The sequence below is a fragment of the Ochotona princeps genome, chromosome 25 (genome assembly GCF_030435755.1).
Source record: "Ochotona princeps isolate mOchPri1 chromosome 25, mOchPri1.hap1, whole genome shotgun sequence".
NCBI lineage: Eukaryota > Metazoa > Chordata > Mammalia > Lagomorpha > Ochotonidae > Ochotona > Ochotona princeps.
The window spans coordinates 3,939,914-4,079,051 of record NC_080856.1 but is presented as its reverse complement, the minus strand read 5'-3'; the positions used below and the strand labels follow the sequence as shown (position 1 = coordinate 4,079,051).

General features: G+C 49.4%; 6 protein-coding genes and 1 non-coding gene across 14 annotated transcripts in view; 5 read left to right on the top strand and 2 right to left on the bottom strand.

Annotated features, from left to right (window-relative positions):
* Nucleotides 1-1,512, bottom strand: part of IMPDH1 (inosine monophosphate dehydrogenase 1) — a 14,393-nt gene extending 12,881 nt beyond the window's left edge. For all 3 annotated transcript variants that reach the window (XM_004592511.2, XM_004592507.3, XM_004592508.4), the window contains exon 1: nucleotides 1,241-1,512. In XM_004592511.2, the coding sequence (XP_004592568.2) occupies nucleotides 1,241-1,407 (167 nt within the window). In that variant the 5' untranslated portion in view covers nucleotides 1,408-1,512. The remainder of the gene's footprint in view (nucleotides 1-1,240) is intronic.
* Nucleotides 1,513-36,759: 35,247 nt separating this feature from the next.
* Nucleotides 36,760-38,336, top strand: HILPDA (hypoxia inducible lipid droplet associated). The gene is made up of 2 exons (XM_058655046.1): nucleotides 36,760-36,890; nucleotides 37,701-38,336. Exon 2 carries the CDS (start codon nucleotides 37,746-37,748, stop codon nucleotides 37,938-37,940), a length of 195 nt encoding a protein of 64 aa, XP_058511029.1. The 5' UTR covers nucleotides 36,760-36,890; nucleotides 37,701-37,745; the 3' UTR covers nucleotides 37,941-38,336.
* Nucleotides 38,337-43,703: 5,367 nt separating this feature from the next.
* On the top strand, nucleotides 43,704-53,380 carry GARIN1A (golgi associated RAB2 interactor 1A). Of its 2 annotated transcripts, none has more exons than XM_058655044.1 (5): nucleotides 43,704-43,728; nucleotides 47,452-47,636; nucleotides 48,655-48,904; nucleotides 50,515-50,633; nucleotides 53,111-53,380. In XM_058655044.1, the coding sequence occupies exons 1-5, from the start codon at nucleotides 43,708-43,710 to the stop codon at nucleotides 53,307-53,309; spliced, it is 774 nt and encodes a 257-aa protein (XP_058511027.1). In that variant the 5' UTR covers nucleotides 43,704-43,707; the 3' UTR covers nucleotides 53,310-53,380. The 2 variants fall into 2 exon arrangements, with proteins under 2 accessions (XP_058511027.1, XP_004592570.2); XM_004592513.3 differs by lacking the exon at nucleotides 43,704-43,728 and adding an exon at nucleotides 43,735-43,975.
* A 10,298-nt stretch (nucleotides 53,381-63,678) lies between these two features.
* On the top strand, nucleotides 63,679-84,094 carry GARIN1B (golgi associated RAB2 interactor 1B). 4 transcript variants are annotated; one of them, XM_058655040.1, is made up of 9 exons: nucleotides 63,679-63,740; nucleotides 68,931-69,042; nucleotides 69,941-70,336; nucleotides 71,404-71,588; nucleotides 73,586-73,838; nucleotides 74,586-74,695; nucleotides 79,189-79,226; nucleotides 82,379-82,546; nucleotides 83,891-84,094. In XM_058655040.1, exons 3-9 carry the CDS (start codon nucleotides 70,088-70,090, stop codon nucleotides 83,902-83,904), a joined length of 1,017 nt encoding a protein of 338 aa, XP_058511023.1. In that variant the 5' UTR covers nucleotides 63,679-63,740; nucleotides 68,931-69,042; nucleotides 69,941-70,087; the 3' UTR covers nucleotides 83,905-84,094. The 4 variants fall into 4 exon arrangements, with proteins under 4 accessions (XP_058511023.1, XP_058511022.1, XP_058511024.1 ...); XM_058655039.1 differs by having other exon boundaries at nucleotides 79,183-79,226; XM_058655041.1 differs by lacking the exons at nucleotides 63,679-63,740; nucleotides 68,931-69,042 and having other exon boundaries at nucleotides 70,204-70,336; nucleotides 71,379-71,588; nucleotides 79,183-79,226.
* Nucleotides 84,095-89,798: 5,704 nt separating this feature from the next.
* CALU (calumenin) lies at nucleotides 89,799-120,259 on the top strand. Of its 2 annotated transcripts, XM_058655038.1 has the most exons (8): nucleotides 89,799-89,929; nucleotides 100,978-101,210; nucleotides 105,668-105,861; nucleotides 109,637-109,803; nucleotides 110,597-110,657; nucleotides 116,720-116,919; nucleotides 118,284-118,421; nucleotides 119,588-120,259. In XM_058655038.1, exons 2-7 carry the CDS (start codon nucleotides 100,990-100,992, stop codon nucleotides 118,386-118,388), a joined length of 948 nt encoding a protein of 315 aa, XP_058511021.1. In that variant the 5' UTR covers nucleotides 89,799-89,929; nucleotides 100,978-100,989; the 3' UTR covers nucleotides 118,389-118,421; nucleotides 119,588-120,259. The 2 variants fall into 2 exon arrangements, with proteins under 2 accessions (XP_058511021.1, XP_004592572.1); XM_004592515.4 differs by lacking the exons at nucleotides 105,668-105,861; nucleotides 119,588-120,259 and adding an exon at nucleotides 105,935-106,128 and having other exon boundaries at nucleotides 118,284-118,786.
* A 1,621-nt stretch (nucleotides 120,260-121,880) lies between these two features.
* Nucleotides 121,881-124,852, bottom strand: OPN1SW (opsin 1, short wave sensitive). The gene is made up of 5 exons (XM_004592516.2): nucleotides 124,507-124,852; nucleotides 124,053-124,221; nucleotides 123,430-123,595; nucleotides 122,886-123,125; nucleotides 121,881-122,072 (listed from the first exon to the last, which is right to left on the bottom strand). The coding sequence occupies exons 1-5, from the start codon at nucleotides 124,850-124,852 to the stop codon at nucleotides 121,953-121,955; spliced, it is 1,041 nt and encodes a 346-aa protein (XP_004592573.1). The 3' UTR covers nucleotides 121,881-121,952.
* A 12,647-nt stretch (nucleotides 124,853-137,499) lies between these two features.
* On the top strand, nucleotides 137,500-137,571 carry TRNAP-AGG (transfer RNA proline (anticodon AGG)). Its single transcript has one exon. It is a non-coding gene; the product is annotated as a tRNA-Pro (tRNA).
* The last annotated feature ends 1,567 nt before the right edge of the window (nucleotides 137,572-139,138 follow it).

The following is a 139,138-nucleotide window of genomic DNA, read 5'->3' as shown; positions in this document are numbered from 1 at the left end:
GTCTCTACCTGGGGCAGGGTTGTTTGGAGACACAAGAGCTTAAACACACTTCTGAGGGGTGAGCAGGTAACCACAAGAGTAGTAGTATTGTGGAGCTGGGGAGGGGGCCAGGGGAGGCCGGAGAACAGTCACCCTGGACTCAAACCCAGGCCATCTCATGGAGCCCCGTCCTGTGCCCATGGGCCCAGGGTGGCAGAGGCTGGTGGAAGTATGGCCAACAGCGCTTGCATCTCCTTATAGCAAACCCAGCGTCATGAGGCTCCAGGGTTTACAGGCTCCTCTTTACAGGCTTCTAGAATGGGTCGTGGGGCGGGGGGCGTGAGCCCAGGACACAGAAGCACCTGGCTTTCTGCACCTGCTCTAACTGCCCCCATCAGCCACCCAGCACTCCAGCCTGCCCACTGTCCCCCACGAGCCCTGAGCACCAGGGGCTAGATTGTCCAAGCTAGGAGTGAGGGATTGCCCACACTGGAGTCCACTCTAGACAGACAGTTCGCGCAGTCCCTTAAGCCGGTAGAAGTTCTTACATAAGCGGCCAGCTCCCGGGCTAATTCCCCAGACCCTCCCTCACCCCCACACCACCCCCGCTGCCAGGTCACTTCCCCCAAACTGCAAGCACCGGCAGATGGGACATGGCGAGTCAAAATCCCCGGACCGGAAGGACAGTGGGATTGCATTTCAAGCCGCGATACAATCCGGAGATTAATGCCTTCTCCTTTTCAGCCAGTGCTCCTGGGGGCCCAGCTCTCTAGCCCCCACTCGGCCTCCAGTGACCCTCATTGCTTTCCGCACTCCAGCACACACGCAAGTCCTGAGTGCTTTTGGAGAGTCGCCGAGGTGGGCTGTGACGGGCAGTGCCCTCAGACCCCAGTGCATGGGAGGACAGAGTGCGGCCCTCTAGGCCCAGGGACACCTACACCTGCCAGAGTTCCACGAGGTGGACTGGGCTAAGGAAGAGGTAGCCAACGGGTACGGTGCTGACAAGCCTCTGGTGACTCCTAGGAGCTGGTGCTGCTCAGGAGGGATTGGTGAGGTGCCATCCAGGGCTAAGATTTCAGGTAGCGATTTACCACCTGCTCCCTCGCCCAGACCAGGTGCAGAATGACACCGACCCACCCGAAGCCAGCTGCACTGCGGCGCTCCAAGCTTTCGAGGGTGAGGCGGTCAGAGGGACGGCCGAGTGCCCCGCCCCTGCAGCCCTCCCCGGATGCGCCCCGCGCGCTCTGGCCCTGGGCGTCACCTCTCGGGCTCGTAGCCCGCTTGCAGCAGGCGGGCGCTGCACCGCTGCGCCGCCGTCTCGTGTCCCGGGTGTTGCCGGGCTCCGGGCTCCGGAACGGCAGCGGGTCCGTCTCCCTGCAGCGGTGCCGACAGCTGCCGGGACTCCGGCTGCAGGAGCGGCCCCTCCATGCGGAGGCCGCGGCTCCGGGGCCGGCGGGAGCCTCTCGGCCTGGAGGCTCCGGGGCCCCGGGCTGGGGCAGCGCAGCGCGGGCCAGACGGTCCCGGGGCGGACAGGGGCGGGGCCGAGGGGCGGGGCCGCGGGCAGGGGCGGGGCCCCGATGGCTTAGACGGGAGGGGGTAGGAGGGGCGGGGCCCTGCTTCCGGGGCGGGGCTAGCGGGCCAGAAGGGGTGTGTCGTCCCTGGGCAAGGCACTGCTGCTTTGGGCGTGGCCTTGCTCCCAGATGAGTCCCTGGGCGGGGAAAGGGCGTGACCGGCTGCATGCGGGGCGGGGAATCGGGCTTGGGCGGGGCTGCTGCCGGGGCGTGGCCTGCTGCCGGGGGTGGGCTCTGAGGTCTTGGGCGGGGCTGCTGCCGGGGGCGGGTTCTGAGGTCTTGGGCGGGGCTGCTGCCGGGGGCGGGCTCTGAGGTCTTGGGCGGCGCGGACGCCGGGGCGGGGCTGCTGCCGGGGCATCGCGGCCCATGGGTGCCCCGACGGTGTCCCGAGCTCCGCCCTGGGCCCCTCCGCGCGGCGCCCCAGGCTCGGCCGTTCTTATCCACGCACCGCGGGGCTGGCCGAGGGTGTGTCCGGGGAGTCTCGCTTCAGGGCGGAGGGGAAGGACCCCGCCCTGCCCTTGGCCGTCGGGACCTTCCTGGGCGGCGCGGACGCGGGTCGTGTGGGATCGGTGGCGCCCCCTCCCCGGCCGAACACCTGCGCTGGGGCGAGACGGGGGGGGGCGTCGTGAGTGGGGTGCCAGAGGACTAGAGGACGGGCAGAGCCCGGCCCTTCCTCGCTGTGGGAGCCCCCGGGACAAGGGAGTGGGCCCATTTTTCCTCCTCAGAAGTCCCCACCCTTAGCAGTTTATTCGAGGAGAGAGTAGATAGCTGATAAACAGCTAGCGATGCTTAGGCTGCGTGCTTTATAAATGCTGCTGACCTGGGCCGGCGTTGTGGACCAGCAGGCAAAGCTCCATGATAGAGCTCCACTTCGAATCCCAGCTGGTCCACTGTTCAAAAATATTTTATCTACTTTCATTGGAAAGCCGGATACACAGAGAGGAGGAGCGACAGAGAGGAAGATCTTCCGTCTGATGGTTCACTCCCCAAGTGGCCGCAACGGCTGGAGCTGAGCCAATATGAAGCCAGGAGCGTCTTCCCAGTCTCTCACGTGGGTGCAGTGTCCCAAGGCTTTGGGCTGTCCTTGACTGCTTTCCCAGGCCTTAAGCAGGGAACTGGATGGGAAACAGGGCTGCAGAAATTAGAACTGGCGCCCATATGGGATCCTGGTGCATTCGAGGTTAGGGCTTTAGCCACTAGGCTATCGCGCCAGGCCCCCAGCTGGTCCACTTTTAATCAGCTACCAGCTAACGCACCTGGGAAAGCATTGGAAATTGGCCCTAGTGCTTGGGCCCCTACACCCACAAGGGAGACCCAGAAGAAGTTCCTGTTTCCTGGCTTTGGATCATTGTGGTCATTTGGAGAGTGAACCAGCAGAGGGAAGATTCGCTATCTTCCCCCAGCTGTCTCTGTAATTCTAACTTTCAAATAAGTAAATAAATAAATCTTTGGCTGGCACGCTGGCTCAACACGCTAATCCTCTGCCTGCAGTGCCAGCGTCCCGTATGGGCGCCTGTTTGTGTCACAGCTGCTTCACTTTCTGCCAGCTTCCTTCTCATGGCCTGGGAAAGCAGTGGAGGACGGTCCAAAGCCTTGGGAGTACCTGCGTGGGAGACCCGGAAGAGCTCCTGGCCCCTGGCTTCAGACTGGCTCAGCTTAGGCTGCTGTGGCCACTTGAGGAAGTAAACCAGCAGATGGAAGATCTTTCTGTCTCTCCTTTCTAATAAAAATAAATGTATCTTAAATAAATACATCTTTTTTTAATACAATTCTGATAATCCAAGGAACAAATGGTAAACATTGCGTGATTGGAGGCAGACGAGTCTTCAGCCACTATCTCAGGAAGGAAACGGAGTGGGTGAGTCAGGGAGATCCAAGATGTTTGTCTTTGGGACTGCCTCCTCCTGTACCTCTGCTTACTTACTCCCCAGCGTTGGGGTGAACACAGCCCGTCCATCCGTCCCCCAGCGCCGGGGTGAACACAGCCCGTCCATCCGTCCCCCAGCGCCGGGGTGAACACAGCTCGTCCATCCGTCCTCCAGCGTCGGGGTGAACACAGCCCATCCATCTGACTCCCAGCCACTGGTGAACTCTTGCCACCACGAGGGCCACTGTAGACCAGGTTTTGTATAAGAGGACCTATGTCTCTCCACTGATCTGAATTACATACACTGATGAAGTTGTTTCTCTGGTTCCAGCCTGTGAATAACACACAGAAAAACCAGCACACCTGCTTAGGACGAAGCAGGAGAAGGCAAGCCTGGCCAGGACAGTCTTGCAGTTAGGAAGTTGTGGGTCCAAGTCAGGGCTTTTTTATGGGACAATCACTCAAGTCACCATCTCACTTTGAGCTTCTTTTTGCCATCTTTCAAGTGGGGTTCCTTGAGACCCATGCTGTGTCGTAGCAAGCTAGGCTACAGCTGTAGTGCTGGCATCCCTTAGGGGCACAGGTTTGAGTCTCAGGTGTTCCACTTCCCATCCAGCTCCTGGCTAGTGTACCTGGAAAAGCAACGAAGGACAGCCCAAGGCCTTGAACCCTCACCAGCTGTGAGAGCTAGAGGAGGCTCCTGCGTTCTGGCTTTAGCTCAGCTCAGCTCTGGCTGTTGCAGCCATTTGGGGAGTGAATTAGCAGATGGAAGACCTTTGTCTCTCCTTCTCTCTGTAAAATCTGCCTTTCCAATAAAAATAAATGAATCTTTTTTACAATGGCAAGGATTCCTGCAAGCTGAGTATGGTATTCCTGACTCACCGCTTTCATCACACGGCGATTCCTGTGACAGTCATTGCAGTCAGTGTTTACTGGTCACTCCCCATATGCCCACTAGATGCTGAGAGGACAATGGTGAACAAATGGCCATTGTCTCCGCTGTCCTGGGCACCACAGTGGGGCAGAGAGAGAGGAACAGGCAATCCAAAGACAATGTGCGCTAAGTTAGGATGGGATTCCTCCCCACACAGCTCAGACACAGCCCGAGGATCTGAGAACAGCATCCACGTCTGAGGCTCCCAGATGTAGGCAGCGTAAACAAGCGACCGACGCACATCCGTGGGAGGCTCCGGGCTCCCTGCGCAGTGGTTCTGCCTTATCTCCAGTGCTTGTTGGCTACAAATGTGATTTGCTAGCCAACTATTCATTAAAGCAATCACATTACGTGGGATGCCTGAGGGCCTAGGGTTGGCCACAAAGGGGTTTTTATTTTTAAAGATTTATTTATTTTTATTTGAAAAGCAGATTTTATAGTGAGAGAAGGGGAGATCCTCCATCCCCTGATTTACTCACCAAATGGTTGCAACGGCCAGAGCTGAGCTGATCCGAAGCCAGGCACTCCTCTGGGTCTCCCACGCGGGTGCAGGGTCCCAAGGCTTTGGGCCGTCCTCTGCAGCTTTCCCAGGCCACGAGCAGGGAGCTGGGTGGGAAGTGGGGCAGCCAGGCCTTTCCTCCCTTGGAAACCCCTCCTGTCGCTATGGCAGGAAACGTCTCTCTCACTTTTTAAAATGAATCTTGTACAAACTGACAAAGAAATAAGTGGAGTAGCCAGGACTCGAACCGGACTGGCACTTCCGGGTTGAGGATGAACCCGCTGTGGGCTGTGCCACTGCAAGAACAGGTTTTATCTGGGCCCGGCGGCGTGGCCTAGTGGCTAAAGTCCTCGCCTTGAAAGCCCCGGGATCCCATATGGGCGCCGGTTTTAATCCCGGCAGCTCCTCTTCCCATCCAGCTCCCTGCTTGTGGCCTGGGAAAGCAGTTGAGGACGGACCAAGGCTTTGGGACACTGCACCCGTGTGGGAGACCTGGAGGAGGTTCCTGGTTCCCGGCTTCGGATTGGCGCGCACCGGCCCGTTGCGGCTCACTTGGGGAGTGAAACATCGGATGGAAGATCTTCCTCTCTGTCTCTCCTCCTCTGTGTATATCTGGCTGTAATAAAAATGAATAAATCTTTAAAAAAAAAAAAAAGAACAGGTTTTATCTTCTGTGATGTCTGGAATGGTGGTCTTCCGGCATGTCTGATGGTTGCAGTCAAGGGCGCCTGGGGTATATCCCTGATATCTGGCAGGAAGAGGCTAGGGAAGTTGCTTATCAGTCAACGGATGCCGAGAACAGCCCTTCTCTACGTGGAGTTGTCAGTGATGGAGACTGTGGTCTGGAGGAAGCAGCGGGAGAAGCTTGCGCTGACACAACACCCCATGATCCCGTGGCAGCCGTAGGGACATCTCCAATAAAAGGAAAGGCATCAGTGTCTAAGGACTGGGAGAATGGGATTAGGTGGCAAGGAGTGCTCTCCAGCTGGAAACAGAGTAGCGTGCTGATTAACATAACCACTAGCTGGCTAACTAATAGCAGTGTAGGAGTCAAACACACATACACAGTTAGTATGCCATGAATACTGGACCGCAAGACTGGGGGAGAGGGGCTGTGGCCTGGCGCAGGTCTGCACTGCTTTGCTCAGACTTTCTGGAGTCCCTTGCTGAGTTGGCTCATCAAAAATGTAAGGAGCACCTGCCCCAGCAAGGCGCTGTGCAGGGAGTTGGGGGGCGTCGAGGAGAGGTAAACACAGCTCCAACTCTTGGGCCACCCGGGACTCAGGACTGCTGCTGTCCCAGCTGATTAGCAGGGAGGTGAATGGGAGGTAGAGCATGATGGCAGTGCTGCAAGTGGAGGATTGGCTTGCTGAGCCACCACGCCAGCCCCACCTAAGCCTTTCTTAACTCAGAGGCAGCACTGTGGCACAGTGGGGTAAGCCACTGACTGCTTAGGATGACCACATCTCATCCCCAGGTCGGAATACTGGTTCAAGCTTTAGTTAACTGCTTCCAACCCAGCTTCTTGCCAGTGTGCCTGGAAAGCAGCAGACAAACAAAGGCGTCTGTACTTGAATTCCCACCACCCACATGGGATCCTGTCTAGAGTCCTGGCTCCTTGCATCTGGTGTCCGCCTGGCCCCATCTCAGCTGTTCGGACCATTTGCGAGAGAACCAGTGGATGGAAGACCTCTCTCCCCCTTTCTGGGTCTCTGTGTCCCTCGTTGTGACCCCTTCAATACAGCGGTTAATTGAAAACAATACTGTTACACTGCCTGGGCATAGCCAGGGAAGGGCCCAAGCATAGAAGTCTGGATGCCAAAGGAGGGAGACCTGGAAGAAGCTCCTGGCTCCTGGCTCCTGGCCCTTGGCCCCTGGCTCCTGGCTCCTGGCTTTGGGACCCTGGCCCCTGGCTCCTGGCTCCTGGCCCCTGGCTCCTGGCTCCTGGCCCCTGGCCCCTGGCTCCTGGCTCCTGGCCCCTGGCTCCTGGCTCCTGGTTTTGGACCAGCTCAACTTCTGTGCATTGTAGCCATTGGGATAGTGAACTACTGGCTAGAAGACCTCTGTCTTTTCTCCATATCTGTCTCCTCTCTCTGTAACTATCACTTTCTAATAAAAATATAAATAAATGAAAGCAAGCAAGAAAGAAAAGAAGTGGCTCATCAGGACTGCGCTGAGTTAGGCCAAGGCCAACCATCATCTGCCTGGGGCCGACTCTGAAGAGATGTGAGGGTAGGTAAGAAAGAGTCGAAGACAGAGGTAAGAGCTCAAACAGGCCCCGCCCATCCCCGACAGCCCCCATGTCCCCATGGTAGGGGTGAAGGAGGGCAAGGCTGTGGGGTTCCAGCCCATGGCTCTCCGCCGCTCCTCGTAGGCTTTGGATGATCAGCGTTTTGACCTGCTTCCCCCAGCGGGGAGAGCATCAGCACCTTTCTTTGCGGAGGAAGTTGGGAGTCGCTGGTCCAAGGGGGGTTTAGACAGAAAACAGGGCAAGCTCTTCCACCCAGCATGCTCTGCGCTGGATCCGCCCCACTCCCCTGAGATTCCCTGCTCCAAAGCCCAGAGGCAAAAGGCACCAAGAGGCGGCCTCTTCCCCTCTCCCTGCGTTTATTTTCCACATTTCCCAGCTTGGCTGCAGAAGAAAAACGTTAGCAATGTGCAAGCTGCAGCCTTCTTTCGCCCTGAAGGAGTGGACGCTACCAGCCACAACAAACTCCAGCCTTCCCCAGAGCTCACTCCAAGCTGAGGGATGCTGGGTGCTGGTGTGGTAGTGGGCCTGGCATAGCTCGCCCGGGTGTTTGCTGTGTGGGTGTCCCTCCATCCCCAGGGTGTCGGGAGGATGGGAGATGGTGAGGGAAAAACGTTCCTGCAGCTCTAGGTCGGGGAGCAGAACTGGGTGCCAAGTTCAGGAAGAGCTCCTTCCTGCCTGCCTCCAGCCCTGCGGCTCAGCAGGTGCCAGGGCCAAGCTGGCCACTGCCATTTAGAACAGACAGCAGGGGACAGAGAGAGCTGGAGCTTTTTCTTGGTGTGAACACCTGGATGCTGGGAGAGAAGGGTGCGGGGTGTGACACCCAGATGCACCCCTGAAATGGCACCTCACCAGGGCCTATGGGCTCCACAGCTGCAGAAAGGGTGGCCTGTGAATTAGTTTTTTATGCTCGGTTTCCTGATCCATAAAATTAATATTTCTGGGGCCAATATTGTGGTGCAGTGAGCTAGGCCACAGCTTGTGACTCCAGCACCCCTATACAGAATGCCAGTTCAAGTCCTAGATACTTTGCTTCTAGTATCATCTTTCTGCTAAGGTGCCTGCTGAGGCAGCGGGAGATGGGGCCCAAGTCCCTGAGCCGTGGCTGCTGTGTGGGGCTCCTGGCCCCTGGTTGGATCACCAATCTGTCACCCTTTCCAGCTCAGTGGTTTCCATGGATTCCCACGGTGACACACCCATCACCATCAAGTCCAGAACTTTCCGGCTGCCCTGAAAGAAGCCCCGCAGCAGCCCCGCTCCTCTTTCCTCCCCATCCTCGCTAGGTACCAATCTCCTTTCTTTCCCTCTGAATTTGCCTAATTCTGGGATTTTCAGTTAAATGGAAGCTAACAGTGTGTGACCTTTTCTATCTGACCTTCAGCTTGCTTTCGATGTTTTATTTACGTGCACTGGAAATCATTATTTTTGATGTGCAGTGCATGGGGGAAGCAAGGGGAACACAGAAGACTTCCCACCCTCCCTCCTGCCCTCCCCCACTTCCTGTCCCCTCCCTCCTGCCCCCACTTCCTGTCCCCTCCCTCCTGCCCCCCCCCACTTCCTGTCCCCTCCCTCCTGCCCCCCTACTTCCTATCCGCTCTCTCCACCCCTCCAGATGGCCCCATGCGGCAGGCGGTGCGGGTGGTGCACTTAGCTTCAAGCTTCTGCAGTCCAGCCACATCACTTGCTTTGCGCTGAGTAGAGATGCGTTTTATGGACTCCTCCACAGATCAGTTTATCCATCCCTGGCTGAAAGGCATTTGGGAACAGCTATGAGTAAAACCACACTGCAAACATTTACAAACTGGCTTCTGAGACTAGCAAGTAACCTGCACTGATGGCTCAATTGGTTAATCCTCCCTCCTGCAAGAGCCAGCATCTCATATGGGTGCTGGTTCATGTCCCCGCTACTTCACTTACGGAAGTGGAGGAGCTCCCTGCTTGTGGCCTGGGAAAGCAGTCAAGGATGGCCCAAAGCCTTGGGACCCTGCACCCATGTGGGAGACCTGGAAGAAGTTCCTGGCTGCTGGCTTCAGATTGGCTCAACTCCGGTCATTGCAGCAGTTGGAGAGTGAACCAGTAGATGGAAGATCTTCCTCTCTGTCTCTCCGTCTCTCTATAAATCTGTCTTTCCAATAAAAACAAATAAATATTGAGAGAGGAGAGAAAAATGAACCTCTCCTTTCTCTTGAGTGGATCCAAATGGAACTGGCAGCGTGTGGGGGAACTTGTATGCGGAATTCTCACTGCTAGACTGTCCCACATGGCACTTGGACCACCTGTGCTATTCTGCAGCCCCACTGCCCCTGCTCTGCATCCAGAGCAGCAGGACAGAACTGGTGGCTACCTGTGTAATGGGGACCCCGGGCAAGGTGGCAGTAGCCCACAGGCTCGTGCCTTGCTGGGGTTTTCTACTTGCACAGCAAACTGCCAGAGAACATCTTGGCTGGGTGGGTGCACACGCCCCCAAGCTGTGCTTTCTTTTTGGATTCAGGAAATGTCCATGTTGGCTTCTAAGCATTATTCTCAGTAAGTCCAGACAGAGGCTGAAAGTTAAACCCTTCTGCCCTTCACTCTACCCTTGGACTGGGGTTTTATTCCAGCCAGGCCCAGTCCGGGAGTGGGTGGCAGCAGCCCCTGGGCCTCAGGGTCATGACGATATCAGGTAAGTCATGAGGAATGGAGTAAGGTGCTTCTGTGTGGACCTACCCCGCCACCTCCAGGAGGGATTCAGCTCAGTCAGCAGGACTGGAACAGCTGAGTAACACAGTGGCCGAAGTCCTCGCCTTGCACATGCCAGGATCCCATATGGGTGCTGGTTCTAATCCCGGCAGCTTCACTTCCCATCCAGCTTCCTGCTTGTGGCTTGGCAAAGCAGTCGAGGACGGCCCAAAACCTTGGGACCCTGCACCCGTGTGGGAGACCTGGAGGAGGATCCGGGTTCCTGGCTTTGGATCAGCACTGCTCCAGCCACTGCAGCCGCTTGGGGGAATGAATTATCAGATGGAAGATCTTCCTCTCTGTCTCTCCTCTTCTCTGTATATCTGACTTTGCATAAATAGAAATAAATCTTTTTTAAAAATGTATCTTTTAAAAAATTGGCTTGAGAGAGGGAGAGTAGAAAAGGGTTGGTTGAAGAATACCAAAATAGGAGGATTGACTTCCACTATCCTGTAGCACGGTAGGGTGATTACAGTTAAAGATAACTTGCTGTGTGTTTGAAGAGGGGACTGTGATTCCCAACAGCAAGAGCTGATGTATGGGAGGTGATGGGTATGCTAATGACCCTGGTGTGAGCATCACCCATTACACTCATGTGTACAAACATCACACTGCGCTCCATGTGCCAATCAAAACTAAGAGCTAAAAATTGACATCATTTAAAACCATCAATATTTTAACTGAAGAAAACAAAATTTCCCCCAGGGTGAGATAATGCTGCCCCCTTCTGACACCTTCCAGAACTGCAATACCTCTTCCGCCTCCCTGGGAAGGGACGTGGGCGAAGCTGCGTGGCTTTCCTTCTTTGTGGCCGAGGCTGAAGGGGTCCCTCCATGGTGCCCAGACCACACAGTGGGTTGCAGCAGTCCTCAACACCCCGGCTTTTGAAAGCCTTCTTGGTAACTGTGAAAAGGGACCCCCTCTGCCACTTTTCAACAATGCCTTATGTGAGTATATCAAAAAGTTCATGGAACATTCATTTTGTTGTGGAAAAAAATTCAAACCCATGCCCTCCCCACTTTTTAGAAAAGATTTATTTATTTCATGAATTTATTTTATTTTTGAGGATGTTGACATAGTTGAGAAAGATGTGTGCCTATGAGGACCACTCACTGGTTAAGGTGGGAAGGGTCAAGGCACGGGAGGAAATGAATGAGACAACTGTTTCCAATCCCCTTTTCCTTCTGTATCTGGGGGCAGGGCAGAGAGAAGGGGGAAGTCACACCCATCGTCCTAGCTGCATCAATACCCGGGGATGGGGGACGGCCACCCAGTGGCATCCCAGGGTCCCTGATGCGGAGCATGCTCCGAGGGTGCTGCTATAGTTCTGGGATGCTGTTGATTTCATTGGTCCAAAGTTGAGGAAATCTTTCCAAGGTCCATCGACTGACACAGTCCATCCTCAGTCTCCATCCACCCAGATACTTTCTGTTAGAGATTGGCTGGGAGAGCTGTCCAATTCGTTCTGCCGTCCATGGTACCGGACGTCCTCTTCAGGCCACAGTGAACTGGTTGACATGTCCCCCATGTGCATCTGGACGTGCTGTCCACTGTACAGGCCTCAGCAACTGAGGAGGCCCAGTTCTGACACATGGACTCCATGGTCAGACCACAGATCCTGTGACTTTCCTGTGGTTGGAGTTTTGAGCCCAGTGGTCAGTTGGGGGGTCCCCAAAGAAACCTCACCAGAGGCAACCCCAGATCTGGCTCCTGTGTGTGCCAGTCAGTACAAGGTCCAGCTCAGTCCATGACCTGTGTCAGCCTATATACACATGCTGGTGATTGTAGCTGCCTGCTTAGTTCTGTCCCCAGCCCCATCTCATATGTAAACCAGTGGATGTTGCGGCCCAGCCCAACCCAGCCCACCACACACTTGGCCCTCATACACACCAGTGGGAACTGCAGCCTGGTTAGAGTGACCCCTAGTAACCCCCACCAAGCCTGGGTCAGCCCTGGGTCCTGTGCATGCCAGTATGTGCAGCAGACCAGTCCAGCGCAGCCCACCCGCATCTCAGCTGGCTCTCATACACACAGATGAATGCTGTAACCTATTCCAGCCTGTCCACCCCCCAACCAGCCCGTACTAACGCTGGTGGGTGCTACCACCTGTCCAGCCAGGCCTGCTGCACTTGAAGCCCCAGACCTTGCACTTTGCAGGTGATACTGCCACCTAGCCTCACAGGATTTGCTGCAGTCCCAGCGCTTTTCAGCTGATGCTGTGGCAGAGCCCGACCAGCCTGCACTTACTCAGTGACCAGTGGATATGGTCGCTTAGCCCAGCCTGGCTCTACTTTTAAGCCAACTCACCTGTAGACCAACAGGTGCAGTCCTGCCCAGCCTGGTCTGCCCCAAGTCCCAGCTCTCACCACTGCTGGTGAGGCAGGAGCAGTGGCCCAGCAGGGGAGCCCTTGCAGCTCCCTTACCGGGCTCTGTCGCATGTTCTGGTGGATGTTGTGTCCCAATCTGGCACGGCCTGCCTCACCTTGGCATTCACCGGCAGATGCTGTAGCCTGGTTTGCTCCGGTCTGCCCCCGTTTCCAGCTCAGGCTGGCGGGTGCTGCAGCCAAGCCCAGCCCAGCCATAATGTGGACTGGCTGGTGTTGTGGCTCAAACGGGCCTGGTTCTCATGTCTGCCAGTGGGTGTTATGAATTGGTCCAGCCTGGCCTGCCCCTACACCTGACCCATACGCATGCTGGTAGGAGCTGTAACCTGGCCTGGTCTGGGCTGCACCTAGCCTTCATTCTTGCACTCACCTGAAGGGACTGCATCCTGACAGAGGAGTTCACCAAGCTTTCCTATCAGGCCACTTCTCCAATGCAGATCTCGGGCATACTGGTGGGTGCTTAGCTCAGCCTGACTTGGCCTACCTTCTGTTCCAGCATTCATCGGCAGGTATAGCATCCTTGCTCAACTGGTCTACACCTATTCTGGCTCTTCCACAGCCCAGCCCTGCCTGGCCCACCGCCAGACCTGGCTCTCACATGGTTCAGTGGGTGCTGAGACCTAGCCCAGGCTGCCCTACACCCACTCTGGCAAGCACCAGCGGGTGCTGGAGCCTAGCCCAGACTGGCCCACTCCAAACCCAGCCCACACTTATGCCTAAGGATGCTGTGGCATGTGTAGCCCAATTTGTGGCTCCCATTCTGGCTTTCTTGCTCACAAGTGGAAACCACAACCCAACTGGGGTGCCCCCTTAGCTCCCAAGTAGGTCTGTTCCCAGTCACAGATCCTGCGCATGCCAGTGGTTGGTCCCACCGAGCCCAGCATAGCCCATCCCCCATCCTGGCCTTTGCCATCAGATACTGCAGCCTGGCCTGACCTGGCCCACCCCCAGTGTAAGGAGTTATTCGAATATCCTACCCTGGACCCAGCGTCTTCCTCACAGCTCACGAAATTCGTGCCAGTCCAGCCATCCACCAATCAGATGTAACCCGGCATTTCACCTGAGAATCCCACCCCCATTATTCCAGTCCCGCCCCCAACTCTGCCTGCTTACCATCCTTAGGCAATCACCTGTGACAGTCTCAGGCACCAATCCCCTGGGGCCTGCCCTCAGTCCCTCCCAGTCCCGCCCCCGCATCTTGCGGGCTCACCTGACAGAAAGGCCCCCAGGTGCGGCTCTCTCTTCTCCTTCCGGCCTCCCTTCCCCCTTTCCTTTTTCCCCCTGCTCTCCCACCACCCCGTCCTGTCCCTGCCCCGCTGGAATAAACCTCCTAAGATACCTCGTTGCGTCTGGTGTTTTCTGCTCACGGTAAGGAACCAGGTTGCGGGAATTAGCTGCGTGTAGTAAGAACCAGAATTAACACCCAATTCTGTAAGACCCAGAGGCAGGGCCGCTGCGACATGAACCGGCTCCCATATGGGATCCTGGCACGTGCAAGGCGAGGGCTTCGGCCACTAGGCTACAGTGCAGGGCCTTTCATCTCCACGCTGACAATGTGCTGAGCTCCCCTCTTGTTCTACCGTGGGATGTGCTGGAAGGAGGAGCTCTGGTCCCCAGAATCCCTGGAGTGCCAGCCTTTCTCGCCACCGCCCTCCAGTGGTAGCAGCTGGTGATAACACCAGGACCCCAAGTGTGGGAAAGCCTGGGAGAACTGTTTCTCAGCTGAGTTTTTTGAACATCAAAATTCTGACTGGAATGTGCTATTTAAGCTGGCGCAGTCATTTGGATGCTTCTCTAAAAACCAAGGGGGTTAGAAAGTCGCTCTTTTTCTCACTCTCTCTTAAACTTTTATTTATTTGAAAGGCAGAGTTAAGAGTTCAGCTTCCAGATGCTAGCGGCAGGACTGGGCTGGGATGACGCCACGAGTCTCCCATGCGGGTGCAGGGTCCCAAGCACTTGGGCCATCCTCCACTGCCTTCCCAGGCGCATGAGCAGGGAGCCCGACCAGAAGTGGAGCACTCAGGACTTGAACCAGAGGCTTGTGGGATGTCAGTACTGCAGGTGGAGACTTAACTCGTTCTGCGCCACAACACAGTCTCAGAAAGCCAGTTATAATACATCAACTGTGTGTTGTCCACGTGGTGGCGTGGTGTCCTGGCCAGTTCTGAAGTCTACTCGCTTCTACACCCTGGAATCCTGAGTTGGCTGAAACAAAACACCAACTTTACACTTTCTAGAAGGTATTAGGAACCACATTAGCAGCATATACAAATGAGCTAAAGTGGTTCTTAACATTTTTAATTTATTTTTATTTGGAAAGGCAGATTTATAGAAAAAAAGGAGAGGCAAAGAGAAAGATCTGCTGTCCATTGGTCACTCCCCAAATGGCCTCAATGGACAGAGCTGAGCTAATCCAAAGCCAGGATCCATGAGTCTCCTCCAGGTCTCCCATGTGGGTGCAGGGTTCCAAGGCTTTGGGCTGTCCTTGACTGCTTTCCCAGGCCACAGGTAGGGAGCTGGATGGGAAGTGGACAGCTGGGATATGAACCAGAGCCCATAAGTTAGGCTAGCCATTGAAGCTGGAGGATTAGCCAGTGGAGCCATCACACAAATCCTGAGCTGAGGGCCTGGCGGCGTGGCCTAGCAGCTAAAGTCCTCGCCTTGAAAGCCCCGGGATCCCATATGGGCGCCAGTTCTAATCCCGGCAGCTCCACTTCCCATCCAGCTCCCTACCTGTGGCCTGGGAAAGCAGTTGAGGATGGCCCAATGCATTGGGACCCTGCACCCGTGTGGGAGACCCGGAAGAGGTTCCTGGTTCCTGGCATCGGATTGGCGCGCACCGGCCCGTTGCGGCTCACTTGGGGAGTGAATCATCGGATGGAAGATCTTCCTCTCTGTCTCTCCTCCTCTGTGTATATCTGGCTGTAATAAAATGAATAAATCTTTTTAAAAAAAAATCCTGGGCTTGGCAGCGTGGCCTAGTGGCTAAGGTCCTCGCCTTGATCCCATATGGCCGCTGGTTCTAATCCCGGCAGCTCCACTTCCTCTCTATCTCTCCTCCTCTCAGTATATCTGACTTTGTAATAAAAATAAAATAAATCTTTAAAAAAGAAAATCCTGAGCTGAAGTTTTTAAACAAGAATTGAAAGCCAAATAAGGGGTGTGGGGGGTGTAGAAATGCCCTCTTGGGGACACTGCTCCAGAGAGGCTTTGGAGCTGACCATTCAGTCCATTGCCTTGTGAGCCATGTCCCTCCTGGTCACTGGTGCCCTCCCTGTCCAGCTCTGGGTTTGCTGACCTCATGGATGTGGGCAGAGGCTGAGCTGGCCAGGGACCTTTCATCTCCTCTAGGCCCACTCACTGCCCTGTTGCAGCACACAGGTGATCACTACGCTGACTGCTCCCTGGCCTGTGGGAAGCAGGCCAGGCTCTGGTGGCCCAAGGCTTTAGGACCCTGGCCAGCACTGGGGCTTCCCCTGGGGAGCCCTGGACCCTGGTCGCAATCAGTGCCAGCAGAGGGTTGCGGCTGTGTTTCTTAGAAAGGTGGATTTCCCGAGGTCTGCCTGCTAGTCTTTTGGGATTGGCGCTTCCTGGACACCGTGGACAACTTAAACCAGGTCCCCACTAAGAGTTATTAAGAGGGTGGCTTTTCTTGGTGACTGGGAGACTGTCCCTGTGCATTGGACATGACAGCATGTTTAACGCTCCTATCCCCACCCCACATATCACCTGTTAACACACTCTTCCCACCCTGTCTTGCCCCAGGGACAGGATTTCTGGCCCATGCATCCAGACATCTGTCTGACCTCTCCCGGATTCAAAGTCAGTTGGAGGGTAATGGTGGTCAGAGACCCCCTTGGGCTATCTCCTGTGGGATCTGGTGCAGTGCAGCGTCTAAGGGAGACCCGTGGTGCGCCTGCGCCCTGTTGACCCAAGCAACCTCTCACCTGGGCCCTCAAGATACACCTTGACCCCAGCAGGTGAGAACACCTGCTGAGATCGCCAAGCTTCCTGTCATCCAGGTGTTTGTAGAGTGATGCTGTGCCCCGCCCTGGCCTGTCCCTGCCCTGAACCTTCCTGGTAAAACAGTTACCACCAAGAGGGAGGGACCCTTTCCCCTGAGGGCCTCTTTCCAAATTCAAGAAGCTGTGGAAAGGGTTTTACAGAGTCAGCTTAGCATCCCCGAAAGGGCTTGAATTTCGTCTTCCTCTGAGCTGCCACCCATGGTGAATTCTTCCCAGGAGCCATTTTCCTAGTGTAGCAATTACAACTGTATACTGCTTAGGATTACTGAGGATTAAAGGACACAAAGCATGGAGTGTTCTTTTTTTTTTTTTTTAACTTCCTTCATTTCTTTTTTTTTTATTATTATTTTATTACAAAGTCAGATATACAGAGAGGAGGAGAGACAGAGAGGAAGATCTTCCGTCCGATGATTCACTCCCCAAGTGAACCTCAAACGGCTGAAGCGCGCCAATCCGAAGCCGGGAACCAGGAACCTCCTCCAGGTCTCCCATGCGGGTGCAGTGTCCCAATGCATTGGGCCGTCCTCGACTGCTTTCCCAGGCCACAAGCAGGGAGCTGGATGGGAAGTGGAGCTGCCGGGATTAGAACTGGCGCCCATATGGGATCCCGGGGCTTTCAAGGCGAAGACTTTAGCTGCTAGGTCACGCCGCCGGGCCCAGCATGGAGTGTTCTTACATGGGACCTGGACACACAGTACGAGCTTGGGAGAGGTGGGGTTCACAGGAAAAGAGATGAAAAGAGAGGGAGGGAGATCTAGCACCTCGTTCACTCTTCAAGTAGGAGCAAGGACCAGGGCTGGGCCGAGCGGAAGCCAGGAGCTCCCGCGGATGGCAGAGGTTCAGGTGTTGTTCTAGCATCTGCTGCCTCTCCCCCAGGGCATCCGCAAGGAGCTGGTACAGATATGGAGAGGCTGGGCACTCAACCCAGCAGGCTGACACAGACTGAGTCTTCCAGACAGGGGTTAGCCCACTGCACCACAGGGCTGGAGAGCAACACAGCAGTCAGGCTCAGAGGCCCCACATGACAGTCTTCCGTCGAACAACAGGCAGCTCCGTGTAGGGGAACCCAGGGCCAGCTGAGCCGGGCAGCACCATAACTTTAGCATTCACGCTGGTGAGCTACGCTGCCTGGGCTGGGATTCTAGCTCTACCCTCTAAGGGAAAATCCCCTCTTGTTTTCCTTTTTCTTTTCTTTTAAAATTGACTTACCTTTCTTTGAAAGGTAGATTTTGCCAGAGAGAGAAGGAGACACAAAGAGAAAAGATCTTCCATCCACTGGTTCACTCCCCAAATGGCTTGCAACAGCCAGAGCTGGGCTGGTCTGAAACCAGGAGCCTTTTCCACATCACCCATGTGGGTGCAGGGTCCCAAGGCTTTGGGCCATCCCCAACTATTTTCTCAGGTCACAAGCAGGGAACTGGATGGGAAGTGGAGCCAGGACATGAACTGGTACCCACATGGGATGCTGGCAATGCTGGCACACTGGAAGGGGCACCATATGTGTTAGGGATCGCCTTTCCTGACTTGCTGTCTACTTTGAGCAATCCTACCCATTTCCTCCATGGTTCTATCCAAATTCATGTTGCTTGGGAAGCTTCCCTTGACTGGTCTGCTGTCTCCCCACCGCACAGCCTCCCCGCCCCCGCACCCCAGGGCACACACCCACTCTGGTTTTTCTCATGGATCCTTTAACCCACTTAACTCCAGCACTGTGCCAGGCATTGGTTTCATCAACACGGAAGGAAGTTGACTAAAGAAAATCAATGACCTGTCCTGTGACACGATGACTCAGTTAAGCATTCAACATCCAGTCATCAAATGTTGCCTGGCACATGTCCTGTGTGCCAGGCACTATGTTCACGGGGCTTCCCCCAGAGCCCCAGGCAGAAGCAAGAGGTGGAGGAGGATGGTGGAAGAGCCTCCAGGCTCTCTTCTTCCCTTCCCTTATGGGAGCCAGTTTAAATCTCAGCTGCTCCTCTTCCAATCCAGCTCCCTGCTGATGCACCTGGGAAAGCAGCAGAGGATGGCCCGAGTGCTTAGTTCCCAGCATCCTCATGAGAGACCAGAAATAAGCTTCTGGCTCCTGGGTTTGCACCAGCCCAGCTTGGCCATTGCAGCTATTTGGGGAGTGAACCAGCAGATGATAGATCTCGCTCTCTGTAACTCTACCTTTCAAATAAAATAAATAAATTATACTAGGCTAAATAATCCTAACATAGGTCTCCTAGGACATTGTTCATGTATATGAAAGGCCCAGAATACCCCGAAAAGGTGTGTATCTGTGTGTGTGTGTGCATGCGTTATCTTTTCCTCTGCACTACAACACTCCAAACACTATTGAAAGCAATTGCCTTTAAGGGTGCGAGTACTTGGCTAGAGCAGGTGATGGGGAAGACAGGTGGCTCCGGAGGGTCACAGACCACCGTTTGGTAGCTCCAGCCTACTGGAAATTTGATAGCTTCATTGCAGCTCAATACAGGATGGCTCCAGTGGCATTGTGACCTGCCAAGGGGCAGCTTCAGCTGGTGACGTAGCTGTGGTGTAAGGGCCAGGCCTGCCTGGCGTGTCAGCACCACTGCCCATCACCCAGCCTCCACCAGACTTTTTCCACGTGGTAAACACGGAATCAGCACTAGCTAAAAACACCCAATACAAGGCTTTGGATATTTTTATTATAATCTCATTATAATCACTCCCAAGCTTACCTTGAAGTGATTATGATGTCATGTAATAAAATCACTATGGCTGGTGCTCCCACTCACATCATGAACCTGTCACTGTGACAACCCTTTTTTTTTAGATTTACTTATTTATTTGAAAAGGAGAGAGAGGTTGATTTTCCATCTGCTTTAACAATTGGAGATGGGCCTGTCTGAAGCCATGAGCTTCTTCTAGGTCTCCCAAGTACTTAGGCTGCTGCTTTCTCAGGCCAGGACTCGAATCAGTATCCATGTGGAGTCCTGGTGCCACAGGCAGCAGCTTTACATAACATCTCTGATGCTTCAGAAAAGGGGCAGAGAAGAGGGCAGCACCCAAACTCAGCCCCAAACCATGTCCCCTCTTTGAATACTTGAGCAAACCATGCTTCACACAACACCCAGTGTTACACAGGCTGGTCCAGACCGGGGGTCTTTCTTGTGCTTCACTGCTCTGCGCATGCCCCCTTTCTCTGCCTTGAGCTTGTCTGCCCGCTTCCTTTGCTTCCTTGTAGGTCTTTACGCCTCCACCTCGAGAGACCAGAGCAAGCCGATCCAGGCCCAAAGCACAGAGAAATGCTGGCAGTCTTTGTTGCTGTTGAAATGAAATTTGTGCAGTAGGATTCACTCTCTTAAAGTGTACAACATTAAAAAAAATTCTTAGGGCTGTTTGTCACTATTTCAAAAAGCCTACTATCACCATATGCCTACTTTCAAACTGGGAGGGTAAACAATTTTATGTGGACTAGACTTATACAAATTATGTTTAAGTTGCTTAATAGTTAATAAGGCATTGCTTTAATTTTTTTTTTTTGTAAGGCAGATTTACAGAGAGAAGGTGAAACAGAGAGAAAATCTTTCACCAGTACCCAAATGGTTGCAATGGCCCCAGTTTGGCCAATCTGAAACCAGGGGCTTATTTTGGGTCTCCCCCGTGGATGAAGGGTCCCAAGGCTTTGGGCCGTCCTTGACTGCTTTCCCAGGCCACAAGCAGGGAGCTGGATGGGAAGTAGAGCTGCCGGGATTAGAACTGGCGCCCATATGGGATCCCGGGGCGTTCAAGGCGAGGACTTTAGCTGCTAGGCCATGCCGCCGGGCCCATCTTTTGAGATTTTAAAAAAATTATTATTAATTTGAAATTCAGAGTGCCAGGGAGAGACAGAGAGAGATCTTCCATCTGTTGGTTCCCTCCCCCAGTGGTCACGAAGGCTGAAGTTGGCCAGATTGAAGGCTAGGAGCCCGGAGCTGCATGCAGGTGTCACATGCAGGTGTCACATGGTGGCAGGGGCCATCTTCTGCTGCTTTCTGTGGCCCAGTAACACGGAGGTGCCTTTAACTTTCATCTCTGCTTAGTGACATTGGGCAAATGTTGATGTGAGGGAGGTGTCTGCATGTTCTCATGTGTTCATCTGAGTCTCTTTCTTTGAAGACAAAATAGGGCGAATACAGATTCATGGAGGGATTCGATATGAGAATTAGAGTGGCGATGGGTAACGTAGAGGTTCTCGTATTTGAGCGGGAAAGGACGCGGGCAAGGCACAAGGAGCAGTGGTAAGCAAGGCGGCGAGGTTCACAGGGCAGGGCACCCGTCAGAACGTGTCTGAGAAAGCTAGAGCGAACCCAGTCATGCAGACTGAGCAAAGCAAGGTTACACAGCGTAACACAAAGAATGCATGTGCCAGGTCAGGTGGCGTTTCCGTCACCAACGGAGAGTTGAGCTGAGAGAATTGCTGCTGCTAAGCCAGGCTGAAGAGCACCCAGTGCTCACTCCAGATTGACGGGGGATGATCCAGGAGAGGTCCAGTTCCTCCTGCCGTAGGTCCTGGCCTCTTAACTTAAAAAGCATTGTAAGTACAGACAAAACTTCAGCTCGGAGAGCGGTACAGTTTATTTTTTGCACACCTTTACTTTCTTTCTTCTTTTTTTTTTTTAATAATCTTACATAGTTGATTAGGGCACAAAGGGTCAAGGGCTACAGGAAAGTGCGTAAGACCATTGTTTCCACACTAATATATAGATATATATATACATACTTTTTTTTCCTGCATCTGTGGTCAGGGGAGAAACAAAGGGAGAAGCCCCACCCAGCCTCCCACCCATCCCAGGTTGCAACATGGGGCACCCTCCGAGGGTCCTGCTCAAGCAGTTTTGATAGTTCAACAGGTCTGAATTGCTGCCAATTTCGCCGCTCCAATCACGATGAAATCTCTTCAGAATCCACTGGCTCACATAGTCTCTTCATGGTTGGGGTTCTGAGATCAGCAGTTTAGTTGGAGGGATCTCCAAAGAAACTTCGTCTGAAGTGATCCCAGACCTGATTCTTGTGTGTGCATGCCTGTACAGGGTCTGGCACCATCCGTTGCCCCAATCAACTTATGCATATGCTGGTGGTTGCATTTGCTGGGTCATTTCTGTTTCCAGACCTATCTTCCACATGAACCGATGGGTGTTGCAGTCCAGCCCGATCCTGCCCACTTTATACTCGGCCCTCATGCAAACCAGTGGGAGCTGCAGCCTAGTTGAGGCGACTCCCCATAACCCCCACCAGGCCCGCCCCCTACCCTGGTTTCCATGCTTGCCAGTATGTATATACAGCAGACTTGTTCAGTCTGTTCCACGTCGCATTTAGCTCTCGTACATGTCAAAGGGCATTGAAGCCTAGTTCAACCCAACCAACCCTGCTATCCAGCCCACACACATACTGGCGGGTGCCTTTCTGTCTAGCCACCCCTCCTCCTGTCCTGGTTTTCCTGCTCTCCAGTGGGAGTGGTAACCCAACAGGGAGGTGCCCACTATTTCCCTACTAGGCCACTCCCACTCCCAGGTTATGCACTCTCCAAGTGGTTCTGGAGTTTAATTTGACAGAATTAGCCCCCAGTGCCAGCCTCTGCCAGCTGATGCTGCGGCAAAGGCCAACTAACCCTCACCCACTCTGATTTTTGTTTGCACCAGTCGTAACAGTCAGCCCAGCCTGGTTTTTCCCTAATCTAGCTCACATGAGGCCCACAGATGTTGTAGCCCTTCCTGGTCTGGTCTGCTCCCATCCCAACTCACTATCTCCAGTGGGAGTGGTTGTGCAGCAGGGGAGCCTACATTCCCCCTGCCAACTTTGCCCCCTTCCTCCCTGGTTCTGATGTGTGCTATTAGGGCACTGCGGCCATATCTGGTACAGCTTACCTCACCTTGGCATTCCGTAATGTGCACTGACTGGCTTGTGTCGTGACCATACCTGGCCCAACCCACACTCTATTCTGGTGTTCGGATTCGCCAGCGGGTGAGAACCCGGGTAGAGGCTAGGTCTCCGCCCCTACTGAGCCATGTGTGAACAGTGTCTGGGTATGGACAAGCCTTGGCTGGGCTGAAACATGCAACAGTAAGAACCAGAATGGACTGAAGGCCAGCAAGGAGGGCTGACCCATGGACCCACCAGTGTGCACAAGATCCGGCATAGGGAGAGGTTCTGATGGAGGAGCTTGGGAAACTCCTCTGTCAGGACACAATCCTTGCAGGTGAGCACAAGAACCATGACAAGGAGCAACCCAGACCAGGCCAAAGAAAGATACCCACCAGCATACATTTGGCATAGGTCGGGGCTGACCAGGCTGAACCAGTTCACATCACCCGCTGGCGAATCTGGACAATGTGCTTGGAAGTGAACCAGTGCTTGGAAGTACTCTGTGGCTCCTCCTCTCTGCATAACTTTGCCTTTCAAATAAATAAATACATTTATTAAGGTCCCAACAAAGTCACTTACGTTATCAAAGGTGACCTGAGTCTGGTGATGTTATCCGGGTGACCTGAATTTGGTGCTGGACAGCCCAGCCCCGCTTGGTCAGGTGTGAGCACGGGGAGTTGAATCAGGGGATTAGGTTCCATAGCGTGGGGTGGCGGAAGGAACCTGTCTGTCTGGTTTGTAACTGGGTCCTCACTGCCCAGTATGGACTCCAGCTTGTAATGTTAGGCAGGAGACAGACATAAGCCTGTGTGTGTGTGTGTGTGTGTGTGTGTGTGTGTGTGTGTTAGAGAGAGAGAGAGAAAGAGAAGAAAAAAATAAAAAGAAAGAAAAATGCCAAGGAAGATAATGAGGAAAGACAGATGTCTCAGAGGCAATCTAATATTTGCACATCAACAGTCCTGTCCTACATTAGTTTAGTGGTAACCTGCCTTCCCCTTCAAATCTTCCAGTTCAACAACACCGAAGGAAGGAGGTTCCACAGCCTGCAGCATCCCAAGGAGGCCTGGCACCTCACCATGCTTCAGTCCCTTACCACTGCCCAATAACATCTTCCAGGTCCAGGAAATTTGCATGGTAACTGAAGGGAGACAGAACAAGTTTGGGTCATATGCCCTCAGGGTGTAAGTAGAGACTCTCCTACTAGGGACTCTTGCTCTGCATTTTAAAAGATCAATCTAGGGGCTCGGCAGCGTGGCCTAGTGGCTAAGGTCCTCGCCTTGATCCCATATGGCCGCTGGTTCTAATCCCGGCAGCTCCACTTCCTCTCTGTCTCTCCTCCTCTCAGTATATCTGACTTTGTAATGAAAATAAAATAAATCTTTAAAAAAAAAAAAAAAAGATCAATCTAACCTGCCCTCACCCCAGTCTCTACATTTCCTTGCCCCCAGGAAACAAGACATACCAAGGTTGAAATGCCCCCTAAAAGCAGGCCCCAGCCCCTACCCACTCCTCCATTTTCTTGGAATTCCCTCACCCCTGTTGCATCGCTAAAACAGAATGTTACACTCACCAGTGGCAGTCACAACAAAGTTGGAGCCACCTGGGAGATAACCAGCCTTGATGCATGAGCATTGCGGTCCATTGATACTAAAGGTCACATAAGCCATTTGGCAAGCTTACACAGTTTCTTAGTAGCAGAGCCGTTTTTACTCCATTTTGTTTTCAATCCTACATCTTCCCCTTTCTCTAGTAACCAAATCCTTGATTCACCTTCATCACAGTCTCAAAGATGTGTAACCTGCTTTTAAGACCAGTACCTGTATTGTTCCTACCCTTTTGTAAAATACCTAGCAATTCAATTAATAAAGCATAGATCTATAAGCAATGCTGAAAATATTAACGTTCAAGGAACTGCTAGAGCTGAGCCCGGGGAAGTTTGTAAACCAGCTTTGGAACCACCGGCAGTTTGTCTTGCTTGCTCTGTGCATCAAATATCGTCTCTCACTAGAACTAAGGTGTCTCTAATAACCCCTGATTAATACATTGATTTTATTCTTTTGGTCTCCCTCGAGGGAGCAATGTGCTCCTCTAAGGGTAAGAAATGGGGAGAAGCACACTTTACATTTTGTAAGATAACTTTACCAGAAACCAGAAACCCTAACTGCCTATTATCCCATCTGACCCCTCACATTCCCAAATAGAGGAATGGACCCCAATTACTGTTAGGGATGGGGGGCAAAGACCACTCTACTGCTTCAAGCTGAAAATGTGTGTTGAAGAAAAACAGCAGTAGAGGGTCGATCTAGAAGTCCCTATAGAATGAAGAAGTCATCAGGTGTCTGAAGAACGGCCTGGCACTGAAAGGCTTCTCTTTATCGAAGTCTAGATAACAAAGCATAAGACAGTTATAATCTTTCCCAACCTAGCAGGTCATGAGTTCAATTAGAAACCTCAGTTTGAATACTTGAGCTTTAGAGCTTAGATGTAAGAAAATTGTCAGGTTTCACCTTTGTCAGAGTAAACATTACTTTAGTCTGAGACTCTGGATTTAAATCAGTTTAACTTCTTTAAGTCTCAAATTTTGAAACAAACTCAATGGATGCAATAGAGCACATGAAACTTCTATGAGCTGCATAAAATTGCTAATCTCAATTAGATCAATTAGAGGGCACTGTAACAATGAAAGCATTAGCATGTAGCATCGGGATATGAACCCATCTGCAGGACGGGTAAATGCAGGTTGACTTCTTGACTAACATTAATAATTCCTGCATTTGACTTTTGAAAATGCTACAATAGTTTTTCATCTAGGTAGGGAACAGGCAAGTGTTAGTGTTTTGTTTTGTAACAATTATACTTTACCAATCATTGCAAACCTGGAAAGTCTCAGGAAGACATCTAGCCTAGGACATAAAGCACAACACTAAAAATATTCCGTTACAAGACCTACCAGTCACACTGTAGAGGGCAAAAGGTTGAAACTAGTTGTGATTTACAGTAACGTGGTGGTTATAATTATAGTATTCTAACAAAATTTCGCAGAACTTCATACACTTCAAAGCAGAGGCAAGCAATTAAATAGTTTCATAGTTTTAACAAGCCATGTATTGGCAATTGGACAATGGAAGAAACTTAAGTAGATGAGCAGAGAAATCCCAAATAATTTGGCAAGTGAGGAAGGCAGGCGCTCTGCTTTACAGCACTCAGGGTGTCTCACCCCAGTGAAGTCTAGCAAACAGCCCTGGAGGGGCCAAGTCAGTGGTGCAGACTGAGCAGTTATAGGCCAGCCAACTTCTCCCCGGATGAGTTTCTGTCTCTGTCACCTGGGCTAATTTAGGGCTCCTGAGAAACCCTAATGGCCACTCTAAGAGAATGAAGGGGGTCAAAGCTAGAGCTAAAAACAGAGAAAACTGCTCTCCTGTGTCCGAAAGAAACTTAGAGGCTTTCCTTTTCCTATGAGAACCACCCGGTGTTCTGAGTGCTGCACGGGAGCCTGGAGGGTCCTGGGCTGCTTTAGATTCAATAGAAAATGGCTGATCCTGAAGTTCTTGGCCTTCAAAGAAAATCAATTCTCCATGAGCTCCTTGGCAGGAGGGACATAGTCCTGGGCATCCTTTCTGACAATCCTTAGCAAGTGTCCACTGCTTCTGCAGGGAAAGCACTTAGGATGCTTTCAGGGGTCTCACTGGGACCAGGAAGCCACATCTTCTTAAAAGAAAAAGATTTGTTTAATTTTTATTGGAAAGGCAGATATACAGAGAGGAAGAGAGAAAGAGAGGAAGATCTTCTGCCTGATGATTCACTCCCCAAGCAGTCACAACGGCTAGAGCTGAGTCAATCCAAGGCCAGGAGTATCTTCCAGGTCTCCCACACAGGTGCAGGGTCCCAAGGCTTTGGGCCGTCCTCTACTGCTTTCCCAGGCAAAAAGCAGGGAGCTGAATGAAAAGAGGGGCCGCTGGGATTAGAACTGGTGCCCATATGGGATCACAGTGCATGCAAGACGAGGACTTCAGCTGCTAGGTTACTGTACCACGCCCAAATTTTTTTTTAAAAATTGAGTCAAGGAATGTTTGGGTGGGGGCTCCTGGAGAGTTGCTTCTCCTAAAAGTGGACATGTTACTTTTTTCTTTCTTGGCATGTTACTTTTGCAAGGCAGCATTGGAAGCCATCCAAGGACAGCTGGGCTTGAGGTGAGTGAAGGGGACTTAGTGAGAATGTATAGAGCTTGGGTAAGGCCTCTGTCAGAGGAGCAGCAGGAAGAAGAGGAATGGTGTCTTGGTCGGCCAGGGCGATCCGGTGTCCCAGGCAGGAAAGAATAGATAAAATTGATCCAGCTCCCTCGTGCTCGCTTCAGCAGCACATATACTGAAATTGGAACGATCCAGCTCCCTGCTGTGGCCTGGGAAAGCAGCCAAGGACTGTCCAAGGCCTGAAGACCCCGTACCCATGTAGGAGACCTGGGCAAAGCTCCTGGTTTTGGATCAAGTCTGCTTTGGGCATTGCAGCCATTTGGAGAGCAAACTGGGAGATGGAAGCTCTTTCTTTCCTTCTCTTTGTAAATCTAACTTTCCAATACAAGTAAATAAATATTTTTAAATATATATATATATATATATATATATATATATATATATATATATATATGTATAGGGCCCAGCGGCGTGGCCTGGCCTAGCAGCTTAAGTCCTCGTCCTGAATGCACCAGGATCCCCTACGGGCACCGGTTTTAATCCTGGCAGCTCTGCTTCCCATCCAGCTCCCTGCTTGTGGACTGAGAAAGCAGTCGAGGACGGCCCAAAGCCTTGGGACCCTTCACTCACGTGGGAGACCTGGAAGAGGCTCCAGGCTCCTGGTTTCAGATGAAGCCAGATCAGGTAGTTTATATTGGTGAGCAACCTGCTCTGGAAGCAGGGGCTGACTTTCTGCACAGAGGGAAGGTGGAGGGTGCACCTACATTTGAGGAGGAAATCTTGGGGTGACAAGAGGGCTGGAGAGGCAGCTGGAGGAGGGGTGCATGCTGCCACAGACAAGGCCAGTTCCGCCTCCTGGCCCTGGTGACCCACTGTCACGGGAGTAGAGACCTGGGCTCTGAGGCCAGCAGCCACTTCTCTGTCCTCCCTGGCCTCAGAGCATGCTTTGCCGTGGTCACCCGGGTGATGTAACTGGGGTTTAGCCCCTACAGATTTGGTGATTTTGCTCAGTAGCTAACGTGCTACCAGAACGAACTTGACTTTATGGCTCTTGCATTTAGGAGCCTCACTCTCCTTCTTCAGCAGGCAAGGGTGACTTGATAGAAAAAACCTCCATAAAAAAATAAAAAACAAAAACAGAGAGAGGTTTTCCATCAAGTGTCTTATTCCCCCAGAGACGCACAACAGCTGGGGCTGAACCATACTGTAGCAATGAGACAGGAACTCCATCTGGGTCCCTCATGGGGGTGGCAGGGATCCCGGGACTTGGATCATCATCTACTGCCTTTCCAGGGTCACCAGCAGAGAGCTGGATAACAAGTTGGGGTCTCTGGGGAGGGAGATTAGCACTCCAATGTCAAATGAACAATAGCCCAACTCACTGTGTTACAACATGCATACCATAGAGAGGGAACTGCGTGGGGGAGCGGGCTTGCCAGCCTTCAGGAGTGTGGGGAGGTGGGACTTGAGTCTCTGCCCCTTGGGAAAAGCAGGGGCTCTCAGGAAGCTCATATCCACTGTTGCCTAAGTAATGTACTCATCCAACTGAGGAACTTGAACTACCTGCCATGATACTATACAGCATCTTAGCTATACAAAGCCAACAATCACATGGCCCTTGACTCAGAGACCTACACCACAAGCTTGTGAAAGCCACAAGCCCAGGCTGGGTCCTCTAGGACGTCCAGCATGAACACAGGCAGTGGCAACAGCAGTGGCTCAGAGTCATTGCCAGGTGCGAGGGTTGTTAGTGTACACACACCTGCCCTCCCATACACACAACACACCTGTCCTAACCGACAAGGTCCGCGTCCCCTGGGATGATGCAGCTGGTTACGTGCCACGCTCACGATTCTGGGCCGAGTCTGTCTTGTCTGCCTCGGGAATCTAATCAGGTAGAAGGCACAGTAGAACACAGGGAATCTAATCAGCTAGAAGGCACAGTAGAACCCTTGCTGAGTTCCACTTGTTGTTGCTATGAGAGGTAGGAGACTGGAAGGCAGAAGGGATCTGCCCAAGGCTCTTGGCTGGGCAGTGACCATGAGCCTGAATTTGGTGATGTGGGTGGGACGGACAGGGTCAGTGTGGCCAAAGAGTTAGCTTAGCTCAGTGAGCGTACTCTCCTAGCATGAGTGCTAGGAGACTGATTCACAAATAACCCTGAGCACCTGACTTGCTCAAGGCACAGAGTAAAAACATTTTATTCACATACACTCTCACACAGAGGCATATGCACATACACCTATATATATATAAACTTTTAAAACAATATAATATAAACTTTAAGTTTATATTAAAGATTTATCTATTTATTTAAAATGCAGAGTGACACAGAAAGAGAAATACAGAAGAGAGAGAGAGAGAGACCCTTCAACCACTGGTTTAACCCAAATGCCTGTCCAATGTCAGTGACAGGAAATGATATAATTGAGCCATCTTCCACCACCTCCAAGGCACATTAGCAGAAACTGGGTAAGATGTGTGCAGTATCCATCATGAAATAAATATACGTTTACTGCTTTTAAAACGTGAAGACTCAAATCAGGCACTCTGACATAGGATGGAATGTTCTTATTTATTACAAGATTTTTTTTTAATTGGAAAGGCAGATATACAGAAAGTAGGAGACACATTGAAAAAGATCCTCCACCCGCTGATTCACTCCCCAAGTGGCTGCAACAGCAAGAGCTAAGCTGATCTGGAACTAGGAGCCAGGAGCTTCTTCCAGGTCTCCCATACAGGTGCAGAGTCTCAAGGCTTTGGGCCGTCCTCAACTGCTTTCCCAGGTCACAAGCAGGGAGCTGGATGGGAAGCAGAGCAGCTGGGATTAGAACTGGTACCCATGTGGGATTCTGGCAAAGACAAGGTAAGGATTTAGCCACTAGGCTATTGTGCCAGACCCAAGATGGAATGTTCTAAGCAGTATCTTAACATAGGGTGTCACAATGTCTATACATATATGTGTATGTACATATTCATTTACTTACTTAAAAGAGCAATAGTGGTGTGTGTGCATGTGTGTATGTGTGTATGTGGGTGTGTGTGTGAGAGACAGAGAGAGGAAGGGAGAGAGAGAGAAATCTTTCATCCCTGGTTAACCCCCCAAATGCCTACAAAACCAGGGCTGGGCCAGGCTGAAGCCTGAAGCCCAGCATTCCGTCTGAGTCTCCCAAACGGATGTGGGGATCAAGACCTGAGTCACCACCTGCTGCCTCCCAGGGTGCACATTAGCAGAAAGGAAAGGCTGGAGGAGGAGATGGAGCTCGGACCAGGCACTCTGCTTGGCAGGATGCAGATGTCCCAGCGGCAGCCTAAGCTGATTGTACCATCTGCCTGCCCTGAGGATACGTTTTCAAATCTTAACGTAATCCTGCAGACGAGCAACCATGCATCAAAAACATTAGAAAAAAGGCATCCGTACTGGACACGAGCAGAGTCCCTCTCCTTGGTCATCATTCTCTAAAACAGTACAGTGGCAATATGGGATGCTGGTTCCACAAGGTGGAAGATCAGCCTTTTGACCCATGCTGCCAGCCCCAAGGGTTTGTCCTTTTTCTAGAATGAAGGGTGGAGCTTGGGACAGGGCCTGCCTGTAGGTGCAGCAGAAGCAGTGTTCGTGGTGCAGCCTGTGTGGTGGTGTCCGAGCAGGTGTTGTGGCATCTGGGACAGCGCAATGAGGGGTGGGTGGGTGCAGTCTTCAGCCTTGCTGGGTTGCCATGGAAGGTGATGGGATTTAAGTGGCGCACATGGCTTGGGTGTTGGTAGTCCTCAGCGTTTTGTCCCTCAAAAAACAAAAAGGCACAGTATGGGCCCGGCGTTAGCACTCATTGGCTACATCTTCACCTTGCATGTGTCATGATCCCATATGGACACTGGTTCTTGTCCTGGCTGCTCCATTTACCATCCAGCTTCCTGCCTGTGGCGTGGGAAAGCAGTCAAGGACGACCCAAAAATTTGGGACCCCTTACCCATGTGGGAGACTGGAAGAAGCTCTTGGCTCCTGGCTTCAGATCAGCTTAACTCTGGCTGTTGTGGCCACTTGGGGAGTGAACTAGCAGATGGAAAATCTTTATCTCTCCTTCTCTCTGTAAATTTGCCTTTCCAAGAAAAAGAAAAAAAAAATCTCTTTAAAAAAGATAAAAAGGCGGGCCCGGCGGCTAAAGTCCTCACCTTGAACGCCCCGGGATCCCATGTGGGCGCCGGTTCTAATCCCAGCAGCTCCACTTCCCATCCAGCTCCCTGCTTGTGGCCTGGGAAAGCAGTCGAGGATGGCCCAAAGCTTTGGGACCCTGCACCCGCGTGGGAGACCCGGAAGAGGTTCCTGGTTCCCGGCATCAGATCGGCGCGCACCGGCCCATTGCGGCTCACTTGGGGAGTGAATCATCAGATGGAAGATCTTCCTCTCTGTCTCTCCTCCTCTCTGTATATCTGACTTCCCAATTTAAAAAAAAAAAAAATCTTAAAGAAATGTTATTGTGCTGAGTGGAAATTGCCCAGTTAACATGCATCATATTTTGCAAACCTGAGTAGACAATGATCATCTTTTACGGCGCCTTTTTATCTTTTTTTTTTTTTTTAAGATTTTATTATTATTGGAAAGCTGGATATACAGAGAGGAGGAGAGACAGAGAGGAAGATCTTCCATCCACTGATTAACTCTGCACTCCCCAAATGGCCACATTGGCTGGACCATAGCAGCAAATGATACTTTAATAGGCAGAATATCAGGATGATGACCAGGAGCTTCCAGGGCTGAATGGAGCTGTCAGGCGAGGGGTAAGTGCGGGGGAGGGCTTGGGCCATTGTTGATGAGGGAGGGAGGGATTCTACGGAGGACCACTTTCTCCTTTGTCCTGGAGTGTGTGGGAGGAATCACTGGGAGAAGGGACGAGACTGGGGGGTCTCCTCAAAGGTCAACTGTCCTCTTTCCTTCTTTGTCTGTCTCCCTAGGTCCCTTCCACCCTTCCTGTTTGGCTAACAGCCAGCAGGATGCTCCCTGCCCTGCTCATGGAAGAGCCATGGAGCTTGTCAGCTGGTGGCAGCATTGTCTGAGGGAGAGGTGCCAGGCACTGGAATAAGGAACTGTGTGTGTATCTGAATGTGAGGGGAAAGCAGGTGTTGTCATTACAAAACGAAACAGCCCAGAACCCTAAGAGGACCCACTGCCTCCTGACCCTGGGCTCCCACGTCTACCTCCCTGCGTGCTCAGGAAGATGTGTGCTTCCGTCCATAGCTCCCACTGCCCCTATATTTGCTGAGTGGCAGACTGTGTCTCTGGGTACTTCCATCTGGTCCCTGCTCAAACGCCCTGTCTCGGGAGGCCTTCTTGATTATCCCATATCAAGCAATATCTGAGACCCTGTCCGTGTCCTCTCTAGACTGTGTTTTTCTCTTCATGGTTCTTATCACCACCAGCCTACCTTAGCCCCCATCCCGGAATGGAGCCCCAAAGAGGAAAAAGTTGGACTGTCCATTGCTGTGTCCCCAAATCCAGACAGTGCCTGGTACAAAGTAGTTGCTCAACACATATTTAATAAATGAATGGATCATTTTTATGTATTTAAGATATTTCTTAATTTTTTTTTTTAAAAGAGCCCAGCTGCTCTGTAATTCTATTTATGTATTCATTGTGCAACCATATGTTAACAGTGATCCTTTCTGGGTGAGAGGATGACTGAGTGTCTCCCCAATGCATCTGTTACTTTTGTAATTAAAGGACAGACTTTAAATTAACTCACATTTGGTAAATGTGTGATTTGAGCAATGTTGTGAAAACAGATACGAAATGAGCAGGTAGCAGGTGGGGGAAACTGAACATGTTAATTTGTTGATGGGAAAAAATAGGTCAAGAGTTTAGGGCAGTGCTGAGAGGCCAGGTGGGAGTAGGAGGGCCGTGGGCACGTGGAAAGCCAGGACATGTGCCCTGTAAGAGGTGGAGTGACCCTGAAGGGTGGGCAGAGGGCACCCACAGTGAACAGTGACTCTCCCCTCCCTCACCTGGGCCAGATGCCTCAATTTTTTTTTAATTCATGTATTTATTTGCAACTCAGAGTCACAGAGGGAAAAGAGGGAGAGAAAAAGAGAGAGAGAGAGAGATCTTTCACTTATTGGTCCACTCCCTAAATGGCCACAACTTCGAGGGCCGGACTGGGTTTTAAGCCAGGACCCTTGGCTGAATCTCCCACGTGGGCGACAGGTACTCAAACACTTGAGCCATCATCTGCTGCTTTCCCAGGTACATTACTAAGGAGCTGGACCAGAAGCGGAGCAGGTAGGACCCAAACTGGCACTCTGATGTGGCATGTCGTCATTGCAGGCGGCGGCTTAACCCCCTAGGACACTATGTAGTTCCTCAGAGGCCTCAATTCTTAGTTCTGATGGTGGCTCAGCCACAGCACGGACCCCTTCAATAGCTTTAAGGCACAGGAGCTCCATGTGAATGGCAGAGACCCAAATTCTTAAGTCATTATTGTCTCTCAGCCTGAGAACTGGCAGGAAGCTAGAACTGGAAATGAGCCAGAACCTGAACCCCAGCACTCCAACATGAGCACTTTAACACGTTACCAAGTACTCATCTGTCCTGTGTATTTAAGGTATCTCTAGGTTACCCAGGATCCCTAACCTCTGCATGGCTTCTGCAACTTACAATACAATATTAATGTTAACACTCATCACACCACATTGTTTGGAGAGTAATGACAAGATAAAGTACATATGATGTAGGCACCAAATCTTGTAGTTTTTCCCCAAATTATGTTCGCTGTGTGTTTGATGTGAGTCCCATGGATACACACTCCACAGACAGAAAGACTGACGATATTCGAACGAGAAAAAAAGAACTCCGTGAATGTCTCGGGAAAGCTTACTAACAGAAAGAAGTGGGGGATGACAAAGTCCCAATTTCCTCATTTCAGTAAAGGCTCGCCTTTTGTTTCATGTCAATGATAAGCATCACCAAGGAGACTCGGCCCCAGAGCAGCAGCTCTCCTGGCCAAACCTCCCCTTCACGCACCGTAATCCCACATGAGAACCAGTTCTGGCTACTCCATTTCCCATCCATCCATCTGCCTGTGGCCTGGGAAAGCAGCGGAGGATGGCCCAAAGCCTTGGGAATCTGCACCCACATGGGAGACCCAGAAAAAGTTCCTGGCTTTGGATTGGCTCAGCTCTGGCCACCGCAGCCACTTAGTGAGTGAAGTAACAGGTGGAAAATCATTCTCTCCATCTCTCCTTCTCTGTAAACCTACCTTTCCAATAAAAATTTTAAAATCTTAAAAAGAGAGAGAGAGACAGAGAGACACCAGCATTTTCTCAGTCCTCACTGCCTTTCAAGTCGCCCCCTCCAGCAGCCTGGACCTTTCTTTCTCCTTCCTTTGTGGTGTTACACGAACACTGGGCGTTAGGCCTGGAGGGAGCCCACCTCCCCCTTCTACCGCTTCTGCCTTGGCCATTACAGAGGGAGGCTGCTCCAAAGCAGGGAATAAAGGAGGTCTTGCACCCTGGCCCCCGCCGCGGCTCACTAGGTTCTCTCTCAAGGCTTGAAGGCTTGAATTGTTCAGGAAGGGAGGGAGGAGGAAATGTTACCCTGGAGATTTTGCTATAAAGATGGAAACAATACCAATCAATAGCTACTTTCCTCCCCAGTAAAGACCTGTTCGACTTTATCTGCACTCACTGCTTCACCTTAAGTATTTATCACGTGTTTTAGTTCATTTTATTACTTTTACTTCCCTAAATGAATCAATACCCTTAAATATTTTTGAGAAATGGATATTATAGTAAAAAGGTTAAGCCAGTGCTTTAAAAAAACACTCAATTATTATTACTATTATTAAGATTTATTTATTTTTATTGGGAAGGGAGATTTCCAGCAAGAGAGACAGAGAGCAAAATATTCCACTGGTTCACTCCCCAAGTAGCCACAATGATTGGAGCTAAGCTGATCTAAACCCAGGAGCCAGGAGCTTCTTCCAGTCTCCCACACAGGTGCAGGGTCCCAAGGCTTTGGGCCGTCCTCGACTGCTTTCCCAGGCCATAAGCAGGGAGCTGGATGGGAAGTGGAGCAGTGGGGAAATGAGCCTGCACCCGTATGGGATTCCAGCAGATACAAGGTAAGGATTTAGCCATTGAGCCAGTGCTTGACCAGTGCTTGAGATGTTTGTAGCCCATATCAGAGCGCTGGTTTGAGTGCCAGCCGCTAGTTCCAATCCAGCTCCCTGCTTAAGCACATGGAAAGTCACTGGAAGATGACCCAAGTGCTTGGATTCCTGCCACCCCTTGGAGGAGTCGGGACGGAAAAGTATGCACGTCTATTCCCAAACCAGAGGGACTGCCAATGTATCTGTGAAATAACTCTTGGCACTAGATGTAGACTGTCTACCACTGCCTATACCTACAATGTCACAATGCACTCAAACAGAAAGATAAGGACTTGTTGCTGAAGGACTCCATTATTGTAACAATATAGGGGAAATCAGTGGTGGGGTAGGAGGGAAGAGGGAGGGTGGGAGAGGACATCCCTAAGCCTATGGAATTGCATCATGACAAATAAAAATAAATAAAAGACATTTATAAAAATTAATTTAAAATATTGTATTTACTTACGTTAATGTCAGAATTACAGAGAATGAGACTGAGAAAGATCTTCCATCCAGTGGTTCACTCCCAAAATGGCAACAATGCCCTAAGCTGAGCCAATCCGAAGCCAGGAGCCTCTTCCAGGTCTCCCACGTGGGTGTGGAGTCCCAAGGTTTTGGGTTCTCCTCTACTGTTTTCCCAGGATACAAGCAAAGAGCTGGAACGGAAGTGGAGCAGCTGGGACATGAAACGGCACCAAAAGCTTGTAAGACGGAGGATTAGCCAATTGAGTTATGGTGCGGGGCCATAAACTTAAGTTATATAACATCCATTTTTTCATGAAATTTTGGAATACAAAATGAATATCAAAATGAACTCTGTTTTTGAGAAAAAAAAACCCTCTGAGCTATCCCCCTACGTGCCTTTTGTGTCTGGTTTCCTTCGCTTTGCATGTGGCTGTCGCCTACAGCTTGTATCATATTTCATTTTTCATGGATGCCATCCCACTGTATCATACTTTATTTACCCTTTTACAAGCTGAAGGACATTTAGGTTGTTTGCATTTTTTCGCCTGTCATGAACAATGTTGCTATGAACATTTTTGCAAACATGCCTGCCTGAACACTTTTCAATTCTCTTGGGAAGACAGAGTGGAGCTGTTGGATCATATGGTAAGCCTATGTTTAACTTTTGGAGGAACTGCCAACGTCTTTTGCAAAACGACTGCAGCATTTGACATTCCCAGCTGCAGTGCGGAAGGATTCCATCTTGTCCATTCCTTCCCAACACTTGCTCTTTCCTGGCTTTGTTTTCACTTTCCCAGTGGGTGTGAGGAGGCACCTCCTTGTGCACACCGTACTTCGTGGCACATGACGCAGATGCTGTGCACTTCTCTTTTCTCATTTACTATATTGGGGATCATTTCTATGTCTAAAAACTTTTTTTTTTTTTACTAACTTTCTAGTAATCAACACACCCTAACTTATTTAACTAAATGCCTTCTTCACTATTAGTATTTATTTTTGAGAGAGTTACTGAGAGAAGTCATCCGTTCCCTGGTTAAAGTTCTAAGTTGACCTGCACAGGCCAGTGCTGGGTTCCCGCTCCCCCACATACCCCCAGGCTACAAGGATCAGCTCCCCACATCTCCATTCTCCACCTGGGAGTTTACTAGAATTCCTAGAAGTGGCATTCTGGGTCAAAGGGCACAGACAAAACTGCGAAGCAGGAGAACCAAAAAGACCAGGAGGGGTTTGGAGGAAGAGGCTGGGCGGGGCTGTTGAATGCCTGCCAGACTGCACGTCGGATTCCACACTTTTTCTTCCCCGGGTCTTCCCCGTCCTGCCTTCCCGACAGACAACACAAAGTAGGGGAAAGGTGACCGTCCCCTTTCGGCTGAGCTGGCCCAGCTGAGGGCGACCCCTTGAGCTCCCGCCCCCGCAGCTCCACCCCGCAGGAGTCCGAGCCTCGCCTTCTACGCCGGGAACGCGCCTCCCCCAAGGCCCTACCCCCGCCCAGAGTCCCGAAGACAGCGTCTCCGCGAGTGGGTGATGTTCTAGGCCTAAGCCTGGATTATGGGACCTCCTCCCCAGCTCTTTGGTTCAAGTTAATAGCGCCCTTAAACATCATCTGGTACTGCGCACAGAACACAAAGTGACGCGCCCCACAGGCAGTGAGGGGCTCACCCCAAGGACAAGCAAGATTCTTACCCTAAACCCTCCGACCTGCCCTGGCCGGGAATGCGGGAATGGCTGACGTGAGCCGCGGTCCCGCCCCGGCCGGGGAGGGGCGAGCCGCGGACGTGCGCCTCGGCGTGCGCGTGCGCCTGCGGGCCTCGGGGCGGGCGGCCGCTATAAGGGGAGGGACCCGGCGGCCGCAGGTGTGGCTCATGGCCGACTGCGCCTTTGTGTCCTTGCTACGCGGGCCGTGTTGCGCGCAGCGGCCTCGCTTGCTGCCTGTTGAACCGCTCTTCTCCCGCCTGCTGCACGGTCTGCTACGACGGTGAGCGTCTTTTCGCAGCTCTTTAGGTAAGTGGTCCCGAGGGCTTCCCCGGCCTAGGTCTGGATTCCCCGGACCTCCCGCCGCCCACCTCTTTCCCAATCTCGAGAGAGTATGGGGCCTGCCGCCCGGAGTGTCTCCCCTGCCCCTGAGCCCCTGCACCAAGCCGGGTTTCCCACCAGGCAGTCTGGCTCAAGCTGGGATCCACGTGGCCACCCCGTGTTGGCCAGTGCCGGGTAAGGCTTCCTAAACACTCGTGGCGTCTTTCCCATCCCAACACGACTCATGCTGTGTGCTAAGTACCCTAGGAAGTCTGGGGATCCTGTCTCCAAGGCTTCGCTTGAGGCCTTTAGTACCTTCCAGGAGGCCTAATACGTTGTAAGTACTCAGGGTATCTTTGCCCAGGAAATAGACTTTAATGGGTTTGGGCCTCTCAGTTACTCTGCCTCTTGAAAAGTCTGGTCAACTCTGATGTGACAGACACGTGTAGACAGGTTATTTTCTTTAGTACATTTTCTTTTCTTTTTTTTTAATTCCCACCTACTTCTCTTCAGGGGACAGAGCCTCCACTTGAGGACAGTTACCTGGCTGCCTGCATGTAGCACACGATTGGCCGTTGTACCCTGCAGAAGCAAAGTTGTTAAGTAAGGAGACTTGTTAAGGAGTGCTGTGGTGCTGGTTGAAGCCATAAGGCTTGTGTCTGTAGCCTTGCTGTTTGCAATGTCTGCTGGGGAAGGACATACCCCGCCTGGTTGGTTGGTTGGTTGGTTGGTTGGGCCGGGCCCAGGCACGCTCCTCCCCCAAGGCTGTAGGTTAACCCTTGTCCATCTTTTCCCCAGGCCCCCGGCCCTCCCACTGACAGAGGAGGGGCACTACCTGGAGCCATGAAGCAGATGGTGAACCTCTACCTCCTGGGCATGGTGCTCACACTCCTCTCTGTCTTCGTGCGTGTGATGGAGTCCCTGGAAAGCTTGCTGGAGAGCCCAGCGCCTGGCAACTCCTGGAACCCCAGAGGCCAGCTCACTGGCCCGGAATCTCCTAGGGGTCTTCCCGACCACCCACCCAGAGGGATGCGATAGCATCCCCCATGTCCTACCCAGTGTGTTGGCTGGGAACGCTGACCTCAACGTGTCCCGCCAGCTAGCCAGCGAGCTCAGAGCACTCATGCTACCAACCAACTCAAGTTCCTGGGTCTAGGGGATGGTGTTCAAGTGGGTGTGCCAGGCCCTGGGGTGTGATGTGATTGTACATGTGACGGTGGCTGTGGGAAGGCATGATCCCCCAGTGGTCTGCTCTGTGCTTTGCTGTGCCTGTGCTGGGCTCTGGCATCTTACATGGAGACTGAGCTGTTGGTAGGTGCCAATGCTTCCAGCCATACTTGCCAGACACCGGCCCGGGGTTCTTCAGACTCATGGAGTCTTTCTGGGTCCGTTTATGTAGTGTTCAACATTAGATAGCAGTTGAAGAGGAATGTGGAGTGTTCCGTGTCCATCTCTGTTTGTTTCACATGGCTCCGTTCTCCCTCCAGCATTGTATGTCTGTGAGTGAATGAGGGGGTGGGGGGTGACAGAGCCTGCTGCGGGGACTACAGCGCTATGGCCACCATGTGGCTCAAATGGATTTTTCTAATGCAGTAAAGGGAAATGTGTGTTTCCACCTTGTGTCGTGTTGTTTTATGCCTTTGGATTAGTGGTGGAGAAGGCTTAATGTCTCAAACTTGGAAGCAAGAAAGTACCTAAAGCACTTTATGAAGAACATCCATAAAACCTTGGAATTTAGCAACAGGGCAGTTGGGTGTCCTTGTTTAACCTGGTTGGAGGTTAGGTCCAAATCTTTACAGCCCTGTGCGACTGTCCTCCACCAGCGGTCCTTCCAGGAGGCCTTGGCCTCTGCCCTGCTCGCCAGGGCCTTTCTCTGCTCCAGGGACTGCGTGACTGGCAGGGTTCACACCTCACAGGCAGCGATTTTGGCTCGGATTTGAGCAGCTTCGCCTTTTCTTGGAAGTGGAAGCGCTCTCTGGTTGCCGTTTTCACCAGTTCCCTATGGACCCTTCCTGGGTCTGTGTGTGTGTGTGTGTGTCATTTTTATGGGTCTGGTTCACTTTTTCCTAAGGGAAAGGTACCCTCTGGTCAACCAGCTTGCCTCAGGAGACTGGCCCAGGCATCACGGTGGTGCACAGAAGTAGAATGTTGAGATTGCAATTTACCGAGTGTGACAAACTGCCTGCCTCCTGGGCAGGTGGGAAACCGTCCCTGTGGGGTTCACTCTTCACCCCTGGCTGCTGGCCAGTTTGTTTTAGCAGCTGACTTTTTAGAGATTTGTTAAATTGGGTAGGTGTTCTGCCTCTCTTGAGCACTGAGGACTGCTTCTGAAGTTGCTTCCCCAGGTACGTCTGTTCAGCTGAGATGGTCTGCATGTTCCAGTCTGAACTGGCCTTTCCTCCAAGAGCGTTGGGACGCTCAGAGGTTCAGCCACCACGGACGGGATGGCTATTGCTGTTTGCATCCTGCAAGTACAGGCAGCACCTGTTCTTGTTTGCCTGGAAGTGGGATTTCTTGGGCTGTGAGACTTCCAGTGCTAAAACCCTGGGACATCCTGGACAGATGGGGATGGTTGGTCATCCACCCAGTCAAGCTAGGTTTGCGTTAGCTTTTGTCACTCCCAACCAGATCTCAATTGGATCCACTAAAGAAAGGTTCTGTCGGCCTTGCAACCCGTTTTCCTGGAGACATGTTAGGACTACAGGCCAGCTGCCCACACCCCGTCTGAGCTCCTCTCTTGCTGTTTTGTCAACGGTGACTAATTCTTGGGCTAAAGTTCTATTCTCTTAATCTTTCTCCTGAATCTGGAAGCTTCCACGGTACTTTGTTGTGAAGGTGTGAGTTTCACCCCAGAGTTCACTGGTTACTGCCATCAGCCTCCAGGAGGATCTCTGTTCCATGTAAACTTCTGGTTCACACGTTGGGGGTTATATCTATCTATCTATATATGTTTTGCAGTTTAATATACAACAATACCCCCCCATCCCAATTCCAGTTTCTATTTTTTTTTTAAAGATTTATTTTATTTTTATTACAAAGTCAGATATACAGAGAGGAGGAGAGATAGAGAGGAAGTGGAGCTGCCGGGATTAGAACCAGCGACCATATGGGATCCTGGCGCATTCAAGGCGAGGACCTTAGCCACTAGGCCACACCGCCAGGCCCAGTTTCTATTTTTTTAAATATTCATTTATTATTTTATTTGAAAGTCAGATTTATAGGAAGAGAAGTGACATATCTTTCATCTACTGGTTCACTCCCCAAATGGTCACAGTGGCCAGAGCCGGGCCAAGCCAAAACCAGGAGCTTCTTCCTAGTCTCCTACATGGACACAGGGACCCAAGCAGTCAGGCCAGGCTTCACTGCTTTCTCAGGGGACTGAAAGGGACGTGGAGCAGTGGGCACTTGAACTGGTGCCCATAAAGGATGTTGGTGGAGCAGGGAAAGGCTTAACATGCTGTGCCATGGCGCTGGCCTCCTGATCCTCGTTTCTCTACTGATTATGGATACATGATGTTTGGTGCAGCTGCAGCGAGAGCCCTAACATCTCAGAGCCTCAACAGAACAGCTGCCTAACGCTCCCCTCCCAAGGAACAGAACTGGGATCTGAAAACAAACCTCTCCTCCCACATCTGCTTACTGGACTACCACTTTCCCTAATCCATTTTCCTCCCTAATCCATTTTGGGATCCATTTTCCTCCCTAATCCATTTAACCTGACCTGATCCCGTGACTATGAGATGCAGAGCAGAGGGCACTGTCTCAGAGTTGACAGATCCCCACCTGCGTGAACCACCTCCAAAACCAGCACCGCAGGTTAAGCTACTGCCTGTGACATCCCATGTCAGCACTTGAGTCCTGGCTGCTTCATGTCCAATCCAGCTCCCTGCTAAGGCACTGTAAAGGCAGTGGAGGATGACTCGGGTACTTGGGACCCTGCACCCACATGCAAGACCTGGAAGAAACTCCTGGCTCCTGGCTTTGGATCGGCTCAGCTCTGGACATTGAGCCACTTGGAGATCTTTCTCTTGTCTCTCCTCTCTGTGGATCTACCTTTCCAATGTAAATAAATCAATTTATGGAAAAGAAGAAACAAAAGAATGACTATGGGTACAGGGAAAGGATCCCTGTTGTAGGGGTCTGCATTTGTGCAGGCCTCAGCAAGCAAACAATGAACGGACTGTTACCTAGACTGCTTCCAAGGGCTGAGTTGGGAGGAAGGACAAAAGGGTCAACACTGCCTGTGTTGGGACACGCTGAGCATACTCACACAGAGATAGGGACGTGTCAGGGAGAGCGAAGAGAGCACCTGAACGTGTCCTGGGGTCCCAGTGTCTGATGGGGCTCCCACAACGTCCTGACAGTAGTGTTCCCAAAACACAAAAGCAGCCCGCAGATGATACTCTGCCAGCTGTACCTTCAGAAGAGATGGTCTCCCCAAGAAACCGTTGAACTTATCTGGACAATAAGATGCTGGAGTTTATGCTTGGTAGATGCTTGCAATGAGAGAATGTCAACTGAATTTGAACTGTGGTAATGCAGCAAGGTGGAGGAATCCACCATGGGGGGGGGGGAGTTGAGGGAGGGGTGGGGGAATCCCAGTGCCTATAAAACTGTGTCACATAAGGCAATGTAATCAATTAAAAAAAAAAAGAAAAAAGCAGCCCACAGAATATTCATTCTTGTGGATTCTTTTCAGTGTACCAATTAAGTTCCTAAAAGGAAATGGAAAAAAAAATAGACAGGTTGTGAGCCAATTATGTTTCCATTTGGGCTTTTATTGCTATAGACACAGGACATAGAGTTTTATTTAAAAAAAAAATATGATGGGGCCACATGTGGCCCAGTGGATTACCTCACCGCCTGAGATGCCAGTTACCACGGCACTCATTCCAGTGCTGACTGCTCTGCCTCCCGTCCAGCGCCTTGCTACTGTCCCTGGGAGGCAGCAGATGCTGTCCCAAGTCCTTGGGGCCCTGTCACCACATGGGAGACCCAGAAAAAGCTCCTGGCTTGCGTGAGCTCTTTTGCAGCTCCAGTGGATGGAAGGTCTTTCTGTCCTTATCTCTGTAAATCTGACTTTCCAATTAAAAAAAAAAAAAAAAGATGTTGGACTTAATGTGACTCATTTCCTTTTTACCTTAAAGAGGCTTTCATGTTTAAGTTTATAATTTTAAAATTTATTTAATTATCTGAGAGTGAGAATGAAACTTTTTAAACTAAGGATATATTTATTTGTTTGCTTTAAGATTTATTTCGTATTGCGGGCCCAGCGGCGTGGCGTAGCGGCTAAAGTCCTCGCCTTGAAAGCCCCGGGATCCCATATGGGCACTGGTTCTTATCCCGGCAGCCCCACTTCCCATCCAGCTCCCTGCTTGTGGCCTGGGAAAGCAGTCGAGGACAGCCCAATGCACTGGGACCCTGCACCCGCGTGGGAGACCGGAAGAGGTTCCTGGTTCCCGGCATCGGATTGGCGCGTACCGGCCCGTTGCGGCTCACTTGGGGAGTGAATCATCGGATGGAAGATCTTCCTCTCTGTCTCTCCTCCTCTCTGTATATCCAGCTTTCCAATAATAATAAAAATCTTAAAAAAAAAAAAAGATTTATTTCGTATTGGAAAGACAGATTTAGAGAGGGTCACAGAGAGAAAGATCTATATGTTGGTTCACTTCCCAAATGAGTCAATAAAAGCCAGGAGTTTATTCCGGGTCTCCCACATGGGTGCAGGGTCCCAACGCTTTAGGTTCAGTCCCCAAGTGGCCACAACAGCTGCAGCTGAGCTGAACCAAAGCCAAGGGCCAGAAGCATCTTCCAGTTTTCCCACGTGAGTGCAGGGTCCCAAGGCCTTGGGCCGTTCTCCACTGCTTTCCCAGGCCACAAGCAGGGAGTTGGATGGGAAGTGGAGTAGCCGGAACATAAATGGCACCCATATGGGATCCCACGTGTGCAAGATTGGGATTTAGCCATTAGGCTACTGCACCGGGCCCTCTTGATATGTCTTTTTCTGCTTTTTCTATTTTGATAGCACTCACCTCCTTCTCACACAGTATAAAATTACCTATTGTAGTCTTCTTTATATTATCTGATTCCTCTTTCTGAAATGTCATCTTTCTGTTTTGTTCACGGATATATGCTAAGTACCTGGGTTAGTTAGCACCTAGCCTATAGTAGGTGTGCAAGAAGCATCTGAATGAATGATTCTCAGATCAGTAGTGAAGAGACGTGTCTGTGACACAGTAGATGGTGTTACACAGTTGAAAGCCCTCTGGGGCGATACGAACATATGGGTTCTAAACTTCACATCGCACACCAGGAAAAATTCGGGACAAATTAAAGAGGTAAAAAGTTATGAAAGTAAAAAGGGGAAATTTTTTCAAAATATAATACAAAAAAAGCCCAGAAACCACACAGTTAACTACCAAAGCAAAGTCCACATGGCAGAAACCACTGCCAACAAATTCAAATGGTAGACTAGGGCAAAAAATAAAACTTCATACCACCAACAGGACTAATCTGCAATACAAATAATTCCTAATACATAGTAAGAGAAAGGCCAAAAAACAAAAGGAAAAGTTGGCAAGTTTAATTAACTACAAATTCCCAAAGGAAAAAATAAAAGCCAACGAACAAGTGGGAGTGGGGTGGGCTACCTGCTAACTGGTTTGTAGCAGGAGGAGGAGGGAAAAAGAGCTCTGTGCCTCCTCTTCTCCGTTGCAGTGGTCCCTGTCATATTCCTTGATGTCATTCCTGCCATTGTGAGCCGTCACTCCCTCCTAGCCCTGTTGGACAGCGGAAGTAAGGAGCCATGCGGAGTGGCACTGTGCAGGTTGGGGGAGCTGCGGTCACACCAACACCTGGGGTTGGGCTGGGTCTGTGTGGAGCCCCAGAGATGACCCCCAGCCCCTTCCTCCCAAGAACCAATGAGGAAAATTAAGGGCTTTTCACCTGTAGTTGGGGAACCAGGCCCTGGGGTGAAACTTGGGGTGGAAGATGGCGTACTTTGTCGGCTGATCCATTCTCCAGAATTCAACTTGTTCTCTGGCTCCGCAGTGTTCGAAAGCAACTTTATCCAGGTATCCTTAGGCAGCTCAGGACCAACTGCGTTTCCCTACACGAAACCTGTTCCTAGTGGTCGGCTGGAAGGTAACTGTAGCCTTTGAAAACCCTAGGGGAGGAGAAAGATGCTGCAATGGCTAGACAAAGTGGGAGCATCTTTCCCCAACTCCTGGTTTGTGCCAGCAGCATGAAAGAGCTCCCGTAGGCCACATGTTTTTTTAAATTGTTATTATTATTTTCCACAATTCAGTTTTGTAGGTATCAGGATTCCCCCTCCCTCTCTCTTTTTCCTCTCACCATTTTCCTCCAAATTATTACAGTAGTATGTATATAGTCCTTTAGTAACAGTTACAGCTTTAACATTCTGCTGTTTAAGCATATCATGGCATTGTAGGTATAGGCCATGGTAGAACATCCAGCATCATATTGTCAAGGTGTCATTGAGAATCTTCCTTGTATTCGGGATTAGTGCTGCCTACTGCAATGTCTTTTCACTGCCTGCTGTGCTAGTCTGCACTAGTGTCTCCTGTACGGGAAGATCTGTCTGCACTTGTTCACCTGTAGATCCATTTGTTTCGCAGTTTGCATGAAGGTTACTTTATATCAGATGGGACATACGCTGTTTATTCTTTTGAGACTGACTTATTTCACTGAGCAGAATGGTCTCCAGTTGGGATCATTTTGTTACAAATGATAGGATTTCGTTCTTTTTCTACTCAGCCATATGCAGAACCATTTGCATCTTGCAAATGCAGAAAGCTGAGCTCAGTCTGCAGGCGGCCCCAGGCACTGGTCCAGATAGGATGGATGCGGGAATAAAGCCTGCAGCTAGAAACTCTGTCCTGGGAACCTACCCTGAGATGTTCTACAAGACTCCATCACCCTCCAGAAGGTGGTACTATGACTAATGAGATGAAAATGACCCCTGCAGCTGGGGACGGGGGCAGTGCTGGGGACATTCAATGCCATCTCTGGATGTGAGTGAAGGAAGAAGGTTTTCCTGAGTTCAGGGTCATGTGTCACTGAGATAGAAGGGCAGAGGGGTAGGCAGATTCCAGGGAGAGGTCTGTGAGGTACCTGGGTAGACAGGAGGCTGGGAGGCACAGGAAGGATGTGGGACAAGAATCCACTTGGATGGAATGGAGGGACCATGAGTTGCAGGAGAGCGTGAAGTCGGGTCTTGAGCCTACTTTGGAGGGTCTTCACTGAGCAGCCTACCATTCCTACTGAGGTTCCACAGATTTGAGGGAGCTGTGTCCATGACTGGGGGCTTCACGGTCCCTGTGCTACCCCAGGGGCTGCCTCCTTAAGCCATCGGCTGGCCGGCTGAGAGCCGGATCGATCTGTACACACTTTTGGTAGAGTAGCAGCAGTTGTTAACATGGGCATTCTGGACTCGGAACTTGTATTCTAGCATAGTTAACAGTTGCAGTTAGCTGTGGTGTAGTGACTGCATTGTGATAGTTATGATATACAGTTTAGTTGCAGTTATAGTATAATTATAATTAGGATATAGTTACAGTTATGGTATAGTTTTGGTTATAGTTATGATATAGTTACAGTATATTTTAGTTATAATTACACTATAGTTTTAGTTATAGGTATGTTATTATTATACTTACGCTACAGTTATAGCCATAGTATAGTTATAATATAGTTATGGTATAATTATCATTGTTATAGGTAGTTACAGTTGTGTGTAATAGTTGTGATGTAGTTACCATTATGTCATAGTTACAGTACAGTTGTGGTTATGGTGTAGTTAAGCGGCTTGTTCTCGTCTCTCTTCTACATCATCAGCACTACAAGCAACATCACCTCTGAACGCTGCACACTCACTGCAGGTTTACCTTGCAGCTTCCTGGGGAGGAGATGCGACTTGAAGAAATAGGGGGGACAGTGCTCTCTTAGGCAACTAACAAAGTTTATTTCCAGCATTTCAGTTCTTATACATTTCATAAAACAATAGTTCAAATATAACTCAAAATTAATTCATGTCTGGGAACAGAGAGTACAAAGAAGCTAACAAGGCAACTTGGTCAACGCATTATTGAAGCAGGGAATAGATAAAGAGTGCTGCCCGTCCTTGGGTGACTAGACAGAGCATAGATGTCCTCCTATCTTCAAGGAGAGCACGAAAGCACATCCAAGGACTCACTGGGGGCAAGAGCGCGCTCGGGGTGAGAGGCCCTCTGCTTCTCTTCCCTGGAGCCTCTTCTCAGCAGGATTCCACAGGCCTCCACTGTCCCAGCTATCCTGCTGGATGTATTCCAACACTCACCCTTGGTGTGTACAGCCTCCTTGGCTTGCAAGGATAGCAATTTCATTCTAAAACATGGGCTTCAAGACATGTCACTTTTTTCCAGAATCAAAACCCATTTTTCTTGAAGCACTATCTGATCAGGTTGGTGGGAAAACACCTTTTGGTCATTAGTGGGCTTCGTCCTTGTCCCCAACACCACAGGACACTGTGCATGGGTCCTGATATGGTCTTGCAAAGTCTACACTGCTGGTCTCGGGAACCTGGAGGCTCCCCCGTGTGTTCCTCCCCATGGCCCCTGTGGCTGCCTGCCGGCAACAGTTCTGCTTCTCCATCAGCCCTAGAAATCAAGGCAGGGTTGTCTTAGCTGAAACACCATGCCCAGAGCCAGGTGTCCTGCCCCCTGCCTTGCCACAGACTCAGGGTGCTTGAATGGAACAGCTTCTCCTGTACTCTAGACCCAGCAGCCAGCTGGACACCCCCCCTCCTTCTTGGGGAAGCCCCAGATCTCCTGCAAGCAGGAGCTGTGTGAGTCTGCCCCCCTTTGTCAGTCCCTCTCTACCTTCATCCCCTTCTGGGGCTTCAGCAGCACCTGCTTTCCAGCTCATTAGAAGCCAACACTGACTTCTCGGACTCCAAGTGAGTAAACATTTCAAGGCTGCACCAATTTTTCTTTCTGGTGTATCTTTTTAGAGTTAGGTACTGCAGACAACACAAAAAAAGTGTCACATAAGGTTCCTCTTATAGTGAGCTAGAAGTCTATCAGGCGAGGCTACCAAAAGGTGCAGAGAATGAATCAGGGCTCGGCCCCAGGTGCGACACACTTGCCAAAACAAAGACTCCCTCCTCCAGAATCTGTGACCTGTTCCCCTTTGATTTCTATTCTTTCTTCTTTAAAAAATTTTATTTATTTACTTTTTATGTATTTGAAAGACATTGAGACAGAGATCTTCCATCCAGTTGTTCACTCCCTAAATGTTATAATAGTCAGGGCTGAGCCAGGAGTCAGGAAATTCATTGGGTCCTCCACATGGGTGATGGGGGCCCAAGTCCGTGAGCTGTCCATCATCTGCTGTCTGCCACAGCGCACCTTAGCAGGAAGGTGGAATTGAAAACTGAACTGGGACACGAATCCGGGCACTACAAGATGGGTCAAGGGGTTTATCTGAGTTTGTCTAAATGTCTGCCTCTGTTCTCCATTGTGAGCTGTGTACCCCGGGGGCTGCCTTCCAGGTCACCAAGTCTGGCAACAGGATGGATATCTATGAAAGACCTGCCACCGTGATCCTCGGGGTGACCTCTTCAGTGCCTTCCTTGCCACTCCCTAATGTCCTCCTGATGGCCAATGTCACCTGGCCACACGGTCAACTTTCCACCTGTAACAAGCCTGGTGTTGCCCCAGTCATCACCCTCAACAGGTAAAGAAAGGTTTGAGGGAGGGACCGGTAGGGCTGGGGAGTGGACTGGTACAGGCATTGTTTGCCAGCTGGATTTTAGACCAACAGAAAGGGCACTATTCTTCAGCGTATAAATGATGTAGAGTTAATTAATCCACTGCTTTAACATATTTATTTGGCATCTTGATGTCTTGGTGCTGGGGATAAAATAATACACAGTCCTTGTCCTGAGCTTTATTTGGAGACTCTTGGCTTCCTTTTGTTGACTACTGTTAGTACCAAGTGGAGTTCCGCAAAGATGAGATAGGCTGTAAAAAGTAATTAGGACTGTGAAGAGGCAAGAGGGAGAACATGGTGTTGGAAGCAGAGGAAACGTCAGTCCTCCCTGCCCTTTCAACACAGCGGGTCAGCATACAGGGGGAGGGGAGTGGGCGCAGCAACCCTTGGCTGCAGGGTCTACGTGTGGTTAGTGAGCTTTGTCTTTCCTTTCCCAAAGGACTATTGTGAGAATTAAACAGAACAGTACACATCAGTATCAGCTGTGGTTTGTTTTTTTTTTTCCTTTGAAAGGCAGAGAGACAAGGAGACAAACAAGAGATGAGAGAGAAAGAGAGAGAACTCGTTTATTTCCCAAATGCCTGCAATGGCTGAGGTTGGGACAAGGGCTGATGCTGGGAGCCAGGAGCTTAATCCAGGCCCCCCACATGGGTGGCAGGACTCTAATGAACTCAGTCATCCATTCTGCCTCCCACAATCTGTGTTAGCAGGAAGCTTGAGTCAGGAGCCAGAGCTGGGGTGGAACCCAGGTACTTTCAAGTGGGACCAAGGCATCTTAATCAAAGTCTTAGTTGTTAAGGCCAAACCCTATCCCCGCTGCTGCTAACGATGTGAGCAGATCCATGAATAGTCCTGGAAACCAGAGAGCTTCAGCTTTAGTGCCCAGGCCTGCTCTCCGCACACGTGCACCAGGTCGGGGGGCCGGTGAAGCCAAGCCCATCTCAGGGTGTACACTATCAAGTCCACCTCCTCATGACCTCAGGATCCTCCCCCTGAAGTATGTGGAGTTACGCATCTGTGACCGGCTCCAACGCATCCTGAGGGTCAGGACGGTGACCGAGAAAATCTACTACCTGAGGCTCCACCAAAAACACCCAGAGGCCGTGTTCCAGTTCTGGATGCGCTTGGTGAAAATCCTACAGAACGGCCTGTCGATCACCACCAAAGACCCGAGAATCCAGTTCACGCACTGCCTCGTGCCCAAGAGGCCCAGCAGCTCCCCGGACACAACAGTAAGTGGGACCCAGCTGCTGCAGGCTCCGGAGGGAGGTGGACGCATGGGGTGGGCAGACACACATGAGCACACACGTTTTGCACCTGGCAGTCAACCTACTTACACATTTTCGCTGTCAATATTTCCTAAGCAATTCAGTGTAAAAGCTATGTGTGTAGCATTTATGTTGTGTGAAGACTGGTACATCATCTGGAGACGATACAAAGCAGACAGGAGGGTGTGGCTGGGTGTGGCATGAACCCAGCACCCATCACAGGAGGGGTTGGTGCATCTACAGATTTTGGCCTGGAATCAAGTCCCCAGTTTTGTTTGTTTGTTTGCTTGTTTGTTTGTTTTGAGGGGTTTCTGGGGCGCTCCTGATGGTTATTACGAGAGGGGGTGGGGACCCAAAGTTGGAAGCAGGCAAGGACCAGAGAAAGCTCCTCTCCCTAGTCCTGAAGGAAGTTTACTGTTCTTTTGTTTCTGCGGACCGCTCAGGGATCCTGGTTGTTGTTCCGATGACCTTGGAACCTGCAAGGCAGGATTTGGGCTTCTTCCATCCCATGTGTTAGATCCAAATGGGGGTGGTTGACCTCAGAGTTCTTGGTCTCCGAAGGCACTCCATTTCCCCGTGGTCTCCTTGGCAGTAGGGATATAGTCCTCGGTGCTCCTTGGTGAGGTACTGGGAGTCTTCAGGATTGGGATAAAACAAAACTAGAATAGATAGACAGAGAACAACAAGGAAAGCTTAGAACCAGACAGGAAACGGTCAGCGGGGATGCACTTATACCTCACTGGGTGGGACACAAAGATTAGTTACTCCTAACTGGGGTATGGAAGATTTCTTTGCACACCCCTCCTAAACATGCTCACCTAAACTGTTGACATATATCCTGTTAAACAGCCAGGTTCAGCGAAATCATGCTTCAATGCTATAAACTGCTAAAGACTAAAATTAAAATAGGCATGAGACAGCTGAATAGCAATCTAAGCAATTTTAAGGTGTATAGAATACGGTTGAATGTAAACCAAAATTGAAATGTCTATGAAGAAGTCACAGGTTGTGGTTGAGAACCTGCATTTTCCTATTAACATATTGGTTAATCAATACCATGTCAACTAATGCCATAATGTTGTAAATGGTTGGAAATATTATGTTGGGACTTTTAATTGATTGGAATGATACTCTGCTGGCTCTACCTTCAGACCAGAGATGGTCTCACCAAGAAACCATTGAACTTAACAGGACAATAAGATGCTGGACTTTATGCTTGGTAAATACCTCCAATGAAAGAATGTCAACTGAATTTGAACTATGGAAATGCAACAAGGTGGAGCAATCCACCGTGGGGGGAGGGTGTGGGGAGGGGTGGGGGGAATCCCAGTGCATAAAAAAATGTATCACATAATGCAATGTAATTAGTTTTAACAAAAAGGAAATGCAATAAAAATATATGTTTAAAAAAAAAGGAATCAAGTCCCCAAAGACAGAGAAAGGGGGACCATGTGTAATAGTAGAAGCTTCTGTTTGCACTTTGGATTTTTAAATCTTGTCAACGTCGTTTTGATCATCTCACACCGTGGAGTGCACCAGCTGCCTGGGCCATCTGACTACATCTCTCCCCACAGCCTGAGAGCAGCTTCCCATCGTCCTCCCAGCCCAGTGAGACGCTCATGCTGTTGGCGGCCGAGCAGACCAGTGGTAGTTTCTCGGAACTTTCTGGAAGACAACAGTTCACAGCAGACAGGTTTGGTCCTTGGCGTGGGCAACTCCAGCATGCTTTCCCCTGGCAGGGTCCTGGTGTCTGTGACACTGTCTGTCCGCCTGCCTCAGTGTCCTTTTTATCCTCCGTCCCTCCACTTTATCATGAACCTACCCTTTGAGCTGAAGGTTCATTCCCTGAGCAAACCCCAGAGTTTTCTTATGGAGGGGACCCATCATCAGAAAGCGGGGTAAGTAAACCAGTTGACAAACCATGCTCCTACAGGTGCCAACTGTCGGTCTCTGACCCTTACACACTGGGGTCCCTAGTGGAGTCTTCCTTGGATCACCCATGTCCTCTGTAGAATGGGCATAATAAGAATCCAGAAAGGCTGACCAACACACTGTGCAGGCAGGACGCGGGAAGCAGCACTAAAACGCAACTCAGTGTTGCTATTTCTTGAAAATGGCTCGTGGGCCGGGTAGTGTAGGGGTGGGATCCAGGGTGGGCAGCATAGGGGTGGGGGATCTGGGGTGGGCAGCGTAGGGGAGGAATATTCTCCTGGCCCCTAGCTCAAAGCTATTTCTCGAGGCAGACTCCATAGCCAGTGGGCTCTCTTCTGGGAAATAAATGGGCCTCCAGTCCCCTTAAATTGCAAAAGGTCCCAGTTTCTATCTCCAGCTGTCATCCACTGTCTGCATCCTGGTGCTTAAGGCTCACTTTTCCTCTTTGGAGCTTGCCTCTTTGAAGTCCCCTTCCTGTCCCCTGTGAAATCTCCCTTTCATCAGTCGCCCCCACCCACCCACCCAGGGCCCCTCACTACCCAGTGGCCAGCTCTCAGAATCCTCCAGCCCCCTTTGGGGTAAGCCTAGGAAAGGTGTTACAGAGGCTCCAGGCTGGCAGTATCCCCTCCTCTCAGTGCAGTCCAGTTCCGCTCAGGCACTTTCCTGGGCAGTGAAAAAACCCACTGCCATCCCTTCTCTCTGCCCTCTGAGTTCCCGGATGAGATTTGTGCCAGCTCTGCAAGACCACCCAGCTCCTAAACATACAGCTGAAGCCCCAGGCCCCCTCCTCAGGAAGGCTTCTCCATGGCAACCGCCCAAGCTCTTGGTCCCCAAGGCCATCAAGTATCTCTGGCCATGGCCAGGACCTTCACTTTTCTGGAGCCCTAGAATGCATCGAAAAGGCCATGTATCATCTTTTACCCAGCGTTTCCAAGAGTTTTGTAGCGAAGACTTCTTTCTCCAACCATAGTGAAGGTCTTTCACTAAAACAACTGCAATTATTTCCACTTAAAAAAGAACCCAACCTACTGCATTGCTCCTGGGTGAGCACTCTCCACTCTCCGGTGCTCCCTAGAATTTCTGTTTTCTTCTTTTAAAATGAACGCATGTATTACCTCTACTTGGAATTTTAAAAAGAATTTTGACTGCAAATGTGTTTTTCTCAACACTACGTGGTTATGAATTTTTTTCAGTTTGATTACTTTACAGAACTGGATTTTTTTTTTAAGATTTATTTTATTGGGAAGGCAGTTTTTTTTTTTTTTTTTAAGATTTTATTGTTATTGGAAAGCCGGATATACAGAGAGGAGGAGAGACAGAGAGGAAGATCTTCCATCCGATGATTCACTCCCCAAGTGAGCTGCAACGGGCCGGTACGTGCCGATCCGATGCCGAGAACCTGGAACCTCTTCCGGGTCTCCCACACGGGTGCAGGGTCCCAAAGCTTTGGGCCGTCCTTGACTGCTTTCCCAGGCCACAAGTAGGGAGCTGGATGGGAAGTGGAGCTGCCGGGATTAGAACCGGCACCCATATGGGATCCCGGGGCGCGTTCAAGGCGAGGACTTCAGCCGCTAGGCCACGCCGCGGGGCCCAGGAAGGCAGTTTTACAAAGAGAAGGAGAGCCCAAGATCTTCCATCTGCTACTGGTTTGCTACCCAAATGTTCACAACCACTGGGGCCGAGCTGATCTGAAGCCAGGAGCTCCTTCCAGGTCTCTCACGTGGGTGCAGGGTCCCAGGGCTTTGGGACGTAAGCAGGGAGCTGGATGGGAAGCAGAGCTGCTGGGATTAGAAACAGCGTCCATATGCTGGTGCTTGCAAATGAAGGATTAGACGGTTGAGCCATCGCACTGGCCCTATTTTAGAGAACTGTTTCAAGTTTCCTTTGGATCTAGGCTTAGGGGCCCCCGTGGGATATCATAGCTATGAGGTGGTACTCAGTTGGCCGGAGTTTAACTTTGTGTCATAACACATCAGGGTCTCGGGGTCAGCAGGACAGACCTTGGGTCTAGCCTCCCTCCCCTCGGCCATCTCTGCTCCTGTCGCACGCAGACAACACCACGCCCTCAACGCATGCACGTGTCACTGCCCTTCCTTTCCACTCTCCACCTGCAGACCAAAGTCCCATGCCAGAAAAGACATGACTAGAGAACAATTTTTCAAATAATAACCTTTTAAGAGCCCTTTCTTTTTTTCTTCTGTCACTCTCCACAACCCCGAAATCCCCGTGCTCCTGCAGGAACATCGAAACTGTCCTCGAAATAGACAACTCCACCAGCTGCGACTCCACGCCCTCTCTGGTGGCATCCCAAGTCGACCTGCAGGTGCCCATGAGGGCCGCCCTGAGCCACAGCCTCTGGGAACAAGAGGACACAGATGAGCACTGCCAGCAGGTTCCAGTAGCCAGTTCGCTGGGACAGAACTTTCTGGGACCCTGACCCTTCACCCCACTGCAGGGTGATCTCTGGCTCTGTGTCCTTACCACACCTCCCCGCGAGGCTCACTGTGAGCCAAAGTCCATGGGAGAGGCTTCATGGCATTTCTCACAAGGTGCTTCTGCACGTCCACCAATAAACCAATAAACCTCCAAGTGAGGCCCTACTTGCTGCGGGCTGTGCTGGAGGCAGGCTGGAGGCTGGGAGCACAGAGGGGACAACTTACAAGGCAAATGAGTTCACTTTCCAGGCAAGGAAGTGGGAAGCAGCTGCACAGCAGCCAGGCAGAGCCAAAAGAGCCAGTCCCGAGAGAAGTGCCTCTGGGGAGAAACCTAGCCTCCTTTGTAAAAATTATTATTATCATTATTATTATTGTTGTTATTGAGGCAGAGTTACAGAGAGAGGAGAGACAGAGAGATAGTCTCCATCTGCTGTTCCGCTGGTTCATTCCCAAAAGGGACACAATGGCTGGAGCTGGGCCAGTCCAAACCCCAGAAGCCAGGAATTTCTTCCGGGTCTCCCACATGGGTGCAGGGGCTCAAGGACTTGAGCCATCCTCCACTATTTTCCCATGCCCTAAGCATGGAGCTGGATCGGAAGTCCTAGCCTTGAACGTGCCCCGGGATCCCATATGGGCGCCGGTTCTAATCCCGGCAGCTCCACTTCCCATCCAGCTCCCTGCTTGTGGCCTGGGAAAGCAGTCGAGAGCCCAAAGCCTTGGAACCCTGCACCCGTGTAGAAGACCTGGGAGAAGCTCCTGGCTCCTGGCTTCAGATTGGTGCAGCACCAGCTGTTGCAGTCACTTGGGGAGTGAATCATTGGACAGAAGATCTTCCTCTTTGTCTCTTCCTCTCAGTATATCTGACTTTGCAACAAAAATAAATAAATCTTTAAAATTTTTTTCAATTTGGCTGTGAGTTCACTCACTGTCTTTTCTCTTTGTTTCTGCACCTCTTTACCCATATTTGGTGCCCCACTTTCTGTGCCACTTTCCTAACAGTACCCATCCTAAGTGATGGAGTTTCCAGTAGTGTGCCTACAGGCATCTGGGATTGCAGCTTCTCTCACCCCTTCATAGTTCCTTGTGTCTGTGTCGGTTTCCTTGATGAGAACAGAATGTTTCAGATCAGTTAGAGTTCTTCAGTTGCCAGTAAGGGAAGTTAACTCTTACTGAAACCAAAAGAGGAATTATCTGGAAGAATGTGAGTTGATTTATGGAATCAAAAGTGCTTAAAGAGCCAGCTTAATAAGCGCTTAAATGCATGGATACAGCGTGGTACTGGGGACTCGGGAAGGGTAGTTAATTGGTCATCTCATCTAACAAGCTGCAGTTAGATTCCAGTGGAAACAGAGGGGGTGCTAGGAAAAGAACAGAGGCGAGGATGTCGTGCGACTGATAGTCACAAGGGGGCGCTGCAGGATGGCCTGTGCTCAGTTGGAGGGGCCTCGGTCCTGGAGCAGGTCCACGCTTCCTTGCTCCCGTGCAGTCCTGCAAAGCCTCGCTGCCCTCCATCCCAAGCAGTTCTGTACCTGGTTACTAAGCCAGTGAAGCACCGTACAACCGCCTTGTGACTAACTGCTCTTGGGGACAGGCTGGGCCAGTGTTTGTTGTGCGCCCAGGCTGGTATCAGCAGCTTTTGTCTGGGCCCAGTGTGTTGCTGGGGGCAGAACAAGGTGCCACCGCGCTGGGGCTCCCGCTGTTGCCTGAGCTTGACATTCCTTGGCTACTGGGAGCACCTGTGGGATTTCAGTGCTCACAACTGCTTGCCTCCTGGGTTGTGGTTACTCTCTGCCGTCCTCTCTCAGACTTTGACTCTTGTCTGACTCGCAGTAAAACCCACATACACCCTTAAAAAAAAAAAAGATTTATTTTATTAGAAAGGCAAATCTACAGAGAGGAGATACAGAAAGATCTTCCATCAGCTGGTTCACTCCCCAAGTGGCTGCAACAGCCAGAGCTGAACCAGTTGTATTTTTCTATATCTTGTCCATTGTTAAAAATAGTCTCTGGGCTGGCACAATGGCTCAATTAGCTAATCCTCAGCCTGCAAGTGCCAGCATCCCATATGGGCATTTGTTCGTGTCCTGGTTGCTCCACTTCCCACCCTGCTCCCTGCTTAAGGCCTGGGAAAGCAGTCAAGGATGGCCCAGAGTGTTGGGACCCTTAACCCATGTGGGAGACCTGGAGGAAGCCCCCAGATCCTGGATTCAGATTGGCTCAGCTCCAGCCGTCGTGGCCACTTGGGGAGTGATCATCAGATGGAAGATCTTCCTCTGTGTCTCTCCTCCTCTCTGTATATCTGACTTCGCAATAAAACTAAAAAAATAAAATAAAATAAAAAGCTATTTCCTTCCTTGATGTCACATGAAGCTGGTTTTAGCCTCTAATGGGAGGAAAAGCCCCTCTCATGCTGGACCTCTGGTCGACTCTCCCTGTCCTGGCTCCAGTAGCCACTCTTTCCCTGCTAGGGGAAGGACTCCCATCCTGAATTGAGGTCCTGAGCAAGGATGTCACTCCTGTCAGCTTCAAAAGCCCCCGGCATCTTTTCCTGCCTGCTGTGGTTGGCCCATCGTTTCTGTGCACCTGACCACAAGGTCTTGTTGATACAGTGCTGTCCCTGATAAAACAAATGCCATGTGGGGCTCCAAAAGCCAACCATGTGTGTCTTCCTCACTTGCATTCCCGTCTTGGGGGACAGCCCATGAACTGGTTGTTAGAGAATCTGTCTGTGCCACGGTCAGTTCTGGCTGTCCCACAGACATAGCTGGACAGGCTTACACTGAGCTGATTTCCCTGAGCCTGGCTGGTTCTTAGATGACAAAAACATGTGCAAGGAATCAGGGAAAGTTCACGGCCAGAAGACATGCTGTCTAAAGAGAAAAGAAGCAAAACGTTGTCATGTAGAGCCCATTCACAAAAACAACGACAAAAGGCATCTTAAGCTTCCGAGATGAAATTCAGAGGAAAGAAAACATTCCTACAGATTGATACAGATGGGGCCACTTAAAATGTGGGGTGGAAATGAAGTTAGAGAAAGCCTGGCAGGGCCTGAGGAAAATGCAAACAACTGGTCAACCACCACTTTCTCGCATAGAGGAGATAGCAGCTGGTTGGTTGGGGGAGAGTGCAGCAGAACTAGGAACGCTACTAGACAGATGCACAGTCCAGACCTGCGCCCAGGACTCCCAGTGTCCTTGCAGACCCACAGGCTGTGAATTAAGGAGAAATGAAACACAGCAGCTCATCTGGAGCCTTGTGAGACCCCTGTTTCAAAGGAGGGAAGCAGGCCCGAAGGGCGGCGAAGCTCCTCGGGTTACCAGTGCTGGTGGAGGTGGTGGGGAGAGGTTCTTGTCCTCTTGGAAGAAAGAATTCAGAGGGGACCCAGGGAGGAGTAGGACAGGAGACAGCAAGGTCCAGGGACCTGACGTGGGGAAGAGTGTTCCACTACTTAAGTGGCTGTGATAATCATCAGCTTCATTGCTCCCAGGGCCGAGAGAACCTTTCCCAGGCCTATGGTTGACCAAGTCCACCCTAGTGCCTCCACAGGCCCAGGGAAGTGTTGCAAAGCTTGACCAGGAGCGTGGTCCAACCTATTCTGTTTTGCATCCTCTGATGAGGCAGTTGACATCCCTGCTGGCCTAGATGAGCTGGCTGTCATGTTCCTGGTGTGCACTTGGGCATGCTGTCCACTGCACAGGTGTCAGTAACTGAGGAGACCCGGCCACAATATATTCACTCCAATGTCAAACCTCATAGCTTGTGATTTTCCTTGTGGCTCAAGTTTAAGTCCAGCAGTCTAGTTGGGAAGTTCCTAAGAAACCTCACCTGGGGGTGACCTCAGGCAATTTTGTGGGCACTAGCTAGTACAGGGTCAGATTTGGTTTGTCACCTTCAGAAGCCAATGCACATAGCAGTGACTGCAGCCACCTGGTCAGTTCTATCCTCAGTTGTATCCCTCATGTGAACTGATGGGTGCCATAGCCTAACCCAGCCCAGCCTTCATGCACACCAATGAGGTGCTACAGCCTAGTTGGGGTGACCCCCAATAAGTCCCACCAGGCCTGACCCTTGCCAACATCTGTAGCAGCCTAGCACCCATCCCATATCCCATCTAGCTCTTGTGCACACCCATGAGTGCTGTGCCTTAGCAGCCTGGCCTGTGCCCAGACCTGGCCCATACATATGCCAATGGATACTGCCACCTAGTCCAGTTTGGCCACTCCTGGCTCTGGCTCTTAGGCTTACCAATGGAAATTGCAGCCTAATAGGGGCATCCCCAAAGTTCCCCTACCCTGGATCTTGCACATGCTGGCAGGTGCTTTGACCAGCCTAAGATGGCCCGCCCCCAGTCTTGGCACTTGCCAGTGATGCTACAACCTGGCCTGGCCCACCCCCAGTCCCAGGTCCCCATGGCATGTGCTGCAGCCTGACCTAGATTAGCCTGCCTCCAGCCCTGGCTGTCTTGTGAATCAGTAGATGCTATAGCCCAGGCCAGCATAATCCACATCCAGTTCTGGCTCTCGTTCATGCCAGCAGATGCTGTAGCCTGGCCTTACCTGAGCTGACCCCAGACATGGCCTGCACAGATTCCAGTAAGTGATACAGACTTATCATGGCCTGGCCTGCCCCCCAGCCCCAACTTTAGTGCTCCTCAAAAGAAGCTGGAGCCTACACACAGAGGAGTACCTCAGGTTCTCCTACTAGACCTGCTGCCAGCTCCAAATCTCACATGTGCCAGCGGGTGCCATGGCCCTACTTGTCATGATCTGTACCCAGTCCTAGTCTTTGTATGTGCCAGTCGGACTGCAGCCTGGCCTGCCCCAGCTCTGGCTGTCATGTGATTCAGTGGGGCTGAAGCCTGGTCCAGTCTGGCCTGCCGCAGCCCTGGCTGTCATGTGATTCAGTAGGGCTGAAGCCTGGTCCAGCCTGGTCTGCCCCAGCTCTGGCTGTCATGTGAGTCAGTGGGGCTGAAGCCTGGTCCAGCCTGGCCTGCCCCAGCCCTGGCTCCTATGAATGTTGATGAGTTCCATTATCATCTCCAGCTCTTGCACAAACTAATAGTACTGCAATCCCACAGGAGTGAGCCCACAAATCCTACTGAATCTATCCCAGATACAATTCATGTTTTGGTGGGTGCTGTGGACTAGCCTGGCATGGCCCACCCCCTGCTCTAACACTCACAGGCAGTACTGCAGCCTAGTCCTGCGAGACATGTCCCCCAGCCCCAGTTTTTGTATGTACCAGCAGGAAATGCTACTTAGCCCAGCCGAGGTCTCCCATGTGGGCCTGACCCAGTCATGCCTTCAAAGGTGCTATCTGAGATGTTGGCATCCTATATGGGCATTGGTTCAAGTCCCAGCTGCTCCACTTCCCATCCAGCTCCCTGCTAATGTGCCTGGGAAAGCAGGAGATGGCCTAAAATGCTTGGGCCCTTGCCACCCATGTGGGAAAGCTTAAAGGAGCTCATGGTGCCTGCCTTGGGCCTAGCTCAGGCCTGGCTGTTGTAGCCATTGAGGAGAGAACCAGTGAATGGAAGACATCTGTTTCTGTGTCCTTCGCTTTCTCTATGTAACTCTGGCTTTGAAATAGACAAATACATTGTAAGAGGAAAAAAAGAAGGAAGGAAGGGAGGGAGGGAAAGAAGAAAGAAAAAATGCTGACTTCTGGGAAATCCCCCAAGTGTTTAGAAATCAGGCAGCATATTTCTTAAACAACTCATAGGTCAAGGAGGACTCGGGAGAGATCTTAGAATATTTTGAGCAGATCTGAAGGAAAATGAAAACACAGCTGGCAGAATGAGTGGGTTGCTGCCAGTGCAGTGCCCAGCAGGAAACTAACCAGTTCAGATGCTGGGGGAGGCTGGAGAACAATCTGGCCCCAGAGGAGAGCTGCACAAAGCATCGCCTTCGTGCATGTGTCAGGACCTGTAGAAGTGCGTTCCACCAAAGGTGAACTGCGAGGATTCTGAAGAACAGCAGAATGTCAGGAACTGCCATGGAATGTGGCCAATCAGGAGCCGACTTGACCGTCTGCAGAGCGGCGTGAGCCGGGGTGCTGGAAGAGCAAGCAGCTGATTCAAGCAGCCAGGGGAAACCGTTGGCTAAGACCAACAGGAGTGCCTGGAAACCGCACGTTCATCGGTGAATTGTTTCTCACGGGGCACGAGTTAGCAGTTCTGCCAGTACATCACATTATGTATGAGGGCTGAACGAAGAAGGAAATGTGTTGTAAAAAATGAGAGCCGGATTTCTCACTGTCAGAGAATGAAGTTAAAAATAAATCGCCTGGGGCAGGAGCTTGGCACAGCAGTTGGGATGCTATTGGCACGCCCAAATTTCATACTGCAGTGCCCTATTTCCACCCCAGCCACTCCGCATGCCACACAGCTTCCTGCTGATGCGCAGATAATGGCTCAATACATATGCCCCGCTGTCATATGAGAAAATATCTGTCCATTACCCATACATTTTAAAAAATATTTACCTATTTATTTATAAGAATCATGTATTTTTATTGCAAAGTCAGATATACTGAGAGGAGGAGAGACAGAGAGGAAGATCTTCCGTCCGATGTTTCACTCCCCAAGTGAGCGCAACGGCCGATGCTGTGCCGATCCGAAGCCGGGAACCTGGAACCTCTTCCGGGTCTCCCACGCAGGTGCAGGGTCCCAAGGCATTGGGCCGTCCTCGACTGCTTTCCCAGGCCGCAAGCAGGGAGCTGGATGGGAAGTGGAGCTGCCGGGATTAGAACCGGCACCCACATGGGATCTTGGCACTTTCAAAGAGAGGACCTCAGCTGCTAGGCCACTGTGCTGGAGCCCAGGCTTGTTTTTCGTCAGTCAGCAGGATTTTCTTAGAAGATACCGCAGGATGACGTCAGGTCGCCTAGGTTCACCACCTCAGCTGTAATTGGCAACGCCTGCCTGAGTCAACCACTGCTCTCGGGGTGCCAAATGGTAACCGGCCATTTCCAGAACCCCCCGGGTTGCTTCATGTCATGCTGGCTTTGGTCCTTGAACCCTGCAAGCACCAGCGTCACAGCTGCTTTCTGCATTCCTTAGATGGGTGCCTAGCCTTTTTGGAGCGCTTGCTTTTCCATCTTATCATGTACTTATCCTGCCCTAAACTTGGGACCAGCTGTTTCTCTGTGAACTCCTCACTCCTGTTAGTGGAAGATGTAGTGTGCTGTTTGCTACAGTGAAGTCACCACTTTTAGTCTCTCAGAATGGACCAAGTTAGAAAACCAAAATTCACCCTCCATCTCTCCCAGCATCTATTTTTGCAGTCATGAGCCTATAACTATGTATATTCCAATTCATACATGAAAGTACCACAAAGAGTTCATGGAAAAATGGAATTGAAGAGCCAGAAAATAAATTTAGAGGCTGACCCTGCGACATACAGGGTGATTCTTCATCTGTAGTTCAGCATCCCGTACAGGCTCTGGCTTGTGTCCTGGCTCTCCACCTCTGATCTAACTCCCTGCCTCTGGCCTGGGAAAGCAGTCGAGGATGGTCCAAAACCTTGGGACCCTGCACCCGTGTGGGAGACCTGGAGGAAGCTTCTGGCTCCTGGCTTCTGTCAGCAGTTACAGCAGTTAAAGTCATTTGGGAGCAGATGGAAGATTCTCTCTCTCTCTCTCTGTCTCTCTCCCTTCTCTTTATAATTCTGCCTTTCAAATAAAAACAAATACTTACAAAAAAAGAAAGATAAATTTATTTTGGTACAAAAATTTTGAACTCCAGGGCTGGCATTGTGATGCCAGTTGCAATGCTGGCATTTTGTATTAGAGCAATGGTTCAAGTACTGGCTGCTGGTCTTCTGGTCTGATTGCTTCCTGATTCACCTGGGAAGATAGCAGAAGATGGTCCAGGGCTTAGTCCCTGCCACCGTTGCGAGAGCTGGATGGACTTCCCAGCCCCTGCCTTCCGTCTGGTCCAACTCAAGCTCTTACAGGCAACTGAGGAGTGAATGAGCAGGTGGAGGAGCTCTCCCCGCCTCTCCCTTTCCTTCATCTGTCACCCTAATAAACCTTTTAAACATTTGAAATCTATGCATAGTTTTTTCATACTATGTGTTTTTCACAACCTTCTTGAAAGACTTCTTACACATATTTTAAAACTGAGTTTTTAATTCTCTCCATTTTCAGTCTACCTCCTAGGAGTTCTTGCAAGCCTTTGCCAATTTTCCATGTCAGCTATACTTTGTCCAGCAGTGAGAAACCCGGCTGCCATTACCTGCCCGATCTGGATTGCTCATTGGGTTCAACAACACGGGCTGGGTGTCCTGCTGCCCCTCCTGATCCTTGGCAAGCAACTGGCACCTGCTGGCATTCACTCCTTCTTTCCCCTGCACTCCTAGGCACTGGCAGGCACCCCCTTGGCTTCTTACCCCAACAGCTACCCAGCAGGCCTACTGCCAGTCCCTGTACTCTGGGAAGATACAAAGGATGGCTGCATGTTGCACTGTTCACATCCACTTCTCTGTAGAGACAGAGTGAACACAATTCCACTGTGACCAGTCTGTGGTCTTTGTCCTTTGTTAGAGAACATGAGCTCTGCTCTTGCCTGAAAAAGACAAATAAGTTTAAGTTACTTCATTTTTAAAAATATTTATTTATTTTTTTATGGAAAGCCAGATTTACAGATAGAAGGAAAAACAGAGAGACAGATCTGCCCATTGGCTCACTCCACAAGTGGCCACAATGGCCAGACCTGAGCTGATCTGAAGCCAGGAGCAGAAGCCTCTTCCAGGTCTCTTGTACGGTTGCAGGGTCCCAAGGCTTTGGACCATCCTGAAATGCTCTCCCAGGCCACAAGCCAGAAGCCAGAAGGCAAGTGGAGCAGCCAGGGTTCAAACCAGCATCCACGTGGGATCCTGGTGCATGCAAGGCGAGGATTTTAGCCAGTAGGCTGCCGTGCCAGGCCCTAAGTCACTTAACTGAAGTGTGATTGACATACAAAAGCTGTGTATCATTAGTGCATGCAGCATGATAGTTTAGGGAATTTAGTTTGCAAGTGGATATAGTAGGAACTCACTGTAAGCTCCCGCTGGGACACATCACCTGCACAGCGCGGTGTAGTTGATCTCCAGAACACATTTGTCCTACATCATGGAAGCTCTCTATCAATTGACCAGCAACTCCTGCCCCCAGCCCTGGCAATCACAGCTCTGCTCTCTGCTTCTCTGAGTTGGTTTTAGGCTTCTGAGATGAGTGAGAGCACACAGCTTATGTTCTTCTGTACCTGGCTTACTTCACTTGGTGCAGCGTCCTCTGTGTCCATGCCAGGGACTGGATTGTCTGCTTTGTAAAGGCTGAGTCCCCTCAGGAAAGTCTTCCAAATGCCCTCTTCTCCAGCTGGGGCTGGATCCTGGGCTGGAGTGAGGAAAGTTTTCCATCTAGGAAGCCCAAGGCTGCACACACCTCGCAGCCCACTGAGCTTCCCTGCCTCTGCTGCACCTGTGGTCACTAGGGGCTGCTCTTTGTGAACTGTCTTTTTGCCAAGGTCTCTGTCTTGGACTCCACAAGGTCCTACCTACCTTGTTCTCCCTAAGCTGAGCACTCCTTCAGGCACTGTGCTCCAGGGTGGCTGGGGAGTCGGTGAGAGCACCTGTGACTCTATGAGCTAACCTTCCCATTCTCTGATATCAGTCCCTACCAAAAAATATGCACCCCCAAGCCCACGTGGGAGACCCAGAAGAAGCACCTGGCTCCCAGCTTCGGATCGGCTCAGCTTTAGCTTTTGGGGTCATTTGGGAGTGAACCAGTGGATGGAAGACTGACTTTCTCTGTAACTCAAGTAAAATAAAGCTTTAAAAAAAATGCATGCTGCATTTTTAGCCATTACTGTCTACTTTTTAGTGAGTTGTATGTTATGCAAATGATCTCAATGAGGCTATTAAAATGTTTCTCACACAAAAAAATGCATGCGTGCGTGGTTCTTTGGCTACCTGACTTAGTCTGCATCCTTCTGAGGTTGTCACTAGATGATCCTTCATTATTATTAAAAAAAAATCATGTACTTAATTGTATGTCAGAAAGAGTAGTTCCAGGCCAAGACTGTTTATGGACTCAGCTAATTGTCCACAAATAGCTTTCATCCTTAAGTAATTTATACTGTAACCCCTCCTTCTGAGTAGGCTTATGGTCATCCAGCTAAACACTCCATTTCCCAGCATCCCTTGTCTCTGGGTGTGGCCTTGAGTCTGAATTCTGACCAATAGGATGTGAGCAAAGTGATTATGACATTTCTAGGCCATGCCCTTAAAAGGAATGAACATACACGCCCCTCTCCTTTTCCGCTTTCCACTGGCCAGCATACAAATGTGATGGCAGGCGCCAGAGCAGCCACCTTGCAGCACTGACACGGAAGCCGCCTGCTGAGAACCTCAGATACTGTCCCAGCTCTAGACTGGCTACCTCTGAGCTGCTATGTAAGAGAACAACAAAATTCTGTTTCGTTTAAGTCACTGTATTTTGATGTCTTTGACTACCTGGAATATATCCTAAGTAACACAGCTTCCTGCCACTGTCTTTTAAACCTCTTTATTTGTATGTATTGATGTTTTCTTATTTCAAATTTGTATCTAGTGAGCACATTTTTAAAAAGTATATATTTACTTTGAAAGTCAGTTACAGAAAGAGAGGGGGAGACAGACAGAGTCCACCTGTCCATGCTCCAGGTGGCCGTAAGTCATCACAGGGCCAGGCTAAAGCCATAAAAATCTTCTAGATGGGTAGCAGGAGCCCAGACATTTGGGCTGCCGTCCACTGCATTACCGGCTCATGTGCAGGAAGCTGCATCAGAAGTGGAACGGCCAGGTCATGAACCAGTGTTTTAGGCATCAGCTTTGCTGGTTACCTTGCAACGCCAGCCCCTACTGTCCATGATTTTTTTCAAAGATTTATTTATTTTTATTAGACAGCCAGATATACAGAGAGGAGGAGAGACAGAGAGGAAGATCTTCCATCCATTGATTCACTCCCCAAGTGAGCGCAATGGCTGCAGTTGAGCCGCTCAGAAGTCAGGAGCCAGGAGCCTCTTCCGGGTCTCCCATGTGGGTGCAGGGTCCCAAGACTTTGAGCCATCCTCAACTGCTTTTCCAGGCCGCAAGCAGGGAGCTAGATGGGAAGCAGGGTTGCCAGGATTAGAACCAGCACCCATATGGAATTCCAGTGTGTAAAAGGCAAGGACTTTAACACTAGGCTACTGTGCCGCCGAATTTTTGATAAACTGAACTGTTAGCCACGATTCACCTAATTGCTTTAGAGAATAATCTGATAGATTGATTTACTTTAGGGTTCTTGTCATTTTAAGGATAATTTTACTACTGTTACACTAGAATTATTTCAAGATTTTTTTTCTATTGGAAAGTCAGATCTACAAAGAGAAGGAGGGACAAAGATCTTCCATTTGCTGGTTCTCTCCCCAGTTGGCTACAATAGCCCTAGCGAGCCTGACACCAGGAGCCAGGAACCTCCTCCAGGTCTCCCACACGGAGGCAGGATCCCGTGACTTTTGGGCCATCCTCCAATGCTTTCCCAGGCCACAAGCTGGGAGCTGGAAGGGAAGTAGAGCAGCCACGATATGAACCAATACTCACATGGGATCTTGGCACATGCAAGGCAAGGACTTTAGCCACTAGGCTACTACACTGGGCCCACTAGAATGAATTTTAATAAAATATTATTAGTATTTATTTTGAGGCCTGGCACAATGGCTCAACTGGCTAATCCTCTTCCCATAAGCGTTAGAATGTTGTATGGATGCTACTTGAGTAACAGAGGATGGCCTAAAGCTTTGGGACCGTGCAGCCACGTGGGAGACCCAGAAGATGCTCCTGGCTCCTGGCTTTGAATGGGTTCAGCTCTGGCCACTGCCACTATTAAATAAGGGAACCAGTGAAAGCTTAGAACAGACAGGAAACGGTCAGCGTGGACTCCCATATACCTTACTAGGTAGGACACAAAGATTAGTTACCCCTCACTAAGGTATTGAAGATTTCTCTGCACGCCCCTCCTAAAACTGTTCTGCTCCGCAACTGTTAACATACGGCTTGTTTGAGGTATAAGCCTGTTTGGACTATCCTAAAATTCATGTAGTTCAGTAGAAATCACGCTTGAGTACTTTAAGCTGCTAAATATATAAATGAAAATAGACACGAGACAGCTGAACAGTACCCTATAACTATTTTAAGGTTTATAGCAGCCAGTTGTGTATAAACTATAATTGAGATGTCAATGAAGTGGTTACAGGATGTGGCTAAGAACTTGCATTTTCTAACATATTGGTCACTCAGTACCATGTCAATTAACTTCATGATGTTGTAAATTATTGTTGAAGTTGGGTAGTGGCTTTTAATTGGTCAGGATGATATTCTACCACCTCTGCTTTCAGACCAGAGATGGTCTCCCCAAGAAACTGTTGGATTGATCTGGATAAGACGCTGCACTCTTCTGCATGGTCCACCCCCACAATGAAGGAATCTTGACTAGTTATAAACTGTACTACTGTAACAATGTGGAGGAATTCAATATGGGGGGAGGGTTTGGGGAAGGGTTGGGGGAATCCCAGAGCCTATGAAACTGTGTCATCAAATAAAATTTTAAAAATAAATAAATAAATATATTTTTAAAAAGAAGTGAACCAGTGAATGGAAGATCTTTCTGTCTCACCTTCTCTCTGTAAATCTGTCTTTCCAATAAAAGTAAATAAATCTTTTTTAAAATGCTTATTTTTTAGAAAGATTTTCCATTTTTTATGAAAAGAGAAGAAGAGACAAAAAGATCTTCCACCTGCTAGTTTGTTCCCCAAAGGAGACAACAGTCAGAGTTGGGCTAGTGCAAAACCAAGAGCCAGGAGCTTCTTGGGAGTTGCCCACATGTGTGTCCGGGGCCCAGTGACTTGGGCCGTTCTCTACTGCTTTCCTAAGCCATTAGCAGCAAACTAGACTGGAAGTAGAGCAGCTGGCACACAGACTGGCGCTCATAAGGGACGCTGGTGTCTGAGGCAGAGGCTTAGCCTACTATGCCACAGCACCTACTGCTCCCATTTTTTGTTTGTTTCACAGGATACAGGTGATACGTAATTTCCCTGAGAAACTTCCTGTCAATACTTGCTTGTATGTCCTGGAATTCTTTCTCTTCCTGAGATTCGATCATTCTAGCTGTTTCTTTTCATATTCTTTGGGAAATGAGGAATGATATCATACAAAGATCTCAGAGTGATCTCCCTTTACAAGAAAGAGGGACTATGTTGATTTTCTAAAAATCTTCCCCTGGAATTCAAAGCTCTGTGGCAATAATTTGTCTGGGAATCCAATGAAATAAGATGAAAAAGCAGACTGAAACAAAAAGGTCAGAAGTGTGACTTAATGAAACAGGTTAGGAAAAGGATATAGGGATGTTTTCGGAGTACAGTCCCATCTGACTTTACATTGTGTGCACACACATTTTTATAAGGGAAAAATATGCTGTATTAACTTGTCCATATTTTTCCTTTCGTCTTTATTTGAAAGGCAAAGCAACAGCAGAAAGAGAGCGCTTCCATACTTTGGTTCACTGCCCGAATGGCTGCAATGGCTGGAGCTGCGCCAGGTCAAAGCCAGGAGCCAGGAGCTTCTTCTGAGTCTCCCATGTGGGTGCAGGAGTCCAAGCTCTTGGGTCATTCCCTGCTGCTTTCTCAGGCCACAAGCAGGGAGCTGGATGGGAAGTGGAGCTGCCGGGATTAGAACCGGCGCCCATATGGGATCCCGGTGCGTTCAAGGCGAGGACTTTAGCCACTAGGCCACGCCGCTGGGCCCTCGATTGATTTTTTTTTAAAGATTTATTTATTAATTTATTCAAGAGGTAGAGAGATGACACAGAGAGAGAGAGTTCATCTGCTGGTTCACTCCTCAAATGCCTGCATCAGCCAGGGCTAGGTCAGGCCAAAGCCAGCCGCAAGCAGCAGTGGAACATAAAGTACCAAGGCTGGAATCAGACACGCTCATGCAGGATGTGGGCACCCCAAAAGGCAGCTTAACGCACTGCCCCACAGCGCCTGGTCCCATTTTAGCCATTTTAGAGTACTGGGTTCAGTGGTATTAAGTGCACACCCACTGCTATAATAAAACTGTCACCACCGTCGGGACCCAGGCCTTTGCCTTCTTCCTACTCTGCACCAGGAGGCTCCCCTCCCCCAGCCTGCTGTCAGCCAGTCTTATGACTTTCAGTAGGCTCCTGAACTGCAGAACCTGGCCCCAGCTCCAAGGGACAGTACGATCACTTCCCAAACATGCGTGGCAGTGACACCTCACGCTGCCAGAGCGGCCTTGGCCTCCAGCCCAAGGACAGTACGTAGGGCTGAGGTGATTTCACCAAGCTCTCACCGCCCACGCTGGAAAGACCAGTGATGGGAGCAGCAACAACGTCATGAAACACACAGGAAGACAAGAGGGATGATTTCTCAAAGTATCACTGTGTACTTTTCTAGAACTTTCCCCAGAAGCTACACATTTGTCATTTCTAGTTTCTCTTCCTATATATTCTTTGTTATTTAGAATTACTGGTAAGGGCCCGGCGTGGTATCCTAGTGGCAAAAATCCTCACCTTGGGTGTGCTGGGATCCCATATGGGCACTAGTTTGTGTCATGGTTGCCCCATTCCCATCCAGTTCCCTGTTTGTGACCTGCGAAGGCAGTCAAGGATGGCCCAAAGCCTTGGGACCCTGTACCAGCATGGGAGACCTGGAAGAAGCTCCTGGCTTTTGGCTTTGTGTTGGCTCAATTCCAGCTATTGTAGCCACTTCGGGAGTAAATCAGTGGATGGAAGATCTTTCTATCTCTCTTTCTCTCTGTGAATCTACTTTTCCAATAAAAATAAACTTTAAAAAAGAAATGGAAATAATGGGTAATGGGGATGGCACAGTGATCATACAGTTCATGCCTTTAAAAGATCGATGTATTTATTTACAAGGCCGAGTGACAGAGAAGGAGGGAGAAACACAGAAAGAGGTCCTCCATCCGCTGGTCCACTCCCCAAATGACCACAATGGCTAGATCTGGGCTGATCTGAAACCAGGAGCTAGGAGCTTCTTCTGGGTCTCCCACGCGGGTGCAGGGTCCCAACGCTTCGGGCTGTCCTCTGATGCTTTTCCAGGCCACCAGCAGGGAGCTGGATGGGAAGTGGAGCAGCCTGGACTTGAACCTGTGCTCATGTGGGTGCTGGAGTCCCAGGCAGTTGAGTTAGCCCTTTGCACCACAACATAGTCCCAGTCCCATGGCTGATTAAAAGATCTGCAAAGCCTCTGAGGCTTGATGGGGCCAGGGAGCAAGACGTCAACATCTTCAGGTGCTATTCATGCACCTGCTTAGCATCTTTTGTGGAACTGAAAGCTGGCTTCTTCCATTAGGTCTCTAGACAAGATATGAATGCCTCCTTGCACAATTGCTACCACAAAGTGGGCTTAGCAGCCCTGCAGGAACAAGAGACAAAAATTAATAAAAGACATCTTCATCACCTTTGAATGTCTCCAAAGCCGAATGCACACAAACTGCCGTTGTGTGTGGCTCAGCTTCAAGTGTGAAAAGCAATGCATTGTTAGTGTAAATAATGTTGCTTCTGCCCCGTGGTTCATTTTCCAGGCTGTTCCCAGGGCTATGTAGCCCACAGGCCACAGTTTCTACTGCACCCTCAGCGAGCATTGCCATGGAGGACTTTTTCCCAAGTGGCCAACAACGAGCAGAAGCCGGGCTGGTGAGTCCAGAAATCACTCGTCTCAGCTGAGAGCTGTCAGAGGCGCTGTTGGGGGGGGGGGGCGACTCCGTGGCCGGGGGGGGGGCTGAGGGCCTAGCACCCTTCCACACTTTCTCCCTGACTTTCCCAGGCAATGCCGGCTCCAACCCCTAGAGCTTGCACTTTGTGGGCTGTCCAACTGTTTTTCTAAATGACTCTCTTTTGACCTGGTCAGCTAAATGCATTGTTTAAGAAATCCTGCAATGAATTTTGTCCCAATTTGGACACAATCTCTCCCTGACACGGCCTTGGCTGGTGGTTAGCCCCTTGGCTCTTTGCCCTTGCTCTGGCTCTGCCCACCATCCTACCCGGAGCAGGGCTCTCTCTGGGTCTGGCCTGGAGATGAGGTACACTTGGAAACAAGCTGGAGGGTTCATCAGGGTTCTGGCCCTCCCAACTGGCACGCCCACAAGACTAGCCTCTGGGGTAGTGGGGGAGGGTGAGGAACAGATCACTCTTGAGCTTCAGCTGAACCTCCCAAATGCAAGACACCCGACAATGGTGACCAGCAGCCACAGCAGAGCAAGCAGGTGCCTAGAAAGTGACAGAGAGTCTCACAGCATGCAAGGCTAGGGGAGGCTGGGCTTAAAGCCCTTCAAACAGTGGGGGCTGAGTTGCACTAGGAGGGAGACAGGCTGGGGAAGGGTGGGAGGAGATGTTCCTCTGAGCTGCCACTGGAGCTTCCTTGCTTCCTTGAATTCTTCCAAAATTCTCCAGAAAATTCTGCCAGAATTTTCAGTCGATTCTGGGAGATCTGTGTCCTGGGGTTCCAAGCAGGCCTGGGAAACATCTAAACATCAGGGGGAACAAAGTGCCTGGGGAGGAAGAGGGAGGCTCCTGTGTATTCCCTTTCCTACAGGCCTGCCCTGGTTTTCTGCATGATGTCATCCATTCATCATTGTGAGCTGACTGGCCATCCCCCTGCGCTTGGCCAGCAGCCCAAGGCCAGCAGGGAAGAGAGGAATCCCAGGACAAACGTGCAGCAGGACCCTGAGCATGTGCAGAAATGTTGTCATCAGTTCCACACAGAACGCCTTGGTGGAAACCAAAGAAGCTAGTCCAAGTCACAAGATCCTATCCAACCTTCCCCGTCCTGAATTCCTGGGAAGAACCCAGGGGCCTCTTGACTGCAGAAGGGGAACCCAACCCTGGCGTGAGCATGGGCGTGGAGGAGGGGCTGCTCTGTCAAATGATTCACTCTCCAGAGTTCAACCTGTTTCCAGACTCAGTGATGTTCGAAAGCAACTTTGTCCAGGTACTCCTAATGGGTGACTCCCAACAGCCCGTTTGTTCTCCAACACCTGTTTCCAAGCGTCAAGCAGGCAGCCCGTCCCTGCAGGGGGCACTGAGACGTGAAGAGCCGGGATGTCCCACCCCTCTTTCTCACGCTGCCCAGGCTTTGCTGATCCCCACAACAGGGCTTCTCCTGGCAACCCTTGTCCCCTGGGACTGAAGTCAGGAGCTCTCTGATCCCAGGTGTTCAGATTCTCCAGTTGACTTCCCTTTCCAGGCTGTCACCAGGGAGCAGCTGAAGGAGGAGGCCCCTTAGAGGGCTGAGATGGGAAATGCTGAATCAGGAAGCAGCAGGGGCTTGGGGGCAGTGAAGCAGAGGAAGTTGGACTCAGATTGAAGTACTTGGCTATCCTGTCTGGAGGCTCTATTGTACAGGTGACCCCAGGCTCCTGCTGCACAAGGGCTGCTTTGCCCGCAGCTGCCAAGCGCCTGGTCTACCAGGTGCACTGCCACACATTTGTGCTTCCATGCCTGGACTTCCCTTAGGCCCCTGAGAATCGAGACTAAGTGGAGTGGAACAAGTATGGACTAGAAGGGACTAGACAGGACATACCTGTTCAGTGAAGGAAGCAGGAGGTAAGAAGGCCCCATGGAGAAGGGCCAAGATGACACACTGTTCAAAGAAAACCCAGGAACAAGTGCAGGGAGGATTGACAGCCATGTGATAGATGCCAGAGAACTTCTGTTTTTTTGCAGGTGGTTGTTCATAGGGAACTGTTGCTTGGGTTAAAGCAGTGAGTCCCCACAAGCAGTGAGTAGGGCTCCCCATCTCCTGCCACCTGCTACCAGGGGATATGTGGCAATGTCTGAAGATGCTGTGGGGGGACACAGCCTGAGGAGACGAGGGTAGGTTGCTACCAGTACTGACAGGAAAGAGCCCAGACACTACTAAGCTTCCCAACAAAGCCCAAAACAGCCCTCCATCCCCATACGACAATCTTAGCAGAGCCGGGACTGAGAAGCCCTGGGCTAAAACTGTGCTGCTACTTCTGCCAAGTGCTCAGGCTGAGCCTGGGGGCTGCCTTGCAGGTCAAAAGGGGCAGGAGCTGGACAGACATCTACAAAGCCTGCAATACCATGGCCCTGGGAGTGACCTCCTCTGTGCCCTGCTTGCCCCTCCCCAACATCCTGCTTATGGCTAGTGTCAAGTGGCACCAGGGGCAGAGTCAGACTTGGAACAGACCATCAAAAGCGCCAAACATCATGCTGAAGAGGTAAGCACTGCACAGGTGGAACTCAGGGAGGAGGAATTGGGGGACAGGGGTGTGTCCAGGGTAGAAGCTGCTGAGTACCCACACTCAGGTCAGGGGGCAGGGAGCAACAGATAGGGGGTACACTGGCAGGGTACAAGCCCAGTGGGGTTAAAGGGAGTATGAATTAAACAGGAGGGGAGGGCCAAGGGCAAGCTCGCTCCCCTTCCTGCAGCCCTTGGCTCATTGTGCTCCCAGGAGGCCTCCTAGTCCTTGGCCAGGGGCCAGGATGCCAGAGATATCTGTCAAATGTGGGCCTGCTGGGAAGTTTCTGGAATGCAACTCACTGAACTCAAATAATTTGTGAGTCACACGTCACTTACTGTGCCTCAGTTGTCCTCACCGTGACATCATGCCTGCCTGAGATGCAACAACCCTTTTTTGATGGTTGAGCTTCTTGAAGTATCCTTAGGGATGACACTGGATCCTCAGCTCTTCCCAGCTTCCAGGCACTTCTCCAGGCTCCCTCATGATAAAGCTCCCCGTGGTGGGCTTAGGGGTACCTATGGCAAGAACAGGCGCCCCGGGGCCTGACGTCGAGGAGTGGGCAAGCCGAGTGTGTGGCCAGCTCCCCAATGGCTGTCAAGAAAGAAATTTCTCTCTCCCTCTCTCTGTAACTCAAACTTTCAAGTTAAATTAAATTAAATTAAATTAAAACAAGAAAGACATTGCAGAACCCTGCATGCCCAGCCCTCCTACTCCTGGGCTGTCTCTAAGATCAGGTGCTGGGAGCACCACAACTTAGTGGGTAAAGGCTAAAATACACACCCTTAGATCATACCCAGGCCTGATGAAGCTGGGCCCACAGGCGGTCATTTTTACAGATGTCACATTTTACTTTTTTATTTTTAGGAAAGATTCATTTATTTATTTCAAAGGCAGAATCAGAGAGAAAGAGAGAAGAGAAATCTTCTTCCACCCATTGGTTCACTCCCCAAGTGGCCACAATGACTGGGCTGAAGCAGAGTGAAGCCAGGAGCCTCCTCTAGGTCTCTCACATGAATGACAAAGGACCAAATATCTGGGCCGTCTCCCACTGCTTTCCCAGGTGCGTTAGCATAGAGTGGAGCAGCCAGGATTTGAACAAATGCACATATGGAATACTGCCATTACAGATGGTAGTTTAACCCACTATAGCACAATGCCAGCCATATTTTTTTTAAAGAGATGACTTCTGGGACCAGTGTTATGTGCAGCTTATGGTGCTGGCATCCCATATCACAATGTTGGTTCAAGTCCTGGCTTCTCCGTTTTTTATCCAGTTGCCTGCTGATGTGTCTATAAAAGCAGCAAAAGATGGCTCAATTACTTGGGCTTCTGACACCCACATGGGAGGCCAGGATGAAGTTCCTGGCTCTTAATTTCAGCCTGGTCCAGTCCTAGGTGCAGCAAACATTTGAGGAACCAATGGATGGAAGATTGTCATTTTCTCTCTCTCTCTCTCTCTCTCGCTCTCTGTCATTCTGCCTTTGGAATAACTAAATAATTGCATCTTTTTCTAAACGAGCAAGAGACAACTGCTTTTAATTTATTTAAAAGGCGGACAGACCAAGACAAAGAGATATTGTCATCTGCGGGTTCACTTTCCCAGATGCCAACAGTAGCCAGAGCTGGCCCAGGTCCAGGCTGGAGCTCAGAAATCAGTCAGGGTCTCCCACACAGGTGGCAGGAACTCAGTTACTTAGTTACTTAATGCACTGCCTGCCAGGAGTGAACATTAGCAGGGAGCTGGAACTAGACTTGAACTCCAGGCATTCTGACATAGGACTGATGGGCTGTGCATTTCAAACCAACTTCCAGGTGTGCGTCTGTGTGTGTGACTTCCCCAAAGTTGGAGTACCATGCTCCCTAACTCTCACAGCCGCAGTCTTCCAGGTGATGCTTCTGTGCTCATGAAAGGGGGCTCAGAGAGGACCTGACGGTGTGCTGATGGGATGTGTCTGCTCGCCTGGTGCCCACAGGATCCTTCCCCTGAAGTTTGTGGAGCTGCAGGTCTGTGACCGCCTGCAGCGCATCCTGAGGCTGAGGACGGTCACCGAGAAGATCTACTACCTGAAGCTCCACCCCGACCACCCAGAGACCGTCTTCCACTTCTGGATCCGACTGCTTCAGATTCTGCAGGAGGGCCTGTCCATCACCACCAAGGACCCTAGGATTCCTGTCACTCACTGCTTGGTACCCAAGAACAACTGTGGCTCCTCCGGCGACGCTAAGGTTAGGGAGCAACAGACGCCAGAGCGAGGGCAGCGGGGGAGGGCAAGCACCAGGGAGGGCCTACTCGGCCTCCAGCTTTACGGAAGTGGCATGAATGGTCTTCAAGTCACCCATGGTAAGCACAAGGTTCAATCCTTTCAGTAGATGTGTAGGGTTAGGGCAGCGGCCGAACAAGCCAGCACTAGAGTGCTTCTTTCTCTGTTGGTCACCTGTAGCCATTCTCTATTCCTTTGGACTTTAAAAAAAAAATTGTGGAAAATGTTAAGTTTATTTTGGTGCAAAAAAAATTTGAAATCCCTATATAAGAGGGATCTTCAAAAAGTTCATGGAAAATGCATATTGTGAAAAAAAAAACTGGCTTTCCAAATTTCAAATTTTTCAAAATAAAATAAAAAATTTAAAAGTTATTTATTTATGTGAAAATCAGGGTTACAGAAAGAGAAGGAGAGTGATCTTCCATCAACTGGTTCACTCCCCAGATGAGCACATGACCAGGTCTAAGCTAAATTATGCTGACAGAAACTCGATGTAGGCAATACTCTCAAGGCACAAAAGGCTATTTACAGCAGCACAGGGACAGCAAACAACAGGTGAGGACTCAGAATCACCCCTCCGGGCAGCTGATGCAGTCACCCGGTCCGGGCTTTGAGTTCCAACGCTTAGGAATCTGGACCACAGTCAGGAAAATGCAGAGGGTTGAAGGCCTAGTTTTGCTTTTCCTTTTCTCTCCTTTAGTTAACACAAAAGGAACCCCAAGTGTCCCAGCCCAGCGAGAGCCTGCTGCAGCTGATGGCCAAGGCCGAGAGTGAGGCCCTCTCTCAGATTTTTGCCGACTTGCACCAGCAGAACCAGTTCAGGTACTGGACTTGAATCGGGTCGACCTCTGGCACACCACACTCCCCAGTAGCCCTGATGGTCTGGGCCCTGAGGTCCAGAAATGGAGTAATTTATGGTAATGAGCCCCAGGGCTGTGAAATCATTGCTCCCACCCGTTGAGCTGCCTCAATTCAGGGCGACCTTCACCGCCCCCACCCCGCATCTCTTTGCCTTTTCCCGTGTCCCCACTTAGCAAGAATGGCAGGCAGGTTTCTGAGGAGGATGTTCATAGAGAAGTGAAAAGTAGCTCTCCCTCAATAAGTTAGTAACGCAACTGGAGAATGAGACCTGCTTTCCCTTTGGGTCCCAAGCCCTGCAGTGAAACATCATTTAAAACATCACGCGGCTTACTAAGTTCATTCACCTGCCTGCCTGGCTTCTGTCTGCACTAAATGGGGCTTCTGTGGTGGTTTTCTAAATGCACTGTCTGTTCTGGAAAGCTCCATGGTTTCAACCCATTTTTCCTGTGTTTGAGGGATAGTCTCTGTGAAAGGACTTGGTGTTGAGTTTAAGACTGGCTGGTACTTAGTGCGAGGACCACAGTGGGAGCTCGAGTTCTGGTGCAGGTTATTTGTGTTTGGCACGGTCTAATCCTGCTCGGGATTCCCGCATCCCACGTCACAGTACAGTGTTCCTCCAGGCCTCACTCCCATTTTCAGCCTCGTGCTGAACATTGTTCACACTGGGAGGCAGCAGCTGAGTTCCTGCCACCAACAGCGCAGACCAGGATTGAGTTACTGGCTCCTGACTTCAGCCCAGAGCAGTGCAAGCCATTGCTGGCACTGGGGGAGAACGGAGCAAGCCGGTAGTTTTGAACACACACACACACACAAACACTTCCTCTAAAATACAGTTTTAAATGAAAAAAGGAAGAGCAAAGATAACCAAATATTAGCCAGAGAGGAAAGCGTCAGAGAATTCTGAGAACCAAGAACCAGCAGGACTGGCAGCTCCGGCAAAGGAAATAAAGGGAGAACCAGGGAAGCTCAAGGGGGGCAGAACTCAGGGATTCAGAGTTCCCACAGACCTAGACCCAAGTACATTGCTCAGCCCAATCAGTCCCATCGTCCCATATGTGAGACAGCTATAAAAATTTTTAGACAATAAGCCTATCACTTACAGTAACATAAAAATTTATACGTTTAAAATTCTTTACAGAAAAGGAACAAGTATATGATTACTGAATTTTAAAATGTTTTAAAGTTCACTGTTGAAAAATGACATAAACTTGATTGCAAAAGTTACTTTTTCTAAGTGTTAGCCTAAACAATAACTGACACGTAAGATAGAAAACACACCCATAAAAGCATGTTGTGGAGACATGTTGCTGTTTTGTTTCCAGGAAGGTACTATATTTTCAAACAATGGATGCTTAAAAGTAGCCATTCTTTGAAAACGGCACTGGGACAGTGTATACTGCAGAGTGGTGTACAGTGTGCCACACTGCTACATGACAAACTCTCACCTGCTCTTTGTTGGGGTTGTTTGTTGGCAAGTTGTGATCAATGTGCCCAGAGTTAAGGAAGTTCTACATGTGGTTGGAGTACTAGGGACTCTATAATCAAATCCCTTTGGTTGGTTGGTTGGTTGGTTAACAAACTAGTCACTGGTTATGACTTTTTGGTACATCTTTGAAATATTGGATCCCAGGCTACAGGCACCGTGAGAGAATAGGGAGGAAATGGTGTCCTTGGAAACTGACAAGGTGGCTGAGAAAACAAACCAGAGGGGCCTATGAGGACAGATTTTAGACAGTGAATGCTCATTGTAAAATAGTTAGATAGTAAATACAGCATTGTTGCAATGAGCTGTGGTACACTGTGGTCACCTGACAAAGTTCAACAAGTGAAGACTGAACCAGAGTCGAGCCAGTGTACCAAACAAAGGTACAGCCCCAACAGCTTCAACGGCAGTGTGGAGAACTCCAACTGCTTGGTTTCCAAATATCCCACTTCTACTAAAGGTCAAAAAAAACAGTAGTGGCTTACATTTACTCGATAATGGATATGTGTCTCATTGTGTATGGTTTATTTACAAATTGACAAGCAAGCACAGAAAGATTTCAAAAATGTGTTGGATTTCAAGAGACATCTATTATCATACGTGAAGTGATGCAATGAGAAACATGAGGTTTCCTCAGTGTAATACTGCTGGCCCTGCTGCTCTCCAACATGGTGCCAGGTGTGAAAGGAGAGGCAGTGTTCCTCTCACACAGCAGGGACAAGGACAACGCCACCATGAGCTGACCGCGAGAATCCAACAGCATGCTGTCAACAATATAACATATTCCTTTGAAGTGTTTTTATCAAAAATAATTATTGAACAGCTCGTGAGAGCTGCTTGCTTTGCATACTGAACAATGTGTGAAAGGATACTGTCCCAGTGCCTAATTTATAGGACATTTTTTTTATCCTTAACGGTAATAAAGGGTAGTTAAGCTCTAGACTGTGATTTCCAATCAATTCTAATACACTAGTCTCAACTTTGCTGAAATAGTTGCAGCATTCAAATTTTGAGACTTCATGGGCTAACTTTTCTGGGCCTCATTTCCTAGATGTGTAAGATGGAAAGGTGGGGCTGTACCAGCCTCATCCAGACATGGCTAGGATTGAATGAGCACGTGTAAATCAAGTTCTTGTCACGTTCTTCTGCACAGAATCAAACCTTGGTCCCTGTGAACCTGTGCCACTCACCCTAACTTTGACGGGAGGTAGAAAAGCATGAAGAGGAGAAAAGAGCTAGCCTATTGCCCAGAAGTAAAGAATACATCCTAGAGACTGTAATCCATTACACGGAGATCCATAGTTGAGGGGTTTCTGCACGGCATGGCATGATGCTGAAGTACAGCATGCTGGGAACTAGGACAGCAAAATGTATAAAAGCAACACTTTCTATAAGATGTGTTTATTTGAGAGACAGCATGGGGGCGGGGAGAACTTTCCATCTGCAGTTCACTCCCCAAATGGCCACAACAGCCAGGTCTGGGCTGAGCCAAAGCCAGGAGCTCCTCCAGGTCTCCCATGCAGGTGTAGGGTCCCAAGGCTTTGGGCCTCCCTCGACTGCTTTCCCAGCCCACAAGCAAGGAGCTGGATGGGAAATGGAGCAGCTGGGACAAGAACTGGCACCTGTAAGGAATCCTGGTGCACACAAGGCAAGGATTTAGTCACTAGGCTATCATTCCAGATCCTCAAATTATCATGTAAAGGTTAGCTTCTACTTATATCTCATTGGCTACAACTCAATCTCATGACCACATCCAGCTGCAAGGTAGGCTGGGAAATGCATTCTCCATTCTGTGTGATCAGGAGCTCTGCCTCAAGGAGGAAGAGAAGCAGGCAGGCAGGGTCACCAGGGGCCTCCTAGAAATCTCCGACACAGACATTTGAGTTAGGTAAAAGTTGGGCCAAGAACTCCATCTAGGCCTCTCCTGTCGATAGCAGGGTAGTTGAGCCATCACCTCCTGCCTCCCAGGAGACACAGGAGCAGGAAGCTAGATCAGAAGTGGAGAGGAAACTCAATCCCTGGCACTCTGATATGAAGTGCAGGCATCCCAAGTGACCGCTTAACCTGCAGAGCCACAACGCCCACCCTCAGTCAGAGGATTCGAAGGAAACTAACACTTGGAGGAAAAATAGGCAAGAATCAGATAAAGGGTTGAGAAGACTTAAGCAGGTAGAAGTTAGAATAGATTGGGTGCCAGGTGGAGTTTTCACCTGGAAGGGGTGGGGGGAACTTGGTATGGAAAGCCAGTGGGAAGTACAATAAGCAGGAGTGGGCGGGAGCCTGGCCAGTCTGGGCCTGCCTAAGAAACCAAGAAATTGAGAGTTGAAGTGCAATGGCCACCTCCACCGCTTTGCAAACAGGGAGATGATGTCATGCAATTTACATTTTGAAAAGGTCAGGCTAGCAGCAGCTGCCACAGTTGATTTGAAGGGAGAGAGGAAAGAGGCGCGGAATCTCCTTTGGGAAGCAGGCAGGAAGCAGGGCGGAGGGATGCAGGCACCAGAGGAGGAGCTCCTGCTCCACTGTCATCAGATGGCCCTGCCCTGACCTTTAGCTTCTTTCTCCTCAGTTCCCTGGAGGGAAGGCTGCCAGACTCTAGTCTGGTTGCCATCAGGACCAGTTTTTGCACGTCGGTAGCAACAGGCAACTTATTAGTCCATAAAATAATTGGCTGAGACCCAGGGTTCAGCAGGTGGAGGCACAGGCCCCTCCTCTGTGTCAACAGCTCAGCCTCCAGGCCGTACCTCCCACCCCAACCCCCCTTCCCCAGCCAAGTTTTTCTCCTGCGACATCAATGCATGTCACACTCACCAACACAGCCACAGCTTGCTTCTTCATATTTACAGCCACCTCTAAAAGCTTTGGTAGTAGGAGAAACGAACTGGAAACAAGAGGTGAAATCCAAGTCTAACGCTGTCTTCTCTTTATTTTGACCTTTATCTCCTCGATCCTGAAATGATCGGAGTCCCAGGAGCAGCAAAAAAGTGGAGACCAAAAAGGATGCCTCAGGTAACGGGGGGCACAAGGTGCCCCACTTCTGGGAACATTCTTCTCTGCAGGTGCAGCAACAAGGCAGATTTACAGAGGAGAGACTTAAAGATCTTCTATCCACTGGTTCACTCCCCGTTTTGACCAAAGAGTCAAAACGGCCAGAGCTGAGCTGATCTGGAGCCAGGAGCCAGGAGCTTCCTCCAGGTCTCCCATGTGGGTGCACGGTTCCAAGGTTTTGGGCCATCATCTATTGCTTTCCCAGGCCACAAGCAGGGAGCTGGACGGGAGCAGCTGGGTCATGAAGCAGCACCCATATAGGATCCCAGTGCCTGCAAGATGAGGATTTAGCCATTGAGCCATTGTGCTGGGTTCCCCAGTTGTTTTTTTTTTTAATGTTCTTCATCTCTATTCCCAGGCTCCACTCCTTCTCACCTTCAGTCTGCAGTAATTGCTGATTCAGTCAGTCATTTGTTCCTTAAGAGCAGGCTTTGATCACTTGCTAAGTGCAACCCATCTGACAGGCTTTGGGGTCAAAAGACATCATGCCTGTTTGGGGAAATCAGGTGGGCAAGTCCAGAATGATCAAAGCTCTTCTTGGCAGCCAACAGTCAGGGCTCCTGCCTGAGGGCCCCAAAGGAACACAAAGGATGGGGATGCTGGGCTGGAAGTGGCTGGGAGCTGGACAAAGTAGATGAGGCAGGGTACGCACGCACGAGGGAGCGGTGTGTATTTCAAGTTTGGCGACTGGGTCTCTATTTCCAGGTTCCAGATGGCTCAGCCTCCCTGTCTTATGGCCAACGTGGCCCTGTAACCCCTCCCCCGTCTGCCCAGTCACTCCCTGCCTTATGGCCAACGTGGCCCTGTAACCCCTCCCCCGTCTGCCCAGTCACTCCCTGCCTCCTCTGATGGGAGCCCTCTGCCTCTTCGGCACTGCAGCCCTGACCTTCCTCTCTGCAGACCTTTAACTCTCCTCTCCCATTCCTCACTCATCCACTCTGCTCTTTCCCCTCGTTCTCCATTCTAAAGCCTTCCCTAGCCTTCTAAACCCTCCACAACACCTTGCCCAGACACAATGGTAGTTCAGCACGTATCCAGAGACCTGACACTGAGTGTTCCTTCGCCTCGCCTCAAAAGATGGAATATGATACCCTAAGGCACTTAGGGAGGCACAGGAGGATGGGGGTTTCAAGGGAGCTGATATGATTTTTACCCAACTGAGGAACTACAAACCCATGCACCTGCAGGTGGTCTAAACGGATGAAAGTCTGGGTGACATGGACAGACACAGCAATTAGTCTTTCTCTGAATGATTTAAGGGAAATAGCTGCTGACACCTTACTTGGTTTCAGTGTCGAGGAGGCAACAGGGAGTGACAGATATGGTAGAGAGGAGGGAGTGAAGGTTTCAACTGAGATTTCCATTAATAATGACCTGCAGTCATCAGATACTCTGATTTTCTTTCAAGAAAAGCTTGCTTTCTTTCAAGAGAAGCTCCCAATCCTGTTTTTTATGATATACTACTGACATGTAATGGGGAAAAAAAATCAAGCCCAGGAAAGGGTAGCATTTAGTGGGAGAGTCACACTTTTCTGTAGTGCACCATACAGTCTATGGGGGCTGCCAGTCCCTCAAGCACTGATTAAATGATGGGCAGAGCTGCTGCAGGCCCTCCGCCATCCCGTAGGCCATCCTGGGCTGTGGCTGCTGTCTCCTGAGGACACCACAGGGACTCATGTCTGTTCTCATACATCCATCCAAACCCACCCAGTCCCACAGCCAGCAGAGCTATAACCCCATGAGGTCAGGGGTGAGGGATATGCCGAATACTGCAACTCATGGCTAGAATTTAAGAGTGCAGCTGGATTCACAGTGTATCCGGTATTACGGAGGCCAACGTGTCCAAAACGCACCTAGGCTTGCTGCATCTATGTGTCTGTCTATACATCTTAAGGCTTTATTTTTACTTGAAGAGTTACAGAGAAAGAGAGATCCTCCATCCACTGGTTCACTCCCCAAATGACCTCAATGGTCAGAACTCAGCTGATCCAAAGCTGAGAGCCAGGAGATTCTTCTGGGTCTCCCATGTGGGTGCAGGGTCCCAAGAGCTTGGGTCATCTCCCATTGCTTTCCCAGACCATATGCAGAGAGCTGGAAATGAAGCAGCCAGGACATAAAACTGGTACCTGTATTGGATACTGGCACTGCAGGGTGGAGGCTTAGCCTACTATGCCATGATGCAAGCCCCATCTTAGGTTTATTTTAATGAACCCCCCCTAGGATGACCTCTGAACCCTCTCCGTTTTCTTTTTTAAAATTAATTTGAAAGGCAGAGTGACTGAGAGAAGGGGAGAGGAAAGAAAAAAAAACCTTCCATCCACTGGTTCACTTCCCAAATGGCCATGATGGCCAGGGCATGGCTGAGCTGAAGCCAGGAGCCCAGGTACTTGGGCCACTCTCTGCTGTTTTATCAGTCGCATTAGCAGTGAGATGGGTTGGTAGTGGAGCAGCCGATTTTTAAACTGGCACTCATATGAGATGCTGGCATTTCAGGTAGAGGTCTAACGTGCTTCTCCACAGCACTGGCCCCATTCCATCACTTTCATCACAGCAGCAGAGCCTGGGGGATCTTGTTTCAGATTCAAGTTCACTTAGTTTGGCTGGGAATGAGGAGGTACACATCAGACCTATTTAGCTAACACTGAAGCTACTGGGCTTCTGGCCATCCTTTTGTGTAGCCAGGCTCCAGGGGACCAAGAACAGGTTCTGGCTTAGCCCTGTAAGTTCAACGCCATTAGCCATCACCCGTTCAGCTAGCTGCATCTCTTGAGAAACCTCACGCAGCCAGCGTGGCAGAACAACGCAGTCTAGCCTTTGCCTAGTACTGCCTTGTTCATGTGCTACAGTGGTGAGAGTGTGGGCTTAGCAGCCTGGCTGTCTGGCTGTGAATTCTGACTCTGCCTCCTCGCTACATGGCCACTTAGAAGTTTCTTCATCTCTCTAGGCCTCACATTCCTCCTCTATGAAATGAGATCATGGCAGCCCTGGCCCTAGCCTAGTGCCTGATGAGCAACCCTCCCCAACACACACACACACACACTCACACATTGGCAGTGGTCTTCCAGAGTCTCGTAAACCAGAGCACAGACCAATGCCTTGTTTCCCTGTTCTAGAGAAAGACACTTCCTATGAAGACAGCATTCCTTGCACCCGAGACCTCAGCTGGAGGGAGTCACTGACTTACGGAGAGTGGGAAAGAGAGAACCCCTCCGGGCCGCAGCCCCTCTCGCTCCTCAGCGCCCTCGCAGCCTCCACCTGGCCCCAGCTGGGCCCACCCACAGGTACAGTACTGAGGGTAGCAGGGTGAGGCAGATAAGCTCGTTATCTTCGTGGGGCAGCCGTGCAGGTCAGCTCCACAGCGTGGGGTCCTGAGGGAGATTGCAGAACCCTGTGGACTAGGAATGGGAGGCGCCACACATGACAACACGAGTACTCTTTTTTTTTTAAGTGCCCCTGTTTCGCTCCAATGGGGCTGGGTAGAATCTGGAGGTGTGTCACCTGAAGAGCCCCCCAGCTGCTGCAGGTGGCCAAGCAGGGGAGAGGCTGGCATGCTGCACCTGCAGCAAGCAGCTACACTGTCTTCGCTGGGGGAGACAAGGGGATTTGGGGGCACTCCTTGTGCCTTGTCCCTCCTCTTTCTTCCCTCCATCTCTTGGGGATGGAGCTTCTTTTCTTCTTAGAGATGTATTTATTTATTTGAAAAGCGGAATTACAGAGTGAAGGGAGAATGAGAGAAAGAGAAAAGGGATCTTCCAGCCACTGGTTCACTAATCAAACAGCCCCGATGATTGGGACTGGGGAGGTGTACTGGCCAGGCAGGCCAAAGCTCATCTGAGCCTTCCACAAGGAAGCACTTGGGCCATCATCCACTCCCAGGCTCATCAGCAGGGAGCTGGGTGGGAAGTGGAGCAACTGGCCTAAGACAGGTACTCATAGGGAGGGGATGCCATTGTTGCAGGTGGCAGCTTAACTTGTGACACTACCATGCCAGCCCCTCAGGGGGATTTTCTTACCTGGTTTGGGGTTTAGAGAGCCAGAGGAAAGCTGGAGTGGAGTGTCAGCTTCTCTGGGGTTCCAGCTTCTGTGCAGGGTGCCAGACATTCCTATCCCGCACAATACGTTTTACCACTCCATTTACCTGACAACTATACTGAAACTCTGTTTGTAGGCCTCTGACTGCAAATAGATTACTACAGAAGTTAGAGGCAAGTCAGGCTTTCCAGAGCGAAATATTATGAACACATCCCTGACTCTGGAATACACCTGTTATTGGTGGTTGATAATTTAAGCTAAGGATAGGAGTCCTCCCTTATCTGCAGTGTGACTCTCCTTATTTCAGCTACCTGTGGTCAGCCACCAACCAAAAATACTGAATGGAAAAGCGACCACACTCACCCAGGATGTATTGCCATAGATTCACGTGACTGTTCTGTTAAGCTATATGTTATTCCCCTCCCATGCCTTTATCATAGGCATACACGCATAGAAGGAAAAAACAAGTCCACTTGTACTATATAGCTCCAGGTTTCCATGGAGGGTCTCATCCTTCATGGACAAGGTGGGGAGCAGGGGGCTCTGTGTGCCCAGAAAAGAGCTTGATATGCACTTCTCTCCTGTTCTCCCAGGAAGTTCCATTTGAGCCCCAGAGAGTCTGTGCAGCCCTCGCTGATGCCATCATGCTGCAGTGTTCCATCTTCTGAGGGACCCTGGACGGCTGGAGGGGAGGACAAGGCCACAGCTCGGGGAATGCTGGAATTGCCTCCTGGGGGCAGCAGGGCCTTTTCTTCCTGCAGCATACGTGTAGTCACCCTGGCCCTCCAGCTCCTCACCACCTCAAGTGAGCACAGCCCTCCCCCTTCCCTCCCCCGCTCCCCCCACAGCACTGGTACCTCTGGAGCAGGTACAGACGTGCTCTGGCAGGGACCAGAGGAACCACTTGATGGGAGAGAGTCCGAGAAGTCCAAAGAGAAACCGGAACTGAAGGAAGAGCAGAGACTTGGGAGGCACAAAGAGGACAAGAGACAGAATCCATCCTAAAAGAGGCCTCACCAAGCATCTATTTATCTAATTTAAACTTGAAAGTAAGACCATAAACCCAAGAAAAGAAACATGATTGTCTTTCTAATTCTATGTTTTTTGAAAATTTATTATCATTAGAAAGATGCATCTGTTGCGAAGAGACATCTGTTGGTTCACTCCCCAAACGCTCACTGAGGCCAGGACTAGGCTAGGGAGGAAGCTGGGCACCTGGAACTCTCATGGAGGATGGGGGGTGGGAGTGGGGGTGGCAGGATGCAGGTTCTGGCATCATCTGCAGGAAGCTGCACTCAGAAGGGAGCCTGGAGTCAAACACCCCTCCATGGGGTGCAGGTGTTCCAAGTGACACCTTAACTAGGGTGCCAACAACTGCAACAGGAAATGTGTCTTTTCCACTCAACCCTCTCTGCCCCCTTGAGAGCCCTCTCACTGTCTCCTCATGCCAACTTTTTCCTTGCTAAGCCATCACTTTAAAAAAAAATATTTTTACTGGAAAGGCATATATGCAGAGAGAAGAGACAAAGAGAAGATCTTCCACCAGCTGGTTCACTCCCTAAGTGACCACAATAGCCAAAGCTGAGCTGAGTGGAAGCCAGGAGCCCCCCTTGGGGTCTCCCACACATGTGCAGGGTCCCAAGGATTTGGACCATTCTCCACTGCTTTCCCAGACCACAAGCAGGGAGATGGATGGGAAGCGGAGCGGCTGAGACACGAACCTGTGCCCATATTGCATGGTGGTGCTTGCAGGCAGGCAGAGGATTGCCCAGTTGAGCCACTGTGCCAGCCCCTAAGCCATTACGTGTTATCCAAGCATTAGACCTTCCCCAGCCCGCTCTTTAATTTGGATTTGCTTGTCCCCCCTGGTGTCCTGTATGGAGTTTGGGGTCTAAGGCTGAGGAGGGTCCCCACGGTAGTAGTGAGGCAAGGTAGCATGACCTTTCATGTTCAGGCCTGGTATGCTGGCGATTCCCTGATCCCTCCAGACCCTGTCTTGACCACTCCTATGTCTGCTACCACCCCGAGATGCTGACAGGGTTCCTTAGTGTCTGCTAAGTGAACAGCTCCAGGAAGAAGCAAAGCACAGGGCCGCTCCCCTGCTCCCTGGGGCCAGAGCTCAGCCATACGGAAATGCCGTCAGCCAGATGCACAGGCTGCAGAGGAAACAGTTTGGAAAATAGCCCATCTCTCCCACAGTGTCTGCCTCACTGCCCTGTCATCCTTGCACTGCCCCGAAGGGCCTGCCCCTCCCTCATCCCCTACTGCTTCATTTCTAACCTCAGGTCCTCACCAGCCTCACTACTGTGCTCCACCCACCACTTCTGGCCACTTTACGCACACTCCCAGCATGCCCAGGGCCTTGGCCCTGCTGTTCCTTTTTCCTGGAATGTTCCCCGAAGCATCACCCTGAGGCCTTCCTTGGCAACCCTTTCTAAGATGGCAGCGCCACTCCTGTCAGTCCTGACACTTCCTGTTCTCCTGCTGCCTTCACTGGGCTCCCTGGCACCAATCACCACCTCTCACCCTAAGTACTGTGCTAATAACCTTGTTTATTGGGCCTGACATGATGGCTCAGTGGCTAAAATCTTCACTCTGAATGTGCCAGGATCCCATATGGGCTCCAGTTCATGTTCCAGCGGCTCTACTTCCCATCCAGCTCCCTGCCTGTTGCCTGGGAAAGCAGTGGGTGGCCCAAAGCCCTGGGACCTTGTACCCTCATGGAAGACCTGGAGGAAACTGCTGGCACCCTGGTTTTGGATAGGCTCAGCTCTGGCTGTTATGGCAATTTGGGAAGTCAACCAATGGATAGAAAATCTTCCTCTTTCTTCCTGTACATCTGCCCTTTTAATAAAAATAAATCTTCGGCCCGGCGGCGTGGCCTAGCGGCTAAAGTCCTCACCTTGAAAGCCCCGGGATCCCATGTGGGTGCCGGTTCTAATCCCGGCAGCAACACTTCCCATCCAGCTCCCTGCTTGTGGCCTGGGAAAGCAGTCGAGGACGGCCCAATGCATTGGGACCCTGCACCCGCGTGGGAGACCCGGAAGAGGTTCCTGGTTCCCGGCTTCGGATTGGCGCGCATGGGCCCATTGCGGCTCACTTGGGGAGGGAATCATCGGATGGAAGATCTTCCTCTCTGTCTCTCCTCCTCTGTGTATATCTGGCTGTAATAAAATGAATAAATCTTTAAAAAAAATAAAAATAAATCTTAAAAAAAAAAAAAAAAGATTCTTTCGTGGTCCTAGAAGTTGCGCTGCTTGGCAAGGCTGCAACACCTGATGGTATATGTGTGGGCAGGGTCTGGGGATCAGTCAGGCTGGATTAGGCTGCTGCACTTCTGTGGGCCAATCAGACTAGGCTGCAGAACCCACTGGCAAGTGCTGGGAGTGGGTACGAGTCATGTCAGGATGGACCAGAGTACCCCCTGGCAAGCTCAAGATCCTGGGCTGGGAGCTGGCCTTGCAGGGGAACCGTGGGTGCTCCTCTGCTAAGCTGCAGCTCCCACTAAGGGCTAAGGGCTGGCAAGGTTGGACAAGGTGGCAATACCCATCAGCATAGATATCAGCCAGGCCTGGAGGCAAATAGGGCAGAGTTAAACTGCAGCACCTTTGGGTTTTCAGAGCCAGATGGGATACAGGATGGGCAGGGTTAGGCTGCAGCACATGCCAGCACACTCAAAAACCAAGATTTGGGGTGAGGCTTGTGGGGGCTATTGGGGGTCACTCCAACTAGGCCACAGTACCTGCTGCTGTGTCTGACTGGGCTTGTGGCATGCTGGGCTGGTATAGGCTACAGCACCCATTAGTTTGTGTGGTTGATGGGGCTGGGGGCAGAATTAGCCAGGCAGCTGCATCCCCTGGTTTATGCATTGGCTGGTGCAGATGACAGACCGAACCGGACCCTGCACTAGCTGGTGCACACAAGATTGCCTGACATTACATAGGTGAGGTTTCTTGGGAACTCTCCAACTAGACTGCTGAACTCAGACCCCGACCATGGGAAAAAGCATAAGATATTCTGTGGTCTGACTTGGGTGCATGTATCAGGATTAGGCCTCCTCAGTTGCTGAAACCTGTGCAGTGGATAGCACACCCAGATGCACTAGGGGACATGAAGGCCAGCTCATCTGGGCCAGCAAGAAGAGGTCAGGTAGCTCATCAGAGGACGGAAGGTAGAACAGGTTGGATGTCTCTCCTGACTGAGCTTTGCAGCAAGTGTCTGGGTCTGTGGATGTGCTGAGGTGGACTTGGTCAGCCAACAGACCTTGGTGTGATAAAGCCAGCAATGTTTCAGAACTATCAGAACCACTTGATAACACCTTCGACAGTCTTCCCCCACATCGAGGTGTCTAGGTGTGACCAAATGACTATTCCACAGCCCTGAGTGCTGGTGTTGCTTGACAGCTGAGTGGCCCCTTCCCCTTCCCTCCTGCAGATACAGTAGAAAAAAGAACAGAAACATTTGTCCCACCCACCTTTCTCCATACCTCTACCCTCCCCACCCTATGCATCCCTCTCAGCTACGTAAACAGTATTTAAAAAAATAAAATTAAAATAAGAAACATAATTTTCGAGTGGGCCCCCTTCATTTGTTTCATCCAGGTGCTTACAAGGTCCAGGACCTGTTACTTCTGCATTTCAGATCCCTCCTGCACACAAGGGTTCATTTCCATGGGCCTTTCCCTTGCTAGTTAGGCCCTGTCCCTCAGGGAACGTCAAGGTAGAAGGCCCCATCTCTGACAGTCATACTCTGTCCATCCTCACTAGACTTATCTGGGATGGACAGCTCTCTTACTAAGGGGAGGACAGGGACACTGTCCTGTCCCAGCACAGTACCCGGCTTCCAAGAGGCCTGTTGAGGACAGCTGTTGAAGTCACACCTGCTGAGAGTTCATCCCCGTTAGCAGATGTGCGTCCCTCCAAGAACACATTCCATTTCATGCCACCCCCAACTAAAGCACAAATCTGCCAGGAGACCCCCGAACCCCACTGCCTTCAGCTCCGACTGGCATGCCTTCCCACCACCCATCACAGTTTATCATCAAAGCTCTCCCTGCATGGCTCCTTCATCATCATTATCATTTTTTTTTTTTAACATTTCTCGTTCATTACCTGGCCTGAGAATTTGCCTCTCTTCGGGCTCACACTTACCCTTGACCCTGCTTCTCTTGCTGAATACCGCCGTGGGATTTCCTTAGTCCAGCCTGAATCACGCCTGCCCATGAAGCCTTCTCCGGCTACGCTGAGGCCACTGTCACCGCACTGTCCGAAAGCACGAAGCATTAGTTGTCAACCTTTCCTCTTGACGCTTCGAGGGAAAAGGCCTGGGCAGCTGCCCAGCAGGATGGGTGATTTGGTGATGTCCTCTCCCCCTCCCAACCTGCTGGTTCAATACCAGTTACTCCACTTCCGATCCAACTTCCTGCTCACACACATTCTGGGAGGCGGCAGATGACAGCTAAAGTGCTTGGGTGCCTGTCACCCTACATGGCATTTCAGGCCACATTTGAGGAGTGAGCCAATAGATAAAAGATTTTCTGTTTCTCAAATAAATAACAATAAACATCTTAAAAAGCAGATTAAGAATATTGCAGTTAATTCTTCCATGGGGTTAGTAGTTGTCGAAACTGACTTTTCAACTACAGAGATTCCGCATGCTAAGAACCGATTAATATTCCATTTGAGTTTGAAAATGTCGTAGCCTTCATTTTTAATACTTGTTTTAATTTCAGGACTTGAAAATGAGTAATGATTTCCCGTGTTCCTTTTAAATCACTGACGAGCCTGGGTTCCACCTCATTCAGTTCATGTAAAAGACAGATTTTGACTTTGGCCGGGGACTGGGAGGGGGGCAGTAAAGCTGATCCCAACGCTGGAGTAGATTCCAGAGGAAAAATCATTGTCTGACTTCGAACTGAAGATACCAAGTGCCCTGCAAGGCAACAAAGGGAGGAACTGCTATGCTTAGCCGGTGCAGCAAAGGCGTGCCAGAGCTAACCTTTGAAATGGGACGTCTATTGGCCTTCCCAGGACAGAGAACGGGCAAGGTACCGCTGCGCGAACACAAAACCTTGAGAAGTGAAAGGAGAGGCCCTCGGGGGACGCCATCATGGCCGTCTAGGAGTAGAACTACACGCTACTGTAGGTAAAAAGTAAAAACCCTCCGGAGACACCGTGTCCAGCGGCAGGGCACAAAGGAACAGAACCGTTCACGACAGTCCGCGACCGAGTTACGGCCGCCCGGGGAGGCAGAGGCCGAGCCATGCGCTGAGAGCGGGGACGTGGCGGGCAGGCGGCCGCGCCCACAGGCCGAGCCGCGCTGGGGCCGCGGCCCACCTACCATCCCCACAGCCCCGGGGCCAGGGCTGGGCGGGAAGCCGGCCCACGCAGCTCCGCGCGCTCGTGGGGACGTGGCGCTTTCCAGCCAATCCCTGCCGCGCCACCGTGGGACCAATGGCGGCCCAAGTGAGCTGCGCGTCAGCGGCGGGGCTGTGCAGGACTGGCCGGAAAGCCGGCGGCGAGGCGGGGCGCGGGGCTGCTTCCGGCGGGGCGGTGCTTGCGCGCGTGAGCCGAGCCGGTGGGAGAGCGGCGGCCGCGGCAGCCGGTGCGGCGGGAGCGACGAGGGGAGGAAGGGTAGGTGTCGAGGCGCGCGGTCCCCGTCCCACCGTCGCGCCCTGGTTCGCCTTCTGTTTGCTCCCGGGCCGCGCTCCGCGAGCGACGCGCGCCCAGCTCCTTCGGGGCCCGAGTTCTCGGCTGGCGCCGGGGTCCTGGGCCAGAGCCTGCTCACCATCCCGGGCCTGGCGTGCGGGAGCCTGGACCGACGAGCCCGCCGTGCGGTTGTCCGCGCGCTCTGGGCTGGAGGCTGGGGCCCTGCGGCTGTGTGGCCTGCTGGGTGGTGGCCTGTGCGTGGCCAGCCGCGTGTAGTGGTCCTCCGCGTGGGCCAACGCCGGCCATTGCCTCGGCCTCGGGCGACACTTTTTGTTTGCCTCCCGAAGGTCAGAGGGCAGCTGGACGGTGCTGCGGTCTCTGGACTGCAGCTCTGCGCTCGCCGGGCTGTCTGTATCTGACCGCCCAGCCCAGCCCAGGTCGGGGTGCAGGTGCCGACAAAGTCGTGTTCGTCTACTTGAAATGTGGGGGAACCAAGGGGAAGAAAGAACGGGTGAGAGTACCGTGTGAGGGTTCAAAGGCATCTTTTGTAACTGTTTACGAAGGAGAGGAGGAGAGTAGTTTTAAAAAGCTTTATCAGGGAAATGCATTTTTCCCCCTTAAGCTCTGTTCCTTCCAGCCCCTAATGCTGCTTTTTGGCCTGCTGGGTTCGGAAGCCGACTTAAGTCCCTCCTGCTGCCGTTAAGTGGTTTGCAAGTGTCCAGGGTACTTTTGTATCAAGGTGCAAACTGGTGGGCCTTTGATCTGAATCCCTCAGTGTGTAAAGCCCCAGTTGAATTGCATTCCCTTTCTGCCATGGACCATAAAGTTGGTGTTCCTGAATCAGGACTCCCATTGCTTCTGCTTTGTTTATAGTTAGAGCGGTTTGTACTCAGCTTGGAGCCAGAGAACCTTGGAAACTCCCGTGAAGTTCATCTTAGCTGTAGATGGGAACTTGACCACAGACGGGTACCTGTTTGACTTGATCCAGTCAACTTTAGCAACCAGCTGATAAGCATCTTTTGCAATCTCTGTGGTGTGGGCCAAACGCGGTTTCAGAGACAACCTGTAGATTGTGTCTGTGTTTGGAAGAGGTAAGTCAGCCCGAGCCAACTTAACCGTGGTTCAGGGTGCTCAGGTGGCATTCTTTGAAAAATTACGAGAACCAGGCACTCAGAAAACTGGCAGTGAGCAGACGGTGCTCGGTACAGCTTTTGAGGCCAGCTCCTCATCCTCTGCTTAGTATTAGTTTGCTTCCAGGTATCCAGTGGCTTGTGAAGAGATAAGCCCCTTATATACACCGCACCAGTCCAGCTCCGTACTTTTTGATATTAACAGAGTTCCTGTAACATGAATTGGCCCTGGCTGTCAGTAGGTCCAGGAACCGCCAGAGATATTGAGTTAGCAGTGCTTGCTAGGGGGCCTGGCGTAGTGGTTCAGTTGACTGATCCTCTGCTTGTAAGAGCACCAGCATCCCATATGTGTGCCAGTTAGGTCCTGGCTGCTCCACACCCCCCCCCCACCAGTTCCCTATTTATGGCCTGGGGAAGCAACAGAGGATAGTCCAAGTCCTTGGGACCCTACACCCATGTGGGAGACCCAGAGGAGACCCCCTGCTTTGGCGGGTGGTAGATTTTTCTGTGTCTCCTCCTCTCTGCAAAATATGCCTTTCCAGTAAAAGTAAATCTTTTTTTTTTTAAAGCGAAATGCTTGCTAGGCCATACAGCAGTAGGTATCTTGCTGAAGTCTTCAGTGTGGGCTTGCTGAAGCTGTGATTTATGGGTGAGAGTTGGGACAGTGGAATAACATTGTTGCCTCGGCTGGCTAACAGATCTGGTAGACGGAAGTAGGGGGTGGGGAGCACAGGCAGGCTGCTCCTTACCGCGGGTACCACACGGTTCAGTCACTTGGAGTGGGAGACAGTGCACTGGGGACTGTAGAGGGTGAATAATTTAGGTGATCATAGCAGTTCTCTCAGAAATGTAGCAAGTAGCTGAAAAGACAGTAAAAGTATCTTGTAGGTGTGTTAGGACAGGGGGATCTTGCCTCAGGAGCCTGGGTGTGAGGCCTGGCTGGCCCTGACTCCGAACCTGACTGCCTGCCAGTGAGGACCCTGAGAGGCAGTGGTGGCTCCTGCTAGCCTTGTGGGAGATCTGGATTGAATTCCTGGCTTCCCTTAGGCTGCCGGCCTTTGGGGACTGAAGCAGTGGGTGGCATCTCTTTTCTCTCACTGCCTCTTAAAAAAAAAAAGAAAGAAAAACATGGTTATTGCATGGAGCAGCACAGACAAGTTGCCTAAAGTTTAAAGAAACAGTACAGATAACTGCCAATATGAGTGACCATAGTAACTTTTTTTTCATCTAGACTCTTTGGCACTGAAGGAGAGTTGAACTAAAATAATTACCAAATTCTCAAGCATCTCAAATATATTACACATGGCCAGCAACATTACAGTTAGAAACCATAACCAAAGCTCTTGACCCTATGTTTAGCATAGCACTCCTGTGACAATTAGTTGTATGTGCACAACAGTGGTTTTTGGTTCTGCAGCCAGAAACAAAAGCAGATCTTGCTGGAGGTGGCTTGGTCGTAGAAATGATGAGACACGAGTCATACTTCCATTCCCAGAGCTTTTCATCACAAATTTGTACTGTTTTATACTCAGCTAACTTGCCAACATACACCATCACAGATAATGGACATTTGCTAAGGAACTGATGTGAATTCACTTCGCCACTAGAGCGGCATTGATGTCTGTCAGTGTGACTTTCATCACATCAGGAAGGACGCCGTTACTTTATTGGCAGTCCATTGGTGATACTTGTACTAACGCTGGCAAGTGAAACGTCAGGTGGAGAATAAGATGGATGTAGTTTCTGGATTCGGTAAGCTGGGCCTTATGGATGAAGTGCTGCCCGGCTCTGCCTGCGTGCCCCAGGCGGAGGACGCTGGGAAGCAGTGAGATGCTGCTGCGGGAAGAATGGCTCTCCTGGAGTGGCCAGCTCAGAGAACGGGAATTTATCACCATCACCACGCCCTCTTCTCCCATTTGTTGAGCAATGCATCTTTGGTCAAGCAGAGTAATTGTGGCATCACTGAACATTAATATTCTTGGAAATATTACATCTAAATTTCTCTGAAGCGATTTACTTTAGATGTTCTGTGATCAGTGGGTTTTTATCAGAAGTTGCAGGAAAGACCAGGCAAGTGGCAGTGAATGGTAAGTTAGAGTTTTCAAGTGAGTCTGAGTGCTAGAAGAAGTCACTGTTGAACTCCCACCCCCTAGTCTTTCCTCCTTCTCACTCACTCAGGCTGTGTATGAAGGTGATTCCATAGAAGGTAATGTTATTGGTGACATGCAGCAAGATGGTGTGCTCGTTGTCTTTTCTGTCCCAGTCCTTGAATTTATGCCAAATGTGATGCAGTCCAGTAGAAATAGAATATGACCCACATATAACACAAATGAAAATGTGAAACAAGTTAATGATGTGCTTTATTTAATGCAACACGTTACAAAATGCCATTTTTTCTATATAAAATGCTACACACGTGCCACACCTGAAGTCAGAATAACCACATTTTTTTAATGCCCACCCCGCCTGCTTTTTATTAAACAGCATTGCACACAATACAATGAATGTGTATATCCAGGTGAACCCAATGGTTGAGATTCATGTTTTATAAGACAGCTCCTCTGTTTTATTTAATTTTGTTAAAGATTTTTTTTTTATTGGAAAGGCAGATATACAGAGAGAAAGATCTTCTGTTGATTCACTTCCCAAGTGGCTGCTACAGCAGCAGCTATGCCAGTCCGAAGCCAGGAGCCCGGAGCCTCTTCCAGGTCTCCCACGTGGGTGCAGGGTCTCAAGGCTTTGGCCTGTCCTTGAATGCTTTCCCAGGCCAGAAGCAGAGAGCTGGATGGGAAACAGGACTGCCGGAATTAGAACCAGTGCCCGTATGGGATCCTGGCATGTGCAAGGTGAGGACTTTAGCCACTAGGCTATCGCACTGGGCCAAAAATAACCACATTTTCAAGTGCTCAGTAGACACATGTGCCAGTAGCCACTGTGCTAGGCAGTGCGGGTCTGGATTTTTTTCCCCCTCCTTGATGTAAGAGGGACTGGTGTTACGGGTGTAGCAAGTTAAGCCATTGCCCGTAACACTGGCCAGTCTGAGTTGTGACTACTTTGCTTCGGGTCTAGCTCCCTGTTAACATACCTGGGAAAGGAATGAAAGATGGCCTGGGACTTGAGTCCTCCTGGCTCCTTGCTTTGTCTGGCCCGGGTCCACAGGGATTTGGGTAGTGAACCAATCAATGGAAAATATTACCCTGCCTTTCAAACATCTTGATTTTTAAAAATGTAGGGCCCAACCTGGTGGTGGGTTGGGTAAATCTGCCACTGCCTACAATGCTGGCATCCTATTTAGGTACCAGTTTGTGTACTTGCCAAGCAGCTCCTGCCATGCATGTAGATTTCAGATGAAGCTCCTGTGATCCCCTAACTGACTCCCTACATGCCTGCAGTGGTGGGGAGCAGCCTAGGAGGCTGAGGGTACACAGTGTGGGTCCTGCGCTGGGGCGGCAGCCGTCTGCATGAGCCGTCACTGCTGCCTCCCAGCGTGCCTTCACGGCGAGCTGCAGTGCGGCTTCGGCACCGAGGTTGAGGCCAGCTGCTCTGATAATGGCACTGGGTTTTCTGACTGGCTTCTTCTCTGCCCGGGCAAATAGCTACGGCTCCTGTAGCTTTTGTGATTATGTTTGTTAGCTGTTGATGTGTGGTTGTGTTGAATAGTGAGGCAAATGAAAAGGGTCATTTAGTTTTCTATCATTTTGGGTGAAATGAAAAAGATGTTTCAGAAATGAACTGTGCTAATTTAGTTCTTCAACTGTCTTGGATAAAAAGTTGTGTTATACTGTTTTCACTTTTCACACATAAAATATCCTTTATCTTAGGGGAATATCCTTTGTTCCTGCTCCAACTTTGTTTCTACTTTATGTGCATATGGATTTACAGAAGTCTTGAACAGTTGGTTTGGAGTCTTTTAGTGTCTTCATAAAACGAGTCTTTTTGTTAAAGTTTGTAAAAGAACTTGTTATGTGTGGCACAAAGAGCATTTGTTTAATAGAGGGCTTTTTTTTTTTTTTTTTTTTTTTTGAAAGAGTTACAGAGAGAGGGACACAGCAAGACAGAGCAATGTCTTCCATCCAGGGGTTTGCTCCCCTAATGGCTATGATAGTTGGGTCTGGGCCGAACTGAAGCCAGGAGCCAGGATCTCTCTCCATCCAGGCCCCCCCTGTGGTTGTAGGGCCCTAGACTTGGGTCATCCTCCTGCTTTCCCAGGCACATTGACAGGGAACTGGATCAGGAGCAAACAGGGCTTGAACCTGTGCCCTTATGGTGTGCTAGCATTGCAGGCAGTGGGTTAACCCGCCATCCTTCAGCATCGGGCCTAAATAGAGGTTGTATAAAGTGCATATTTTTCATTGTCGCTGCAGAGAGAAGAAAACTCAATAGGACCACTGGCTTTGTCCATCAAATGCCTTTGGCTTTTATGGGTATTTTTATTTTAATAAAACTAAAGTTTTCTTTATTTTAAAGGCAGAGTGACAGGAGAGGAAATTCCATCTGCTGGCTCACTCCTCACATGCCTGCAACAACCAAAACTGAGTTAAACCAAAGACAAGGGCCGGGAATTCTCTTTAAGCTTCCCATATGGTTGGCAGGGACTCAGCTGTTGGAGCCGTCATCGGCTGCCTCCTTGGCCGATCAGCAGGAAACTGGATTAGAAGAGGAGGAGCTGTCACTCTGTACTCTGATCTGGGGTGCAGGTACAAGCAGCTGCCCAAAGCACAGTGCCACAAAGCCCTCTCACAGTTATTTTCAATCAGTGGTGAGAGAGAATGCCATGTTTCAGGGTGACAGGCCAAGGCAACAGTGGAGAAATGTTTGAAGAAATAGTGCAGTTTGGAGGCAGATCTGGGCTGGTAGAGACCTAAGAAGGAGATGGGCAGGACAGAGGAGCCTGTAGAGGAGCGATTGGAAGTTTGACGGGGGAAGTAGAGACAGTCATTGTGGCACAGTGGACAGAGCTGTTGCTTGAGTGCCCGCAGCCAGTCCAGCTGCCTACTAATGCACTGGGGAAGAGAAAGTTGTGGCACAGGCATTTGAAGCTCCTGGCTTTAGTCTGGCCCCATATGTTGCGCTCAGGGTGGAAGATATCTCTTCTCTTCTCTTCTCTCTCTCTCTCTCTCTCTCTCTCTCTCTCTCTCTCTCTCTCTCTCGACTATCCCTTTCAAAAACAGTAAATTTTTGCAAAAAGAGAGGGTGAGGAGGAAGAAAGATGAGTGCCTGATAAAGGTAGACTTTGGCTTTTAATCCTCTCTGGGATTCTTTCTGTGTCCTTGTTTCAAGATGTTAAACCTCAAAGATAAATGTAATTTTCTCTGTATATCACAAAGCAAATCGATCTGTTAGAAAGGTACTTTGTATGTAGAGTATCCTTTTTAGGCATTGCTGGTGTTGGGGGGCTTTGCAGGAGGTGATGGGGTATTGCATTTTGCTCTGAGGATGTAACTGACTTTATGAAATGATTCTAAGTGTGAGTGTGGGCATGCATCCTGCCTGCATCTGGTATTAGAGCCAGTTGGATTCCTGCTGTTGCACTGTTGGTCCTGCTTACTGAGGCGTCCCCTGGGGCACAGCAGGTGAGAGCTCAGCTGCCCGCTCAACAGACCGGATGGACTTCTGGGCTCCTGACTTCAGTCTGGGCTGTTTTGTGCAGTTGGGGCGCGAGCTAGCAGGAGGGTTGATCTCTGTCTCTTTGCCTTAGTCACAAGGAAAATCTCCAAGTGACTCTCCTGTAAGCTTGCAACTTTGTACATGTTGCTGGGATATGTCATAGAGGATCACAGGATAATCCTGTTTTTATTTCTAAAGTTTTATATAAGGAATTACTTTTTAAGGAACGTATGAGCGTTGTTGTTTAGTCACTGCTGGCGACAGGTGTCTGCAGAGAGGAGTTCAGGAAGGTGCCAGGCCCATCAAGGGTGCCACGCTGCCTCAGCGGGAAAGGCACGCGCTCTGGGGTACTGGCACTGTTCTCGGCTGGTCAGCAGCGCACGGACAAGCTCTTCGTGTTTGATAGAACTGCTGTTCTCCTGTCCTGCCATCAGATCTCTGCTTCCTCTGTCATCTCCTCCCCCAGTGTGACAAGGACAGGATGATTTCAGCACCCATGACAGGGCCGTTGTCCTCTCCATCAGACACCCAGGGGCTGCAGTGTAATCCTCAGAGGCCCCTGCTCCTTGTTCTGGGCCACAGTCTGCAGCATGGGCAGGAAGTGCTGCAAGACCAGAACCAAGACCTCCATCTCATCTTGCTTGGGTCCCACAGGGCCATCACCACATCCCTGCACTGGCAGTGCAGGGTCTCGCTGTCACCTGTCCAGTCCAACAGCTAGGACCCCTGGTGCAGTCACATCCCCCTCCCCCCAACCCCCAAAAAGGTTTCTTTTTCTTTGAAAGGCAGATTTTACAGTGAAAGAGGTCTTCATCCACTACACTGTTCATTCCCCAGATGGCTGCTGTAGCCGCATCTGGCTTATTCAAACTAGGAGCCAGGAGCATCTTTGCAGGTCTCCCGTGTGGGTACAGGGGCCCAAGGACCTGGGGCATCCCCCCACTGCTTTCCCAGGTCATAAGTACAGAGCTGAAATGGAAGTGGAGTAGCTGGAATATGAGCCAGCATCCAAATGGGATGCCAACACGGCAGGTGGAGAATTAACATTCTAAGCCACAGTGCCACCCTGAACTAGTACATTTTGACTGCTTGGTTCTAGGGGATGTTTTTCACCATTCTTTATTTTGAAGAAATCTTCGTGTAAACTTCCCACCATTGGTAAGCTATGCTATGCTATGCTGTTAGTTTACGGAAGCCGAAGGGCTCTGCAAACCCCAGCTAATACAGTGGAGCTTCACTTAGCTACTAATTTGAGGTAAGAAAGAAGGTAGATTGAAAGACATGTAATATGTCTGACATTATAGCTTCCTTACCCCAGTACAGTTCACTTCCTTTCTTCTATCTAGTTCCCAAAACTTTCAGGCAGGATTTAATATATGCACTGTTTTGTTTTTTCTTTTAAGATTGATTTATTTTTATTAGAAAGGCAGATAGATATACAGAGAAGGGGAGACAGATATTCTGTCTGCTGGTTCACTCCCCCAAGTGGCTGCCACAGCTGGAGCTGAGCTGATCTGAAGCCAGGAGTTTCGTCTGGGTCTCCCACGCGGGTGCAGGGTCCCAAGGCTTTGGGCCGTCCTCTGCTGCTTTCCCAGGCCACAAGCAGGGAGCTGAATGGGAAGTGGAGCAGCTGGGAAACAAACCAGCAACCATGTGGGTTCCCTGAGCATGCAAGGTGAGGACTTTAGCTACTAGGCTATCATGCCAGACCTGCAGTTTCTGCATTTTAAATATTCTTTAAGGTCAGATTTACTGTGGTAGTTTGAAAGTTTGTTAGAGTAGTGCTCAGTGTGGCTGCAGCAAAGCAGCCTTCAAAAAATCCTAATGGCCAGGCTTTGCCCCCCATGGCATCTGAAAGACTGAGGGGGCCAGAGAGCAGATACTGTCTGTGTTGGGTAACTCCCCAAACGTCTGCCAGACTAAAGCCAGGAGCCTAGAACTCCATCTTGTACCCGTGTGCCAGGGGCCCAAGCACCTAGGCCATCTTGCACTGTGTTCTCAGGTGCATCAACAGGGAACTGGGTGGGAGCAGAACAGCTAGAACTAGGGGGGTATTCTGATATGGGGTACCATGTCATTGCACGTGATAGTGCCTCATGCTGCACCACAAGCCAGGCTACATCCCAGGTATTTTTGTTTGATTAGAGGAGGAATTCAGGAGTCTCGGATGATTCTAAGGTGCAGTCTGGGTACAGATGCTTGGAGTTACAAGCTCGGCTAAATGAATTTTGTTACATTTGTGATTATTTGCATATATGATCTAGATTAGCTACTTCTGCTAGAGACATGCTACGGAAATTGAAACCTGCGGCTGGTGCAGGGTCCCAAGGCTTTGGTCCATCCTCGACTGCTTTCCCAGGTCATGAGCAGGTAGCTGCATGGAAAGGTGGGCCACTGGGATACGAACTGGTGCCCATATGGGATCCTGGTGCGTGCAAGGTAAGGACTTTAGCTACTGTGCTGTACCCAAAAACTAAATCTTTAGGGAAAAAAGAAAAAAAAAAGGAGGAGGTAGATGTATTCTCATAGGTCTGGAGGTTAAAGATTTGCAAACAAGGTGACCGCAAGACCGTGCTCTCGGATGGTCCTGAAAAAATCCACCTGTCTCTTCCTGCCTGCACTCCCTGGGGTTCCCTGATGCCTGGGAAGGCATTCTGCACCCTGTGTCTGAGTCCACATTTCTTTTTATGAGATACAAGTCACTGCATCAGGGCCCACCCTAATCCAGCATGGCCTCAATTTGGCTTGATTGCATCCTCAAAGACCTCATACCAGATAAGGTCACAGTCAAAATCCCAAGGTAGTAGGGTTTAGGCATAAGGAGAGATGAGAGAGAGATGTGGTAAGTCACACTGAAATGGAAAGGATACTATTGTGTGGTGACAGATTGATTGCTTTAGCCTACATAGAACCTTCACTTGGTTTGAAGTTTTGCACTCAGGGAATCTCTGCTCTCCGCCCCCAAAAGCAGGTAGGGCCTGAAAATTTCGACTCCAGTTTTGTATGCCTGGATGGGTAAGGACAGCTCAGGGTTGAGTAGACTAGGGGAACTACTGAGTAGTTGATTGGTTCCTAAACTGGTGATCCTGGGAACCTTGCTGCTAAGGGCCGTTGAATCCTTATAAGCTCACTCGTGGAGCACAGAGTTACCAACTTAAAGATCGGCTTGCTAGGGGCCAGCATGATGGCTCCACTGCTAATCCTCCACCTGCAAGCACTAGCGTCCCAGCTGCTGCACTTTCCTGCCTGTGGTCAGAGCCTTGGGACCCACACCCGTGCGGGACACCTGTAAGGTTCAGGCTCTTGGCTTCATTATCAGTTCAGCTCTGGCCTTTGTTGCTATTTGAGAAGTGAGCCAGCAGGTGGAAGACTTTCTCCTTTCTATAAATATGCTTTTCAAATAACAATAAGTAAATCTTTTTAAAAATCAGCTTGCTGGGGCCTGGTGTTGTAGGATGGCAGGTTACAGCAACACCTGCATTGCCAGCATCCCCTGCTTTTGTTGCCTTTTGGGGAATGAACCAACAGGTGAAAAGTGGATCTTAGTATTGCTCGAACCCCTCTCCTTTCCCTTCCTCTCCCCCAAAGCGCTGCCTTTCAAATAAATAAAACTAAGTGTGTGTGTGTGTATAAGCAGCCTGCTATGGATTTATTGCATTTCAGGTTTTGGGCTATTACTAGCTTAGCAGGGCCAAATCAGTTATTTAAAACTACATGTAATTGGGCTTGGCAGCGTGGCCTAGTGGCTAAGGTCCTCGCCTTGATCCCATATGGCCGCTGGTTCTAATCCCGGCAGCTCCACTTCCTCTCTATCTATCCTCCTCTCAGTATATCTGACTTTGTAATGAAAATAAAATAAATCTTAAAAAAATTTAAAAAAAAAAAACTACATGTAATTGAAATCAACTTCACAGATTTTAAATAAATTGAGGAAGCTTTAGGAGTGATTTTAATAACCCACCAGGTTTGAAGACATGCAAGTAAGAGATTAAGTGAGAAGTTAAATCTTGATTCTTCTGCTTTTATTAATGCTTGTGAACTTGGAGAAGGATTAAAATTATGATTTGGTAGTCTTCTTCTCAACCTACAGTTAGATGAAGAAAACCGGTGCACCTCTCCCAGCATGGAAGGTCTGATAATCCATTGCATTTATTTTATGGAGGAAGCAGTGATATTTGGGATAGTGTAAGTGACTTGCATAGATTGGTGTGTCATTAGTAATGTTACTAGGGCGCTGCTTTCTTGTTTGTCATGACCCGTACTGTCTCTGGATTAACTGCCTTTCATTTTTTTTAGGATCTGGTTGTCATGGAGCTGCGTCAGCTTCTTGTGTGCCTGTCCCTGTGCACAGCCTTGGCCTTGAGCAAGCCCACAGAGAAGAAGGACCGCGTGCATCATGAGCCTCAGCTTAGCGACAAAGTTCACGACGACACTGAGAGCTTTGATTACGATCATGATGCCTTCCTGGGTGCTGAGGAAGCAAAGACCTTTGACCAGCTGACACCGGAAGAGAGCAAGGAGAGGCTAGGGTAAGGTGCCTTCTCTTGGGGGCTAATTAGGGTAATGCCGTGCTTTGTATGTCCTCTCCCCATTTATGGCACCAGTAAAGCTGTGTTGAGCTACATCTTCTGAAGCTAACCACACAATTGCTGCTCCTGAAATAGAATTAGTGCCTGCTTGCCTAAGTTTCTCCATGGAGTGGGATCACATTCTACAAAGCAAAATCGTTTTGCGTCAGATGTGCTGAGGGCTCCTGCTGCATCCTGCTGGTCCTGGAAGAACATACGTGGGGACCTCTGCTGGTGGTTTGGTTTTTTGTTTTAATCTGGACCATTTGTTCACAGTTGCCCAACCCACATCTTAGAGTGGCTAATAAACTACACATTGGACCCCTGGAGTATTTTCTGTAAAGTTTGTGATTTCCAAGGATGTCCTTCAGTCTCAGATATTTGCTTAATTAAAAAAACAAAACCCCAACCGACTGAGCGTGATTAGTGATCCTGGTGTCACCATGGTGCCTGGCCATGCTTGGGCTCCTGGGCTCTCTGGCTCTCTCAACAGGCAACCCTCCCTAGGAGTTCAGTGCCAGGGTTCCAGTGGACCGTTTCTACCTGGAGTTCTGAGACCTCTTGGTTCTCCCAGAGCCTTGCTTTTTAAAAAGATGCAGGTTTTCTCCTCAACAAGCGTGCTGGGACGGCTTTCTGATCTGTATCCAGCAGGTGTGTGTGAAAGTTGTAGACAGTGCTTTCCAAAAAAATGTTTTACCAGCATGGGTAGCTCTATAAAATGTTATTGTAGGTTTGCTTTTGAAAATACCACAGAATAAAAGAATAAATTTAGTCTTTCACTTGATTATCTGCTTACCAAAAAATGCAGTATTTTATCCCTCAGCACTGGCAGAAGTAATCAAAAGATTTTGCTGCGTAGAATGACCAATCTTCCCAAAACATTTGGGAGTAGATGTGGGAAGCATACATCCGCCGCCTCCCACTGCGAGTTGCTTTTCCAGCGCGGAGAGATTGTGCTCACTTTGTATTAATCCCATAACTGCACTAACATTCCAGACTAAAAATGGAGCTGCACAAAGATGATCCCAGTTGTAATGTCACACCTATCAGTAGTACGTGTATCCCTCCCCTGTTCAGCCTGCACACATCTCTTCCCGACTTGCTCCACAGAAAGGGCCCTTAGCTTGGTGTACTTGACTGAGGCTGTTCTGGCTTTTGTCAGGTAACAGAAGAGCTGCTGGCCCCGTTTTCAGTAGGGAAAAAGACTTTTACATCATAAAGTGAGTATTATCAGAGATTGAACACATCAGCAGCTGCAGTGTTCTGTTAGACTGAGACGATAAAGTCCGGTTGACTGGATAAGTCTTGCTTCTAAATTTTGGCACTAACCCTAGGCACAGATATACCATTGAAAACAAAAGCCCAGGTTAAAATTTTTTTTTTTTTTTGGCTTATTTTCTGTGGCATATGTAGATGCCATTTTGGTAGATGATTGCACACTAGAAATTAGGAATAACATTGCCCCTTTGTTTCATTTGTCTGTGTAAGGCAAGTGATTATCAAGAGAGAAATCATAGTTACAAAGGCTCACTACTGGTTTTGAACTACTTGAAGTTCTTACCTTTGCATTTGCTCTAGAAATGGGTGAAAGTGGCTCCTTATCCTTTTGTGGAATTACAGACACTTTAATGGAAACTAATGTCTCTTTCTTAGAAAATGCACACATACTACTATAGAAACCTTTGTGTGTTGAAATTATTAATATTATGTACCCTTTTGAGTCCCCTTATTGACCCAGATTTATTTGTTTACTTAGAAGGCAGAGAGAAATCTTCCATTCAGTGACTCCCAACAGCAGGGGCAGGGGCAGGGGCAAGGGCAGGGCAGGCTAAAGCCAGGAGCCCAGAATTCCACCCAGGTCTTCCCACAGATGGCATGGATCCGAGTACCTGGCCATCACATGCTGTCTCCTAGGTGCGTTAGCAGGAATCTGAAGCAGAAGCAGAGCAGCTGGAACTAGAACTGGCAGTCATGACTCCCTTACTGCACTGCTGCAGTGTGGCGCTATGCACCCACCCACCCCACCCTCAAGTTCTTAAAGGAACCAAAAGATTACTTTGTTATTTGAGCTGTAGATTCGTATGCTACCTCTTCAGGAAAGTACCCTGAAGGCCATTAAATGCACTGTGTTTGTTCTGGAATCAGTATTTGTCTAGTGTCATCATAACTACATCCATGGGGTTGTCTATTGTCACAGAACTATTTGTTAACACCATTAGTGTCATAAATTTGTTCAGAGTATTAAAAATCCAAGTTAGAATGTCAAGCCTGAAATGGGGCATACCCAGCTGTGTGCCTGCTTGCAATGCACTTTGCAGCTGCCTACAGGCTGCCTTTTACATTTTTAGAGGATTGCAATATTTTTGTATGTGCATGAATATGGCAGATTGTTTGAGACACAACGTCAAAAATATTCACTCTGTCTCTTTTCAAAAAAAAAGGTAGCCAACTGCAGGATTGAATCATTTGAAGATTCTGTCCAGCCAGCTTCATTAAGAAAAGCTCATCTTGAGCAATCATGTGCCATTTTTATCTGGGTAATCCCTCTCTTCAGATTATTTATAGTAACTTAAAAATATCTTTTGGGGTTGGGAGGGGCTTTTCTACGTTGTCCTTTTTTTCCTTAGTGGAACAGTGAGGTGGTGCTGTTTCAGCACACTGGACCATTGTAGATCAGTAGAGAAGTTTCAATACTGGTATAGCTTAATATTGTTGAAATTCTACAGTCTTTAAGTTACAAAAACAGTTTTGCCCTTATGTCCATATAGAGAGAAGGTGTGTTTTGCTTTAAGATTGTTTTATTTTTATTGGAAAGGCAGATTTACAGAGAAGGAGAGGCAAAGATCTTCTGTCCACGGGTTTACACTCTAATAATTGGCCGCAGCGACCAGAACTGTGCCGATCCAAAGCCAGGGGTCTGGAACCTCTTCTGGGTCTCCCACTTATGTGCAGTCCTCCTCTGCTTTCCCACGCCACAAGCTGGAACATGAACCAGCACCTGTATGGGATCCCAGTGCATGCAAAGGCAAAGGTTTAGCCACTGAGCCATTACACTATCGTGCCAGGCCCAAAATAAATAAATCTTTTTAAAAATATATTTATTTATTTGAAAGAGGACAAAACTACAGAGAAAGTGAGATCTTTACTCCTCAAATGGCTACAACGGCTGAGGCTGAGCCAGGCAGAAGCCAGGAGCCTTTTTTGGATCTCCTATGTGTTGCGGGCTCCCAAGGACTTGGGCTGACTTCTGCTGCTTTCGCAGGCGCATTAGCAAGGAGCTGGATCATAAGTGGAACAGCCGGATTTGAACTGCCACCCATATGGGCTGCCTTCACTACTGGTGGCAGCTCACTATGCCATAGTGCCAAGTCCTGCCTTTTAATTTATTTGAGGGGCAAACGACAGAGAGCTATTGTGTGCTGTTTTATCCACTAAATGCCCACAACCACCAGAGCTGGGCCTAGCTGAAGCCAGGGGCTGCGTTCACATCTCTCATGTGGATGGGAGGAGCCCAGCTACTTTCTGGGACCATCACTTGCTGCCTCCCAGATGTGTTGGGAAGGGAGCATCCCAGTAGCCTTAACTGTTTTCCCACACTGCCTTCTTCATGCTGGAAGTTCGTGCTCCATGCTGGGCTGCTTTCATGAGTAGCTTTACCTAAGTTGCCTCGGTCTCTGTAAGTAGGTGGTTGAATCTTTAAAACAGAGTTTACCTGTCATGCCCATAGTTTAACACTTTTCAGTTCAGATGGCCAGTCGGAAAGATGGTATGATCATTGACCAATTTTGGTGTTTTGCTTTGTAATCTGCACACTAACCCTATCACCTTATTAACATCCTCACCATGGATCTGCATGCCAGAGTTCTGTTTTCCTGATGACATGTCAAAGTCCAATTCAGCATAACAAGAGCTGCTGCCCTTTTTTTAGATAAGCATCCCCTGTGTGCACCTGTATCTAAAAATTATGTATCTTTATGTTGAATGAAAGTGTTAGCTTTTTTTAAGAGGGACTAAATTCTTGGAATATTTTGCATTTGTAGTAAACCATTATCAGTGGTTGTGGCCAAGAAATGAAGGTTCTCTCGGTCTCCTCAAAGCAGTGAGGATGGAGAACCCAAACAGGCATAGGCATTTGCTCCTGAGTGCTGACGGAGTGGTTTGGCTTTGGGGTGTAAGTGCAACAGCCATGGACTGTAAAAAAAAAAATAAATAAAATAGCAGCATTTACCCTGAATGGCTTATTATGATCAGAAATGAGTCCCTTCTGAGGGAAACTAAGCGTGCCTGTGTAACTGGTTTTGGAGACTTTTCCATGCATTAGCCTTGAGTGACACCTGTGGTCACAGCACGCAAGCTGGCCGTGTCCACGGCCTGGTGTCCTTTTAACCTCTTGCTGGATTTCTCTGCATTTTCTACAGAAAGATTGTAAGTAAAATAGATGGCGACAAGGACGGGTTTGTCACTGTGGATGAGCTCAAAGACTGGATTAAGTTTGCACAAAAGCGCTGGATTTACGAGGATGTAGAGCGACAGTGGAAGGGGCATGACCTCAATGAGGACGGCCTCGTTTCCTGGGAGGAGTATAAAAATGCCACCTACGGCTACGTCCTAGGTAGGTCCCTACCGTCTGGGGGAAAAAGCCTTGTGGAGCCGGCACCTTGAAACGTCACTGTTTTGTCTTGTAGAGTGATTGTAGATAAAATAGACGCGGATAAAGATGGGTTTGTGACGGAGGGGGAGCTGAAAGCCTGGATTAAGCACGCCCAGAAGAAATACATATATGGCAATGTTGAAAGCCAGTGGCAGGAGTTTGATGTGAATCAAGACGGCTTAATCTCCTGGGATGAGTACAGAAACGTGGCCTATGGCACATACCTGGGTAAGGGGCAAGGTGTCGGCCCTCGGAGACCGTGGTCCTGAGTCAAAGAAACAAATGGGTCACACAGTAAAAGGAAGAATGGTGCCTAGCCCAAGTCGTCCCACCTGAGCTAATGGCCCTTTGGTTCTGTTTGAACTCTGTGCTATGTATTACTGGTTTGATTTTGTTCTGAAGTTTGGCGTCTTCCACAACTTGAGCATTGCAAATCTATTTGGTCATATTTCCTTCTTGGATGATATTCAGAGTATATTTTACTGAAGAGACTGTGTCTGTTTCAGCAACGCCAAGCGAGACCTGGAGATGTCTCTTGACATGGTCCCTTTAAAATGTTGGGCCTGAAATTCAAACCAAATTAGATTCCTTTCTAACTAGTGGACATCTGCTAAAATACACTGTCTTCTCTTGGTAAAATAAAATTCAAACAAAATAGCTTCCTCAATTAAAAAATTTAACTATACTTGAGTATGTCTGCTTACTAAGTTTAGAAATGAAAATTTCCCATTTGTTTTCTCTGGCGCATGGGTTTTTCAGCCTACTTTGCAAGTGCTTCAAGGCAAATGAATGTTATTTTGACTGCTTTCCGTTGATTTGTGTGTGGGGCCACCTGTAAGTAATTTTCTATTACTTGTTCCACTTCGCTTCTGCTGAATATTCAGTGGCAGTCTTCCCGAGTTGCCGCCCTAAGGTGTTTAACTGAGAGTCCTCCATTGCATATGGCTACAGTTTGAGGCAAGAAGGCAGAGGTGGGAATTTGAGAGCAAGTGTTCCCCCTACTGGCCAGCAGTGTAATGGTCACTGTCCGCTGCGAGCCAGCTGTCTACGTTAGTTACACAACTGCATGCATTTCTGGGCAAGAGGCTTTTATTTCTGTGTCGAGCGTGTTCTCATTTCCAAGACTGAGCTGGCACCGTCTCCGCGCCGACGCTTAGCCAAGATCAAGCACATCCCGCACCCTGTTAAGAACATGTGTACAGAAAAGTCAGTGCAGATGGGAGGCGGTGCTTTTTGCTCTCTGCTCAACGTTCTCCCAGTTTCCTTGGCAGGGATTATAAAGCGGAGGGTAGGCTGTTGGTGAGCCACACAAAATGCTGTGTTAATAAATCAGCTTGGACTTAAGCACTCACCCGCTGCCCTGCCCAGAATAAAACTCCGGATGATTGTTTGCATAAAAATCTGTTGAGAGCCCATGGCCTCACAAGGCAGATGATTCAATGTGATGGGTATTTCTACTGCCGGAGACTATACATAAGCTGGAGTGCTGGCTGGAGTAGCTATGCCTTTATAAGGTGTCTTTCCCCAGAGGCGTGCGGGGCTGACAGCACTCCGGGTGTTACGAGGAGTTTGCCTGCTCATTGGTGTTTGATTCACTTTTGCGTTCACATAGAAATCATCTTAGCTCTTAAGTAAAATGTGTCTTCATGAATCCACTACTCTCCGAAGGAATGTTAACACTCTTCTCTGCCACAAATAAAAGATGGTATCCCAAGGTCCACCGTGCCTGTTCCCAAATGAAACCAGGAGCCTCTCCAGAGCTGCATAGGCCAGTCAGAAGTAGACACCAGCTGTTAGTCAAGGCCTGGCCCCTGCCAGGCTGTAGGCCCGAGGTTTGTCACCTAAAGTTTCTTCCTCATGCATGCCATATTGCTGTCATGCTTGGACTGCTCGCCATGGTCTACCCCAAGGGTAAGAGGAGGGCTGTGAGTGAGGATCCAGTGTAAAAGTGGGAGTTGTCTTTGTCATGTTAACCACTGGTGCTGAAACTTTGTGTTTGATTAGAAGAGATGACTTTGTGTCAGAGAAAGGTGATGTTCTTAAATTATTCGTCTCTAACAGCTTGGAGTATACATCTATGATGATTCAATAGACAATTTTTTTTTTTTTTACAAATGATAAAGAATGAAACTTTGAGCTGATCACCTCTCAAAACAGTTTCGTCTAAAGGTGTGTTCATTTATTTATTTGAAAATCAGAGTTACTGAGAAAAACCTCGGAGATCTTCCATCTGCTGGTTCATTCCCCAGATGGTTGCAACAACCAGGACTGGGCCAGGCCGAAGCAAGGAGGGAGCCCAAGCCTCTTCCAGGTCTCCCACGTGGGTGGCAGGGGCCTAAGCATTTAGACCATGTTGGTCATGAAACGGCATCCATTTTGGATGCCAGCAGTGCAGGTGAGCTTTACACACTGTAACAACACTGGCCCTTGTTCTCTTCTGTGTGTCAAGTGTGGAAAGGTTGAACCAGAATATCAAAGATCAACAGAATTGGTGTTATTGTTAAAAAAGGCCCTGTGGATCTTTTTACAAAACTTGTCAGTATGTTACAAGAATAAAAATTTATTGTCTTTCAGAGTGTTCTCAGATTTGTCTGAATTGGTTCACACAGCAACTTGATGTTTATCTGTCTTTTCCGCAGTAAAGTTAAAGCCTTCACGTTTTTTCAGCCTAAAGAAACCAAATTTCTGTCCTGTATATGACACTAGCTAGCTGCCGCCTGTGCACTGCCACAGTGTAACAGGATGTTTCTTTTCGTAAACTAACTTTATCAGAGTGTAATTGACCTATGGTGAAATGGGCGTACTTAAGTGCACAGTTGTTAAGTTCTGACAAATGTATATGCCAGTGAAACTCTGGGGTCAGTCAGACAGTGGGTTGACTTCTCACCCCGAGACGTCCTTGTGTTCCTTTTTAGTTCTCACTCTGCCCATGTCTTTTCTCCTAAGCAAGCAGTACTCTGCTTTGTGTAACTCTGGAATAGTTCGTACTTTCTAGAAATTGCATCCATGTAAAGGAAGGGTGAACAGCACCTCTAGCTCCTGGCTTAGATGTCCTGGTTGGCCAAGCACACACACAGCAGCTGTGATTTTTCGAAGTGGTGATGTTCTGGCATTCCTTTACTTGAATCCAAGTGTCCTGGAAATGGGCTGAAAGTCCTTTGGCGTTCAGCTTCATGATGGGAGCCCTGTGTTTAAGTAAAAGAGCTGCAACGGCTTTATTGAAAGCCAGCCATGTCAGACCTTAGTCCAAGAACTCCACCTAGACTGACTTTCTCATGAAATGCCTAGGTACCCTGTGGGACGGGTACCACTTCATCTCCATTTACTTGGAGACAGCTAACGCACTTGCCTACGTTCACACTGTGAGGGAGCAGTAGAGTTCAAACCCAGACGGTGTGACTGTGGGCCAACACTGCATCCCAGACATAACTGCAAATGTCAGCTGCGTCATCCCAATAATAGTGACATATTGCTTGTTTGGTTATGTCTTCCAAGAGCCCGGGTTCCATGTTGAATGGTAACCATTTACACTCAACCTGGACCTAATTCTGAGGTCTGATTACCAGGATTTTAACCCTAGATGAAATGTCTTTATACTGCTACAATTTTACCTGTATAATCAAGAGTTATTTCTTCTTTGCTTGCTTTCTCTTTCTTGGAAATTGATTTCCTCATCCCAGGCTTTTTTGTTTGTATAAGGAGCCTTTAAGATTTGACTTGAATTTTTGTTTTCTAGATGACCCAGACCCTGATGATGGTTTTAACTATAAACAGATGATGGTTAGAGATGAGCGGAGATTTAAAATGGCAGACAAGGATGGAGACCTCATTGCCACGAAGGAGGAATTCACAGCCTTCCTGCACCCCGAGGAGTATGACTACATGAAAGACATAGTGGTGCAGGTGCGGGAAAGGGCTCAGCCTGTCTTTCTGCTGCCATTGTCACCTCCCTCAGCTTCTCCCGTGTGCATGCACAAGTGCGGGGCCAGTTCCTGGTACAGGGTCTGCCACCACCTTTCTTCTTCTTTTTGTTACTTTTATTGGAAGAGCAGATTTACATGGAGACAGAAGTGGCCACAATGGCCAGAGCTGAGCCAGTCTGAAGCCAGGAGCTTCTTCCAGGTCTCCCACGTGGCTCCCACAAGGCATTGGGCCATCTCCATTGCTTTCCCAAGCCATAAACAGGGAGCCAGGTAGGAAGTGTAGCAGCTGGCACACGAATTGGCCCTTAAATGGGATGCCATGCTTGGAGGTGGAAGATTCACCTATAGAGCTGTCCTGCTGGACCCCATACATTTTTTAAGTACCTTAGGCCTTCTGTTTAATACTTTCCATCAGACAAAAAAAAGTATAAAGGGGGGAATCCTGTTTTTTAAAATATCTCCTGATGAGTGGTCTCACTGAATAGTAATACAGTGATGCTAAAGAATTGCCACAGAAGGCAGCCGGGGACAGCACGGGCTGTCCGGAGCTGCCTGAGGCATTGCTCATCTCCGGGACTTCAGCAGCGTCCTGCACTGCCCGTACTCTCCCTGAAGAAACTTGTTGACCATTTTCCAGTTAGGAAAACACCAGTTTCCCGTGGCTTTAACTCTACAGGGTGTGTGTGAAAGAGAGAATAAGAGAGGATAGTGTATTCTCTTGGCAGATTCATTCAGAGACCAACTAAAATGGCTTTTTGTTCTTTCCTGCTTAGGAAACAATGGAGGATATAGATAAGAATGCTGATGGTTTCATTGATCTAGAAGAGTATATTGGTAAGTCTGTTTCTAGTGTTTTTAGAAGAAGCTAAAAAAAAGACCTTTGGAAGCAATTTGTTCTGTGGTTCAGCTCTTACCTGATCATTAAGCCAGGCCAGTGTGATAATAAAGTATCCACAGTGGCACTATCCAATTAAAATGCTATAATTTCCACTACCAGCATAATTTATTGATTTTTTTTTAAGATTTATTATTATTACAAAGTCAGATATACAGAGAGGAGGAGAGACAGAGAGGAAGGTCTTCCATCCGATGTTTCACTCCCCAAGTGAGCGCAACGGGCCAGTGCGTGCCGATCCGATGCCGGGAACCCGGAACCTCCTCCAGGTCTCCCATGCGGGTGCAGGGTCCCAAAGCTTTGGGCCGTCCTCTCCTGCTTTCCCAGGCCACAAGCAGGGAGCTGGATGGGAAGTAGAGCCCCCGGGATTAGAACCGGCACCCATATGGGATCCCGGGGTGTTCAAGGCGAGGACTTTAGCCGCTAGGCCACACCGCCGGGCCCAATTTATTGATTTTTTAAATAGTCATACATAGCACATCTCATTTTTCTGTGTGTGTGTGGTTTTTTCGTTGTTTGTTTTTTATTTTTTGTTTTTTATTTTTTGACAATCTTTACATAGTTAATTTGGGCACAAAGGTTCATGGGCTACAGGAAAGTGGGTAAGACTATTATTTCCACCTTTTTGTTTCTGTATCTGGGGTAAAGGGGGAGATAAATGGAGAAGCCCTCCCAGACCCCACCCATCCCAGGTCTCCAATGTGGGGCATGCTCCTAGGGTCTTGTTCAAGTGGTGTTTGATAGTTCAACAGTTATGAACTGCTGCCAGTCTCACCATTCCAAGCAAGATGAAGTCGCTGCAGAATCCACTGATTGACATAGTCCACCTTAGAGTCTCCGTTTGCCCAGATTGTCACTGCCAACACTTGGCTGGGTTAGTTGATCGATTTGTTCTGTCCTCTGTTGTGGTGCCAGGTATCCTCTGCAGGTTCCAATAGACTGCCGTATCCTCCATGTGCACCTGGTTATGCTCTCAACTGCTCCGTCTGAGCCTCTGAGGAGGCTCGGCTCTGGCACTTGCACTCCGTGGCAGATTATAGGTTCTGAGACCGGCAGTTCGATTGGGGAGATCCCAAAAGAAAATTTGTCTGAGGTGATCTCAAACCAATTCTTGTGTGTACTTGCAAGTACAGGGCCCGGCACTGTCCATCGCCCCAGTCAGCTGGTGGTTGCAATTTCTGGGTCGGTTCTGTTTCCAGCCCTGTCTTCCACTGGGACCAGTGGGTGTTGCAGTCCAGCCTGATTCTGCCCAGCACACACTCAGCCCTCACATAAACCAGTGGGAGCTGCAGCCTAGTCAGAGTGACCTACAGTAACCCCCACCAGGCCCACCCCCTGCTCTGGTTCCCGTGCTTGCCAATATATACAGCAAACTAGTCTGGTCTATTCCACATCCCATTCAGCTCTCATATATGTCAGTGGGAATTGAAGCCTAGTTCAACCTAATCAGCTCCACTATCCAGCCCAGACACATGCTGGTGGGTGCTGTTCTGTCCAGCCACCCCTGCCCCTGTCCTTGTCTTTATGCTCTCTAGTGGGAGTGGTGACCTACGAGGGAGTAGCCCACTATTTCCCTCCTAGGCCACTCCCGGATCACGCACTTGCCAGATGGCTCTGTAGTTTAACTTGACAGACCAGCCACTGGTGCCAGCATCTGCCATCTGATGCTGCAGCAAAGCCCAACCAACCCTCACCCATTCTACTCCACGTTTGCACCAGTAGGGACAGTCAACCAAGCCTGGCTCTTCTCCGATATGCCTTGCATGAGGCCCACAGGTGTTGTAGCCCTGCCCAGTCTACCATGCCCCCATCCCAACTCATGCTCTCCAGTGGATGAGGTGTTCCAACAGGGGAGCCCTCCACATTCCCCTTACCAGCTTTACCCCCTCCCTCCCTGGTTCCTGCTAGCACTGAGGCCCAGTCTGGCATGGCCCGCCTCACCTAGGCCTTTGCTAGTGGAGCACATCCCAGTTTGACCCAGCTACATGTTAAGCTCTCATTTGGCCATATGGATAGATACATAGATATAGTGTGCCCCGTGTGGCATGCTAATTCATAGTAAAGAACTGCAGGGAACCCAGGAATAAATAAACATTCAAATAGTAGAATGAGGGGCTGGTGTTGTGGCGGAGCAGGAAAGCTGTCGCCTTTGACATTGGTGTCCCATATGGGCTCCGGTTCATGTCGCGGCTGCTGTACTTCTGATCCAACGCACATGTGTGGGCCCCTGCAGCTCACGTGGAGACCTGGAAGAAGGTCCTGGCTTCTGACTTTGTAGCCATGTTAAGAGAGAAAAGAGGAAAAGAACAGTAAAAAGATAGTGACAGGAGAAAGATACCTGCTGGTTTACTCCCTAAATGGCTGCCATGTTTAGGGCTGAGACAGGCCAAAGAAAGGAACCTCCATCTCCATCCAGGTCTCCAGGTGGTGGCAGGGACCCAAGCATCTGGGCTTTTCCAAGAGCATCACGAGGGGCTGAATCAGAAGTAGAGTAGCTGGAGCTCAAACCAGCGCGCATGAGGGATGCCAGGGTTAAGGTGGGGGCTTCACCCACAACACTGGCTACCAGGCCAGCACTTTCAGCTTCCACATATGAGCAAGAACATGCAGTACTTATCTCCGTGCCTGGCTTATTTCACTTTAATAGTGTCTTGTGGTTCCATTCGTGTTGCTGAAAACGACAGTATTATATTTTTGACTGATGTTCTGTAGTGTACATGCACCAGGTGTTCTTCATCTGAACAGCAGCAGACACCTCTGTGGCCCCCAGACTTGGTAAACTTGGGGGTGCAGTTCTTGAGGTGCTGATATGACTTCCTTTGGATAAATGCCAAGTAGTGGGGTGACTGAATCCTGGTATTTGTTTTGTGGGAGGGGCTTCCAGTTGGCTGTATTACAAGAGCAGTATCTCTGAGTACCCTTTTGTAGGCAGCTAGGATCACGGGAGGCATGGCCGTCCGGGAGGGGGTGTCGTGTTGGACTGCTCAGCCAGTTGCCTTCCCCGTTTCAGCTTTCTGTACATGCACAGCGTGGGAGGCAGCAGGGCCTCACCACCCACACGGGAGGGATGGGTTTGGTTCCTGGCACGGACCTGGCCACTGAGGGCTGTGGGGGCGGAGCCAGCAGGTGGGAGCTCTCTGCTCACTTGACTTGCACTTTCCTTGTGTCTCAAACAAATAAAATGTAGCTAAAACTGTTTTCTTTGCTGTGCCTCAGCACTAGCATTTGTTGTTTTTCGATTCGTTTAGAGTATCCATTCTAACTTGGAGGAGATGGGTCCTGGTGGTTTTGGTGTGTCTTTCCCTAATACTGAGTGATACTGAGTGCTCACTAACATTGCAGTGATGTTGGGTATTTGTTCACATACTTGTTAGACAGTAATCTCTCCTGAGAAGTTGTCGGTTGACCCTTGGTGCACTTTGCTGTTGGTTTGGTTGCTATTAGCCCTTGTGACAACAGCTGGCGTGTGGTTTCCTGTGTGGGTTATCCCTTCACTCTTGATTGTTTCCTGCACTGTGCAGAAGCCAGGACTTCGTCCTGATCTCACAGACCACCTTCCTGTGCCTTCTCAGGCCCAGCAGCAGGGAGTTGAGGGGGCCACCTGCCACCATTCTGCTGCCCCCAGTTTCAGATTCTCTGTTTGGGTCCAGTGCACTTAGAGTGCGGTTTCCTCTGTGCAGTGAGGCAGGGGTGTCGTTTCACCCCTCTGCGTGTGGTCAGCCAGTCTCCCCAGCAGCGTGTATTGAAGAGGACATCTTTTTCTCTAGCGTATGTTTGAGGTCTTTGTCAAAAATCAGTTGAATGTACGTGTCTGGATTTATTTCTCAGTTCTCCAATAGGTATTTTGCATTCTTTCTTTTGCTCATATTAACTTACACCACTGGCTTTGTGTTTCATACGAGCTGGTTTGTTTTTAGATTTCTAATGTTTATTTGTTTAGATTGTACTCAGACACAGAAATTTTCCATCCACTGCTTCACTCTCCCATTGCTCACGCCTAGGCCAGACCAGAGACAAGGGGCAGAACACCTAATGCAGATTTCCCTTGTCCTGGCAGGGACCCATCCCCTGCTTCCTAGGGCACTCCAGCATGGGAGGAGGGCATACCAAGTAGCATCTTAGTGCTGCCCCCGGCCCTCCTCACCCCACAGACGTTCTGCCCGTTGTAGAGTGGCGTGTGCACGGCAGCATGGTTGTTCTCTGTGAAAGGGCTAACAGATATTTTCAAAGTCTTCCAAGTTAAGTTACTGTTAGAATTATCAATACGTATTTGAACAAAAATATTTTGTTTATATTTAAAGTGTAACGAGTTAGTGCAAGTGGTATTTGTTATAATAGTGTCATTTAGCTCTTAAAACTCTTTGTATTACATGCCAAAAATCATATGGCCTGTCATCAAAAATAATTTTATCTGCTTATTAAAGATTTATTTTTTGTTATTGGAAAAGCAGATTTACAGAGAGAAGGCAAGAAGTTCTTCCATCTGTTGACTCACTCTCCAAGTGGCTGCAACAGCCAGAGCTGAGCTGATCCGAAGCCAGGAGCCAGGGGTTTCTTCAGGTCTCCCATGCAGGTGCAGAGTCCCAAGGCTTTGGGTCATCCTCGACTGCTTTTTCAGGGCTCGAGCAGGGAGCCAAATGGCAAGTGGGGCTGCTGGGACATGAACCAGCACCCATATGGGATCCCGACGCATGCAAGGCAGGGACCAGGCTACTGTGCCTGGCCAAAAATTTTTTTTTTTAAGAAAGAGTTCTTTATTTTACTTAGAAGAGTTACAGAAAGGAAGGAAAGACCTGGAGCAATGGCTCAATGGCTATATCCTCACTTTGGAAGTGCCAGGATCCCATGTGGGCACCAGTTTGTGTCCTGACTGCTCCACTTCCCATCCAGCTCCCTGCTTGCGGCCTGGGAAAGCAGTCGAGGATGGCCCAAAGCCTTGGGACACTGCACCTGCGTGGGAGACCCGGAAGAGGTTCCGGGTTCCCGGCTTCAGATCGGCGCGCATCTGCCCGTCGCGGCTCACTTGGGGAGTGAATCATCGGATGGAAGATCTTCCTCTCTGTCTCTCCTCCTCTGTGTATATCTGGCTGTAATAAAAATGAATAAATCTTTTTTTTTTTTTAAGTTTTATTCCATTTTTATTACAAAGTCAGATATACTGAGAGGAGGAGAGACAGAGAGGAAGTGGAGCCGCCGGGATTAGAACCAGCGGCCATATGGGATCAAGGCGAGGACCTTAGCCACCAGGCCACGCTGCCGAGCCCAAAATGAATAAATCTTAAAAAAAAAAAAAATCTGATCTGACTTTCCAATAAAATAAGTCTTTTTTTAAAAATAAATTTAAAAAATTTTTAAGGGAAAGATTTTTTTTAATCACCTTTTTACACTGTAGTAATTCTCAGGATAGAGATTGATCTTTTGCAGGTATGCTGGCAGATAGCTGGCTGGGAAGCAGGGCGGCCAGGACTAAAGCTAGATCATTTGTGCCCCGCTGCAGTGCCTGCGTGCTCCGGGCCTGCGCCTGCCCCGCTGCAGTGCTGGGGACAGTGGTGTGTGTGCTGTGTGCAGTGATCGGGTGGTAGACAGTTTGGATTTACAGCATTCTACACTTGGTCAGATTTCCCTGAGAATTGAAAACTGCACTTTTCTGAAAGCAGTGGCCCAGTTGACGTAGGCACACCGAGGAGAAATGACATAGGGCACAGCTGGTCTTTACCTTTCTCGATGCCATTCAATGTCTTATCTGCCTTTTTTAAGGTATAAAGAAGCTCTTATTCACTCAAAACCAACAGCTGGAAATATTCTTCTTGCAAAAAAAAAAAAAAAAAGAGTAATTAAGCTGCAGGAAAATACCCTGCTAGGCAGTCACTATGGCGTAACAAACCTTCCCTAGTGCTGTTGGGTCCTAGAGAGATGGACAGGCAGTGCCTATCCATAGTCATCCGAAGAGATGACACTAGTCGGTCTGGAAGAAGACAGGTGCATTTCTGTGTCTGCACAGGTGACATGTACAGCCACGATGGAAACGCTGATGAGCCGGAGTGGGTGAAGACAGAGCGAGAGCAGTTCGTCGAGTTCCGAGATAAGAACCGTGATGGGAAGATGGACAAGGAAGAAACCAAGGACTGGATCCTGCCCTCGGACTATGACCATGCGGAGGCGGAAGCCAGACACCTCGTCTATGAGTCAGACCAGAACAAGGTGGGTCAGCTAGCAGGGGTCCAGCTCTGGTGCCGAGGGCATCACCTGCAGCATTTCTGTCAAGGCCAAAGACTGAGAGTCTGAGCCTGCAGAGGAGGCAGGTGTGGCCTTGAGGACCTGGAGGCCGCTGCGTGGCCTCTGCCCCTCGGCCCAAGCCCAAGCGCCCAGCACCCTTCTTTCTTCCCTGCGGCCCCAGGATCTTTGCTTGCCTTGTTGTTGTTTCTTTTGTTCTTTTACCTTAATAGACTTACTCTGCCCATTGAAAGCTAGTTATTTGCTCCTTGAATGTGTACTTTTAAAAATTAAGTCCTTTGTAACAGTTAATAAATAGCTTTGCCCTGAACCTGCTCAGGTTGCCCTGGATGAGTTAGCTGAGGCATTCAGTCCATTGACTGGTGTTCCTGCTAAGTCCCATCAACTTGAATAGTCTGCTGAAACTGAAAGTAAACGTGGATCTAAATATGGGGATTTTAGTGCTCTGGAAATCCTGCTAGCTGAGCTAAGCTTCCGTTTCAAATGCATTTTCTCATCTTGGAGCCTTCCTAAGTTTTGGTCTGTCTCGAGTTCTTGCTGCAGTTGCCAAGTACATTGTCCTAAGGTACGTAGGGAACAGAAATGCAAGCAGACATCCCTTTTCTTTTTAAGTTTTTTGTTTTTTGTTTTTTGTTTTTTTGAAAAGCAGATATACAGAGAGGAGAGACAGAGAGGAAGATCTTCCATCCTTTGATTCACTCCCCAAGTGGCTGTAATGGCCAGAGCTGAGCCGATCTGAAGCCAGGAGCCTGTTCCGGTCTTCCAAGCAGTTTCTGGGTTCCAAGGCTTTGGGCCTTAGCTGCTTTTCAATGCCACAAGCAGGGAGCTGAATGGGAAGCGCATCCACCGGGATTAGAACCAGTGCCTATATGGGATCCTCCGCTAGGCTACCACCGCACCGGGCCCTCAAGCAAACATCCTTAGGAAATGTGTGCCTGAGCCCTGATTTGGGTTGTGTCTGACCTGGTTCCTGGCCAGGGCAAAGCGAAGGTATGGCTGAGGCTTAGTGGCAGGTTCTTCACTGCTGTCCAGTGATGACATGCTTCACTTGGAAGTGCTTGCCCAGTTCTTGACCATGGCCGGCAGGTACCGCACTATTCTGCTGTGATGGGAACTGTCTCCTAGGGAGCCTACCCATTTCGGACCATTGAGTCGTGTGTTACTGACATCCTTCCACTTTTAGCTGTCTTGCAACAGACACATTGATTGCTGTTTCCTTCCCAGGGGGGGAAAGGGACAGTTAGGGGAGTAACTGGAGTCTGCCTGTAGCTGTGTTTCTGGGCGTGGAGTGGGGAGTGTTTCCTGCCTCACCCATTGCTTTCCCTAAGCAGGACGGCAAGCTGACCAAGGAGGAGATCGTCGACAAGTATGATTTGTTCGTGGGCAGCCAGGCCACAGATTTCGGGGAGGCCTTAGTCCGGCATGATGAGTTCTGAGCCTGCGCTGGAGGAGCCTGCATCTCTTCAAAAGTAATTTATTTTTACAGCTTCTGGTTTCACATGAAATTGTTTGCGCTACTGAGACTGTTAGTACAAACTTTTCAGGATGTGCAGCAGCGTCACGGAACAATGAAAACCATCCTGTCCCCATCCCTCCTGTCTCCGAGGGCCTGGAGGGCAGTATTGCGTTGGAGGAACAGCTCTGAGCAGTGCACTTGTGTTTGTAGGATGACACTTTGTGCTGTGTATACCATGGTGTGTTTATTTTTGTCTTTGTTCGCTAGTTGGGAGGAGAATAAGAAGGGTCAGCCCTTGGCCCACATCTGGAGGCAAGCACCAGCCTTGTACTTCTCAACCCCTTCCCTGACAATTTTTATAATTCTCACTTAACTCGGTTTTTTTTGGGGGGGGAGGGGTTGTTTTTGTTTTTTAAGGTTAAGATCAATAAGAAACGTTCAGGAGAGAGAAAAGGAAAAAGCTATCCCCGCCGTTTGTATGTAACAAGCGTACTCCTCTTCTTGCCTGCTGAGAGGGGAACAGGGGCCTGTGCTACACACCCGTGTGGTTCCCGGTGAGGACAGTCCTGCGCTGCAAGAGAGCTGGGCTCCACCTGCTTACACACACACACACACACACACACACACACACACACACCATGCTGCGGCTCCGCCTGCTTACACACACACACACACACACACACACATACCATGCTGCCGCTCCACCTGCTTACACACACACACACCCCATGCTGCGGCTCCGCCTGCTTACACACACACACACACACACACACACCATGCTGCGGCTCCGCCTGCTTACACACACACACACACACACACACATACCATGCTGCGGCTCCACCTGCTTACACACACACACACACACACACACACACACACACACACAGGCAAGGACAGGCCCATACTGCGAGAGAGCTCCACCTACTTACACACACACACACCATGGGACCAGCTTCTTGCTGGTTTTGTCAAACACAGCTGTGGTGGGGGAAGAGTTAGGCTCATGTACTAAGCCTCACAGGGTTGCTTCCGGCCCAGACGTCTAGAAGACTAAAAGAAGAATCCCAGCGTGTTCAGGCGGACGTTGTGTTCCGGGTGTGCATCTGTTGAAGTGCTTACAGCATAACGTTTTGCCTGTTGAAATCACGCTAAGTGCCGCATGTGGTGCCTCTTCCCCAGGTGTGCCAAGGAGTGAATCTTGGTTTCTCCATAATTAAAATTCACTCCTTTCCAATCACGTCATCATCATCGAAAGTGCCTTTATGAGGGAAACTATCTCGGACCGGAAATCCACCCAAGAAACTGACGTACAATGACCTGGACTGCCTCCTGGGAAGCTTAAGGGCCTCCCAATGTGGGCATTTTTTTTCCTTTCCCTCTCTTGAACAGTAGTTAAACAACAGTATTAGTTACATGCTTGGCTGCAGTGTTCTGTTCTCGTGTGCTGGTTTCAAAACCCACGTGCTGCTGAATTTCCCAGGGATCCTCATACCTCACAGTGCAAACCACTTCCTGTCGGGCCTCTCCATGTCTGCTCAGAGGCAAGGGAGGCGCCTTGGGTGTGAGGACCGTCGCCCTGTTCCTCATCTCCCCACTTCCGTGCCACCAGCAGGAATTGAAAGATTGATTGTGAATCAGCAGGTTGCCAACCCTCACCTAAGCCAGGGGCATTGTAGAAGGAGCTGACAAACCCCGCTCTGTTCCCAACTCCACTTTACCTATATTGTATGTAATATGAACTCTGTCCATTTGGGTCCGTTTCTTACAGATGGGCCTCTTTTAAGAAGAATTCTTGTATTCCAAGTTTTTAGCCCTCAGGTTACTAAGATAAATATATGTGTATATAACCTTTATTATTTCCTGTATATTTCTGGATAACACATTCAGGTGGTGCTGGGTGGTTATTAATTAATCTGAACATAAGTATCTCCTTTGGTCTTCCGCAATCATGTTGAGCTACTTACTTGGTATGGTAAAAAGCCAGGTCTGATGTAACTTCACCCCAGCCTTCGCATTGAGCTCTTGATAATGAATACACTAAGTTTAACTCCAGGAGAAGGTAATGGAATCCCCCACTCTCCTCCTCCATTTCTGATAAAACGACCAGAGAATTGATGATGCCACCAGCCCCGGCGGCCAGCCTTGAGGCCAGGGAGCCTCACTGCACGCTCAGGCCTGATGTTGAAATCATGCGCTTAGAAAGCAAAGCTTTCTAAGTCGCCCAGGAAGTAAGCCATGACCTGCCAGGATGGCTGCTTCTGGGTGTTGGGGACCCAGCAACAACCACTGTACCCTCGTCTGATCCATCGCATTGTTGCTGTTTAAGTCAAGCATGAGGCTGGTGAACAGAAACTACACACCCACATCATGTGTTCTGTGAATGCTAGCTCTCTTGAATTTGGATTTTGGTTATTTTTTATAGAGTGTAAACCAGTTTTATATTCTGTAATGCAAACAGGTACCTATCTGTTTCTAAATAAAAACTGTTGACATTCGCCGTGGGGGTGTGTGTCCTTTGTTCTCTAGGAAATGGGACAGACCACTGGCTTGGACCTGGGAGGCTGTAACACGTCACAGGAAAGGAACTCTGCTAGGAGGCTTGCCATCCCCTTCCTGGCCCTGCTTCTCCAAAATTGGTCACTCCTGTTTCTGAGACAGCGCATCTTTGTCAGTGAAGCTGGAGCCAAGCCCAGCCGCTCAGGACATCAGTATCTGATGCCACGGCACACTGAGTTATCTTGATTGGTATTTCCAGAGGCGCTCTTTTGTTCTAACATTCATTAAATGGGATTAAGACCTGAAAACTCCTTGAGACATCGAGAGAGTTAAACTACTGATTTGAACAAATATGCAGCATAACACATTTGGGTTTAGCCCAAGGGGGCTGGTGGAGAAACATTTGGAATAAGTCACATGGGCCTTGGCGGTGGCCCTCCTGCCAGCGCTCTGACAGTGCGGCCTTAGAGGTCTTCTAAACTGTACATGGGCTGGCTGGAGGTTAGGCTGCTTCTTCCCTGTCCCCACCTCCAACCCATGGTGTTCCCTTACGTTTGTTCTAACTCTAAATAAGTCCTCAGATCAGATCCCCAGTGAGAATGGGGGAGAGGACAGATGCCAAAAAAGGAAGTCACTGTTAGCCATGCACTGAGGAGTCAGCCGTGGGTAGAGTTGCCCTGTACAAGGAATGTTCAGAACATTCATGGGAAGCACACATTATGAAAACTATGCATGGATTTGAACTTAAACTTATCTTTTAATTTCATCTCTCCACACACATTTTGGAGTCCCCCCTCGTGTCTAGAATTCAATTCTCCAAATACAGTGAGCAGCGCTTCTGTTCGTCGAAATGGCCTTTGGCTGGGCTGAAGTAGACCCAACTTGAGGAACACTGACATAGTAACAGGAAGAGAGCAGCAGGACAGTGAGAAGTTGGCTCCCCACCTGCCCTTGTCCCCACCCCTTGCCACATGTCTCCACGGCTTGTGTGGTTCTGGTAGCCAGAGCAGAAACTTACTTCAATGTAAGTAGGCCAGCACAGTGGTCCTTAGCTGGGACCAACTTTGCTGGAAGACACAGTGGAAACTTCCGTCCTCTGACTGCTGGACAGCTCAGAATCGTCGGTCATGGGCCTCCCACACACCATTTCCATGATGCAGGCTCGGAACTGGAGGGAAAGGCAGAAGAGGAGGTGCCCCTTGACGAAGGAGCACAGGCCAGGACAACGCCCATGGGTGCTGGAAAAGACATTCTAAGTACCCCAGCTGCCAGTACCTAGGTTTTCAACGGGTTTGGAATGCTATCTTTCCCATGTTGAAAATCAGCCAAAATCCAGTCTAGATCTGCTTGCTTCCCTGGATCCACAGTAGAAGCCCTGGATACTCTGCCTGAACCTGTAGTTTCACTCTCCCAAGATGTAGGCACCAGCCTGCTTCACAAGAGCATCACAAGTAGTCTGCCCCCCTGCCCTCTGCCATTGCTTGAAGGTACTCCCAGCTGGGAAGGGTTATGGATTCTTTCCTGCTGGGGAGTTTCAAGGCAGTTTTGAGTCTGTCTCAATGTTTGAAGGAAACAAATTCATTCTGAAGGTAGGACTTTCCAAGACGGGAACTCTGCTAGGTTGGTCTGAGTTGGGTTTAGCTGTAGGAGCCCTCTCCCGCCATAGGTCAGATTGCTGAGAGGCCACAAGACATTGGGAAGGAAAGGGGTAGAAACTCCTAAAACGCAAGGACATTTTTTTTTTTCAGCACATCTCATCCCACGATCTGGAAGAACTTGGTTTTTCTTGCCCAAGCCTTATCCTCTGTGGGGTCTGTTGTGTCAGTGTCTGCCCCTTCCTACCAGGCGACCTTGGGCATCCTGTCCACTCCTGGGAGTCCTGAGTAGAGACCAGGTGAACTCCCAAGTTCAAAGTCATTGGTGGGGCAAGAATGGATCTTAGAAAGCAGGCGCTCAGAAGCCCATGGGCAGGCAGCTTTACCTGCTTGTTCATGAAGCAATAGATGATGGGGTTGTAGACACAGGCGCTCTTGGAGAAGAAGGCAGGAATGGTGACAAACCGCAAGTCCAGCCCGTGGTTGCGGTTGTTGACTATGTACATGGCCAGGGAGGCGTAGGGCACATAGCACACACAGAATGATCCCACCATGACCACCACCATGCGGCTCACTTCCCGCTCAGCCTTCTGTGTGGTCGCCGACTCCTGCTGCTGAGCAGCGACCTGCGGCAGAACACGGAGCGTCACATCCCTCTGCATGCCAGGCCCCAGTTTCCGGGTCTTTGGGGGACATCTCCCAGCTCGTGGCCTGATTCTTGGGCTTTCATTTGGGGGGAAGGCAGAGCGGAGGCAGTTCTGGGCTCAATGAACTTCTTAGAGGTCGGGCTGATAGCCGTCTGATTACCCCTACCTCTGCTCCCCTCTGTTCTGATGCTAGCTCCCCTGAGCTGTGAACATTTTCATCCTGGCTGTCACCTGGAGCCACCCCACTTCCACTCCGTCTCTGACCCTCTGAGAAGCCACTCACAGCTCGGAGGGTCCCCAGCAGCTGAGCATAGGAGAAGCAGATGAGGGAAAGAGGGATGATGAAGCAGAAGATGAAGAGGAACCAAGTGTAGTATTCGCTGCGGTATTTGGTGCCCACGGTGTACCAGTCGGGGCCACAGGAGCACTGCAGGCCCTCAGGGAGGAACCTGCCAGGGACCAAGCACTCAGGACAGAAGCTCTGTTCCCCGCCTCGCCCCCACCACAAGCACATGAGTCATGTTTTCTACTTAGAGCCCAAAAAGCGTCCCTCCAAGGCTTCTGGCGGGGTTAGGAGCGTGGAGAGGAGGCTGCAGTTGGAGCTGCAGAGCGGACAGGGTCCTCATTTCCCACAGGCCTCTCGCCTCACCTACCCCACCAACTCTTGACCAACTTGAAGTCAAAGACTACAAGGCTTCTCTAGAACTCAAGCTTGCTCTCCACCCATTACCCTGGGCTGCTAGCCAAGCCAGGCCAGCCACCCCACGCTCTCACCCTGAGCTTCCAGCCAAGCCAGGCCCGCCACCCCACGCTCTCACCCTGAGCTTCCAGCCAAGCCAGGCCCGCCACCCCGCGCGCTCACCCTGAGCTTCCAGCCAAGCCAGGCCCGACACCCCGCGCTCTCACCGGCTCCAACCAAAGAAGGGCGGCATGGAGACACCGACACCAATGACCCAGGTAGCCAGGACTACCACCAGCGCGTGCTTGGAGCTGAAGCGGAAGTTGCCGAAGGGCTTACAGATGACAATGTAGCGTTCAAAGGCCAGGAAGGCCAGTGACCATCCTGTCACCAGTCCTGTGGTGAAATGCGGGGGTAATGGGAATAGGTGGGGCCCTTACCCAGCTGGCGGATGGGGCATAGGGGATGAGGTTGGAGATTCAAACATCACTGGTATGGTGCAAGTTTGGGCTGCTTGGGACCCCAGCCTTAGAAAGAGCACACCAGCTCCTTCCCCCACCTCAGTTAGGCTCCTCTTAGGGACTGCCTCCCACCCAAAAGTTCTGTTTGCAATCCTGGAGGCGCATCCTCAGCCTCCCCTCCACTCATCCCCCCCTCCACTCATCCCTACACCTGCAGTACCTGTAGCAGAACCCGTGAAGGCCTCCAAACTACAGACAAAGCGGCCAAGGACGAAGTAGCCATAGCAGCTGGAGAGGAAGACATTGAAGACAGAGAAGATGCAGGCGAGAAAGCCCGCCAGCGATATATTGACCAGGATGTAGTTGAGTGGTTGCCGCAGCTTTTTGTAGCGCAGCGTGGCCACCAGCACCACTGCATTGAGCGGAGTCCCTGCAAAGAAGACGAGGCCCATGAAGGCTGCCTGGAGATGGAAGGCCCAGATGGGGGCAATGTGGTACTGAGGTCCATCCCACGGCGCCACAGAGGACAGGTTCTTGAACAGGTAGAAATCCTCCTCCTCAGACATTGTGCTCCTGGGAGGCCCCCGCCCCTGGGGGTCCTCTTATAGATTGCCCTTCCACCATGCTGTCCCCACCTACCACACAGCCTCTCCTCTGAAGCTGCTTGGGTGATCCTAAGCCTTCCAAGCACGGCGCTTGGGATTAGACATCCCTGAGCCCCACCTAAACCTCTTTCTTTGGTCCCAAAGCTGATTGTGTGTTCCTCAGAGGATAACAGATTGGGGTCAGAGGACCCAGGTATGTAGGTACCAAGGCCTGGAGAGGGCTGGCCTGTATTCAGCGACAGTGCTGTCACCTTTGGGGGTGGGGATGGTTGGGTTTTGTCCTTTTCCCGCTCCTTCTGGCTGCTGGTGAGACAGCCATATCCAGAAGGGCCTTTACATCCTGTCTGCCCCTTTATGGGAGGTGCCCAACACAGTCTCCCTGTCTGCGAGAGCCTGCGAGAACGGGTGGGGAGTGGAGCACTCCTGGAAGCTTGCAGCCCACAATCTTCAGGGGGCAGGAGAGCTAGTGTGACTATACCTAGAAGTCTAGACTATACCTAGAAGTCTAAGGCACTCCAAGTCAGGCTGCCTCGCTCATACCACACCCCCCCAATTTTTTTGTGTAGAACCTAGCTGGGGAAGTTCTGTCCCACTCAGCCCTGCACCCGGGTCCTCAACCCTTGCTGATGTCTGCTCATGCCCGTAGCTCTGCAGTGCCTCAGCGAGAGCTCCAGCTGCCAGTCTGCCTCCTTGCTGTCTTCCTCCTTGGGACCCTGCCTGCCTTCACAGCCCTCCCGGCTGGATGCTGTCAACTGTGCCTGCCTGTACACTTGGTGTTACGCATTCACGGACTTCTCTGTACCTTGATAGGATGCAGACATACTTGCACGTTAAAGCCGAACAAGTGGCCCCAGCCATGGCGGGGTGGTCAGTGAATCCCTTTGCGTAGATCGCAAGTGAAAAACAATTATTAGAAAGCACATACAGACCAGAGCTGCGGTATAAGTAGCCACCTGCCAGCACCCCATATAAGCACTGGTTTGAGTCTCAACTGCTCCATTTCTTTTTTTTTTTTTTTTTTTAAAGATTTTATTATTATTGGAAAGCTGGATATACAGAGAGGAGGAGAGACAGAGAGGAAGATCTTCCATTTGATGTTTCACTCCCCAAGTGAGCCGCAACGGGCCCATGCGCGCCGATCCGAAGCCGGGAACCAGGAACCTCTTCCAGGTCTCCCACGCAGGTGCAGGGTCCCAATGCATTGGGCCGTCCTCAACTGCTTTCCCAGGCCACAAGCAGGGAGCTGGATGGGAAGTGGAGCTGCCGGGACTAGAACCGGTGCCCATGTGGGATCCCGGGGCTTTCAAGGCGAGGACTTTAGCCGCTAGGCCACGCCACCGGGCCCAACTGCTCCATTTCTAATCCAGGTCCCTGCTGGTATGACTCAGAAGGCAGCAGAGGTTGTCCTAAGAGCTTGGGCCCCTGTACCCACATGGGAAGATTCTAATGAAACTCCTGTCTCCTAGCTTTGGCCTGGCCCCGCCCTGGCCCTTGTGGCCATTTGGGAAGTGGACCAGTGGATGGAAGACCCTACTCTCTGTAACTCTGCCTCTCAGATACTGTGTGTGTGTATGAAAGCACATGAAGTCTCAGCAAACAAGATCTGCCAGGGCTCAACCCTTTCTTGCAAAGACTCACCCACATTTACATAAAAAAAAAATTTCCCCGAGGGCTCCCTGCTTGTGCCCTGAGAAAGCAATCGAGGATGGCCCAAAGCCCTGAGACCCTGCATCCACGTGGGAGACCCGGAAGAGGCTCCTAGCTCCTGGCTTCAGATCAGCTCAATTCTGGCCGTTGCGGCCACTACGGGAGTGAATCAGTGGACGCAAGATCTTTGTCTCTTCTCTCTGTATATCTGCCTTTCCAATAAAGATAAATCTTAAAAAAAACAAAACTTTTAGAGGCCAGCCTTGTGACACAGCAAGTTAAGCTGCCACCTGCAGCTGTTCCACTTCTAAACTCACTCCCTGCTGATACATCTGAGAAAACAACAGAGGCTGATGGCCCAAGTGCTTCGGACCCTGCACCTTTAAAAAAAAAAAAGGTTTATTTATTTTTATGGCAAAGTTTGATGTACAGAGAGGAGGAGAGACAGTAAGTTCTTCCATCCAACGATTCACTCCCCAAGTGACCGCAACAGCTGGTGCTGCGCCGATCCAAAGCCAGCAGCCAGAAACTTCCTCCAGTTCTCCCATGCAGGTGCAGGGTCCCAAGGTTTTAGGCTGTCCTTGACTACTTTCCCAGGCCACAAGCAGGGAGCTGGATGGGAAGTGGGGATGCCAGGATTAGAACCGGCGCCCATATGTGATCCCAGCGCACTTAAGGCGAAGACTTTAGCCACTAGGCCACCGCGCTGGGCCCAGGGACCCTGCACCATTATGGGAGAGCTAGGAGAATGTCTGGGTTCCTGGCCCAGCCCCAAGCATTACACCATTTGAGGGGTGAACCAGCAGACAGAAGACCTCTCTCTCTCTGGTTGGTTGGTTTATTTATTTATTTTAAAGATATATTTTATTAGAAGGTCAGATTTACAGAGAGAAAGAGAGAAACATCTTCCATCTGCTGGTTTATTCCCCAAGTAGCCACAAGTGCTGGAACTGAGCCCATCAGAAGCCAGGAGCCTGAAGCTTCTTCCGGGTCTCCCACGTGGGTGCAGGGTCCCAAGGCTTTGGGCCATCTTTGACTGCCTTCCCAGGCCACAAGCAGGGAGCTGGATGGGAAGTGAAGCAGCCGGGATATGAACCGGTGCCCATATGGAATACCAGTGCGTGCAAGGCGAGGACTTTACCCACTAGGCTATACCACTTGAGATGCCCACAGGTGAGCAGCCGGGACACAATCCAGCGCCGATATGGGATACTGGAGCTACAGGCAGAGGATTAGACTGCTATGCTACATGCTGGATCCTCAGCATTTTAAAGTATCAAAGAATATACAGTAAGAAAAAAAGCGTGAATGTCTGCCAGTGTTGCTGCAGGGCCTCCATTGCCCTTCCCAGGCGCAGCCAGCAGAGGTGCGCTCCACACTGACCCTCAGGCTCCGCAAGCCGCAGAGAAGAGGAGGGTGGCCGTGCTCTGGGGAAAATGAGCCATCAGTCCTGAATCTGCCTGACTCAAAGTCCTCCACCCTCCTGGGAAACGGGAGGCTTCTAGAAGGCAGTCACAAGTCTTCTAGAACACTGCATCTAGGGCTTCTTCGACGAGGCACATATAAGTGATGGAGGGCCCAAGTCCTAACGTGGTATACGGCTACTGTCATTGAACCTGGAAATAAATGGAAGGCAGGAGCCCATGGACTCCCAGAAGGGCAGCCTTCTTCCCTAGCCCCCACTCTGTGTTCACGTGTGTGTGCGTGCACACACCCATTCGTGTACGTGTGTGCATGAGGAGCCATGTGGTTACAAGAGCAGAGAAGGGATTACTGGCATTTTGTGGGCACTATGCTCCTGCCATTAGCCATATGATGAGTTGCGACGGACCGGCTCGGCCGGGAGCAATCAGTCCGACGGGAACAGGACCCCGGGAACGGTGGGCAAGGATTCGGCGAGTGACAAACAGACACGACAACTCAAGGCAGTTGTATCTGAGTGCATTTTGTAAAAGCAAGGCATCAGCTTATATACAATAGATTATTGCAAAGGGACATTTTCTTGCTTATTCATGTGGTTACATTTCTACAAACAATTATTCCAGGGAGGTAAGCAGGTCTGATGAAAAAAGATTGTTCTCTAATAGCCTGGTGACGGACTGCAGTTGCTGTTTCTTGTGGACACAGTTTGGCACCAGCTACAGTTTTAATCATTAAGCGATTAGCTCTCATTGTGTTTTGTGCCTTACATTGGTTTTAATATTAACTTGTCTATTTTTCTTAGCTTTTCTTCCTGTATGGCTTTTTAAGTTATAGATTTCTATTATAATTTTCTTTTTAGGAATTCTCAAAAATAGTCCTAGGTAGGTTTACTAAAGCTAGTGACTTAATGGTTTTTATTCTATACTGCTTGCCATCCTTGTCCAGTCTCCTGTCAGAAGGCTTCATAGAACTATAAAGGAACATTGAGCCTTTGCCGCACATTAACAATATTATTCCAGCCATAAAGATAAGAGCAAAGAGAGTACAGCCAGGAATGCCAAGACCACCAGAGATGCAGCCGAATCCAGGAGGCATCCTTCCTTGAAGCTTCCGCCTCGGCCTGGCGATTTCTCACGCAGGCTCCACTGGAGGTGGCGTGACATCTCTTCCCTTTTTATTTTTTAAATGAAGTTCATAAATGTCTCGGCGAAGGGAGGAGACAGAAGAGTAGATTATTTTGAAGAGGACTGGAAAAATAAAAATAATAAGTAAAATTATTCCGGCAATAATAGCGATGGTAATTATAGTATGAAGCCAACTGAAAGGATTAAGTGATTGTAATCCTTTCTTCAATGATTCTGCTAGATCGCCCAAATCTTCTACATCTAAATGAGCTTTGCTGATTGTAGAAATTTCTTCCTGTAATCGTTCTATATTATGGGAAATATCACTATCTTTCCAAACTCCTAACAAATGATTCTTGGTTGCATTCCAATTAAAAGAAGTGTTATATTTTAATGGTGTCACACATATATATTTGTAACTAGTATGGCACCTAGTGGAGAGCTGTACCTTTAAATTTTGTACTTCTTGCCCAATTGCTAAAACGGCTTCTTCTAAGGCGTTTACTTTCATTTCTAACTTACGGTCTATGGCTTGCTGTTCAGCCAGGGCTATTGAAACGTTTTTGCTTAAATCATTTACAAAATGAGCTGTTTTTACTTCTTCTACTAAGGCAGCAGTAGAAACGGCTAGAGAGGTTAAAATTGCTATTAAGGCACTTATTCCTAATACAAGGCTAACTACAAAACGCTTAGGTCGCAACAAAAGATCAAGATTTTTCAAAGTTTGTAAAGCAGCATTATCAAACCATGGATCCTCTTTTAAATCAACAGGTAACATAACATACTCCGGTCGCTGTAGTAAAATTATAACAGAATATTGCTTATCCAAATTTGAAGTCAAACAATTTGTCAAAATACAAGATCGACATTTTATATAATATGATTTTCCTTGATTAATTATAGTTACATTTTTTGGTTTTCCTGCTAAGATGTCAAATGGATACCCAACACATGTTCTTATCCCAATGGAAGTAGAAACTGTTTCTTTTGGTTTCTTTAGAAGTAACATGTTGGCTGCAGCAAAAAGTCGAAACAGCCCAGGGTGTACACCAGTTTTATTATGAGTGGTTGAATGGCTCACAAAGACCGGTGCTACCCATCCAGGCGTGAACCATCTTTTAATTGGCTCACCAAGTGTATTAGGGGTGTATCCCCCAAATTTTTCAGAACTATATTTCAAATAATCGGTATAATCATAATCAGGACTTTTTACTGAATAATCATAGATGTAATCATTTGACCCATAAGGCTGATGTACTGAAGCCTTTTGAAATCCACATTCTAACCATTTTGGTGATTTTATAAAAGAATCCCAAAATTGATCTTTATCATGATAAATTTGAAAACAATTTGGTAATGGCATATTTTCTGAAGGTAAAATATAAGATTCATTATAATTATAATAACCTAATGTCATAATTCCAATTTCCCACATTAACCTTTTGTCATTCTGGTCACCAGAGTTTCTATCAGGTGCATCAGTAAGTAAAGTTCTGTAATTAATTGGTAAGCAACCTGGAGGCACTCTGCCTCTTATTGTTACACAGATTGGGGTAGTATCAGACATTCCTTCATAGTCAATGACCTGTGACGTCTGATGAGAAGAAGTAAAATCTTCATATCCGCCCAAAAGCTGGGTATTATTAGTCATTATTTTGATTTGCGTTTCTTCGCCCCATCCTACAGGATGAAGAAAGGGTGGATGTGGAACATAAGCCCAATAGATGTCACCAGAGACAGTTACTACCTGTGCAGTCAAAATTGCAAGCATAGCAAGGAAGATATTTTCAAAAGTGAGAGGCTTTCCTGCAGAAGCCACAGTGTTTTCTGCTTCACGAGTCAGTTTCTTTATCTGGCCCCAGGTGGGAGGTGTCGCCTCTTTCGTTGTCTTCGCTTGCCGGGCAGAGAGGTTGAGTGTCTTCAGCTTCCGTGTCATTTTTCTGATTTGTGTTCTGCGCCTTCTCCTTCCTTCTGTCTGGGTCTTCATTGTAGGGTCGGATGAGTCTGTCTGGGATCCAGATGGGTGCTTCAGCATCCTGTGGAAATACACATGCATATCCTCTTCCCGAGGTTATTAGTACATCAGGCCCTTTCCAGGTGCCTGTTAACAAGTCCTTCCAACGTACTTTGGGTTGAATTTTTAGTAACTGTGGTCCCCAGTGTCTCTGCATTGGGGTCAATCCTTCTTCATTAGTGTTTAAATAGTTTATAGTAAATAAAGCATGGTTCAGTAATTGATGAGGGGAGTAATATTGATTACTGGCTTTTAATCTTTGCAATTGTAACTTTATATTCTGATGGGCTCTTTCAATAATTGCTTGTCCCTGAGGATTATAGGGAATTCCTGTACTATGGGCGATTTTCCAGGTTTGACAAAATTTACTAAAAGCTTGAGATGTATAAGCAGGAGCATTATCAGTTTTTATTTTTTGAGGCAAACCTAAGACTAAAAAACAAGCTATTAAATGCTGAATAACATCTTTCACTGCTTCTCCTGTTCTTGCTGTAGCCATTACCGCTTGGGAGTATGTATCTATGGTTACATGTACATATTCTAACCTACCAAATTCTGATATATGGGTTACATCCATTTGCCACAATACTTGTGCCCTCAGGCCTCTGGGGTTAACACCCATTTTTAGAGAATGATGGACTTCTGGACACCAATTGCAGTTTTTTACTATTTGTCTTGCTTGTTCTCTAGTTATTTGGAACATTCTTTTTAATGCCAAGGCATTTTGATGATGAAGTTGATGACTTTCCTGCGCTTGCTCAAGTGCAGTACCTATTATTTCTTTTGTAAGCATATCTGCAATAGTATTGCCGAAAGAAAGAGGGCCTGGCAAGTTAGAATGTCCTCTAATATGACCCACAAATACTTTCTCTCGCCTATTTTGAATGACCTTTTGTAATTGTTGTAATAAGGGCAGAATACGTGAGGAGCCTGAAAGTAATGCAGTTTCTATGGCAGGAAACAAATTAACTATATACTTGGAATCAGTGTAAAGGTTCATGCATTGAGGCACGTTCTCGAGAGCTAAAATTACTGCTATAATTTCTGCCTGTTGAGCAGAAATATTTTGAGTTCTTTTTATAATTGGGGGCTGCCCAGGTAAATGGACAGCGGATATTCCATTAGAAGATCCATCAGTAAAAACTAGCATGGCTTTATCTAGAGGTTCTTGACTTATTTTTAAAGGAAAAATTATCTCAGTTTCTTCCACAAATTTTAACAACGGATTTTGAGGTAAATGATATTTTATTTGCCCTGAATAATTTTGTAACGCTAGTCCCCAATCATCATTAGTCTGTAACAAATAATCTACTTCCTGTCGCTTATAGGGGACAATTATATTATGCATTTCTTTGCCAAATAATTCTCGTGATCTTATTCTCCCTTTAATAATCAATTGACTACACAAATATATATAGGATGAGACCATTTTGACTTGTGTGTGTGGTAAATGCAACCATTCCAATACTCCATTTTGCCACAAACACCCAGTCGGGGTATATTTTGTTTTAATAATAATTAAATCCCATTCTTTATCATAATTTAATTGTTTAACCTTTGCTTCTTGCAATTTGTCTTCTATTAAATTAATCTTTTGTAATGCCTCAGTAGTTAATTTTCTAGGAGATTTAGGATTAGCTTCCCCTTTTAAAATATCAAATAGTGGATGTAACTCTCCTGTGGTTATTTTTAAATAAGGTCTCACCCAATTTATGTTTCCTAATAACTTTTGGAAATCATTCAATGTCTTTAATTTGTCCAATCGAATATGCATTTTCTGAGAAGTAATACTATCATTATTTATATTTTTACCTAAATAATTTAATGGCCTATTATATTGAATTTTGTCTGGAGCAACAACTAATCCATAAGCATTTAAGCTTTTCATCATTTTTTATAAAACTTTTTCAGTTATTTCTCTTTTTTTATTTGCTATCAATATATCATCCATATAATGTATTATATAAGTATCTGGATTCTCATTTCTAACATCAGTCAATGCTTTATCTACAAATTTTTGACACAGAGTAGGACTATTTTTCATCCCTTGGGGTAAAACCTTCCACTGATATCGTTGAAATGGTCTTTTAAAATTACTAGAGCGGATGCTAAAAGCAAACCTTTGACAATCTTGAGGATTTAACTTGATGGTAAAGAAGCAGTCCTGCAGATCTATAATAATGATAAAGTAATTTTCAGGAACTGCTACTGGAGAAGGGAGGCCAGGTTGTAATGCCCCCATGTCATACATGGTACTATTAATTGCTCTTAAGTCTTGTAGCAATCGCCATTTTCCTGATTTTTTCTTAATAGTAAAAATAGGTGTATTCCATGGACTATTAGATTCTTCTAAATGCCCCAACTTTACTTGTTCAGCCACTAGTTGTTCCACAGCTTGTATTTTTTCTTCTGTTAGGGGCCACTGATCCACCCACACTGGCTGATCATCTTTCCATACTATTTTATCTGCGTATAACTCATCAGTGGCCCCTAGAAAAAATTTTGTTCATCATCTAAATTTTTCGTGGTTAGTTTTATTTCCATGTCATGCATGATATCTCTCCCCCATAAGGAAAAAGGTAAAGACATGATAATATAAGGTTGAAAATTTCCTGATTTATCTTCACATTCCCACTTTAATATTTTAGAGCTTTGTGCCACATTAGTTGCTAATCCTAATCCTACTAAGGTTGAAGATGTATTAATAACTGGCCAAGTATTGGGCCAATCTTTTCCTGATATATATGATCTATCTGTTCCAGTGTCTAATAACCCTGTTATAGATTTTCCTTCTATTTTTATAGTTTTAAAAGGTCTTTCTTTATCTATCTCTTGTGTCCAGGCTATGACTCCAGTTGACCCAAACCCCTCACTTCCTCTTGTTTCTTTTAGACATGGGTTTGGAAACTTCACATAATTAAGCAATAAAATCTGGGCTATTCTTTGATCTTTATGTATCTGGACTACTTCTTTTAATGGTCTAACCATAATTTTTACTTGTCCCATAAAATCTGAATCTATTACCCCTGGTAGGACTTCAAAATTTCTTTTAAAGTTGGAACTTCTTCCTATGATTAGTCCAAAAGTTCCCTCAGGCAATGGCCCTTTTAAATATGAATCTACAAGCTGCACCCCCTCCATAAGGGATAATATATAATCATGTTGGGATGCAAGATCAAGCCCTGCACTCCCTGGAGTTGCTCTAGGCAGCTCGTGTATGGTAAATTCTGGTGCTAATGGGTTCAAAGGTGATTGTTCGGGTTCCTTAGGAACCGCCCCTCTTTCATTTACGGGGCTGAGGGGATGCCCCCCTCCTCGTTTTTTGGCTTTTCCTTCTCAGTTAGAGGAGTTCCATCCTTATGGAACTTGGACCTGCATTCATTTTTCCAATGCCGGCCTTTTCTACACCTAGGGCATAATCCTCTTGGGATGCCCTTGCCACCCATTGGGTTTGACCCCTTTTTTATTTCTATATGGGGGCAATGTTCACTTATATGACCTGTTTGTCCACATGCAAAACAGGTGACCCCCCCTTTTTGGGGGCCTTTTTCTTTCTTTAAATTCTGAATATATGCGCCGAAATTCTCTCTCTTCATAGCTGCAGCATATGCCATTCCTTGAATGGCTGCTGGTGAGGCATCTATACATACTTTCCTGGACACCTTACTCCCTCCTTTGAGCATGTGTCCCAAGACTGACAAGAACAACTCTTTGCCCTTGGAATGTGAATGCCCCATGGTAATTTACCTTCTCGTCCTCTAAACCTGATGATCCTTTATCAGGGAGCCTGCAGCGCTCTGACGAGGTCCTATCCTTGCCTGAAAATAATAAGAAGTAAAAGAAAAGAAGAAAGCTTACCGTCCCGATGAATTTTCAAGTCCCCGTTCGGGCGCCACCTGCGACGGACCGGCTCGGCCGGGAGCAATCAGTCCGACGGGAACAGGACCCCGGGAACGGTGGGCAAGGATTCGGCGAGTGACAAACAGACACGACAACTCAAGGCAGTTGTATCTGAGTGCATTTTGTAAAAGCAAGGCATCAGCTTATATACAATAGATTATTGCAAAGGGACATTTTCTTGCTTATTCATGTGGTTACATTTCTACAAACAATTATTCCAGGGAGGTAAGCAGGTCTGATGAAAAAAGATTGTTCTCTAATAGCCTGGTGACGGACTGCAGTTGCTGTTTCTTGTGGACACAGTTTGGCACCAGCTACAGTTTTAATCATTAAGCGATTAGCTCTCATTGTGTTTTGTGCCTTACATTGGTTTTAATATTAACTTGTCTATTTTTCTTAGCTTTTCTTCCTGTATGGCTTTTTAAGTTATAGATTTCTATTATAATTTTCTTTTTAGGAATTCTCAAAAATAGTCCTAGGTAGGTTTACTAAAGCTAGTGACTTAATGGTTTTTATTCTATACTGCTTGCCATCCTTGTCCAGTCTCCTGTCAGAAGGCTTCATAGAACTATAAAGGAACATTGAGCCTTTGCCGCACATTAACAATATTATTCCAGCCATAAAGATAAGAGCAAAGAGAGTACAGCCAGGAATGCCAAGACCACCAGAGATGCAGCCGAATCCAGGAGGCATCCTTCCTTGAAGCTTCCGCCTCGGCCTGGCGATTTCTCACGCAGGCTCCACTGGAGGTGGCGTGACAATGAGTGACGCTGTCCCCAGTCCCAGCAGCACCCAGCCCCCCACGGAAAGGCAGTGACTGGAGCCAAGCCCTTTTCAGCATGGCTGTCCCTGCAGGAGGCCCAGCTCTGAGCAGCAGGCGTGGCTGGCATCAGTGCCTGGCACGCCTAGCCACAGCAACCATGCAGGGAATGTGAGCTGAGGTCACAGAGCCACAGGTTGAGTGGGCTTTGATTTGGAAGCCTGGTTGAGGCTGGGAACAGCTACCCAAAGAGTCTTTGGGGCTGAAAAAATCCCCAGCCTGCTGGAGGAGTTAGCAGAAGCAGCTGTCTGCCCCCAGACACTCCTAAAACTGTATTCCCTGGGGACAAGGGAGTGAGGGCCTCCAAAGCTTGGTAGGGAGTGGGGGCAGGCGATGGCTTGGGCCTCAAGCCTGGTGGTGGTGCCTCACTTGAGCAGCTGGCACATTCATAATTGTACATACTTCCAAGATGTCCTTCCGTCCTGCCTTTTTTTTTTTTTTTTCACTCATTCATTCTACAGACATTTGCTAAGTCACTTGTGCTAAGGACTAAATGGAATTAACCAGATAAAGTGCTTCTACAAGGCTGGCCACATGGAAGTCCTTGTGGGGTGCGTAGCATTGTCAGCAGGTTGAGCAAGGGCTGGCCCCGGGGCAGACCCAGACCCACCGACCCACGTCTCAGCTTGTAGGGAGCTCTTGGCTCAGAGCCGTCAGCCCCCTGGGAACCAACCCAAGTGGGCTGGGCCCAGTGGAAACATAACGGAGGGAACCTGGCCCAGCCCACTGGGGTCTCCGATGAGATCTCAGCTCCTCAGCTGGGATCCCAGCCCCTCCCTCTCCTCTGGGATGCTCTCAACCTGACCAACCCCTAGCCAAGCCCACCTTGGGCTGTGAAGGCTGTCCCAGGGTCTCCCCCAGCTGGCCGCTGCATTCTGGCAGGACATGCAGGGCAGGCTGGGTAGAGAGGGTCAGGATAGGTCTTTGCAGACATCCTTTCCAGGTTTTTCCAGCAAGTCTGGGTTCTCAGTGGATTCTGCATTGCCAACAGTCCTTGCATTCAGATAAGCGTGACACTGAGGCTGCATTTAAGCAGGTGTCTTTCTTCTTATGGTGGGAGGAACACCAATCCTCCCAGGATTGTAAAAAGGTTTTTTTAAAAAAAATCTTTGTAAAGTACAGAGCACACCCACAGGGGTATGACAGCTGCATTCCCAGGAGCTCTGATCGTCCTAACTTGTGCTGCTCTACTGCCCCTTCCAGCCGCACACACGGCACCTGGCGGTTTGTGGTGCTTCTGGACCCACGTGATATGTGTGGACCCACCATGGGATGAGAAAGAAGGGTGGCTCTGAATTGGTGTGAGAGGTCTCAGACAGACCCCCTCTGGTCCAGGGATGCCCCAACTTCTTCCCTGCCCTTCCCCCGCAGCAGCTATGGATACCTGCCCTACCTTGATAACAACGCCAGGAAGACCCACCTGGTCCCAGGGAAAATCAGCTCAGCCTGGAGTTCCTCTGCCCTCTCCTGCCCGCCCCAGCTCTGGGCACTGTGTGGTCTCACGGTGGACTGGGGAGGAGTGAGGCGAGGTGTGTGCTGGAGCGCAGCCGGCCTGGGCTGGGAGCCAGCCTGGGGCAGAGGAGGGGCCACTTCTAGAAACCACAAACTACCGCTGCTGCTGCTGCCGCCACTGTTACTCATGTGGCAAGGAGGATACATCTGGCAACAAGTAAATTTCTGTGGCTCGTTGGTCTAGGGGTATGATTCTCGCTTAGGGTGCGAGAGGTCCCGGGTTCAAATCCCGGACGAGCCCTACTTTTTATTTCACACTGTATACTTTCATGCACGCTGCTCATCCTTTCTAGGGCTGAAGAGCTTCCATCTACTGGTTCTCTCCTCAAATGATCACAACAGCCAGAACTGAGCTGAGCTAAAACCGGGAGCCAGGAGTGCGAGGTGAGCTGACTGCAGCAGCTGTCCAAACAGACTGGCACAGAGGACAGCCTGAGGGTTGCTTCTGAGTCAAGGTCAAGTACAGATAAGCTCATATGTTTGCTCTAATATAGTATAACATAATGTCAAATCTACATGTGAATCCTACCTTATGTCACTTCATACTTATCTGTACCTTGTATCATAAGATCCTGTGATGTAATTCATTAACCAACCATCCATAAGAGACTGATTGTTTATAATCACCTGAGATGGTCAATGTCCCTTTTATCACTGTTATTGCTACTGCCCATAAATAACGAAGATCTAGTCCTCACTGTGTCTACATTAGGAGCCTGGGATACAAGAATGAACTGACGACAGAATGACTGACAGTCACCTATGTGGCTGGGAGACACTCCAGCAGCAGCGTGATGGACTTGGGGACATTCACGAAAGACGCCCATTGAGATTGGAGGCGAGAACAGGGGGCGCGGAGGGAGCTCGGGAGAGGGGGAAGGAGACCCCAGTGCCAACTAAATTGCATCAAAGAACAACAACAATAAAGAAAAGACAGGCTCTGGATGTGAAATCCCAGTTGGAAAGCCATCAGATTTCCAAGTCCAAACAGAAGGATCAGAATGCAAACTGCTTTCTCCTTGGTAAGACAGGAAGAGCGGTGTTCATTGCTTACACTTGTTGGATCCCATCAGAAGCAGCCATGCCCCTTCCAGACACGAGCGAATCTACAGGGAATGCCTGGCACCGCAACACACTGCACTGACATGGCTCTTTCCTCATCCAGCACCCTTGAGAACACACATAGAGATGCTGAGGAAAATAGAAGTTTGAAAGAAAATGTGGGGGTCCAGCATGGTAGCTTAGTGGCTAAATCCTTGCCTTGCAAGTGCCAGGATCTCTTATGGGCACTGGTTCATGTCCTGGCTCCTCCACATCCTATCCAGCTCCCTGCTTGTGGCACGGGAAAGCAGTTGAGGACAGCCTAAGGCCTTGGGACCTTGCACCCACATGGGAGACCCAGAAGAAGCTTCTGGCTTTAGATCAGATCAGCTCCGGCCATTGCAGCTATCTGGGGGAGGGAACCAGCAGATGGAAGAGTTTTCTCTCTATCTCTCCTTCTCTTTGTAAATCTGATTTGCTTTCCCAATAAAAATAAATTCTTAAAAAATGAAAAAGTAGGGCCCGGTGCAATAGCGTATTGGTTAAGGTCCTTGCCTTGAACGCGCCAGGATCCCATATGGGTACTGGTTCTAATCCCGGCAGATCCACTTCCTGTCCAGCCCCTGCTTGTGGCCTGGGAAAGCAGTTAAGGACTGTCCAAAGCCTTGGGACCCTGCATGGGAGAACTGGAGGAGGTTCCTGGATCCTGGCTTTGGATCGGCGCAGCACCGGCCGTTGCACTCACTTGGGGAGTGAATCATTGGACA

What these genes read in the sequence shown, in the direction of transcription:
- HILPDA (XM_058655046.1), top strand. Translation starts at nt 37,746, where the DNA reads ATGAAGCAGATGGTGAACCTCTACCTCCTGGGCATGGTGCTCACACTC.
- GARIN1A (XM_004592513.3), top strand. Translation starts at nt 43,823, where the DNA reads ATGAGGAAAATTAAGGGCTTTTCACCTGTAGTTGGGGAACCAGGCCCT. An exon ending in CCAGTCATCACCCTCAACAG is followed by an intron (nt 47,637 to 48,654) that starts GTAAAGAAAGGT and finishes TCATGACCTCAG; the next exon opens with GATCCTCCCCCTGAAGTATG. An exon ending in CAACAGTTCACAGCAGACAG is followed by an intron (nt 50,634 to 53,110) that starts GTTTGGTCCTTG and finishes GTGCTCCTGCAG; the next exon opens with GAACATCGAAACTGTCCTCG.
- GARIN1B (XM_058655039.1), top strand. Translation starts at nt 70,088, where the DNA reads ATGTTGTCATCAGTTCCACACAGAACGCCTTGGTGGAAACCAAAGAAG. An exon ending in GCTCCTCCGGCGACGCTAAG is followed by an intron (nt 73,839 to 74,585) that starts GTTAGGGAGCAA and finishes TTAACACAAAAG; the next exon opens with GAACCCCAAGTGTCCCAGCC. An exon ending in CACCAGCAGAACCAGTTCAG is followed by an intron (nt 74,696 to 79,182) that starts GTACTGGACTTG and finishes AAATGATCGGAG; the next exon opens with TCCCAGGAGCAGCAAAAAAG.
- CALU (XM_058655038.1), top strand. Translation starts at nt 100,990, where the DNA reads ATGGAGCTGCGTCAGCTTCTTGTGTGCCTGTCCCTGTGCACAGCCTTG. An exon ending in TGAAAGACATAGTGGTGCAG is followed by an intron (nt 109,804 to 110,596) that starts GTGCGGGAAAGG and finishes TTTCCTGCTTAG; the next exon opens with GAAACAATGGAGGATATAGA. An exon ending in ATGAGTCAGACCAGAACAAG is followed by an intron (nt 116,920 to 118,283) that starts GTGGGTCAGCTA and finishes TTCCCTAAGCAG; the next exon opens with GACGGCAAGCTGACCAAGGA.
- OPN1SW (XM_004592516.2), bottom strand. Translation starts at nt 124,852, where the DNA reads ATGTCTGAGGAGGAGGATTTCTACCTGTTCAAGAACCTGTCCTCTGTG. An exon ending in CTTCACGGGTTCTGCTACAG is followed by an intron (nt 124,222 to 124,506) that starts GTACTGCAGGTG and finishes ATTTCACCACAG; the next exon opens with GACTGGTGACAGGATGGTCA. An exon ending in ATTGCTTCATGAACAAGCAG is followed by an intron (nt 122,073 to 122,885) that starts GTAAAGCTGCCT and finishes CTTTCCCTCCAG; the next exon opens with TTCCGAGCCTGCATCATGGA.